General features: G+C 41.1%; 1 protein-coding gene across 1 annotated transcript; it reads right to left on the bottom strand.

Annotated features, from left to right (window-relative positions):
* Window positions 1–24,753: 24,753 nt before the first annotated feature.
* Window positions 24,754–90,124, bottom strand: map9 (microtubule-associated protein 9). Its single transcript, XM_051928162.1, has 14 exons — window positions 90,057–90,124; window positions 83,515–83,630; window positions 81,416–81,521; window positions 70,015–70,431; window positions 64,079–64,293; window positions 61,366–61,495; window positions 57,753–57,997; window positions 55,591–55,664; window positions 50,119–50,278; window positions 46,139–46,228; window positions 43,074–43,238; window positions 36,382–36,527; window positions 32,661–32,796; window positions 24,754–25,265 (listed from the first exon to the last, which is right to left on the bottom strand). The coding sequence occupies exons 2-14, from the start codon at window positions 83,590–83,592 to the stop codon at window positions 25,149–25,151; spliced, it is 2,079 nt and encodes a 692-aa protein (XP_051784122.1). The 5' UTR covers window positions 83,593–83,630; window positions 90,057–90,124; the 3' UTR covers window positions 24,754–25,148.
* Window positions 90,125–144,179: the final 54,055 nt, after the last annotated feature.

The raw sequence follows: 144,179 nt of genomic DNA, 5'->3' as shown, positions 1-144,179 counted from the left end.
ACTTGGATGGGAGACCAATTAGAAAAAGCTTGGGTTGCTGCTGGGAGAGACGTTGGGGAAGCCAGCCGAGAGCACTCACCCTGGGGTCCGAGTGTGGATCCAAATGCCTCAGCACAGTGATGGGGACACTGTGTTGTAAAAATGGTGCCAACCTTTGGAAGGGATGTAACACTGTGGTTACAAAAGTTCCCTGGGCATCTTTCATAATAGTACCATGTTTCCCAATGCCCTGGCGAAATTGCCCATCATGGCCTGGTCATTTTGTCCCCCTGTCTCTAATTGGTGCTCTCCCTCCCTCACCACTTCACCCCCTAATAGGTAATGTGTGGTGAGTGCTCTGGCACAAAATGGCTGCCATCACATCATTCAGGTAGGCACTGCACATGGTGGTTGGTTGAAGTGGCTCCCATCTCTCTATGTAAAACACTCTGAGTGTTTTGAAAAGCGCTATATAAATGCAATGTCTTCTTCTTCTTCTGCAGTGTGAAATAATCCCCTTTGTGCCAGTACTCATTTATTTGATGGCTGTACTGTCATTTTTCTCTTCACTACATCATAATAAATTCAATGCAAAGGCTGCATTTTCAGCTTAAATGTACTAGAAGTTGGCACATACGAGGGGGAAAAACACCCACTGCATCAGATGAGGTCAGCAAGTATACTATTAAGGTGTTGTCCTAAATGCAGAGCCCCAAGTTAAAAATGCAAAGGTTGAAAAATAAAATGTTTTACCCTAATTAGGCCATGACAGAAAAAAACATAAAATGATGATTGAAATAGACAGTGCAGAGTGAGGCTCACATCATAAAAAATATTTGTAGGCAAATCGACCCATCAGTTTCATCTAATGCATGACAAAATGCCAAGTTGGGAAGAATTTATTCCACCGCTGCAAACAATTAAAAAAAATTGAAATCCACTAAAGCTCTCCGTGTTAGACGAGTACATCATTACTATGCAGCGGAGACGACTTGCAATCATCCAGAGTCACCGAGCACTCGACTTACTTTCAGCTTTGAGGTCTTTACTATTTATACCGAGTCCCACTGGCTACCTGAAAATCACGCAGAGTGCCCACCGAGAGTGCCACATTCTTGTCCAGTAGCTATTAGTTTTTACTGTAGGTATCTTAGAGAAATGTCCAGCAGTTTACATTAGAAAACGAGAACAGCCAAACAAACTCGTCCATCCCACTCACCTCAATTGTCCAAAATAACATTGAGTCGAGTTTTGAAGGTCCATGAGTCCTACTGTTCATCACACTACTTGGTACCTTATTCTATATGTTTATGGATCTCTGGGTGAAGAAAACTGTCTAAAATTGGTGTTAAACCTAATCATCTCCCCATGTTCTTGTTTCAGAACGTATTTTTAAAGTAACAGCCTGGATCCACTTTTATAACTCTAAACACTTCAATCATTTATTTTGCACCGCTTATCCAAAGTTGGGTGGTGGTGTCAACGGTCTTAGTAGTGAGGCCCATACGTCCCTTTCACCATCCACACTTGTCAAGTCATACTGTGGGATCCCAAAGCCTTCCCTGGCCATCTGGGAGATATAATCCTCCCATTGAGCCCTGGGTCTCCTCCTAAGTGGGCATGCATGTAAAAACCTCCACAGGGAGGCGTCCAGGAGGCATCTGTATCAGATGCCCTAACCAGCTCAAATGGCTCTTCTCGATGCAGAGAGTCAGTGGATCTACTCCTGAACCTCTCCCCGATGTCGGCACTTCTCACCCTGTCTCAAATGGTGACTAACTTCAATCAAGTTCTCTCTTAATCTCCATTTCTTTAACTTGAAAATGTTCAACTCCTTCAGTCTCTCTTCACAGCTCATACCTCTTAGTCCTGAAATCAGCCTAGTAGTTCTCCTTTGGACTTCTTCATGTACTGCTATGTCTTTTTTGTAATATGGAGACCAAAACCTATTTTATCCTTTTTGTTCTTTTGCAGCTACGACAAACACAAAATACCTCAAACTGTTTGTGCTGTCCAAAGCACTCATATTCCTTCTCTCTTTATGTATTGTACAGGGTGAGCCCAAAAAAAGTACCATATTTCAAACGTTTATTCTATAAAAACTCTAAAAGATTAAAAAAATTTCATTATGACACAAGAAAGGATATACAAAATAGATTGTTTTCATTGTGTTTAAAAAATGGTGTCTTCAAGGTGGTGGTCATCATTAGCGATACACTCTTCGAGATGATTTCTGAACGCTCGAATGACTCGTTAGGACATTTCAAGGGGAATAGCAGCGATTTCATGGCGAATAGCGTCCTTGAGGGCTTCAAGGTTTTGATGTCGGTGTGTGTAGACCTTTGACTTGAGAAGAAATCGCATGGAGCGAGATCAGGGGAACATGAAGGCCACCTGACATCACTGCACAGGGAGATCAGCTTCCCTCAAAACTTGCATGGATCTCCATGCCATATAAGCTGTTGCTTCATCCTGTTGACACCAGGCATCCACCACATCCATTTCTTCCAGTTCTGTAGCATTTCAATGTAACGTTCTAAAGTGTTGGTGACCGTTGCTTCCACCTCCTCAAAAAAGTAAGGGCCTACAATGCCAAATTCTGCAACAGCCCACCAAACTGTAACGTATGCTCACTGTGGAGGGGTCTCTGAAGAAGTTCACGAGGGTTGGTTTCAGCCCAGTAACGAAAGTTTTGCTTATTTTCACAACCGTTCAAATGGAAATGTGCCTCGTCACTGCACATGATGATGGCATCTCGATGAACGGTTTGCAGAATGTTCACTCACAACATTCTACGGCTGTCCCAGACTCTCTCAGTGAGTTCCTGCACTACCAGCATTTTGTATGGATGGAAATTAAGGTCCTCATGCAAAATCAAAGACGTGTTGGAAATGTCTAAGGCAGAACGGGGTTTGCGCGCTGAATGTCAAAGAGACGGCAAAATGGATGCCCTTACAGCTTGGCTGTTTTCAGCCCAAGGATGGCCTGGAGATTTTCTGTTCAATGTTGTACCCATCTGTCTAAATTTAGCCACTGAAGAACTGTTTTCTGATTTGGGACGTCACCGTTAGGAGGAATGCTATGCGTTGTGTAGTGATGATAGATTTGTTGTTTTTGATGAATGCTTTGACAGCGAAAGCATGATGCCAACTAAAGACTACAAGCCTATCAAAGGACCCTCACTCCAACCCACTCGGCTGCTTCTACCTCGAGAAACGTGATACTTCATTTTGGATCACCCTGTGGATGGAGTTAGTGGTGGTGTTGTGCAAAAAGATGAGGGCTGAATGAGACAGGGGAAATCTGATATCACCAGGAAGAGCTCTGCTTGCAGAGCTTACAGGCAGTCCCTGCATTTACAGTGTGATAAATAAGAACACTGGACATTATAAAGGTTTGGGGCAGCCACTCGTATAATAGATAGATAGATAGATAGATAGATAGATAGATAGATAGATAGATAGATAGATAGATAGATAGATAGATAGATAGATAGATAGATAGATAGATAGATAGATTATTAATCCCAAGGGGAAATTCACAATATGCAATTACACAATATTCCCTGGCTGCAAAAGGTTGTTCACAAGACTAGACTAGAGTCCAAAACAGAACTGATTAACTAGAAGCAGGATGGCGGCTTTAAAGGCCCATACAGGAAGTGACGTCATCAAAGGGGCCAGAACAGGAAGTGATGTCGTTGGGACCGGAAGTTACATCATCAATGGCCTGGAACCGAAAGTGGCATCAACAAATGCGTCAGAACTGGAAGTAATGTCATTGAAGGCACCGGAACCTGGAGAGATTTCCTGGAAAGGTTCTGCAAGGAACTGAGAAAGAGAGTCAGTGGACCCTGCCGCCCCCTGGTCTGATGTGGTATTACAATTACTCAAGCCCTTTAGCTGCCTCCTACTCGCACGTGTGTGACAACAGTCATAGAGGTTTCTTTATCGGAACGAATGCTTCTGAGGTCCCTTGTGACACAGATATCTGCTACTGGCAGTTACCACAGTGCAATATTTCTGGACTGGAATGGATTGTAGAGTGATTACACAATAAAACACTTGGCGTAGTCAGCAGGATTTGCACTGTGGATGAGTGGAATTATTGGCAGTGCTGTGCAGAAAGTTAGGGGCTGAATGAGAGAGAGGTCCGCCAAGGGCACTAGGAAGTTCCTTACTTGCAGTGTTTTCAGGCAGTCTCCTAATTTGGGGTTGGGGTGGTGAGTGCAGCTACACGCTGTATCAGTGCATACTCCAAACTTTGGTGAGGCCAAGAATGAATGTTCTTCTATTCTTCTTGCATTGGAAAAAAACTGATTCTTAGGACCATTGTAATCCAGATGTTGCAGGTGGCAGCTAACCACCAGTAGTTACCATAGTGCGAAATGATTTCATCACAAAACAGTCAAACACACGTTCTCTCCTTGTTCATGTCAAACTGCATGTTAAGCTGATGGGTGACACTAAATTGTCCCATTAAGTGGATTGTGTATATTAGAGTGTGCCCAGTGATGGCTTGGCATCTCATCCAGAGTTGGTTCCTTATAGTGCCAAATGCTAGTGTGTCTCCTGACTCTTCACCAGCCTATAATTATTCCGAATGATGGCTGGATAAAATGGAAGAAGCAGGCCAAGAATAAAGGCGGACAGTACAGAAAGTGCAGCGTGCCTTGCAGCACACACTGACCCCATTTCTAGGCTGCGTCACCTCCCACAACCCTGAGTTGGAACACACAGTCAGAATATAGATGAATGCACGAAAGAGGCGCCCACAGAAACGGAGATCAAGGATGGCAGGCTAGAGATCTGATCAAAGATTCCAGGTTTTGTGCTCATCAGCTCTCCATCCATCTGTTTTCTCCACTCTCCGGCACTGACGATTTGCTTTTCAGCCTAATGAGCAGATGAGCAGCTGTGCCAACAGAACAGACATATGCAAGTGTGAGAGCAGAGCGCTGCTTGAGCAGTCAGATCAACCTGGGCACATTGGCACAAAGGGTTGCAATGCCATTAGAATTAGAATTTAAGACAGATGGTTATGCCCAGCACAAAATTCTTGAGCAGACACAGTCTGTTAGCCAATTGTCGGACCCCCGTCACACCCCCCCGGATAAACATATCATACCCAGTAATGCTGTGTGTACTTTCTTCCCTGAATGTCTCACTTTTAATGCACTGCTGCGCAAATATACAGTGCCCTGCTGTTTATATCGCTCTTAGTGAAATTATACCGCTAGACAGAATTCAATGATAATCTAATTGTGCTTTGCCAAGTGGAGAAAAATGAAACTTGCAAAAACCTTTAAGAAATAAAATAACATTCTATTAGTAAAATGTTTCTTATTTTGAATGCCTTAAGCCAGGGTGCCTAATGAATGAAAAGCAGCAGACAGTGTTGCCCCCTAGTGGCCAGTCCATCCATCCCATTTTTTTGAACTCACTCACTTGCTCCTATTTCAGGATCTTAAATGGACTGGAGTGTATCCCAGTAGAACTGGGTGCAATACTGGAGCAGACCCTGGGTGGGCATCCGGCCTGGGTGTTTGGTCCCTTTATAAAAGTCACAGACAGTGAAGACTGCCTGCATCAGGAGAGAGGAAACAGAACAAGGGGAATGGGCAGAGTGAACACATCCTCTCATCATCTCGTCTTCTTAATTCACTTTTCCTGGTAAGGGTTGAAGTAAACCCATCCTTCCATTTGCAATCCCCCCATTTTATGTGGTACCTTTCACAAAATGCAACCTGAAGTCATTTCACAAGTACAGAATTGCACTAAAACATTCGACATTTACATACGGTCTGCAAGTGGGTTAAACGTTCTATGCAAGATCACCCAGTGGGCTGTAGGTCCAGATGCAGTTTAATTCTTTAGACACTGGGTGGTGTGTGTGTTTGGGGGGGATTGCACAGAATCTGTAAGTGCAAAGCCAAAAGTCATGGAGTAGGAGAGGCAGACGTGAAAATGTAAAAGGATCAAACCTGAGGCCTGATACAACACCATCAAAGTGGAAACATCCAGAACAAAGTATGGGATAAAGGACCACCATGAACAAAACAAGACACAAATAAAGGCTCATCACTTAACATTTACAGTATAACATCATTCCAGTTTCATATTAGCAATGTACACTAATACTGTAGTCACTCAGGTACTTAATGACAATACTGGCATCAACTAAATGCTGTCCCACTTCTCTAAAACACGTAGGCAACGTTATTAAATGGCATACAGTTAGGTCCATAAATATTTGGACAGAGACAACGTTTTTCTAGTTTTGGTTCTGTACATTACCACAATGAATTGTAAATGAAACAACTCAGATGCAGTTGAAGTGCAGACTTTCAGCTTTAATTCAGTGGGGTGAACAAAACGATTGCATAAAAATGTGAGGCAACTAAAGCATTTTTTGTAACACAATCCCTTCATTTCAGGGGCTCAAAAGTAATTGGACAATTGACTCAAAAGCTATTTCATGGGCAGGTGTAGTCAAGTCCGTCGTTATGTCATTATCAATTAAGCAGATAAAAGGCCTGGAGTTGATTTGAGGTGTGGTGCTTGCATGTGGAAGATTTTGCTGTGAACAGACAACATGCGGTCAAAGGAGCGCTCCATGCAGGTGAAAGAAGACATCCTTAAGCTGCAAAAACAGAAAAAAGCCATCCGAGAAATTGCTACAACATTACGAGTGGCAAAATCTACAGTTTGGTACATCCTGAGAAAGAAAGCAAGCACTGGTGAACTCAGCAACGCAAAAAAAGACCTGGACATCCATGGAAGACAACAGTGGTGGATGATCGCAGAATCATTTCCATGGTGAGGAGAAACCCCTTCACAACAGCCAACCAAGTGAACAACACTCTCCAGGGGGTAGGCGTATCGATATCCAAGTCTACCATAAAGAGAAGACTGCATGAAAGTAAATACAGAGGGTGCACTGCAAGGTGCAAGACACTCATAAGCCTCAAGAATAGAAAGGCTAGATTGGACTTTGCTAAAGAACATCTAAAAAAGCCAGCACAGTTCTGGAAAAACATTCTTTGGACAGATGAAACCAAGATCAACCTCTACCAGAATGATGGCAAGAAAAAAGTATGGAGAAGGCGTGGAACAGCTCATTATCCAAAGCATAGCACATCATCTGTAAAACACGGTGGCAGCAGTGTGATGGCTTGGGCATGCATGGCTGCCAGTGGCACTGGGACACTAGTGTTTATTGATGATGTGACACAGGACAGAAGCAGCCGAATGAATTCTGAGGTGTTCAGAGACATACTGTCTGCTCAAATCCAGCTAAATACAGTCAAATTGATTCATGATACAAATGGACAATGACCCAAAACATACAGCCAAAGCAACCCAGGAGTTTATTAAAGCAAAGAAGTGGAAAATTCTTCAATGGCCAAGTCAGTCACCTGATCTTAACCCAGTTGAGCAGGCATTTCACTTGTTGAAGACTAAACTTCAGACAGAAAGGCCCACAAACAAACAGCAACTGAAAGCCGCCGCAGTAAAGGCCTGGCAGAGCATTAAAAAGGAGGAAACCCAACATCTGGTGATGTCCATGAGGTCAAGACTTCAAGCTGTCATTGCCAGCAAAGGGTTTTCAACCAAGTATTAGAAATGAACATTTTATTTCCAGTTATTTCATTTGTCCAATTACTTTTGAGCCCCTGAAATGAAGGGATTGTGTTAAAAAAATGCTTTAGTTGCCTCACATTTTTATTCAATCGTTTTGTTTACCCCACTGAATTAAAGCTGAAAGTCTGCACTTCAACTGCATCTGAGTTGTTTCATTTAAAATTCATTGTGGTAATGTACAGAACCAAAATTAGAAAAAAGTTGTCTCTGTCCAAATATTTATGGACTTAACTGTATATATATATATATATATATATATATATATATATACAGCATATTGCCACATATACATGTCCGGAGACCACCTTCCAGGCTCTGAGAAGGTAAGCGGTACCACCTTGGGATGAGAGGGCGCAGAGGCACTAACCATTTCTTCTCTCGCCACCACAGTTCTGACAGAATCTCCCAAGAAGTCTCCTAGCCCCGCCCCAAATGCCTAGAGATGGCTCCGCCCCTTCTGCTCAAGACACCACAAGACTCTGGAAGGAGATGTTCATTCTGACCCTGAACTTCAGCAGCGACAGAGCTCCAGATGAAACTGAATAACCTAGGCTATTAAAGATGCATTGATCTGAGTGCCTATGAGTGTTATTCCTTTACTTTTTTGATTTTCTGATTAAATCAGGGCTGTGCAGTTGGCACCACGATGTTTCTGAAGGACTGGAAAATGGCAAATATCTCGTTATATAAAAAAGGTGACAGGGCAGATCCATTTAACTATTGGCCAGTAGGCTTAACATGCATCACAGGAAAATTAGCGGAAGGAATTATTAAGGATAAGATTGAGCAACACCTGGCAAGGACAGGAGTTTAACTGAACAGTCAGCATGGAGTCAGAAGAGGGAGGTGGTGTTTTAGTAACATGCTGGAATTCTATAAGGTGGCAACAAAAGGCTACGATTAAAGTGGAGCAGATGATATTATTTATCTGGACTTTCATAAAGCATTTGATAAGGTGCCACATGAGAGGGTGGGCATCAAACTAAAAGAAGTGGGAGTTCAGGGTGATGTTTTTAGATGGATGCAGAATTGGCTCAGACACAGGAAGCAGAGGGTGATGGTGTGAGGAACCTCATCAGTACTGGGTGACCAGTGAGTGGTGACCAGCAGGGGGCAATGCTGGGGCTGCTGCTATTTTTAATATATAGAAATGATTTGGATAGGAATATAAGGAACAAGCTGGTTAAGTTTTCAGATGATACCAAGATAGTTGGATTAGCAGATAATTTGGAATCTGTTATATCAATACAGAAGGACTTGGATGGCATAGAGGCCTGGGCAGATTTATGGCAGATGAAATTTAATGTCAGTAAATATAACGTATTACACATAGGAAGTAAAAATGTGAGGTTTGAATACAAAATGGGCGGTTGGAAAATCAAAAGTACACCTTATGCGAAAGATTTAGGAGTCGTAGTGGACTCTAAGCTATCGACTTCCCGACAGTGTTCAGAAGCCATTAAGAAGGCTAACAGAATATCAGGTTATATAGCGCCTTGATGAGTGGAGTACAAGTCACAGGAGGTTCTGCTCAGTCTTTATAACACACTGGTGAGGCCTCATCTGGAGTCCTGTGTGCAGTTTTGTTCTCCAGGCTACAAAAAGGACATAGCAGCACTAGAAAAGGTCCAGAGAGGAGCGACTCGGCTGATACCAGGGCGACAGGGGATGAGTTACGAGGAAAGATTAAAAGAGCTGAGCCTTAACACTGTGGACTAAGACTGTTATTTTAAAATGAGCTCATCAAGAACATGGGGACACAGTTGGAAACTTAAGGGTAAATTTCACACAAACATAAGGAAGTTTTTCTTCACGCAGAGAACCACAGACACTTGGAATAAGCGACCAAGTAGTGTGGTAGACAGGAGGACTTTCAAAACTCAACAAATTAAGTGGATAGGACTGGTGAGCTTTGTTGGGCTGAATGGCCTGTTCTCACCTAGATTGTTCTAATGTTCTATTGTAAAGGGCCTTTCATATCTATCTATCTAACATATAGTACCTCATCTATCTATCTATCTATCTAACATATAGTACCTCATCTATCTATCTATCATATAGTACCTCATCTATCTATCTATCTATCTATCTATCTATCTATCTATCTATCTATCTATGATATAGTGCCTTTCACATCATCTATCTATCTATCATATAGTACCTTATATATTTATCTATCATATAGTGCCTTTCACATCTATCTATTATATAGTATCTATGTGAACTCCTTCTTCTCACTGACAGTGGTCTCCTATCATGTTTTCATGTCCTAATCTATGGCAGGACAAACTCTTATCCTCACTTGACTTGTAGTGTAATTCCTAGGAGTAATTCTGAGATGCTTCATAAATGCAGCACTGATCTCACTTTGGCATTAAAGCGTCTTTATCTGCTGGTCAGTGTCAGAAAAGCCCAATTAAATCCACTGTGATTCAATGCTGTATAATAATAAAATGTCAAAACTTCCAAGGATGTAAACACTTTAAATTGTCACTCTGCATTGTCACAGTTGTCTGCAGTGTTGGCTCATAAATCCACAGATCTGAGTTCAGATCCCAAGCCAGTCGCTAACTGAATGGAGCAGACACATTTTTTCCTTTTAATTCCAAAGATATGCGCGTGTTAAGTTCATTCAGGACCCTCACAAGCTCCTGTGCCCACATGTCCTGCAGAGGTCTGGCGTCTCCCCCACTGCTGGTTCCTGCCTTGTGTCTAACGCAGCTCAGATCGACTCCAACATCCTTGTATTGGACAAACTTGGTCAGGGAAATGGCTGCTGGAGATGTGGTTTACTCTCGTTATTTCTACACGTATCTTGTTCTCCTAATAACAAGTACAGCACTTTCTTTATGGCCCTTTGTGCTTCTTTTTTTAACATGATTACACATGGAGGATGTTTTACATCAGGCTAACAACAATTTCAGTGTTCAAGCTGTTCACGACAGACATCTTCAAAAGTGTTACTGATTAGTCTAAGATGGGGTAAGAAAACGCCGCCCTCAGCCAGTCGTCCTCAGGATGCAGGTGGTGATATTAATAGGAAAGAAAAATTAAAACGTCTCCGCACCGGCTGACAACACTTGCTGTTTGCTCCTTTTCATATTCTTCCATCCACCGCTGAGTGAGATAATTGGCACAGAGCTTGAAGTTTGTCAACAGCGAAGCCTCTTTCTATGAAGCTGCTGCTAATGGCTGCTGAGGAGGGTGACTCACTTCATCTGACCGGCAGACTTTCTAGGCAAGTAGACTCAATAATTGAACATCCTGCCAGCCGTGGCGTTCCGGAGTATTGTCTTAACACTTACTCCTCGACCTTAGCCGCTTCTTTCAATCATCCATCCATTTTCTGATTATTAAGTTCAGGGTCAGGACGCCGCAAAATCAACTCTGGAGACTGCAGCCCACCCATGCTGGGCCGTTTCACTTAGGGTGGAATGAGAACGTATTCAGACCCTTTTACTTTCTGCATACAATTGTGCAGCTGAATTCATTTTAAATGGATGGATCTGCTGTTTTTGTCCATCATTCAACCATTAATAATCCATAATGACAAAGTATAGACGTGCTTTCTGAAATGTTTGCAAACTTATCCAAAATCAAAAGTGAAATCTCTTATTTGGGAAATATTCACACCCTTAATCCAGTACTTGAAGTGCCTTGAGCATGGGAAAGGTGCTATATAAATAAAATGTATTATTATTATTACTATTATTATTACTTGAATCCCCTATGGCAGCAGTTCTAGAAAGTCTCTACAGGCTTTGCACACCTGGATTTGGGCAGTCTGTCTTATTCTTCCTAGCAGATCCTCTCAAGCTCCATTACACTGGATGGGAAGTGTCTGTAAACTGCCATCTTCAGCTCTCTCCGCAGATGTGGAGTTGTAGATTCCTAAATTAGGAAAATTGATCAAATGTCATAACTCCTAATCTCAAGAGTAGGACGTCATCTACGTCACTGGGATGTTAGGGCCCCATTGAGGAGCATTTTCCTATTCTGAGATGCTCCAATTTGTGGCTAGACTTGACAATGCTGTTCACCCACGATCCTCATGACACTTGCAAAGAAGAATGGGTACAAATAGCAGAGTCCAGATGTGCAACACTGATACAGAGAGAGAGGGAGGGAGGGAGGCCTGTGCACGCAGACTGTGGCCGGGTGCAGGAATGACAGGTCACAGAGAGTGTGAATAGTTGGGACACCAACCGGGTTGTCCCGTTTAATTGAAGATGTACCACTCCTCGAGCTGGCACAATTATATATGTGCTGCCGTCCTAGACTGGCAGCAAAGAAAAAGAAAAAAAAAAAATATTCCGGGGTGCGAGCGACCAACACTACTTATCAAAGACATCAACTACTTATCAAAGAAATTATCAAAAGATGATTCTGCACTTATGGGGTGTATTGGTAAAGGGGATGAGACAGAGGAGAGGAGTCAGTCGGGGAGAAGTTTGTTTCTTGGTGCAGAGAGAATCGTCTCCATCTTAACAACAGCAAAACTAAGAAACTGCTTTTTGACTTTCGCCGCACCAACAGCCTCTACTGTATGTCCCTTCACTATTCAGGGAGTGGATGTGGAGGTGATCCACATCAATTTGCAGGTTGGAATGGTCTCAGAAAACTGAGGAATTATGTGTGAAAGGATAGAGCAGGCTTTTCTTCCTTAGGAGACTGCGTTCCATTAATGTGGGAAGTGACATCCTTCACATCGTCTATAACTCTGTGATGGTCAGTGTGATTTTCAGTGTGATCACATCAAGGCAGGCCCATCAAATCAACAGGCTAATTAAAAAGGTACGCTCATTTATGGGACACACTTGGGATTCCCTGGAGGTTGTAGTGGAGGAGAGAATTAAAACAAACCTGAGGGCCAGTATGAACAATGCTGCACATCCTCTCTCTCTGACACACCAACACGGAGGACTTTCAATCAACAAATTATACAGCAGATGTGTGTCAAAAAATGCCATGGGGGGCTCCTTTATAGCAACAGCAAAGCGCCTGTATAGCATCTCACTGGGACTGCGACTGCCAAGTCAGAAGTTTCTTTTTAATTTTTTTTCCCTTTTTGTCATTCTGGTGCGTGTGTGTGAACTGTATATACATATAATTATTTATTAATACAGCTATTTTTTTATTTAATTAACTGTACTTCATGTTTAGGATGGGCTGAAATCTAAACATTGAATGTAGACTTTAGCATTAATGTTTACAGTGCACCATTGTTTGGAATGTATTTTGTACTGCATATAGTAACATTTGTGACGCACCACCTGTTGGAATTACAAAAGCAATGGATGTGCCTATGTTATTTGCAATTTGGTATGGGACTAATAAAAGCAGCATTAATGTTTGTGATGTGACATCTGTTGGAATGACAACTGCAATGCATTACTACAAACGTGTGCCACGCACCATCTGTTTGAAAAGACAGAGACATCGTAACCAGACTGAGACACTTATCCTTTTATCATGGTAGATGAGCTTCTGTAAAAAGCCAAAATTTCCCCTGGGGAGAAATAAAGTTCTATCTTTCTATTATATAGTACCTTTTATATTTACTGTATCTGTTATAAACTGTAGTGACATTCACATCTATTTATTATATAGTGTCTTTCATATCTATGTAACTATTATACAGTGACATTTACATATATTCATTATATAGTGTCTTTCATATTTATGTAACTATTATACAGTGACATTTACATCTATTCATTATATAGTGTCTTTCATATCTATGTAACTATTATACAGTGACATTTACATCTATTTATTATATAGCGTCTTTCATATCTATGTAACTATTATACAGTGACATTTACATCTATTTATTATATAGCATCTTTCATATCTATGTAACTATTATACAGTGACATTTACATCTATTCATTATATAGTGTCTTTCATATTTATGTAACTATTATACAGTGACATTTACATCTATTCATTATATAGTGTCTTTCATATCTATGTAACTATTATACAGTGACATTTACATCTATTTATTATATAGCGTCTTTCATATCTATGTAACTATTATACAGTGACATTTACATCTATTCATTATATAGTGTCTTTCATATCTATGTAACTATTACACAGTGACATTCACATCTACCTGTCTATCTATTATATAGTGCATTTCATAACTCTGTCATATACTGGTTGAATCCCTTTGTAACAAAACAGAATGTTTTTTTATAAACGAATATGGGGAAAATATGTATACCATTGATACTGAGGTTGCTGGCAAACAGCAGTGGTGTAAGGACAGCTCCATAGCTGCTCTGCTGTGTCTGGTAAACAGTAAACCAAGGACAAAGTAATTGGTTGTCCTCTGAGGGATCAGGCTCACCATGTAAGGTGCATGTAATAATAAAATAATAATAATAATAATTTTTTGCATTTATATAGTGCTTTTCTCACTACTCAAAGCGTTCAGCAATTGCAGGTTAAGGGCCTTGCTCAAGGGCGCAAACAGCAGAGTCCCTATTGGCATTTACGGGATTCGAACCGGCAACCTTCCAATTGCCAGTGCAGATCCTTAGCCACTGAGCCACCACTCCGCCATGTCACACAATGTTCAGAATAATTAATCCCAGGCTTTGACCTGCTCTTCCTCACACTCTCCTGGTCTACCACAGTGGTGATTCCAAGCCGGTGGTGATGTTTGGATCTGAAGACGGGAGCTAAAGCAAGGCGATTGTCATGTCGCATCTCCTATTATATGTGCTTGAGTGCTGAAGTAACAGTTCATATTTTGAATGAAGTCTTGAGACTGTGCCTGCTTTCTCTATACAGTAATAAAGCACCCATATGTTTTTTTATTGAAAATGAGACGTTAGATGTACCTGTAAAGTTTTTTTTTTTTTTTTTTAAGTGTAAACTGATGCCGTTTCTCACTTTTTTTTGTTCATCGTAATGATAACTTTGAGAAGTGCTATAAAACTCAAACAGTACAGTATCCACACACGACACAACTAGCCATGAGGACACTCGTGGAACACTGACTCAGAATTTGGCTACATGTATGATATTGCACCTACATTCTCGCCAAGCACCGGCAAGACTGCCCAGGACCGAAAATTTTGCAACAGCCTCTCGCTTTCTATCGGTCTAACAAGAAAGAGACAGCCTGTTATTGGGTTCCTGTAACTCTGCAAAAGTGTAAGTGTTGCAATAAGTATTTTTTTGCATCGCATTATCATCTTCGGAGGTGATGTTTGGTGAAAAAGAAATGTTTGTTTTACTGAAATTTACATTTCGTTAAAATAGAAATCCACTAAACATTATGTTGTATGAACGTTTGTCTGGAGCAGCAAAAAGTATTCGTTATTCTGAAATTTTCGTTATTTCAGTATTTGCTATAATGGAATTTGACCTGTAATGATATTCACATCTATTTAGTGCCTTTCATATCTATGTAACTGTTATATAGTAACATTCACATCTGTCTATCTATCTATCTATTATATAGTGCCTTAACTATCTATGTATTAATTATATAGTGCTCTTCATATCTATCTATCTTTCTATGCATAATGATAAAGTGTGAAAACTTCCAAGGAGTGAATCCTTTTTACAGGCACTGCATGCATGTATTTTATTGTAATGTAGATAAGAACCTGATCCAACTCTTGTGTCTAGTGCCATTGGGATAAGCCCCAGCTTTCTATTAAGATGGGCTGGATGGACCAGGTTCTGAGAATGTTACCATGCATCATGTTGTACTAAATATTCAATTCAATCTAGTATCTAAAGCTCTCAGATACAAAATTTTCAAACTCCTAATTACATAATGAGCACACATAAAGCTACATTTGTTTAAACAGACAGGAAAACAAAATGGTTTGAAACTCCATCCATCCATTTTCCAACCCGCTGAATCCGAACACAGGGTCACGGGTGGTTTGAAACTGAATCACAGAAATGGAGCCTAACAGTATCTGTCCATTAACCTTACTGCTGAATTAAGTCAAGACAATAACAGAGGAGAGCAAAACAAGAACTCCAGTTAGCAACATCCATGGTGGGTGAAAAAAAAAAACCCAACATTTTGGGGTCCATGGTCCATTAGAAAAGATGAAGTCAAAAGTCAAGACATGGTCACTGGAGTCCAGGAGACCTTGACCAACTGACCACTCATTCCACCTCTGGTGTTCCACAGTAGTCTGTGCTAAACATGACATTAGACTGTATGTGATCCAGAATATTGCAGATATTCAGTACTATTAAAATGTTCTTTATTTACTATATTAAACTACAAGAACCAGAGCACCCCAAACAGAATTGAAATCGGGAACTCTGCTGAGTAAACAGGAATTTGTCAGCGGTGATTCTTTTCCAGGCATGACTACATGTCTTGAGAAATGAAAAATGCCATGAAATTTTCAGCAGGCAGCAGTTTAGACAAGTAATTGAGTTCTCTGTTTTGTGCCGGACTTCTAAATCTGCAGCTTGTGAGAACTGAACTGTGGCTACCCATAAAAAAAATAAAAAAAAATCCTTCACTGCTTGAAGAAAATGACAGAAAGGCGAGCAAAGGATGGAATAAGGTGCTAGGAAAAAGACTCGGGAGCCTCAGATGGGAATTCATTAACTTGCGTGAGGAAATAATGAAAAACGCTAAACAACTCAAAAGGAATGGGATGGCAGGTGGCCGTAACTGTAAATTGTAAAAAGACAAAACATATGAGATTCTGATAGGAGATCCAAAAAAAAAAAAAAAAAAGAAACACAGTTTACGCTGATTAGGCTGTCAAGTGTGGTCCCTGTGCCTCACACTCAAGGCCTCAGAAGCAGGAAAATCAACTAAGAAAGCATTTGCTAAGGTGCCACATGAGAGGTTGTGCATCAAACGAAAAGAAGTGGGAGTTCAGGGTGTGGTGTGTAGCTGGGTTCAGAATTGGCTAAAACACAGGAAGCAGAGGGTGATGCTGTGAGGAACCTCATCAGAACTAGGTTATGTTAAGAGTGGTGTCCAGCAGGGGTCAGTGCTAGGCCAGCTACTATTTTTAATATATTGTATAAATGATTTGGATTTGAAAGTATGCAGATGATACCAGGCTAAATGGACTGGCAGATAATTGAGATGCCATTGAGAAAGTAGGACAGCACAAGTCAAGCTGGGGAGCATGCACTGGTACAGCATGTTGCCGCACCCACTACACGAAGAAACAACTCAGGATCCCGGTTGGCAACCCCCCATGCAGACACGCGGTCCAGTCCCACCCTCCAGAAATGACCTTCTATCTGCCACAAACAGGTGTTATGTGGGCGACCCCTTGGCTTGGTCCAGCCACTCGGGTCCCCAGCAACCGGATCATCCTCGGGGAAACACGCCATATGGCTGTAGTGCCATAATTGACGCTCCCTCACAATGCAGGTAATGTGCTTCATTCGGGACTCCACGAGCAACCACTCATTCAACACAAAGTCAAACCAACGGTGCTCAAGGATTCTCCGGAGAGACACAGTACCAAAGTTAGTCCAGTCTTTGCCTCAGGTCACTGGATAGCATCCATGTCTTACAACCACATAGCAAGACAGGAAGCACCAGGACTCTAAAGACTTGGACCTTTGTCCTTTTGCATAGATATCTGGAGCACCACACACCTCTTTCCAGCGACCTCATGACCCATTGCTGATGGCTGTGCCCAAGAGGTCATTAAAGGCCTGGTTCTTGGTTTTTATCAGGACACTCGCAAGCCCAGACACTCAGACACCTCACTCAGTCTCTCGAGTGCCCCGAGCAGAGCCTCCATTGACTTGGTGAAGATCACAGCATTGTCAGCAAAGTCAATATCCGTGAATCTTTCCTCATCAACAGCTGCTGGACCCCACGACCTTGCTCAACATCCAGTCCATACAAGCACTGAACAGAGTAGGAGCAGAACACACCCCTGACGAACCCCAGAATCAACTGGAAAAAATGCAGAGGTCCTGCCTCCACTCTGCACAGCACTCGCAATACCAGTGTACAGGCCGGCCATGATATCCAGCAACCTCAAGGGGATCCCACGAACCCTCAGGTTGTCTCACAGGGCAGCTCGATCAACGGAGTCGAACGCTTTGCGAAAATCGACAAAGGCTGCAAAAAAAAACTGCCGATATTCGCGTCTGCTTTCCATGAGAACCCTCAGTTCCAGGATGCGGTCGATTGTAGACCTCTTAGGTGTAAAACCAGACTGTTCCAGTCGCTGGTAGGTGAGCAAGCAATCACGGGTCCTATTGAGGACGACCCTAGCAAACACCTTACCCAGCACCGAGAGCAGTGTTATCCCCCCGTAGCTGCAGCAATCCAGGCGATCACACTTCCCTTTCCAGATAGGGACGACAAGTCCTGTTTTCCAGTCAGTTGGGATAATGCCAGTCTCCCAAATAGTGGCAAAGATTGCTTGTAATGGCAGGAGGACAGCCTGACCACCAGCCTGGAGAAGTTCACCTCGGATACCACAGATCCCTGCAGCCTCCCAAGGCTGGTTCACCACCTGCGCAATCTTAGTGACAATGGTTGGTTCACAGCTAATTGGAGGATCAGCCTCAAGAACCATGAACCCAGAGATATCCAACGTACTAGCCGGAGGATCAGCTTTGAACAACTGCTCAAAGTAGCCAGCCCAGCGGGTCACAACTGCAGTGTCATTCGTAAGGATTGTTCCATCAGCCGCCCTGACTGCGACTCTCCGAGGAACAGATTCTGATGTGCATAAAGCTTCGATTCCTCTGTAAGCAGGACGTGGATCGTTAGACCACAGATGGTGTGTCACTTGCTCACAGATTCCTCTAACGCCTCATTATCTGCCCTCGCAGCCATCCTTCTCAGTTCCTAGTACAAGCCAGAGTTGCCATTAAGCCATGCGCTGCGACTCCTCTCGATGATATCCAGGGTGCCCTGCGAGATGAAACACCTCCTTCTGGGAACACCAACAGATGTTAGATTTGTGGGTGATAAAATTTAATGTCAGTAATTGTAAAGTATTACATGTAGGAAATAAAAATGTTAGGTTTGAATACATAATGCGAGGTCTGAAAATTGAAAGTACACCTTATGAAATGGATTTAGGAGTTGTAGTGGACAGTGCCAGACAGTATTCAGAAGACATTAAGAAGGCTAACAGAATGTCAGGTTATATAGCACCTTGATGTGTGGAGTACAAGTCACAGGAGGGTCTGCTCAAGCTTTATAACACACTGGTGAGGCCTCATCTGGAGTACTGTGTGCAGTTTCGGCCTCCAACACTTGCTAAACTCCAAGACTGTGTATTAAATAAACAAGAAGCAGACAACTCTATAAATGTCTAACAACAACATGTGTAGAATGGCAGAAGTAGTGTGCATCATTATATATATTTTCAATATTAATATAACTAACTTAACATTAAGAGAATTAACAATACACCATCATGCAAGCTCTTCTAGACACTCTCCTCATTTTGGATGTGGACGGACCGTGGACAGAAGCTCCTCCTCAGTCTCTCTGAACTTGTTCCTCAGACATTTATAGCATTTTGCCTGACTGCAATACAGAGAAGAGGCCTGTGTTGGGATGGCTGATATCTCTGATCATTTATTTTCTTTGCCCTGGTCTGATATCACTTGTTAAAGACATTCTGAATGTTAGAATGAACATCCAGTGATATGTTCAGATTATCGCATCACTCTGTGCAGAGCCTTGTGGTCCTGTCGGCATGTCGCTTCCAAACCAGTCAGGATACTTTCAGTGGACGACTTCTAGAAATTTTTAACTACGTAGCCTAAAATACCTGATGTGTCTGAGAGTGCCTCGTACAGCAAGGTATTAATATTTTTGGATCAGGTCAGGTTCTCTGTGATGTGGACACTAAGGTATCTGAAACTGTCCACCCTCGCTACCTGAGTGTTGAATTAATACTGATGGGGTGGAAGTGTCTCTGCTATTTTCTCCCAAAGTCCACAATCAACTCCTTTGTCTTGCTGACATTCAGGAGAAGATTGTTGTTCTGATGTCAGTGTGACAGACACTGCACTTCATCATTTAGGTAAGCCTGCTTGTTGTTGTTTTAGATCAGGTCTACCACAGTTGTGCCATCAGCAAATCTGACAGTGATGTTTGCATCATGTTCAGCTATGCAGTCATATGTGTGGAGGGAGTATAGAGGACTCGGAACACAGCCCTGTGGAGCCCCTCAGTGATAAATTGCTCAATCCGTGTCCGTGTGGAATTTGCTCACTCTCTTTGGGTTTTCTTCCCATATCCTAGAAAACATACAAGTTAGGTTAAGAGGAAATTCCAAATTAGGACTGTATGCACATGCGTTAGTGGGACCTAAAAAGAAATGGCTTCCTGCCCAGGCTCCTGCCTTGCCACCATCTCATGCTGCATTAGGCTCTGGTTTTCCCATACCCCTGAACTGAATTAAGTAGGTCTATGAATTTCTGTTAAAATTTTTGTATTTTATTTTTCTGTTACTTTGAGAATTAAATAGAACTCCAAAGTTCTTGTTGACTCACAGCAAAAAAATTGCACATACTGGAAAGTGACTGGCACCGATTCAAACGTCAGATGAGGTTCAACATGCAAATTTATTGCTCATTTTTATATACGGTCTCTGCTTACGGTATATCAACTAGTATGTGTCTGAGGACCTTTCATATAAATAAAAGTAAATCTTGCCTAACAGACTGTCTGGTGAAATAGTTCTTTTGAGTACCTTTAAAAATATGGAGACACTTCTGTGAGCTATGAAGTGTTGTCATTACTTTTATGCCAAGGATTACACTTGAGTTCGTTCTGCCAGATGATTCTGTAAAACAAGGAAAAAATATTAGAGTGTGGAGTCATTTTAAAAATATCAAAATGCACGAGTGGCAGAAAACAAGAGAATGATCCGGTCATGACCATGCCCAATCTTGCAGCAAACTACCCCACCGTTACAAAGCAGCTTTAATGCCTTTTTTCAGTGCTCATCACATACATGTGCAATCATTTTCTATTACCATAGGATATAATCTAGCATTTTCCACTTACTAAAGCTCAATTTTACACATTTTTTTGTCTTGAAATTTACAGCCTCGTAAACTTTGTGCATTCTCTCTCTTACCTTTCATCTCATCATGGGTTGTGTTGCTTTTTTTTTTTTTAATACACCCAGTGAAACATTGGGTGCTTCAGCTAGTCATCTATATAAATAAAACCGTAATACCCTCTTGTCTATCTTTTGAATTTTTCGGCATTGGTTGATGTTATGTCCCTCATTTCACACTCAGATACCACCACATTTTGCATGTAGGTTGGCATTGGACCAACACAATCATATAGGCTACGTGATGTTTATAAAAAAAAAAAAAAAAAATCATCAGGGATGGGGGTAACCCATTAACTAAATTATTTCAAATCAGCCAAGTTGATCAGAATAAAATTTAGCATGTATAGTAAAACAGAACTACCGTATATACTCGCATATAAGTCAGGTCTTGAAACCCGAAAAAAATCGTTCATAAAAGCAGACCCCGATTTATATGCCCATTCAAAAATGCGAAACTTAAGCTTTTTGCTTCTTCCAATCTTGCACCAGTTTCTCACACACATCGAATTTTGTTGCAGCAGTGCAGTTACCAATTGCTTTCGCCACTTCAACGACTTTTAATTCAAAACCAGCTTCATATTTTGTTTTGATCGAACACCCCATCGTAGATAAGGTATGCTCTTGCAATAAAGGTGTTTGAGGGTTTGAGATACAAAAAAAATAAAACAGTGCAAACGTCGCTAGTTCGGGTATTAATTATAGTGTGGTCACGTAGGCACAATACACAGAAAAACAAGGCAGTGTGCTCTTTGGTTACTCTCTCAGGTGGATGTTAGCATATCATAATCTCTTGGACCAATAGCGTGAGTTTTCCACGTTCGACTTATACGACCGACATTATAAAATACCAGAAATTGTACAACAACAACAACATTATTTATTTATATAGCACATTTTCATACAAATAATGTAGCTCAAAGTGCTTTACATGATAAAGAAAGAGAAAAAAAAAAGACAAAATAAGAATTAAAATAAGAGAACACTAATTAACATAGAATAAAAGTAAGGTCCGATGGCCAGGGAGGACAGAAAAATCAAAAAAAACTCCAGATGGCTGGAGACAAAATGAAATCTGCAGGGGTACCAAGGCCACAAGACCACCCAGCCCCCTCTAGGCATTCTACCTAACATAAATGATCTCAATCAGCCCTCATGGTATTGGACTTCTGGTCTTTAATCCATCAACGTGGGGACATCACGGTGCTTTGTTTAGGTGGTGGTGGCGCAGATCACCACCACCGAAAACCGGAAAACGAACAGAAGAGAAAGTAGGGGTTAGTATGGAGGGATGCGGTAAAATCAAGCCTCGACTTATTCGCAGGGGAACTTAAATGCGAGTATATACGGTAACTTAAAATCCAGGCATTTCAAAAATGTCATTGGAAAGGGTGGTTATAATGTGGGGGCAAAAATGTATCACTCCAATGCATGAAATTCTGTATTCAAATTACCGTTAATTCAACTTAATTAGGCTAAGGAGGTCTTTCAGAAGTATCACTGAGAAATAGGACATATGTTGTAGCGGGCTACATAATAAATATTTATGAGTTTTATTTTCATCGTCCCGTTTACTATTCATTATACAGTTATGTGCGCCAGTAAATGTTGTCCCCGTAAGTGAAGAGGGGAAGGATGATGGTGGGAGACTGCAGCCCCGAGATGGAAATCACCTGTTGGATCCACCAGTTACATCCGGGACATTTTGCATTTAAAAAAGAGGAGTGAAAAGGGGGTGGGGGGGAGAAAGAGAGAGGAGAGAAATCGAGAGGAGAAAGGAGACAATTTACCCGATCATTTAAAAACTCATCACTGCTTGCTTTTTCAACATCTGATTCAACATCATGACAGCCAGAGCCGAGAAACCCCGGGGTTTGGATTTCATACCAGCTTATTGCCAGGACTTTTCACGGTGAGGTCGTTTTGTTTTCGGGAAGGAGCACAATATCACTACAGTCAGTATCAATACCGCCGGACTTTATTTTAGACTCATTTTTTCACCACCTTTCAATTGCTGTGCTTAATTAACCTGTGCTTGTATTTGTGTTACGTGTTTTTATTAATTGTTTAGGGGTAAGGGAGAGTTCATTGTAAATATTTGTATAGTCCTGTCTTATATAATAATTAGTCACTGGTATCATTTGGGATAGTGGTATTTTGTGCAAACACACACACGCATTTTTTATATATATATATATATATATATATATATATATAAAATTATTCAATATTTCTTTGTCTTTCCATTTACAATATATCAGTGTTTGATTTTACATATCTGTTACTGTTTTCTGGTTATTTCGTCATGTCGGGAAAAGAAAGGCAACTTGTAAGGAGTACGCCTTGTTATTAGAGCAAGAAGCCTCAGGTGATCCAAGAAATAGTCTTGGTAGTGTAGTGGCCGGTCTGGGTAAGGGGTCGGCTGTTACAACGTAACTAGCTGTGCTACCCAGCTAAGAATGTTGGAAGGACAAGTGCAATTTTTATTACCTCAAATATCTGTGATGTGCCTTCTTTTAAAATGACAGAGACGCAGGAACACCATATATGAAGGAGAATGAGAAGGAGAAACACATTATCACACCAAAATGGTTGAGCTGATGGCAGGGATTTGGAATACTGTGTACGTTTGGCCCTCCTTACAGTTTAAGGCACATTACGCATCAGTGATTTAGTGGGAACAATGGCAAGGATATCGTGGGTGATGGGGGGGCTAACACAATAATTGCACATCACTCAAAAAATGTCCGTGTCTACTTTCATGATATTTTATAATTTTCATTATTGTATAATGCAATTTAAAAATCTACGCTTCATGGAGTTTCAAAAATGAAACTGGGCAGATGTAACGGGAGGACAAAAAACACCACAAAAACATGCAATAATCCAAGGCAGCGTTCTGAATGCTGATGAAATTTTGCATGTGTATTACAGCTAACCCAACTTACCAGTTTATGGAGTTTCAGAAGTGTCATTATGAATAGAAGCTCAATAGAGGGAAACAACACAAAAATCAGCAGTTTACATGCCATATCAATGATTCAATTACTTGATTTTTTTACCTTCACCCATTATAAAAATAACATGCAATGCCAGGTACTCTGTCTAGTATTATTATAAAACAACATTCTGAAATCTACTTAATCCAATTCAGAGTCGCAGTGGACAACAATTCCATAGCAACAGGAACAACACAGGAACCACCCTGAACGAACGCCAGTCCATCACAGGCCTCAAACACGCACACACACAAACCCATATGTGGCCAATGTAGACTCACCAAATGTGCACATTGTTGAGATGTGGGAAGAAAACAGGAAAAAAAAAGCCCATGCTGGCAACCATGAGGTGTGGGCATTGCATCCGCGAAGTGGCAGCACCAATCACCACACCAATGAGTGGTCCTGAATTCTTATTTTGAACTATTTTATGTTTTCCTTACAGTTTAATATGGGAAATCTTGCATGGTCTGTTTTGCTTGCCTTATGTCTTCATAAACTGTTATTAATGGAACTGCAGTTACATAAGTAGCACAGTTCCATACCTGAAAGCTAAAGTTTTCAGTTTTTTTTTTTTTTTATAATTATTTTTGCATTGTTCTCTTCACTGAAAACAGACTCTGAGCACTGTAACAAGGTTATATGTATAATACAATTTAAAAACTTTATAAATTACATTGCACACACACAAAATGCAAATTAATTGAAATGCATAGCAGAACAAAGAAATTTCAATGAGATTTCCATCAAAGGATCTTAACAATACATGTTAATTAATATTATCATTGAAATACGGATCAGATACATTTCTGGTTTCTGATTTTTGATTTTGAATTCTAACCTTCTAACACTGTTTTATTTCCAGAACAGAAAGAAGAATGCAATCTAATAAAGCCATCAATTCTTCCATCCATTTATGTGACCTGCATAATTCAGCAAACTCACACACAAACAGAACAGCCGTGGTGCTGAAACCCACAATCCCAGCACTGATTGCTGCACCAACCTGCTCTCAAATATGTAATAATAAAACACGGAGATAAATGAAGAAAAAAAAAATTCCAGTTCAGTAAAAAGTGTGCTTTATTCCTGTGCTGTAGAAATTAGGGAAATATTAAAATAATTCCTGCAATTATCAATTATTAATAAAACTCCTAATTTTAAAATTCTGATCTATTTATGGACTCTGCGTAGAAAATATATTTAATATTAACTCTGCATGAAATATCTGATCAAAAAATATCACACATTTCACATTAGATTAAACATGCAAAGTCCTCATCACAGTTACCATTTTTAAAATCTGCCCAAAAAAAGGGAACACATTTTAATAAATATAAGTGATTAAATCATGAGTGCTGTCAGATAAAAATAAATTAATATAAAAATATAAAATCTTTCATATTTAGCTAAATTCATGCAGAATAAAAATACCCAGTCCTATTAGTGCATACAGTACATTATTTCCCAAATGGTACAGTTTTACTAGGAGGGCACCAGGGAGGAGGAGGCTCATCCAAGATTTCTCTAAATTTCTTCTGTTTCTGCTGTTTTCGCTCTTGTGTTTCTTTCTTAACCTGAAACAAATAAAATATTGATTATGTTTCAATTGCATATTGGTCACTGTACAAATACTGTCAATTTAAACCAAAGAGTGCCTCACTGTGTTGTGGCCTGCATGAGTTTCACATGTTCTCTCTGTGTATTTACAGCTTGATTGGTAAGAGGGAGTGTCGTGGAGTTTATTAATTTAAACAGGTGTCTTCAATTCTTTTATTATAATATCCCAGCAAGAGCAAATCATTGAAGAGGATAAAGTTAGCTACTTATTTGCAGTTCCTTTGGAAGGGTAGCCTGGCTCTTCCAAACATCTTAAGGTTTTTATTAAAAATACAACACAGTGTAATAAGCTCATATTTATCATTGCGTGTACAAATTACAATGAAACTCTTTTCACTATGCCGCCTCTTGGCGGGATTCTCACTGTATAGGCTATGTTAATAACAACACAGAATGAAATGGGCGAAAAGTCACTGCTGTTTCAGAAAAAATAATAATATAATATAAAAGTACATCAGTCTGTTAGTACAAGAACGTGACCACTGAAACAGAATTTCAGAAGAAACAGAAGTTATAACTCCACTCATGATGGTATACTGCAAGTATCTGAGAGAATAGGAAATGTACTCTTACCTCAAAAAATAATAATAATTTCTAATTTCCTTTTGTTATTGCAAGGATGCCTCATAAATGCAATGCAAACATTCAAAAGGCATGTTTTCTTAAATTGAAAACTTTGCTACTTCAAAGTGAAAGTTAGACATATTTGGTAAGTGTTAAGGCTTTTTTATTTAGCTATGGACCAGTGTCCCCATTAGTCCTATTGTAAGCTGCAAGAATAAACAAGAGATTTTTAAAATTTAGACAAACACTTCACTTTAGAACCAAGTTTTATCTGGCAAATTAAACTATACCATAATAGTGAAGAAAGAAATAACGTTGACTTGAAAAACAAACTTATCCTTTAAGAGGCATTTAACAGACAGCGTACACATGAGTGAAGCTTAAGAACATTCCAGAAATTAACAAAATTCTACAAAATGACAATCAATATATACAGTAGGATATGTGAAATATCAGAAAAAACAAATGCCAATATCATGCACTGACATGTTGCTCTGAAGTGCACATTGGCCGTTTTGATTCTCAGAAGTTAGCTTTATTTTATTTGAAACTTTTAAAATGAAAATATTCCTCAGTTTTTAAAGGTAGTATACCAATAAGAAGCCACATGTGTATATATTTTATATATAACTCAATTTTTCATTTAATTTCTCAAGGTTAAAAAAATACTGTTAAATAAAAATGCCACCCTTACCCTTATCACCTCACCCCACCTGCCAGCTCTGCTGCTAAAATAGCCTTTGGGTTACTGTGACCCTGAACTGGATTAATCAAGTTTGAGATTATTGTGTTTCTTCATTGTCTTCAAGGCAGAAAACACAGGAGTTCCAAATATCCAAATATGTGACACTAGCATTGATATCTTAGTGTAGTCTAATAAAAGATACGAGTGAAGTGACAGAAAGTATAATTATGGGTATTGAAATTGAGGCCCAGAAATAAAATATGAATTAGTACTTGGTACTCTTAAGAAGTGGGATAGTCAGAGAGATGCAAAAAGTACACAAGAGTACAAGGAGATAAGGTGCAAGGTGAAGAGAGAGGTGACGAATGCTAAAGAAAAGGCGCATGATGAGTTGTATGAGAGGTTGGACACTAAGGAGGGAGAAAAGGACCTGTACTGATTGGCTAGACAGAGGGACCGAGCTGGGAAAGGTGTGCAGCAGGTTAGGGTGATAAAGGATAAAGATGGAAACGTACTCACAAGCGAGGAAAGTGTGTTGAGCAGATGGAAAGAGTACTTTGAGAGGCTGATGAATGAAGAGAACGAGAGAGAGAAGAGGTTGGATGATGTGGAGATAGTGAATCAGGAAGTGCAACGGATTACCAAGAAGGAAGTAAGGACAGCTATGAAGAGGATGAAAAATGGAAAGGCCGTTGGTTCAGATGACATACCTATGGAAGCATGGAGGTTTATAGGAGAGATGGCAGCGGAGTTTTTAACCAGATTGTTTAATGCAATCTTGGAAAGTGAGAGGATGCCTGAGGAGTGGAGAAGAAGTGTACTGGTGCCGATATTTAAAAATAAGAGGGATGTGCAGGACTGTAGTAACTACAGGGGGATAAAATTGATGAGCCACAGCATGAAGTTATGGGAAAGAGTAGTGGAAGCTAAGTTAAGAAGTGAGGTGATGATTAGTGAGCAGCAGGATGGTTTCAAGCCAAGAAAGAGCACCACAGATGCAATGTTTGCTCTGAGGATATTGATGGAGAAGTTTAGAGAAGCCCAGAAGGAGTTGCATTGCGTCTTTGTGGACCTGGAGAAAGCATATGACAGGGTGCCTCGAGAGGAGTTGTGGTATTGTAGGAGGAAGTCAAGAGTGGCAGAGAAGTACACAAGAGTTGTACAGGATATGTACGAGGGAAGTGTGACAGTGGTGAGGTTTGCAGTAGGAGTGACAGATGCATTCAAGTTGGAGGTGGGATTACATCAGGGATCAGCTCTGAGCCCTTTCTTATTTACAATGGTGATGGACAGGTTGACAGATGAGATTAGACAGGAGTCCCCATGGACTGTGATGTTTGCTGATGACATTGTGATCTGTAGCGATAGTAGGGAGCAGGTTGAGGAGACTCTGGAGAGGTGGAGATATTCTCTAGAGAGGAGAGGAATGAAGGTCAGTAGGAACAAGACAGAATACATGTGTGTAAATGAGAGGGAGGTCAGTGGAATGGTGAGAATGCAGGGAGTAGAGTTGGCGAAAGTGGATAAGTTTAAATACTTGGGATCAACAGTACAGAGTAATAGGGATTGTGGAAGAGAGGTGAAAAAGAGAGTGCAGGCAGGGTGGAATGGGCAGAGAAGAGTGTCAGGAGTAATTTGTGACAGATGGGTATCAGTAAGAGTGAAAGGGAAGGTCTACAGGACAGTAGTGAGACCAGCTATGTTACATGGGTTAGAGACGGTGGCACTGACCAGAAAGCAGGAGACAGAGCTGGAGGTAGCAGAGTTAAAGATGCTACGATTTGCACTGGGTGTGACAAGGATGGATAGGATTAGAAATGAGTACACTAGAGGGTCATCTCAAATTGGACGGTTGGGGGACAAAGTCAGAGAGGCGAGATTGCGTTGGTTTGGACATGTGCAGAGGAGAGATGCTGGGTATATTGGGAGAAGGATGCTAAGGATAGAGCTGCCAGGGAAGAGGAAAAGAGGAAGAACTAAGAGAAGGTTTATGGATGTGGTGAGAGAGGACATGCAGGTGATGGATGTAACAGAGCAAGATGCAGAGGACAGAAAGATATGGAAGAAGATGATCTGCTGTGGCAACCCCTAACAGGAGCAACAGAAAGAAGAAGACTGTTATGTTGTGCTTGATTTATGAGGCTATTCTCCATAGAAAGATATTCCTGGATGCTAAATTTATATGTATAAAGCGGAGTTGTTATATCCACATACATGAATCCTCTCAGTTATACAGCATACCTGCTATTTTACGCTGACATCAGTTTTTTGTTACGATGTCTTTCTGTATGACAGAACAAGTTTCATTCAGTCTTCCAGTTTTCTTCTAATGCTGAGTTAGAGTGTTCTTTTCTAGCTGCTCTCATTACTCATATTGCAAGCATTTTATTTGTCAAGACAGCTTTTGTTCGTTTCAAGCTGATGACCAAATTGTGAGTGTCTGCACCTTCAGACAGAGAATCCATATTCAGTCTGCTCTTCATGTTTAATGCATTTTCATTTCAATTACTGAATATGAGATAACGACTTCCCAGATTTCTAACTTTTTAAAAGGTGTTAGTATAGTATTATACAAATTACATTACTTGTACCATCTTCTAGACAAGCTAAGCGTAATATCTGCGTGTCTGTTTAAATAACAACTGGCAGGACAAAGCTAATTTAACCACAAAGAAGCAATCATGATAGCCAATGTGCAAAAGAGGGAACATAAGGGAAGAAGAAGATCCTCATCTCTAGATATATTATTGTGGTTTTAGGATGGGCCATAACAGATTAATTTTAATTGTCTAGCCTGATTGTTCATTTTTATATACAAGCTGTTATAAGCCCGTGCTGTAAAAAGCCAGAGCTCCTAGAAACTATTGAAATCGTCAGGAAAAAAAATTGAAATGCAGAGTTGGTGTTTTCATTTTGCGGACGTGCTCGCTCCCCTTGTCTATCAGCTGCTAAGTGAGTTTCTCTCTCGTTTGTCTTTCCTTGGCGACGGAGTCATTTTCTTTCAGCTTCATGCTGTAGCCTTGTGCTTCTTTCTTCTTCCGACTCGTTAACTTGGGCTCACCTTGCCGGCTCTTTGAGCTTCATGCTGCAGCCTTGCACTTCCGGGCTGGACAGATAGACGCACACCCTTCCATGCGTAGATGTTTATATATAAGATTCTACCTACCCATTTTTAACACACTTGTCAAGTTTATAGTCACTGGGAGCAAAATGTCTACATCTGCAGCAGTAAGCATCATCTATTTAAGCCTCCCCAGTCCATCACAGGACACACTCACTCATAGTGGACCGAAAAAAGAACAGACTGCATCACCCTGAAAACCGGCCTCAGCATGTCGCTGCTGACAAGCCCTCGCGGACTGTGAGCAGGAGCAAAAAAATAGAAAGATGTATCGTTTGAGCAGATTTTTTGTCAGAGCTAAGAATAATGGCCAGCTTCTGTTATTTTTCTAGTTAATGCCTTTTTTTGTGTGTACTGTACCTGTAGTGTGTGAAGGAATGTTTATTTGTTTCTCTAACACCTCACAAGCCATGTTTTTTAACATCTGCCTCTAGACGACACATCAATAAATGTCAAAAAGGCAGACTCTCTCACGCAACCTTTGCGCCTTATTAACTTAGTCACTTGGGACCTAGAAGCAAAGCAGGTTAATTTTACAGGGATAGACAGGGTTGTGTGACTCGTAGAAGATGTAATGATTTAAGAGAGGTGTTTTTTTTTCCAGTTTCATTTGACCTTTGAGAGATGAATAATGTGTACTGATCTTGAACATGAAAATGGCATTCTTTGGTGCAAATACTAATACTGTTACTGAACTAAGATAAAAGAATGACCTGTTTCTGGCATTTACGGCTTATTGTGTATATTCTATTTCAAAACCCAAACAAAACACTTTTGATATCATAGATGATGATTGATTACAATAAATGTTATTACAGTGGTACCTCTGGTCAGGACCATAATCCATAATTCATTCCAAAACTCTGGACGCGATCCGAATGTAATTTCACCATAAGATTGTATGTAAATACGATTAATCCGTTCCAGACCGTATGAACTGTATGTAGATATATATATATATATATATATATATATATATATATATATATATATATATATATATATATGTATATGGTTGAAATAGTTTACTGTCAAATAAATGCAAAGAGTACACGACACGTGTTTCGCCCTCATTCTGGGCTCATCAGGTGTACACACTCCACTGCACTCCCTCTCGGGAATCGAACCTCGGACGTCAGCGCCAGAGGCGATGCCCCTAACGTTGCGCCACGGCGTGTGGTTCGTTTATTTGACAGCATGTAGATCGGGGTAATTACATTCACGGCATTCGAAGTCTGTGTCACAATCTGATAGTGTGGGTGTATATATATATATATATATATATATATATATATATATATATATATATATATATATATATATATATATATATATATATATATATATTTAAAGATTTTTAAGCACAAAAATAGTTAATTATACCATAGAATGCACAGTGTAATAGTAATATATATGTAAAAACACTGAATAACACTGAGAAATCTAACATTGCAAGAATTTGTGCTAGACCAAGTTTGTACAAGACTCTTACGAACTGCTTGCTGTTTTAAGCACAGGGGAAAAAAATTAAAGTTTGAAAAATCCTTAATTTATACAAAAACTAACCCCTAAAACAACCAAGAAAACTAATCTTGCATGAGTCGAGTTCTAGAGTGAAGAAAGTGAGGAGGTTACAGTTTTGAAGGAGAGTTCGGCTCCGCGACGGAGGGACGTTCTCCTTCAGATGTTTTCTCTCTTGTGATTTCTTCTATTTCAGGGGTTTTTAGTCATTTAGCTGGTGGTCCAGACTTCACGAAATAGCGGTCTAATATGACTTGCCTTTTCCTGTGCATTAAAACTTTTCGGAAATGCAAGACAACATGGTTGTTCATCATGTTTATCACTCTGTTTGAGACCGCTTTGTCAGGTTGGTTCTTCTCAAAAAAATCCTGCCATTCGTTCCATTTTTCCATGATGGCTTTTATTGTATCACTTCTTATGCTGCTCCTGCTGGAGTTCAGCAAGTTCCTCTGTTGTCAGCTCATCCTTATGATCCAGGACCGCGGAGAATGGGAAATCATTGGGGTGTACGAACCAGAAGGGAAACTGGCTGCAAGTGTTTTTGTTCGCCACCAGAGCCTGTGGTCGTGAACAGATGTGAAATTCTGGCAGACTTTTTGATCGTAACCCGATTTGTACGTGTTCGGAAATGTTCATGACCAGAGATTTTACTGTATTGTGCAAAACCTTAATCAATTTACTGAACCCACTTTATCGAATTTTAAGGCCATTGGAAGTCAAAACCTATCTAGCAGCATCGAGATATAAAGGCAGAGGCGAAAACTGGATGGGGATACAGTCCGTCACGGTACATTATTGTTTAATTACAAAATAGAGCTTCTTAGATCCTTCAGAATTATAGTACTGAATGTAAAGAGTCAAGACCCAACTAGATTTGATTTAAAAATACAGTCGAAGGTCTGAAACTTGAAAGAACACTTGAGAAGGACCAGAGAGTTGTAGTGGATTTGACACCATCTATATCAAGACAGTGTACTGAAGCAAAAAAAGAAGGTGAATAGGATGTTAGGTTATAAATATCACAATTTGTAGAATACAAGTCTATAAATTGTTTAATACACTGGTGAGGCCTCATCTGGAGTACTGTATGCAGTTTTGGTCTCCACATTAGAAATTAGACATAGCAGTGCTAGAGGAAGCACAATGAAGGGAGAGGCTGGGGCGACTTAGGACTGACAACTACAACCTATGAGGACAGAATGGAGATAAAACCTGAAAGTTTAAGAAGAGACTTCAATGACATTTTTAAAATTATGGAAGGAAAAAAAGAAAACAAATACATTTGGATATTTGCATGTCAGTTTACAGAATTTACTAGTTTTGTTTTTCTTCAGAAAGACAATAAATGTGCATGCTTAAAAAACAAAACAGGAAATTTAACTGAATGTAAAAATAATATAATCTAAAAGTGAAGTTTCACTGGAAAGCATTATTTTTTAAAGGCACAAAAAATATACTTGCCAGCCACTGATCATACATGTCCAAAGCCTGTTTTTCCTTCATTTCCTTTTCATATTTAACTGTGTCTCTCATTGTCTTTTGTAGTTGACGCTCTGCTTTGATCTTATCCTGAAGCATTGTTTCCTTACTCTTATTCCTAAATGGGGGAAAAAAAACCTCATATAAAGCTGAACGTTACTGAAAAAGCATGGTGAAAAAAACGGGAGTTACTAGCTATATACAGTAAATAAATTCTGAAAAAGTATTATAGTACTATAAATTTACAAATTAATCATTCACTATTGCATTTAACATTTTCAGTTATTTTAACAATGTAGCGAAAAGGATCTCAGTTTGAGAAAATCATGAACAACAACTGATATTTTTTACTTTCAAGATCTGTAAACATAAAACAAATTTCAGACTTTCAAAGAAATTAATAAAACAAAAAGGTATAAATGTGGGTGTATTTAAAATTTTGTCCTAATAATTACCAGTATTACCTTGTTTTGAATTTTTTAAAACTAAAGATCATTTACATTTACATTTACATCATTTAGCAGACGCTCTTATCCAGAGCGACTTACAACAGTGCTTAGTAGTCTGCGACTGTTCTTCAGTCTTTAAGGCTAGGATAGGCTAAGGCTAGGATCATCCATTGCTGCAGCAGTATTTTTCGATTTTTATATTTTTGAGAATATATTCTAAAAATTGTTTTAACATTTACACTGTGGGTTTGGAGGAAGAAGGAGCAGTAGTATATGGAGAAACTTAAAAGGTAGAACTTCTGTGACAGGATGACCATGTGTTAGAGGATAATGGCCTATAATGTAACCTTGTAAAGTCCCAGAAAGACTAGAAATTAAATTAAGGTATGCTTGTAAAGCTGCACCCACACACACACATTTGCCAGGCATGTGCGAGTAGGGGACATCTTTAGGGCTCATGCAAGGTAACCAGTACCCCCTCGAATAGACCTGGGGAGCTAACATCACTTCCTCTCTGGCACATGAAGCACTGTTCTTTCCGGAAAGCACACAAAAAAAACAGCAACAATGAGAAAGAGGCATTCATTCTGGGCCAAGTCTTGATGAGACAATGCAGAAGCATTCTCTAAAGAAATAGGATGACAACAGCCATTACTCTGCACCTTATTGAGGTATTAATTTGTTTATGGCGTTTTTGTTTTTATTTCCATTATTAAACAGGGTCTGTCAGGCTTGCACTCCAAACCTTTGTGCCACCATTATTTCTATAATATATACAACACAGGTACAACGGCATGGTGAACTAGATATTTTAGGGTGGTAATGAGCTAACCCAAGTAAAAAAAAATCTCTTTTTATTATTTATATCAAAGATAGGTCACTTTCTATGGACTAATATATTGTTACAGGTTAATTACAATCACATGCCCTACACTAATAAACGATATGCAGTTAATTTCAGTGTACTTGATAAAGCCGTGCCAGGGATGTGGATCTAAAAAAGAAAGGGAAACCACACTGGAAATATAGCACTGCTTTGACGCTGGATGCCTCCAGTTTGTAAAACCGAGCAGAGAACTTGCATACAACTGGGATTGAGCTGGCGTGAAAATGTGCGTGGCTTTATGTCAAGTTTAGTTTTTACACATTGCGATGTGAGTGTGGAAACGGGAGTATGCAACATTTTTGTGAGTATAAACCGTTTATACATGAGGCCCCTGGCGTTACATTTATAGTCGACAGTGTACAGAGCAAAGAGAAAAGGGGACAGGACTGTTCCTTGTGGTGCTCCAGCATTGCTCACATCCAAAGAGGAGACAGTCTTTGAGCCTCACATACTGCAGTCTGTCAGACAGAGTGTCCATTTCTATTATCTAAAAAAATCATTTAGGCTCATTGACCTGCATATCTCCAAGATCAGCCCTTAAACAGGGATGGCTTGACGATATTGAAGGTAAGAGAGAAATCAAAAAACAACTTTCACAGTGCTGCCAGCTTAGTCCTGGGTAAGACGTTAAACTGTATCTGGCCCTGCAAATGGTCCTCCAACTTGCAGGAAAACTTGGGTATTGGTGGCAGGACTAGCACTCTAGCCACCGTAAAAACTTCACGCAGCTCCAAAAAGGCAAACAGCACTCCTCTCTGTGGGAGTAGCTCTGCTGCAGCCACCCACTGGGAGGCTGCTCACATTATGAAGAGGATGGGGAAAAGCCCACGGGAGTCTCATCCCTGGAAGAGTCGAAACTACCAGAAAGCAAATGGGGTCAGGCCTGTTGGGGATCGAAACTGGCATAGTGCGGAGTCGTCGCCCGCTGCATGGCAACACTTGGGTCCTAACCGGGATCCCGAGCTGTTTCGTCATGTGGTGGGTGCAGCAACGAGCTGTGCTACTGCATGCTTCCCAACCTGACCTCACCTGCTGCCAATTTTGTCCAGGTGAGAATGCACCATGTAGAGCAAATAGATAATTACATCCTCCACGTACATGTATAACATAATATTCTCAAACCAGATTAATCTAAGTCCTGGTTGTGAGGGGTGAAAGCCTATCATAGCAGAACTGGGCATAAGAAGGGAATCAACACTGGACTGGGCACCAGTCCATTACCAGGTCTACTCATGCAGGCACCCATCCTCAATCAATAATAGACAATTTGGAATAACCAAATTACCTAACAAATAAAGTTTTGGGGATGTGCGGAGAAAAATAGGATACCCAAAAATAACCCCCTTCAAGCAAGAGAGATAACATGAAATCTTCATACAGGCAGTGATAACATGTGCTACACAGGAGGTTAAATCCTTGAAGTATCCTGTCAGCATTTCACAAGTTCAGTAATGCTTCCAATAAATTAATTTACTTTGTGTTAGGAAATAAACTTGTTATTTTCTTATTTGTTTTGGTGTAATAAGTTTAATATGTCACTGTGCTCTGTACAAAACGTATTTTATAAATCCACTCACATGTACAGCTAACACAAGGCCAGATTTAGCACACAGAGGCTTATCATTTAGAACTGCTAGGTAAGCATTAGAAGACAAGAAAGGCTTGTGAAATAGGCTTTGTACTATTTCTGTGTGTCAGAGTCAGCATGACATTGGATCTTCTTTTCCTTGTTTGGAATGGCATGACTTACCTAACTGGGGGCCTGCACATGGAGAAAGAGTATAAAGCCTTGGAACATTACCCGGGATACCTTTGAAGCCGACGGACGGATGGGAGATAATGTCATCCGATCCGGAAAATCTTCCAACGCAGCGACGAAAATGGTAGACTCTATACACACAACCTGAAAGGTCTTGTCATGGCTTCCTCGTCTGTTATGCCATGTAAATCGTCATTAAAGAAAGTTAAGTTATTTCTCCTATGATTTCTTACCGCCGTATTACTAAGGGAGGGGTATCGCCTTTTAATATCATATCTATATAGTTTCGGGTTATGTAATATGCCATTACAAAAGAACTTATTCCAACCAGAGAGTTAGCGCTCCCTGCTGGATAGATTTGGTTATTTCAAATTAATAAAAATGAATCTTTACTTATGCAAAAGTGACTGCTCTTTTTAGGCTGGGTTACTTGACTGTTTAAGGGCTACTACATGTTTGCTTTTACAATAAGTTTTTATAAAATCTTGGTAACAATTTAAACGTTCCAAAAGCACTTGGAATTTTCAAAAAGTATTATATCTGTTCAATAAGGTCTTTAACAAAAGCCACCCTGCAAACTGTATAGTGTAAGTGCATAGCTAAGCTTACCAGTTATTAAATGCAGCCTTGCATTGCCTTTCCTTTTCAGTTTTTTCTTCTTCCACCTTCTGTTGCTCTTTCCTCTTTGCTTGTTTTTCCTTTTTACAAGTTTCCATTAGGTGTGCATCTTTTTCTTCTTTCCATTTTTCAAATGCCTGCATGAGAAAATAATTAAATTATTAATATTCTATTTACTTACAGACGAAAAAAAAAAGAACACAACATGTCAGGAAACACAGATGAAAGTCAACAAACAGCCTGGTCTGTCTACTTCAAAGGCTGCCTGTGTGATGCCCTTCAAAGCTCCAAACAGGAGAAAATAAAATGCTGTAGGACTGCATGGAATTATCTTTCAAATATTGTCTATTATAAGATGCTTTACTTGGTATATTACTTTTTGTCTAAAAATGCAATCCCTCGGAAAAGTAAAAGGGAAAAGAAAGAGGAAGACAAAGGATTGAAACAGGGAAAATACTGTGCAAGTATATTTTTAAAAATAATGACCTCAATTTCACATGTCACTTTTAGTCTCAGTCTCGCTACTTATATCTGGGTCAAGATTGTAAAAGAACGCATCAGAAGCATTTGGCACCGCATTTTAAATAGGGTTTTTAGGCCACTGCCTGCTCAGATAAACTGGATTTTACTTCCTGAAATGTTTAGTTTAGTATTAGGTGTTTGTCAAGATATGCTGTTCTGTATCACTAGACAGGTAGCATATGTGAAACTACTAAGAGGGTATTACATCCATCCATCCATTTTCCAACCCGCTATATTCCTAACTACAGGGTCACGGGGGTCTGCTGGAGCCAATCCCAGCCAACACAGGGCACAAGGCAGGAACCAATCCCGGGCAGGGTGCCAACCCACCGCAGGACACACACAAACACACCCACACACCAAGCACACACTAGGGCCAATTTAGAATCGCCAATCCACCTACCCTGCATGTCTTTGGACTGTGGGAGGAAACCGGAGCGCTCGGAGGAAACCCACGCAGACACGGGGAGAACATGCAAACTCCACGCAGGGAGGACCCGGGAAGTGAACCCAGGTCCCCAGATCTCCCAACTGCAAGGCAGCAGTGCTACCCACTGTGCCACCGTGCCGCCCGGGTATTACATTACAATACAAACGGAATAACATTTGAAATTTTTCTGGCAACATATGTACTCGATGACTAATCAGTGACTCAGTTGTCATAGAGGAGTTTGAAAAATAAAAAAGTATCACTTAGTACAAATATTAAAAAAAAAAAATGGCTGCAAAAGCCATCGGCATTATTGCTATAAAAGTTACTCTGAATTAAACTTTTGAAACGTTAACTCTGAAACTTCTTTTTTTCCCCCCAACCAGGTCAGTGGAGTTACAATAGCTACTAGAATAGGACCTCGCTATGCCAACATCTGGATAAGTGGACTGTTTTTCTACCTACCGGATCTGCAAAAAAGATACTATACAGTATATCAACGATTGTGCTGGTGCTGCCTCTTGGTCAAGAAGCCAGCAACAAGAATTCATTAGTTACTTTATTGGTTTCCATCCCTCAGGTTTGCAGTTGATGTTTCCACAACTCTACCATTTTTAGATATCCGTCTTTCTTTCACCTTTCCAGGACTTCAAACCTCCATCTAATACAAACCAACAATTCCCGCGATTAACTTCTCCACAGCTTCTTCTATCCCTGGTATACTAAAAACTCTACCTTGTTCACGGTTCCATTGGACTCTGCCGCCTTTGCAGTGATAAGTTTCACTTCTGGAATGAAGCGATCCAAATGAGGTGCTTCTTCATTGATAGAGGACACCATTCCCACATTACAGATGGGGCCCTCAATCAAGCCAGGGGTAGACCTTGTAACAACCGACTCAATGAGGAATCCCAATAATGAAACCTGCATCTCACTGGTGCACCCATTTCACCTTAACAATCTTTTAAACAACGGACCTTCTGCCTTCCTGCATTTCTTATAGGAAGTGTTCAGCCTTCTATATAAGTGAAACAGGGAGACAACTAGCAGACCGTTTAAGGGAGCATGTCTGAGCCGTTAGAATGAAAGACCTTACAAAGTCTATTGTAGAACACTTCATATACCTTGATGATAGCCACACTGATCACTGTGTTCTTTCGGAGGGCTTCAAAGACACTTTTCAAAGAAATCTAAGCTCATTTTTAACTTAGGATCATATATTTCCCCATGCCTTAATTGTAAAATGACTCTTTTCTATTGGCAGCCTTTTCACATCTACTATTGTACACCTTATCTCCTTTCATTTGCCCTGGCTATGTTCTCTCTTTCCCGTCCTATATATGTTAATCTGCATTTTCCTTTTGAGGTGCACACCTGATGAAGGCTATACAGCTATTTCAGCAAGTTGGAAATAACTTCCAACTTTTTTTTCCTCTGAAAAGTTTATACATTCTGAATTAATTCTGTATTCATTTGAGTGGTTTTTTGTGGTCATCAGTATAAAACGAAAATACTAAAATGTTGAATTCTGAGGTATTTTTCCTAAAGGCTCAAACTGTTGTCATTGTGGCACCAACAATGCAAACATGTTAAGTCTAGACTCTCAGCAAAAAGTATCAGCAGACAGAAATTATGCTACTAAGGGTTTCACAAAGTGTAACTCTTTACTAATATACAGTAAAAAGGCTCCTCAAATGCTTGAACCACTGCTCGCTTTCTTTCAGGATGAGCTTGCTAAGTAGCACCACCATGATTCCATTATTAAGGATTAAGGAGTACACCAGGTAAGATGACTGGTGCTTTCTATTGATTAAAATTACGTATTTACACTACATTCTTGTCTGTCATGGTACTGGACAGTGTCAGACATTTAAATAAAGATTTCTCTGTACTCATAACATGACAATATTACGGATGTAAATAAACTCCTATCATGTGCTTAAGGGCGGAGAGATTTGACTCTGAAGCTAGGGATCTGCGGCGGCAATTGGAAGTTTGCCAGTTTGAATCATGTAAATGCCAGAAGTGACTCTACTCTGTTGGACCCTTGAGCAAGGCCCTTAATCTGCAATTGCTTTGTCCTGGGTATGATGTTAATCTGCATCCAGCCCTGCAAGCAGGTCCTACAACCTACCGGGAACACTTGGAGGTTGGTGGCAGGATTGGCACCAGACACAGAGGGGGAAAAAAAACAAAAAACTCACAGTGCTCCAGTGTGGTGCTGAAGTGTCACCTGCTGCACTCGGGTCACAATCCAGATGGTTAGTTGTGTGGTGGGTATGGCAACACACTAACAGCGCATGCTCCCAACCCCTCTCTCTCATGTGCTTAAGTGACAGCATTATATTTTAAATCAAAGGTCATTGCTTTAATAGTTTCCTCTTGATGCCACACTAAGAAAGCCACCTAACTTACTAACTGCACAATTGTACAAAAGCTCTGTACTAGGGGTCTGCAAAGATGGTCTTGGTGGGCCACAGTAACTGCAGATTTTTGTTCCAAGCCAATTGTTCAATTAGTAACCAATCCTTGCAGTAACAGATCATATTTGAAAGGTATCACGTCCTAGTGAGCTGAATGACTTCAGGTCGGTCGCCCTGGCGTCACATGTGATGAAGACCATGGAGCGGCTGCTGCCACAGGTCCACCACGCCATCGACCCTCTGCAATTCACATACCAGGAGAAGGTGGGAGTGGAGGATGCCATCATCTACACGCTACACCGATCCCTCTCCCACTTGGACAGAGGCAGTGGTGTTGTAAGAATTATGTTTCTGGACTTCTCTAGCGCCTTCAACACCATCCAAACTCTGCTCCTTAGGGACAAGCTGACAGAGATGAGAGTAGATTCATACCTGGTGGCATGGATCGTGAACTATCTTACAGACAGACCTCAGTATGTGCGTCTCGGGAACTGCAGGGCTGAGATTGTGGTCAGCAGCACAGGAGCACCACAGGGGACTGTGCTTTCTCCGGTCCTGTTCAGCCTATATATAATCGGACTTCCAATACAACTCGGGAGTCCTGCCAAGTGCAAAAGTTTGCTGACGACACTGCTATCGTGGGCTGCATCAGGAGTGGGCAGGAGTAGGAGTATAGGAATCTAATCAAGGACTTTGTTAAATGGTGCGACTCAAACCACTTACAACTGAACACCAGCAAAACCAAAGAGCTGGTGATGGATTTTAGGAGGCCCAGGCCCCTCACGGACCCCATGATCATCAGAGGTAACTGTGTGCAGAGGGTACAGACCTATAAATACCTGGGAGTGCAGCTGGATGATATATTGGACTGGACTGCCAATACTGATGCTCTGTGCAAGAGAGGACAGAACCGACTATACTTCCTTAGAAGGCTGGCATCCTTCAACAACTGCAATAAGATGCTGCAGATGTTCTATCAGACGGTTGTGGCCAGCACCCTCTTCTACGCGGTGGTGTGCTGGGGAGGCAGCATAAAGAAGAAGGACGCCTCACACCTGGACAAACTGGTGAGGAAGGCAGGCTCTATTGTAGGCAAGGAGCTGGACAGTTTGACATCTGTGGCAGAGCGACGGGCACTAAGCAGACTCCTGTCAATCATGGAGAATCCACTGCATCCACTGAACAGTATCATCTCCAGACAGAGGAGCAGCTTCAGCGACAGACTGCTGTCACCGTCCTACTCCACTGACAGACTGAGGAGATCGTTCCTCCTCCACACTATGCGACTCTTCAGATCTACCCGAGGGGGTAAACGTTAACACAATACAATGTTATTGACTGTTATACCTGCCTCGCACTCTCCACCTTGCACTTTTTAACTTGCACTGTGTTTTTATCACTCTTTAATTAATATATTGTTTTTATCAGTATGCTGCTGCTGCTGGAGTGTGTGAATTTCCCCTTGGGGATTAATAAAGTATCTATCTATCTATATTTAATTTTATGGCTTGTTACTGTTCGGCCACATCAGATCATTCATACATTTTAGATTTTTTTCCTTTCCAAGCATATCTTCCAAAAGATGTGTAGCCTGAAGTGAAGCATTAATTCCCAGTTCTTCACTTTCCTTCCAAATATTGCATTAAACTATATAGCTGATGAGGACTACAGACAGGTGTAAATGGAAACAATTACATGGAGATCTGCGGTTTCCTTCTGCATTTTACATCTTGCTCCTAATTTGCATCTTGTGGCTAATAAGGAGTAATTAGAAACTGTGAATGTGATTTTTTTGAAAATTAAAATAAGCAAATTAAGGGTGGGAAATTTTAACCAGCGAGACAACTAGAATAAGAAAAAAAAATGTTGCTTGAGCTAGAATACTTCAAAAGCAATAAGTGATTTCTCAAAAAGAAATCGAGCTGGAACAAAAACCATGAAGCCAGTATGGCTATCTAGTACAGACCTTGCAGGCCCCTACACTACACAGTACCCAAAAAATAAAAAAGGCACTGTATAAAAATGTTTTGAGATAATAATTACAATGTAAAAATACAAAAACGAACTGCATAATTTTACTATGTATCTGCATTATAAAGCAAGAAAGTGCTATATAACAAAAGCTGCTTCTTTATACTACAGAAACATTTATAAAAGTTACCCATGAACATAATGGGTATTAAGAGAAATAAATAGTATATTACTTTAGGGAAAATAAAAAAGTAACACAGTGTATGCAATGTTCTAAATAAAAATACTAAATACTGATGGTTATCACAAGTTATTTCATTAAGTGGTTATATTTTAAAACAAATATATTGAATGTTAATAATAAAAGTGTCAACTTTGCTATCTGCACTATTTGTCTGATACTTGAAATCCTTTCTGATTAAATGTTGCATATGCCAAAATACTGCATACAAAATGATATGTGTGACAAAGTGAACAGATGCCAGTGATATTTGGTGTATGAAATGTGTATTAACTCCATCCATAACAATGTGCTGGAAATTGCAACTTAGTTATCTTTCTATTATAAAAAAAAATCCTGGGAGGGAGACGAGACGTGATCTTCTTGGAAGACAATTTGATGTCCCACGAGAGACACTTTAATGTCACGCGAGACAAGGTAGTGAGACAATATTTAAAACAAGTTGATGGACATCTAACCTAGCAGTTGTTGGAATGCTTTTGGCAGACACACTTCATGTGCTCCCAGCTCTTAAAACAACAACAAGTGAAAGCGGAACACACAGCTCGCTAGCAGATGATCTGACCGCTTCTCCTTAGCTTGTGTTCAGCCCACCCCACTTCACAACGCGAGCGGCAGGAAACGCGAAATTGCAAAAGGACAGCTGCTGTACAGACTTCTAATTGATCGACACGAAGCGCGACAAACAAAACACGCAGCTCGCCAGCAGCAGCAGCAGAAAGACAACAGCTGATCCGACGGCTTCTCCTTAGCATGAAGTCAGCCGCCCTTCTTTCACAACACAAGCAGCGTTATACATTCTGCGAGAAAGATTTAACCACACCCGGGGCCAGAAATAAAGGACAAGTATTGTTTTTACAAAAGTGTTAAAGTAAAAGTGAAAATGTGAAAAAGTGAAAATAATGCATATGTAGCAATTCCCATGAAAATAACTCTTAATAATCTCTTAAATTGTATATCTGGTAAACCAAACCCGGGGGTGGGCGGAGCCACCTAGTAATTTTATGAAAACAATGCGTGTTATTGTTTTCATGATGACATTATTCACATTCACCGATCACGAGTTGCACAAATTGGAAGTCATAAATTTTCTCACTGCCTTCTTTGCTATATTTTTGCGCTCCTCCTTTTCTTCTTCCTTATTCTCTTTTTCCTTGCTCTTTTCCATGTTTTCTTTCATTTTTGCTTTCAAAATTTTTGCTTTTTGCTCCTTCCAGGCAGTATATGATGCTTTGGCGTCTTGTTTTTTATTTAGCTCTTCCTAAAAGAGACCAAAAAGATTTTTTTATTGCATTAGTAACATCCAAAGTTTTGAGTAATGCTTTGTGACCATTTCCAAATAAACTTCTCTTTAAGGAAATGATAAAAAAGCTCATTATAATTACAGAATGCACATTTAAAATTAGAGGGGGAGACAGCTAAAGTTAGAAAATGGGATTTATCAGAAAATGGAGCGGACCTTAACAAAACTGATGATGTAATTTCTCAATGTAGTCCCCACCCTTCTCAATGCACTTGTGCCACCTGCCTGGCAGTGCCGGGATTCCAGCAGAATAAAAGGGTTTGTCTCGTCCTTGCAACCACTTGTACACCCAAGTTATTGTCGAGCACTGCATGCTGAGGTGTACTCCAGTCACTAGTGCAAATTACTGTGACTTGCTGGAGACCAACGTGAAGCCTGTTATTCAATTCCAAGCGGTGGGAACTGCGGTCTCAAGGAGTCCTTTTGCTGCAAGACAATGAGCCACACACTGCTAAGAACACCAAGGGTTGTCTGGAGAAACTGAAGTTTGAGGTATTGCCACATCCTCCTTATTCACCAGATTTGGCACCATGTGATTTCCACCTTTTTGGACCGTTAAATTATATCTAGATGGTCATCAATTCAAGACAGATGGCGACGTAAGAAATGCGGTGCAAGAGTGGTGGCAAGGACAAGACCAAACCTTTTATTCTGCTGGAATCCAGGCACATCCAGGCAGGTGGCGTAAGTGCATTGAGAAGGGTGGAGCCCACATGGAGAAATTACATGATCAGTTTTGTTAAGGTTCTTTCCATTTTCAAACTTTAGTTTGACTCCCCCTCATATGTAAAACAACACAAATATGTTGATGTATATTAAAAATTCCCAATTAAGACAGTATAATGATACAGTTTGCCAGAGACATGGGTTCAAACCTAGACTGGTTCACTGTCCATGTCCAGGCCCGGTAAACTCCAGACACTGTGGATTTGACACAATCCAAAACCAGGCATGTTAGCTAATTTACAGTTGCAGGCCAACCTAAGTGTGAATGTGTGTGCATCCAGCACTGGGCTGGCACCTCTTGCAAGACAGACTGTAATCTTTCACTTAGCACTGCCAGGGTAGATTTTGAAACCCGATGTATGTGGGCATTGGCAATTTTGCTCGACTTAAAGTAGTACACAAGGCCTGTTAAGACATCATATTTAACAGGAGTGCAAAAATCCAGCTACAATCACAACCGTATTCCAGACTGAACACTAAAGCAAATGGCTGAACTGCAGACTCTACTGATATTTTGGTCGGCTTTTTACTTCATCTGACAATAAAAGGACCATCCGAGTTGAGATGACACCTCTGCTGAGACTCTTTTGGATGAAAATGCTCCTCAAAAATCGTTCATTTTAGGCTTGTAACCGCAAACAAAACTCTAGACAAAAAAAAAAAAAAAAAAAAAACGCACTTATAAGCAGACACTGAAACTATAACCAGAAGTGACTTTGATCCAATCACCAGAGGTTACACCTTCCTTCAAAACTAGCTGCCTTCATCTCTTCTTTCTCTTTTATAGGTGAAAGCTGACAATCTGCTATCTCTTTGGGGCACTAAAAGCTGAAGATCCATTCTTTTTTGGGGGTGCTAACGGCCAACAATCTATTCTCTTCGGGGCACGAAGCCACTCACTGTCTGTGGAGCAAAAAGCTCACAGACTTTCTTTGGCCCAGATGCTACTCCCTATACAGCTTTGGAGATGGACGCCTTGAAGTAGCTCTAAGATCCATGATTCCAAACCAAACTCTGTGCAAGTGACTGTGCCATGTCAGAGAAAAAGTAGAAACAGCATTACTTGAAAAAGAAAACTTCAGCACTTCCACTCTTGCGCCAGAAACAGCAACGCTAAGGCTATGGAATTGAAGAGCAAAGAACCTAACAGCAAGCTGAGGAAGCAAACATCACATCATGGGAAATAGAAATACCACGTAGCAAAAACAAAGACTGTACTCCAATACAATAACCTGGCGCAACAACACACACCTCCACACAGCATCAAGACGTCATTCCTTGAAGGCTTGGCATTGTAAAACTGTTTCTGTGCCAAGATAAATTTGAACTCTAAGTAGCTGACATCTTCTGTGTTCTAGGTTTGTCTGTCTTGTCTGCTTTTTTCTGCCATTTTCCAAGTCAAAATGTATGCAGTTATCATATTTTTATAATCCTTGTGTAGTTTGATATTGTTGTGTTTCTTTAAAACAAATGTGCTACAGTTACCTTAATACAAATCTAGCTGTCAGAAATCCCTCCAGGTGAAAAAGGTAAACAGAATAAAGTAGCAGCATTACCAAATTATTTAACTACCGGCATTGCCAAACCAAAACTGATAGTTAACTGATCAGCATTAATCAATGACTTTTTATGTCACAAAAATACACATTCTATACACCTGTTATCACAAATATCTACAAATCTGAGACCATCCTAATGGAATATGCAGACTTGAAAAAAATTGAACAAGGAATATCGACAGATGCCTGGATTTTGGTTCTTTTTCATTAATTTCAAATGAACGTCTAACTTAGAGTCACAATTTTATTCAAAACTGGAGAATAAAGATGTTGATACGGTTATTTCAAATACATTTTTAAACACATTAGTATATTTAGAATTCATTATATTCCTCCATAAACTACATCCTATTTTTGTCAACTCTGGTTTTTGACACCACGGCTCCCCCAAATGGGGGAAAAAAGAACTCTTTACATAGACAAATAAATCAGGAACGCAACTGATGCTTAAAGCTAAAAACATTTGTATATTTCGGTAATGCTCAGATAGTGCACTTGTGTAATAATTTATGCATCATCCTTTTCACCAAGCACTATCAAATACAGAAGCAAAAAAAAAAAAAAAAATCCTGCCTTCTTTTTGTTTTCCTTTTGAAATTGTTCCTCCAACTTCTTTCTTTTCATTTCTTCATGAAGGGTTTTCTTTTTCATTGTAATCCAGTCCTACAAAACATTAATTTATTGTATTAAAAATGATTTGTCTCCACGTAGTCAAGAGAAATAGTATGTGATGATTTTGGCTTCCATTCTAGGGAACTCCCAAGGCTGAATTAAAAATAACATCCAGCCATTTTCAACCCACATATTGTTGAGGCAGTACAGAGTGCATGCTGGGAACCAACCATGGATTCAGCCCCAGAACAACACAGGGCACATACATTTACACTATGCCAATTTAATGGATCATCTGCAATTAACCAATGTCATTGAGATGTAGGGAGGGTTACGCGAATAAACCTGCGTAAAACATACAAACTCCACATAAGCACTGCATGGGCCTCTGAAGCAGTTTTCTAAATTGAAAGACTGCCTTTTTTCTTATCAATTTTAAACCAGCTACCACTATATGTATGTTATGACATTGTTTTAATGGATTTTGAATCTTTTCTGCAGTGAATGAGTTCTTACTGTCTGCTAAAACAAATGTAATTATTTATATTCACATTTTATGACCGGGCATTTGTGTACTCTTTCCAGTGTCTCATTATCTTTCTTTGATTTATCTCGCTATGTAGAATGTTGATTAATATACACAGAGTCCTCGCTAAAAACATTAAAGTTAAACAGATATGTGTGAAACACAGTACAGTGAAGGCTATTACTCAACGTAACACTCTAAAAAATGTGAAGTAGGACCAAGTGATGCTAGCTTTTCCATTAATGCGTGTTTTTCTCTTTGAATTACTTTGAAATAAATGGCTGTATCTGGTATATTGCTATTATATTTTGATCAGTTGCATGTCACTGTAATGCTCTAGCTTTGGAAAAACAAAATGCAAGCTTTTAACTTAAAATTCAAAGGTAGTACAGAACGGCACCTTAACAGACAGACTATTTTAACCCATTTATTTATTACTAAAGCAATACAGTTTTGGTGATGATCGATCGATCGATAGATAGATATGAAAGGCACTATATAATAGATAGATAGATGTGGGAATTCCTAGAAGGTTGAGCATTAACTGTGATCTGTGAGGTGCCCTTCACCCTGCTCTGTCTGCGGAAGGATGGCACAGGGGTGAAGCTGCTCACAGAACCCGGGTTCAAGTCTTAACTCGACTGCACTCAAAGACCAGATTTGCGTTTTCCTGTACAGTATCCTTGTAGTGTTACTGTTTGTGTTCTCCATGAGGCTGGCTGGCTGGCTGGCTGGATGGATGGATGGATGGATGGATGGATGGATGGATGGATGGATGGATGGATGGATGGATGGATGGATGGATGGATGGATGGATGGATGGATGGATGGATGGATGGATGGATGGATAATTATTAATCCCAAGGGGAAATTCACATACTCCAGCAGCAGCAGCATACTCTAACCCCTAACCCCCCCCCAGTGGAATCGAACAGTCGCATAGTTTGGGGAAGGAACGATCTCCTCAGTCTGTCAGTGGAGCAGGACAGTGACAGCAGTCTGTCGCTGAAGCTGCTCCTCTGTCTAGAGATGACACTCTTACTCTTTTAATTCTATTGCCTGTTACAATTCAGAGCCTGTTTAATTAACCAGACATTACGTAATAATGAAATGCACATAACCAATAAACCAGCAGCCATCTAGCCAACGGGCTCCTTTTAAACCTGTCCATATGTACCATCAGGTAACTGTGTTAAAAATAAATAAATGAGAGAGGAATTGGAAGGACTGTTAAGTTTAAATCTGTTCTGGTCCACAAAACACATGAATAAATGTCCTGAGAGAAGTAAACTCTACAGTGCAATTCAAATTTCCCTTGGATGAATGAACACAATAACAAACCAAATAGTTAAATACCAAGTTTCATTATCAGCAAGGACCGTCTCCTAATAAGGAAACTGGCTGGAAGGAAAAGCTGTAGCCACTGTGGTCCTCCAGGTCCGTGACTGATGACCCCTGCTGCAGACAGCAGTTTTCACTCTGACATCAGAGTCTTTTTCTGTTGACCAGTGTCAAAAAAGCCAAAATGACTCCACTGTAACTCGTGGGGTTTGAGGGCATGAGTACTTTGTTTAGGCACTGTATGTCATTTATGCAAATAAGAAACGGACCCTTCCTTGTGCCCAATACTATTACAATAAGCTCCATCCCCCTATGAAACTGAATAAAACAGGTCAGAAAATGCTATTATACAAAATATTCAGCGCAGTTTAGTTCTGAAAATGTGAAAAATTCACATGGGGTGTATATTTTTTTTAATAGGCACTATATAATAAAACATGGATTTAAATATCTGTCAATTCTTAAGTGAAACATTGTTTTGGATACACCTTTTAATCTGTAAAATGATTGAAAGGCACAGCACACCGAACAGGACAATACAGAAACACTATAATAATAATCCTAAAATGGCACACTGGATAGTGATACTGCCTGAAACCCCCTGTGTCTCAGTTCTAATCTCACTGCAGTCACCCATCGGTGTGGAGTTAACACAGCTTCAGCACATGCCCTTAGACTGAAGGCTCCAAATTGGCCTCGTTTGAACAAGTGTCAGTGCTGGCATCCAATTATGATGAAGGAACCTCCCATGTAGTTAGTTCTTGTCTTCCACATTTTCTTACGCAGTTATGTTTCTTCTTGCTGTGACTAAGCAGATTCATAAACAGAACACCTTGTATTTAAAAATGCACTATAATACCCGTGCATTAATGGAGAAAGTCAAATATGCTGGTCATTGCTGAAATACCAGCTTGTCAATATAGCAGAAGGCTGCTTGACAAATTAAAACATTCAGTCTATAAAAAAAATGTAAAAATTCAGTCTATATATTGGGAAGAAACCCCAAATAACAAAATATTTTTTTTGACCACCAAGGGACTATCACATATTTGAATTGTTCAGGACCCTGGGTTAAGTATGATCAGAGTGTCTCAAGCTGTTATATGTAGTACCTGCACATTATATGGTAACTCCTCAAGCATACTGAGGAGAGTAGCCAATCTGGTATTCATTGCTACAACTGTGTAGTACTGGAAATCTATAGGAGAACCTGGTGCCGAGGAATAGAGGATTCAACTATGTACTTCTCAGGAGTTTATGACATCACTTGGGACATTTGAAGTGGTTACTAAGGGTTGCCATGAAGTGACTAACAACAAAGACAAAAACAGTTGGGAAGCACCATTGGACAAAAGCTCAGTAGATGGGATGAGGTAAGGGCAGAGTTGTAATAAAGTGACCAGTGAGGTTTGAGTAGGGAAGCAGCATCAGACAAAAGCCCAACAGATGGGATATAGTAAAGCCAGAGTTGTAACAAAGCATGGAGCTTGTAAAGTGAACAGAGTATAGTGGGTAAAGGGGCCACAGGGTAATCAAGGGCTGCTATTGGAACAGTTCTTTTATATTTAGAGCACTATGGGTGAGCTTTATTGTTTCCCCAGATGTAGTTATTCCTTATCTTAAAAAAAAAAACCATCCTTTTCTAGTTGTTCCTTGAGCTTATTTGTCACAGTTTGGGTTCTGTGAAAGATTATTAAGATCCCCTACAGTCCATAATGAATTAACTTTAACAGATACAAGCCAGGCACATATTATATTCTGCAATTTTGAATTTTATTTTGGACAGTTTGACTAGCATATTCTTGCACATATTAAACTTAATACAGGTGTGTCATGCATACTCTCTTAAAATTGGATCTTGAAATATGACACATTATCATAGTTTCTTAAAGGCACCAACCCCTTATTGTCTCAAAAGGTCTTTGAACTTGAACAGAGGTACATTTAAGATTTACTCATTTTTCTGCCCAGTTCATCAGATTTTCCTTCCCAAAGACATTCTGTCAGAACTGATTGCTTAAGATGAGGCCCTTGTGAAATCCAAAGAACAAAAATAGGAAAAGAAATGATGTACCTGGTAGATTGTTGCTCTGATGGTATCTGCCTCCTCAAGGTTACTGGTATCTTGAGCTTTTTGGTCTAAAACCTTTAAAGTCCCAAGGTATCTCGATTCTGTCATGTACGGCTTGGGAGATTTCATATTCTTTGCAATTTGCCCTTGGGAGCTTAATAATCTGAAAATATACAATAAAATATGTTGAAATAACTTTAGTTCTGTATTAATATTTTGTGGTTGCTGTCCCATTTAGATTCAAGGAGTCCTCAGACTATTACTGAAAGAGTAATAAATTTTAATTAAAAATTACTATACTTCTAACGTTAAAAGAAGAAAAGCAGAAGATAATGTAAAATAACAAGTTAACCAATAAAGCAAAATAACAAATAGACCAGTGGGAGCATAACTGGTTTTGAATGTACATTTGTATAATATGACATAGCAGTGAATCTGAACACTGCCTATTATACAATACTAAAAGGAGTTACCTGGCATTTCCCAAGATAGAAAGCAGAATGGTAAAAAGTAATAATTTATATATTGTAGCGGGTGCCACATGTACTATTGTCCCGTAGTCGGTTTGCATCTCATTAGGGTGTACAACAGGAAATGGGTTGCTGAGAGTTCCCCCCAAAAAAATGAGGAAATACACCTTTAAGGAGAAGACACAGCATGGACAGGACAGTTGGGGCTGAGGACAATTTAGCCAGAAAAGAAAGGGGATGTTGGGGGAGAGGGAGAAAGAGAGAGAGAGAGAGAGAGAGATTGAGGGGTGGAGTAAGGAGAAGCAGCAAGATAGCGCAAAGAATCCACCTGCTGGAAGGTTTTATTGAACTCTGGGATACAAGGGAGATGCGTCTCTGAAGACGAACTTTTTTGCTTTCACCAGAGCGATCGACCTTTGAGAGTAGTAGGGTAGAACATTTTTGTGATTGGCATCGGCTGATGGCGTACTCTGTGGGGCTTCCAGCATTTCACAATGCTCACAAACTGTAAGGACAGCAATTCAATTTGGAGAAACTGGGTTATCTCAGGCGAGAACATCTCGCACCCTAATCTGTAAAAGTTTGTCTTTGATTCTTGTTATGTACTTGCTTTTTGGGGGGGTAATTACTTAAACTGTCTTGTTTGTTAATATGTAAATATACCTTTTCCTTTTTTTCCTTTCATCACTTTAATGCTTGTTATCTTATGCCGACCTAGGGCGTGTGCTGAGTGGGTCAGAAATATGGATAAGCGTTGGTCACATTACCCCGAAAAATTTCAATAATAAACTGCTTTTCCTAGCAGTATTCTGATCATGCTGTGGCTCGGGGTTCAGTTGTTCTCCCAGGGTGGCGATACAAAACTGACATTTTATTACCCTTAAATTTGTTGTTAGTATTAGAAAATGTCTATTTTTTTTCTTTAGGTGCAGACAACCCCAACTGAAATAATTTCAGAGACAATATGGTCCTACTGGGGCCATGACAACAATAAGTGACAGAAATTCTTGAAATACAATAATAAAAACAAATAAAAACAAATGTAATGGCGGTCCTCCCTGCGTGGAGTTTGCATGTTCTCCCCGTGTCTGCGTGGATTTCCTCTGGGTGCTCTGGTTTCCTCCCACAGTCCAAAGACATGCAGATTATGTGCACTGGCGATCCTAAATTGTCCCTAGTGTGTGCTTGGTGTGTGTGTGTGTGTGTGTGTGTGTGTGCGTGCGTGCCCTGCGGTGGGCTGGCAGCCTGCCTGGGGTTTGTGTTGTGCCTTGCGCCCTGTGTTGGCTGGGATTGGCTCCAGCAGACCCCCATGACCCTGTAGTTAGGATATAGCGGGTTGGATAATGGATGGATGGATGAAATGGCTACAATTCAGAACCAGATCCCTGGGATGAAAGGTAAACATGCTAATCATCAAATTATCCCATCCTAGGTGGCGCGGTTTCTCTATTAATGAATCACATTGTGGCATTTCATGCCACTTTCCATTTTAAAACTGTAACTCTCTTTCCTTTCTTTACCTGGATATTATTTCCAAAATTTGCTATAAATTTAAAGGCGGAAAATTTTTTTACATTTAGATTAAATACAAATCGCTAATCCCAATTTGTTCTGCGATTTGAGTCAGCTATGGGGTTACGATCATTAGAAAGAACATATAAATGTCAAACCAACTGCATCTGGATGTAGGACTCTGGATCTGCGAAACAGTAACAATAACCACAGTGTTGCCATGCCATACACAAATATCACAGAAAATCAGCTATTTTAAACTTATCTGGGATCACAATGGCTAATGGGATGTGCATGTTACTTTAAGAAGAACAGCAAGTGGGTATGCATACTGAAGATGTAAAACCCTGGTTTTTCTGATGATCCCACCTATCTATAAAAGACATAAATATCTATCTATCTATCTATCTATCTATCTATCTATCTATCTATCTATCTATCTATCTATCTATCTATCTAATATGCAACTATTTTAAATGCGGTAAAGAGTGTTGATCCCCTTCTGTGCATGATAATTACATAAGCAGGGACTCTGGAGATCATAAACATAAAAGTGTGCCCAGCAGAAAATGTTCATCATGGTGCAGTTTAGTTTTATTACGAAATCAAATGCTGTTATGTCAATTGTAAACCTACTTGATGTTCACCATTAAACAGATGCTGCATGATTACAGATATAAATATCCCATCCCAAGGCAATGTAAAAAAATAGCCATGCCAAGTCATATTATTTGCTGTATAATGGTTTAGTTTGTAGTACTGTGGCACAGTGATTAGCATGTCAAACAGTTTTTTCCTGCCTTGTACCTAATACGTTATAGACAGGCATCAGCTTCTCATGAACATGTAATGGAATATGTGGGTTCAGGCTATACTTGGTATAAAGTATTTGCAAGATATTTCAATGACAAATGAATGGATCCTGCACTTCAGATAGACAAGGATTGGATACTTGCTTGCTCCGATTTTTTTTTATTTTTGCCAAAAAAGGTTTGCTTCCTGAAAAAAAATTGAAGTGAAGCTGAACACAATATAACCCTAACTGTAGCCCAATATAATTTCAAACTGACTGCACTTCACAGAAATTTGGAGGAAACATGAAACTAACATTTAAGTTTAATTACTTAGTTATGGCAATACATTGCAGGAGTTTAATTGAGCTAAAAAAAGCTTTGCTGCGGAGTTTTGTCAATACTGAGCATGTCATGCTTTTTGTTTCAGTGTCCAACAATAGTTGGCCAGCATGGAGGATTCCATTTGCCCCGACTCCACTAATTCATATAGTAAAACCTTTCCTCATGAAAATCACAAATGCTGATTGATAAAATTCACCTGATTACCTTGATCACCAATTACTTTACTGGCTTAGGCAAACTTTTGTTTTCCCCCAAAAAAGTGCCCCATGATCCTTTGCGAGGTCAGCATGACATTCCAGACCTGTAACCAGCAATGTTGGATGGGACAGTGACCACAAGAATAGAAACACTGATCCTAGCAGCGGGCAAAAAGATTAAATGTATTTGCAAGTTTTCTGCTAAACACAAATACACTCTCTGAAGGAAAATGGAAATGTGTTGGTGCATTTGTGTCTTAAAAGGTAATATCTTTCAGAATGGCCTTGTATGTGACCTGTACTGTATGAAATACACATTACCCAGAGTGCTGTGCAGTTGATGAAAACCAGAAGTGAAGAATCCATGTACTTTAGTGTTTGACTTATTTTGTTTTAAGGGTAGAGTGCTGAGGAAGAAAGAAAGAAAAAAAACATTTTTTGATTTCGATAGAGGCAACTACCTGCTATTGATTCTGGGGGAGCAAAAACTTAGTGGCAGACAGGAGCATGAATTAACTAATCATCCGCAAGAAAATTTAACTTTTCTGAAATTTAATTCTGTTCATTTTATCTCAGGGAGATATGGTGGCACAATGGTTAGCACTGCTGCCTGACAGCTTAGGTCACTATTTGTCCACAACAAATCGGTTCAGGATAGTTTGCAGACTCTTTTCTAGCCATCAAGAAAACTTAAAAGACCATTGTACCATTATGCGGCACTCAAAACTAGTGCAGGTTCTCCTTCCCCATCGACTTCAGTTCATCTTACCAAATTCGGAAAAGTTCTCTAACTTGTCTGTGATTTCAGTGAAGTCAAAGTGAAGCAAATTCAGTGGAGCTCGCTCATCATTAAGAGCAACTGACTGCACTCAAATTGGCAGGAAAGAAGTCTAAGCGTGAATGCAGAAAATGAAACTTTAGCAAAATGCAGACTTTGTATGACTGAAGCATGTTGTCAGCCAGCTGGACATAGTTTGCTACTGTGTAGCTGTCAAGAAAATTCTCAGCAACATTCTTGAATGCCTTACATGCAATTTCCTCCAGCCCTACTAGAAGATCTTCAAACCACTTGTCACTGATGATGTGTCTGATTTGTGAACCAACAAAAATAGCTTCATTAATTTTGTTATCAGTTACTCATGAAAACATTGGTCTCAAATATTAAAATCCTTCACTTTTTTTTGTTTAGTGTTCTGACTCAATTAATCATCAGTCCAGGTTTAATATGAACAGATAGAGTGGGGCCACAAAGATCTTTGTTGTGTGCCACACGTTTCTGTCCTGGAACCAAATGCTTATGAAGCAGCCAACTCTTTTTATGCAATGATAGGAATGAATGCAGCTGTGCTAAAAAGTATCAGTGCTGCTACTTTTAGATCACCACAGATGCTGATGTACTGTATATACATACTTATATGAGAGAAAATCCCAATGATAAGCAATTTCAAAAAAATGGAATGTGATAGTAACATTTAAAGGTAATTTTTGTAATCAGTGGGGCAAAACGCCTAAGATACACCCAAAACTGTTTAGGAAACCAAAATATTTTGCTGTCCAGTGTTGCTAGAAATGCCTTTCTTCACTATACTATTGTGATACTGTAGCAGAAACCCTCACACCTCAGTTGAGTCTCAAGTAGGTGGTCGACCTCAGGCAATGCTGTTGTGCTGCTCCAGCTCATTTTTTGTTGAACACCAACATGCTTAAAAGATGGGAGAGATAAAGGGGTTGACACTGTCAAGACACCTATGCTTTGGTATGGCTTAACTACTGAAAAAAAGGGAAGGGCATATGATTAAAAAAAAGAAATCAGTTAATCAAGAACTATCAATACGCCGATATTGAACACAGCCCGCTTAATTACCATACTTAAGAGAGAAAGTGATTGACTTGTCAAATTAAAACCTGCATCCTCAGAGACACAAAATGCTGTATTCATTATACAATGTCCTGCAAGAACAAATTGATTATCCTTTTGGGATCAACAAATCCCTGATGCATGAAACCAATGAATATACACAGTCAATTTGAGTGCAGTTTTTAGCTGTCGTCTGACACCAGAACAACTGTTTTGAAGATGCACATAAAATATTAAATGGGTGGCAGCACTTATGCTTTTGAAATAAATAAGTATAATTGGTATCATTTAAACTATCTTACCTTTCTTTAGAAACATTACCAGTGTCCGGACTTTTAAATACTAATGCACTATCTGGCTCATCTCCATCTTCATCCTACATTGATAAAAAATAGATAAAATGTTTTTCTAAAAGGATCTACAAATCCTTAAATTATTGATGATTAACTATGCAGTATGCCTATTAATGACTCTAGCAAATCTAATAACCATTCTCAAACTTGCATAATCCAATTAAGAGTCACGGGGTAACAGATCCAATCCTGGTAGCACTTGGGACAAAACAGGAGCCAGCCCTGGAAGGGGTGCCAGTTCATCACAGGTCCCATTTCCGCACACACACTCACACAACCAATTTATAATCATTAGAACATTAGAACAATCTAGACGAGAACAGGCAATTCAGCCCAACAAAGCTCACCAGTCCTATCCACTTATTTCTTCCAAAAAAAACATCAAGTCGAGGTTTTGAAAGCCCCCAATGTCTTACTGTCTACCACACTACTTGGTCGCTTATTCCAAGTGTCTATCGTTCTTTGTATAAAGAAAAACTTCCTAAATATTTGTGTGAAATTTACCCTTAACTAGTTTCCAACTGTGCCCACATGTTCTTGATGAACTCATTTTAAAATAACAGTCTTGATCCACTGGACTAATTCCCTTCATAATCTTAATCTTCTTTTGCTTAAACTGTATAGGCTCGGCTCTTTTAATCTTTCCTCATAATTCACTCGCTGTAGCCCTGGAATCAGCCTAGTCGCTCTTCTCTGGACCTTTTCTTGTGCCGCTATGTCCTTGTTGTAGCCTGGCGGCCAAAACTACGCACAGTACTCCAGATAAAGCTTCATCAGTACATTATAAAGCTTCAGTATAACCTCCTTGTACTCCACACATCGTGCTATATAACCTAACATTCTGTTTGTCTTCTTAATGGCTTCTGAACACTGTCGGGAAGTCGATAGCTTACAATCCACTATAACTCCTAAATCCTTCTCATAAGGTGTACTCCCTATTTTCCGACCGCCCATTACATATCAAACTTCCTATGTGTTTTACATTTACTGACATTAAACTTCATCTGACACAAATCTGTCCAAGCCTGTATGCTATCCAAGTCCTTCTGTAATGATATAACAGATTCCAAATTATCTGCTAATCCACCTATCTTGGTATCATCAGCAAACTTAACCAGCTTGGTACTTATATTCCTATCTATATCATTTATATATATTAAAAATAGCAGCGGCCCTAGCACTAACCCCTGTGGAACACCACTCTTAACATCGGCCAATTCTGATGAGGTTCCTCGCACCATCACCCTCTGCTTCCTGTGTCTGAGCCAATTCTGCACCCATCTACACACCACACCCTAAACTCCCACTTCTTTTAGTTTGATGCCCAACCTCAGATGTGGCACCTTATCGAATGCATTTAAATTAAATTAGCCTAGTACATAGAACATTCTTAGTTCATTTAATCCAGTTTATGGTTGCAGAGATCAGTAAGCTATCATAGCAATATTAGTGGCAAGGCATGAATCAGCTCTGAATAGGGCATCAGTCCATCGTATATGACACACAAACAGATACTCCTAATTACACCTGCATAGAAAGCCAATTTACATTCACTGATTAGATGCAGGAGACCAATCAGATACATTCAGACAAAACCAGTTTTGAATTCACAAGTCATATAACATGTAAGTGCCTGTAACCTCTTAATGAATTAAACAGGTTTGCAAGTAAAATTATACTAATAACAGTTCTGGGAACTGAAGGCTTCTACGAGAGTGAGTTTGAGAACCACTGATATCAGACTACGGGGAAAACACCCTTTTCATAGTTTATGAATGCAGTTTATTAACTCCCATTGGTCTCTTAACTGAAATCCATTAACATTTAGCTGGACTGTTTGATCTGCTCTCAGTTATCTGTATTTCTATATTACATTTCTGATAAAATCAAGTTGTCCTAAATGGATTAGTATCCCCCCCATCTCCAAACCTTTTTGTCCTCATACAGCCATTTTTTTTTTTTAAATGATATGATACGACCACAGCCAGTTAATAAAGTGCAAAGATAAAGCAGTCAGACACTTGCAGCTAACTTGGCACTATTTGTGCCAGCAAGTCTTTGTCCTGAAAAAGCTTAAGTAATGCGCAGTGTTGATGGGCAGAAAATAGTACCTCAGAGCTGTCTTTTGTAATTCCCTTCAAATGAGTAGAACCAAATTTCTTCTTTCTCCTTTCCTCCATGCGGGGTGATGTGCTGCCACTGATTCCTATGATCTTGTCATGCCTAGATAATGCCTTGGACATCTCACTTGTTTCGGTTTTACCCATCATGAGCTCCATTAGAGTTGGAGATTTTCGTTGTACTTCTTTTGCATCTTTATTTTCTTCAGGATCACTGTCTTCTGTATTATCACTATCTGAAAATGTGAATTATATAATAATTGTATATGAATCAGTTCATTAACTGTGTGGCAAAATTAACATGGGTTGGTTCCTCCTTGTACCTAATGTTGTCAAGGAGAGTCTCTAACCCTTTCAAACTTTGAAATGAATTAAAATAATCATCACAAAACTGCTTAATTTACATTAGCATCATCTATGACAGAAGCAGAGCTAGACCTTCTAGATATTTTTAAGCTAAAATTAATGGGTTTAGCCTTCACTGCATTGTTCCCTGGGAGTAAATGGTAAAAAAAGCTTGCCAGCTATGTTAGTCACGGAAAAAAACAAGAAACAGTCCAAAGACCCACACCAGAAATACCAACCACCCACCTTTATTTTTTATACAGGCCATCAGCATTCTTTCCCAAACCGACAGCCCCATGTTTCCCACTGGCACAACTCTGAACAGAGCAGACCAGGAGAGGCACACTTACTTCAGAAACAAAATAAAAAAAATGTTTTCACAACATCTGTGAAATCCACTTGAAAATAAAAGATAGTCTTCAGAGTGCATAAGGTTTTTTATATCAGAGGTCTTAATCATACTAGTAGTCAGAATGGAATATCAGAAAGTCATTGACAAAGGAAACACCAGAGCCAAATTACAACGACATGTGCAAATATGTACTGTATATACACTGCACATCTCAAAACATTCCCATACTGGAACTGTCCAGTTCAGGGTCATGGATACCCACAGAAGAATAATAGAGTACTTTCGAGGTAAAAAACACGTGACATTTTGTAGGCAAGTAGCCCAATAAACAGCAGCTAATGATCAGTGACATTATGCGTATGTTACACCAAAGTAATAAACTTAAATGGAAACAGCTGTGTACAGAGAATAAAAATGGGCCAGGAACACCCATACACTAAAGGTGAAGATGCTGTATGTGTGTTGGTTTAACCTGTAAACCTTACACCACGGAAAAAGTGAACATAGCGACAAGGTACAAGACAATCATCCTGCATTATCATGGTCGCTCACAAACAGAAATTTCACATCAGACAGGTGTTTCCAGACGTACTGTCTGAGCTCATCTGCAGAAGCAGAAACCAACGGGCAAATCTGAGGACCAGAAATGCAATAGTCTGCCATGGAAACAGAGTACAGCAAATGAGAGATATGATCAATCAAGGTTATTTCCATGCTATCAAGAAAGAACTGGCTGAACCAATTGAGACCTAAGTATACACATCTACAGTCTAGAGAAATCTGAAAAGTTACAACCTAAAAGCCAAGGTGGAAATAAAGCCAAATGACTTGCTTACAAACTAAAACACAAGGACTGAGGTGTAGAAAATAGCAGCAGGTGCTGTGGAGTGATGAGTCAAAATGTGAAAGTTTTAGCTCTAACGTGGGGTAGTTTGTCCATCAAAGGGCTAGAGAGTAGTTCAGCAGTGAAGGATGGTGCTTATTAGAGGTTCCCTGCAGGTCTGGGCCTAATTGTCCACAAACGGAGTTGGTGATTTGATCAAAATTGACGTTCCCCGAGCCAGTCTCTTAATTATCTTGCAATATCCATCAGGAAGATATCTCATCAGTTTCACCTTCATCCTGACGCATGACAATGACCCCAAACATGCCACCAAAACCATACAAAACTATCTGCTGCAAAAGAAAAACAAAGTATCCAGCAGCAGATGGTGTGGTCTCCAAAGAGTCCTGAACTGGACATCATCAAGCCTGTCTGGGATTATCTTGTAGAGACAGAAGAGAGTATGATGGTCAATGTGTACAGTTAAATTGTGACAAGTTCTTCAGGAGGTCTGGAACAACCAACCACGCAAGTACCTTTAGAAACTGTATGCAAGTGGACCCAAACCTGGTGTAAGATTACACAACTTGCAGTCACAGGAAATAAGAAACTTGACGACTGCTGATCTTATTGCCGGAATTACAAAACTGCATATTGCAGGGCATGCCAAATTAGACAGCACAGTTTTACATTTCTAGAGCATCGTAAGCTTGTCCCATTTTTGAACAGACAATAACATTCTGTCAGACTTAGCCGGAGCTGAAGCCAGAGCCAGAACCCATGCAAATGTGTGTAAGGTATGACAACTTAAGTCACAATACCGGCCATTTTTTCCTTTTTCTATTCTGTTGTGGTGCATAAAACATGAGACATCAGACAGACAAGCCTCTACTGTTTGTGAGGTCCAAAACACCATGTTTCTTATTCCTCATAACTACATTATATGCACTGTACATCTGGCCAAGCACTCATTGGTTGTCACCTCTCACAAACACAGAGTCTGCCCCTATGACTTAAGGCAAAACACAAACCTGTTTAATTTGGTTGGGGAGACTAACCGAAAAATTGGACAAAGTCTCCAGATATGTCACATTACATGACTGCCAGTCACAAGAGCACCCCTCAAGTGTCTCCAACTTGCTAAGATTATGGAAATTAAGTCTATGGCTGAAAATCGCTGGAATAGTTGTGTAATGAGACATGGATTTAAGAGAAGGCAAAGGTGGTGTCACACACATGTGCATGGGAGGCAGCTAGAGGGCTTAAATAAAAGAAGTACCATGCCAGAGCAGGGGGTGGCGAGCTGCACTAACTTTCTCTTTCTGTCCTCTGCAGACGATCCTCGGGAAATCCCACTAGGTACCAGTGCCATTGATGATGCCATTTCCGATACTGGCGCCATTGATGACATCACTTCCAGTCCGGATGGTGCCAATTTGGAACCGGTGCTCTGGCTGACGTCACTTCCGGTTCTGGTCCCAATGACATCCCTTCCGGTTCCGGTCCAGATGATGTCAATTCTGGTCACGGCCTTCAAAGCCGCCATTTTACCAAACTCAAATTAGTTCTGTTTCGGACATTGTACCATTCACAACTCATGGAAAAGATACCCATTTTTCAGCCAGGGATATTATACGGGTGGCTGCCCCAAACCTTTGATGTTTCCTGTGTCTTATTGTGACGGTGGTGACATCAAATATTGAATTAATTGCTACTTTGTTTCTGTTTACTGTACTTTCTAGGATGGCAGAGGGTGGCCAAGTACAATTCTGCAGGGCCATGGAATTCATAGCATTATTTTTGAAAGCATTCCTATAACATTTCTTCATTAGGTGACTTAAGACATTTGTGTAGTTCTATATAATGCTTCAAAACTTAATATTATAATCATGCAACCTATTTATAGGTTACAGATATCAGTTTCTATTATGCTTGTAGAAACAGATTAAGCAATTATTTTCATATACACAAACAGTTCTAAATAAACATGGGTTACTTTATATGAATCATTAATATGAATCATTAATAACTTATTAGGGCTAGCTGATAAACTGTCATTTAAAATTCAGACAACATAAACAAACCTTCAAAGGCAGATCCATTGTTTGACTTGCTTAGAGTGGACTCAAAGTGTCTGGAGTCTCCTAAAGATGAAGGATATCTACTAAACCTTGAAGATATAGTGGGTGAAGTGGGACTTTTAGGTGGTGAACTCTGAAATGAGAAAATGTGGCAAGATTTTTAGATAAGTTTCCAATCTGCATGAGATTTAAAAAGTTTTTCTAATACAATCTTCAAAAATGGGCATATGAGCTGTAACTGTTTAGCACAAGAAGAAAAAAAACTGAAATTACTGTGCAAAAATGACATTACAAACTTAAAAGAGGGCACTGAGCTGGCTTAAAGGTTGGTGTTGCTGCCACGCTGCCATATGGGCATTGTTCAAATTTATGTGTGAGGAAAGCAAAGCGAGCAGGGGGCAAAGGCCCCTAGTTATTTATTTTTTTGAGAATACTTCCCCAGCTTTGAAGGTGACTCAGTTATGCTTGGTTAGTATTTACTGACCACCTTCTTCTTCTTCTTTCGGCTGCTCCCGTTAGGGGTTGCCACAGCGGATCATATTTTTCTGTCCTCTGCATCTTGTTCTCTTGTATCCATCACCTGCATGTCCTCTCTCACCACATCCATAAACCTTTGCTTAGGCCTTCCTCTTTTTCTCTTGCCTGGCAGCTCTATCCTTAGCATCCTTCTCACAATATACTCAGCATCTCTCCTCTGCACATGTCCAAACCAACACAATCTCGCCTTTCTGACTTTGTCTCTCAACCGTCCAACCTGAGCTGACCCTCTAATGTCCTCATTTCTAATCCTGTCCATCCTCGTCATAGCCAATGCAAATCTTAGCATCTTTAACTCTGCCACCTCCAGCTCTGTCTCCTGCTTTCTGGTCAGTGCCACCGTCTACAACCCATGTAACATAGCTGGTCTCACTACCATCCTGCAGACCTTCCCTTTCACTCTTGCTGATACCTGTCTTTCACAAATCACTCCTGACACTCTTCTCCACCCACTCCACCTTGCCTGCACTCTCTTTTTCACCTCTCTTCCTCAATCCCCATTACTCTGTACTGTTGATCCCAAGTATTTAAATTCATCCACCTCGCCAACTCTACTCCTTGCATCCTCACCATTCCATTGACCTCCCTCTCATTTACACACATGTATTCTGTCTTGTTCCTACTGACCTTCATTTCTCTCCTCTCTAGAGCATATCTCCACCTCTCCAGGGTCTCCTCAACCTGCTCCCTAGTATCGCTACAGATCACAATGTCATCAGCAAACATCATAGTCCACGGGGACTCCTGTCTAATCTCATCTGTCAACCTGTCCATCACCATTGCAAATAAGAAAGGGCTCAGAGCTGATCCCTGATGTAATCCCACCTCCAACTTGAATGCATCCGTCACTCCTACTGCTAACCTCACCACAGTCACACTTCTCTTGTACATATCCTGTACAACTCTTACATACATATCTGCCACTCCCGACTTCCTCATACAATATCACAACTCCTCTTTAGATACCCTGTCATATGCTTTCTCCAGGTCCACAAAGATGCAATGCAACTCCTTCTGGCCTTCTCTATACTTCTCCATCAACACCCTCAGAGCAAACATTGCATCTGTGGTGCTCTTTCTTTTCATGAAACCATACTGCTGCTCACTGCGGTGGGTTGGCACCCTGCCCGGGATTGGTTCCTGCCTTGTGCCCTGTGTTGGTTGGGATTGGCTCCAGCAGACCCCCGTGACCCTGTGTTCGGATTCAGCGGGTTGGAAAATTGATGGATGGATGGCATACTGCTGCTCACTATTCTTCAACTCACTTCTTAACCTAGCTTCCACTATTCTTTCCCATAACTTCATGCTGTGGCTCATCAATTTTATCCCCTGTAGTTACTACAGTCCTGTATATCCCCCTTATTCTAAAATATCGGCACCAGTACACTTCTTCTCCACTCCTCAGGCATCCTCTCACTTTCCAAGATTGCATTAAACAATCTGGTTGAAAACTCCACTGCCATCTCTCCTAAAAACCTCCATGCTTCCACAGGTATGTCATCTGGACCAACGGCTTTTCCATTCTTCATCCTCTTCATAGCTGTCCTTCCTTCCTCCTTGCTAATCCGTTGCACTTCCTGATTCACTATCTCCACATCATCTAACCTCTTCTCTCTCTTGTTCTCTTCATTCATAAGCCTCTCAAAGTGCTCTTTCCATCTGCTCAACACACTCTCCTCGCTTGTGAGTACGTTTCCATCTTTATCCCTTATTACCCTAACCTACTGCACATCTTTCCCAGCTTGGTCCCTCTGTCTAGCTAATCGTTACTGGTCCTTTTCTCCCTCCTTAATGTCCAAGCTTTGTGTGTGGGGATGCACAAACCAGTGTGTTTCTTCGTAAATGGAGAGAGTTATGTCAGGAAGGGCATCTGTTGTAAAATTTTGCCAAATCAATATGCGGACAACAATTTACTGACCAATTATCACTTTCTATGTTATTTGTTCTGTTGACATTGACATGCTCCATTTATTTTTGATTAAAAAAATGTTGCAATCAAGAATTTAACTTCCCCACTCCAAATGTATCCGGTTATCATTCCTACCACTGAACAACCAAAGCCAAACTGACCAATCAGATTGCTCACTTGGGCACAACACAGACATAAACACATAGACAGTGGTGTTTTATTATACAGTAGAGATTTGTCTACTTTAAAAGCAAAATATTAGAAAGTAACCTTAGGGCTGGGGCTCTTTAATTTTCTCTGTGTTTCCGATGCAGACGTTGCAGTGCTCCTTGTGGTGGGCGATAAAGGTATGGAAACTGAAGATGTTGCCTGTCTGCTCAGAGTTTCCTCATTTGAGCCCAAGCTGTCTTCTCTGCTAGGGCTACTTCCTTTCAAAGTTCTTTGCCGTGGCTTTGGCTTTGGAGTGTCACCATCTGTTAAACTGCCTGTATAGAAATACACAAGATTCAGGCAAATGTGTTAAATAAACAATTTGTTTCACTCATTCTTCCTTCCTTAGTATTTTATTGTTTTTTGTTTTTTTTTTAATTTTCTTGTCACTGTTGTTGTTCTTAAATGTTGAAAGTTTACTTGAAAGTTGTTAGCAACATCAATGGGGATATGGAGTTCAAGAAAATCTTACTTACCAAGAAAAATATTTAAAAATAATTCATAACAAACACAGTTGTATAGTGTATAAATTACAAATATTTAAATAAAACTGAATACTCTGCTTGCACAAGAAGCCAAGATGAAGCCTCAGAGTACAGGTGAACTTTTGCATTACTACGGCTTAAATGCAACTAACTGCAGCTATCTGCCTCTGCGGTTTATCCACTTTATATTAACAAATTGCCTTTGCATCCACGTTTTTTATTTTGATGAAACTTGGCATATAAATTACACCTACCTTCCAGAGCTCAGATACATTTTTTGTTTAAAAAAAAAAATGCCCTTGGGATATATGCTCTTTTCTTCATCACAGATAGTGAAAAAATGATAATTTATAGTGTTTTCTCCAACCACTGTGCATGCGCTATGCACTACCCACTTCATGGCTAAGCGGATGTGCAATTTAAACAGATTGTTATTTTTGTGGGAATTGTTACATATGCTTAAATGAACTAACTATTTTACATTACAGCTGGTAATTAACCATAGTAAAAAAAAAAAAATTAAATAAATAAATAAATAATAAAACGTAATAAATTGAAAGAAAATTATGTTTCATATTGTGTTACAGGTATTTGTTGTGTTATACGTTTTCGTTCTGTTTGGCTTTGAAATTAACACTCAAACACTTTTAAACTTACACTTTTACTGTAAAACTTCAGTAAAAACCAATATTTGATTCCTTGTTTGGACTTGCATTGTGACAATGCAACGTATAACTGCCCGTGACTGAATATGGTTTTATTATCTCTAATAAATAAACCGACTTTTTCGAATGTATGTCCCTGTGATTTGTTAATTGTCATCGCAAAAGCTGTTCTAACGGGAAACTGTACATGTTTTAATACGAATGGCATATCAAGATCTCCTTTGGTGTCTAATGTTATCCGCGGAAGATGTACTACATTACCTTTCTTGTCACCTGTTAAATGTCAAAATTTGTCGACCAAGTTTGAATACAACTAACCTTGTCCTATTGCATAGCCCATCACTCATACATAAATTATGCAATAACATTATGATACGTCATTCTTTCAACAGTAATTCGACTGGTGGAAGACCGGACAGTCTTAACGGTTGTAGATATTCTACGGGATATTGTAAGTTGATGTTTTTGTCTTTGGCACAATCACTACTAACTGTTTCAGCATAGTCTATTGATACGCATTTAGCCAATTTGCCGTGTAACTGTCGACAATTTTCACGTTAATTTGTTTGTCTTCATTGTTTCTCAGTGCTAGGATTGCCCATGTACTCATTTCTTCTGTTGGTAACCCTTTGGGATGAAATTCTTCAATACAATTTGGACATAAATCTTCTTTTATTGGGCACTTAAAGTGAGGAAAACGTAAAAATTTATAAGAGCTGAGAGCACAAGAACTGTGTCTGACAAAAGCATTCACACGAATGAGAGGACTGTTGGCGTGGGCCGTTAACCGTAAATGGTCAAGAGGAGGACGGGACTTGAGAAAATCTCTAGTCTTGTCTAGTCTCAAGATTTTCTTTTATAATAGAGAGATTTTTAGTTAATAAAACAATGAATGATGAAAGGATGTAAGTAACCATTATTCACACTAAAATGCATATGTATGGGTTCTACTTATTATTATTATTTATTTTAATACACGACTGGCTACTTTGTATCATTTCCATGATAACCAACCTAAAGGTTTTTAAAAACAAGAAGAAAATCTACATATTAATTTCAGGTACATTTGCAGACTTTGTTAGCTTGTTTGAAAGTTGGACCTTTTTCTAGTCACTTTATCAAAAAAATTTGTGAGCACAATTTTGTTTACTTATTTTTGTAAAAGTGAGTCATGTTCAAAAATTACAATGAAAATAGGAGGAATTAGTAGTATGCATAAAATAATTTTAATACCATTTTACACTATTCTGTGACTGACATCATTTTCATAGACAACAGATTTCAACTCAAGTGATGACAAAACAGGGTGATCTGCTGCAGCCAATCCCAGCCAGCACAGGGCACAAGGCAGGAACAAATCCCTGGGCGGGGCACCAGCCCACTGCAGGGCACCCACACACTAGGGACAATTTAGGATCGCCAATGCACCAAACTTGCATGTCTTTGGACTGTGGGAGGAAACCGGAGCACTCGGAGGAAACCCACGCAGACACAGGGAGAACATGCAAACTCCACCGGGACCCGGGAAGCGAACCCAGGTCTCCTAACTGCGAGGCAGCAGTGCGACCACTGTGCCACCGTGCCGCCCGTCTACGGCTAATTGAACTTTAAATTTCTTTAGCATGAAATTTTTCCAAAGCTCCCAACGAATACTTAAAATCTGTGCCGAAATCTCAAAATATTTTTTTCATGTGCCACGTTTTATTGCTTACACCACTTTTACACCTCTCATATTGCAAACACCTTTTGTTTTAATTATGTGTGGATCACCTATTATGAATTATGTGCCACATGCTTTTTTAGTTTCTGCAGCTCGCACTGCTGGGCCGCAATATAAAAGAGACCAAGGGATTTTATGTCATGATGGAACGAGATTGAAGTTGGGCCTTCTTTGTGCTCCTTTCTAAGGCGTTTATAACCCAGGCAGGGCTTTTGCATCTCTATTTTGCTGAAAAGTTCCAAGCTCTACTCAGTTATTTAAAAGGATAAGTTCTGTATTTTTCAGATCAAAGTTATTTCTTTAAAAACTTGGTATATATGCGTTTGTCACACAAAATGTTTATCTAAATTTAAGCATTTTCTATGAATATTAAAAAAAAAAAATTCTTGTCTTGCTTTACATTGGAGGGTATGGGGCATGGTGGAAAAGCTTAAAAATGTATCAAATATGTCCATTTTGCAGGCAAAACTTATGCTTTAAGAGATTCACATTTACATACTTTTACCTATTTATTCACATATTTTTGTATGTCCCACTTTTCTAATCTACCTAATATATGTTTAAGCTGTAATTGCAAAGCTGTATTGATTCAGTTACAATGCTTAATAACACAGAAAATGATGCAAGTGTAATTTTCTTAGAAAACACATTCTTCATATATTTTGTGTGTAAGAAATTGCTTCAACTCTAATGGCTTGTTTTTACTTCACGCTCAGAACACATTTGCACATGCATCATGGCTGCTACATGTTCCCAGCATTTATTTGACATGTCCTCCGAGCACATCCTCTGAAATTAACGCGTCACGTGCGCAAGTTGCAGTAACAGCTAAAAGTCGGGGAGGATGCAGCGTGATAAAAGTCGGAATGTGACGTCAGAGTCTCTGTTTACTATCAACATGTGACAGAAAGCCGCTTTGAGGATCCTCTGGGATCGATGTACGAGCGTCAGTGTTTGATGAATGGTTTGATGTGGTGAAGCAAAATGCCGACATACAAATGCATTTGTGGTGCTTTTATATTCACGCGTTGCATATTCCCCATCGTAATGGCACGATACATTTTAAAAGTCTCACATACCATCTTCTGTGCAGTCTTTTTTTTTTTGTACCTTCACAACAGCATGAGAATGTACGGCTGCGTATTTGAGCCATAGAGAAAAAAATTAAGAACATGGTGAAAAGGTGTATTTTGTGATTAAAGTGGAAATTTCAGCTTTAATCTCGAAATGTCCACTTTAATCTCGTAGTTTATTTTATCATGGAAGTAGACCGCCGTAAACGCCACCTTAAAACCAACCCAGGTGTTAATCGCTACGAGCTTTTGGGGCTTCCTCCTGAACTGAAAGCAGCAGCAAGCAGCAACAGATCATCACACAGAACACATACATTTATGATATTCCAGCTCTCTGCACATTTCCTTAGATTTATACTCGAGTTGATATCACTCTCATGATGAAATGCATTAAAGAATGTGTGTTACATTTTATAGAAAAAATATTAACTTTGTTTAAATAATGAATACTGTTAATAATTACACATATGGGGGCGGCATGTTGGCAGAGCAGTACCGCTGCTGTCTCGCAGGGCGTCACGCCTCTGGTGTTCCCAGTCTGCAGTTTGCATGTTTCTCTGGGGGGCATCACAGTGTGCTCTGGTTTCCTTCTAAAGACATGAAGGCTTGGGGATATGGCGATGCTAAAATAACAGTACTGTGTGTGAGTGCTTGTGTTCACCATGCGATGAGCTGATGCCCCGTTCAGGGATTGTTTCTGCCTCGTGCCCGATGCTAGCTGGAATGGGCGCATTCTTGGATTGATGGATGTACTCAATAAACATCCATCCTTTTCAGAGATATTGTGGCGAGGTGTCCTCAGAATTTAATGGATGTTTCTGGCAATTCACAACACAGCGAAGCTGAACCTGTGCTGATATCTCACACTGCCACCTGGAGGAATCTTGCTGATTTACGTAAAGTATGCGCGCAAGTATAAACAGTACAATGTTTGCATAGCAGTACTGTCTGCTGCAAAACGCGTCGCGTTAAGTATAAACCTGTCCTTAGTTACACATGTTATATACCGTCTCTTTAATTTGAGGAAAAACATTTATTTATTTATGTTCTGGTAACCTCTGGTAATCTCGAAGGTTAAATTGATCATTGACTGTGTTTTGCACTGTACTACCAAAACATGCCACAAATGTCTACGTGACGGGGTGAACTAGCAGTCATAATGTTTGACGTCCTGTCATGACCACATGCGATTACTTTCCTTGTGAGTCTTCATATCTACACGGATGCACTTAGCAGTAACGTTTTCAAAAGTGGTTAGCAACAATGCTTCTAGATGAAATGTGGTAACCTGGCTCAAATTAACTGACTGGCTGCCAAAAACTCATCCTGTCAATTGGTAGGTATTGCTGCCAACATGGTCAGGTTGCTGAAGGTCAACTTCACAAGAGGCAGGCATATTTTGTATGTAGTAATTCATGAAAAATATGCTGCCATGGTATTTATGCACAGTTTAACACAAATTGCAGTGAACTTTGTTGGACGTTTTCTTCAGGTACTCTGAATTAAAACAACTTTTAGTATGTTTATGTCAGGTGAAGGCTTCCGTTCTGCTGCTGAATGGAACATTATCTGAAAGCGTTACACAAAAATGAACTGCAATGAATCTGAAATGCAGTTTAAATGCAGCCCTCACAGGTTAATTTAAATTAATAAAGCACCTTGAGAATGGGAAAGACTCTGTATAAATAAAATTGTGTTTTTTTATTAAAATGTCTCAGAGTAAATCTAAATCAGGACCTGAAATGCAGCAAGGAAATTAAATTTACCAACACAAACTTATATTAATTACATAATCAGATTGTTTGATTGAAACTCAGACAATTGTCAATCATCAATATCCCTAGCTTGTCTACAACTCCAGCACTACCATCTTTACACTCTTCTTATTACATCTTGCCTGAAGAAGGGGCCCGATTTGCCTCAAAAGCTGGCATATTGTAATCTTTTTAGTTAGCCAATAAAAGGTGTCATTTAGCTTCTTACTACATCAATAATGGCTAACACACTACAACACCCTAGTACTCTTCTAAGTTAACCTTTTACTTGTTTTTACCTGTAGAATGGGTGCTTCTCAGCTTACGCTCTCTTGGTCGTGGGGTAGTTCGATGTTCATCATCTGTAGAGTCTCTTTTATGCCAGGGATCATTACTATCTGAATGTGAACGTGCCAACTCCTTTTCAGATTTTAAGGAAGGAGACCATTCCTTTCGACTGGCTGCATATTTTGAAAGGGTGTCTTTCTCGTGCTTCAAATCTCTGTATTTGTCCACCGTGTCATTTGACTGTGCAACATCAGAACTCCTTTTTGGAGACGTTTCTCTCTTCTTTAAAAAAGATACCTTTTTTGGTCTCTCATTTTCATCAACTTCATCATCAGAGAACTTAAAATCATTTACTGGAGGTTTCTTTTTTCTGGTCTTGACTTTTCCAGCTTTATTTTTCTCAGATTTAAAAAACTGCTTCAGGAATTCTGGAAAAAAAATGAACTCTATGTTAGATGCAAGTTAATAGTTTAGCAGACTGAAAGCTTAAGTGAACAGGTTAAAGAAGCTTCCCATAGTATATTCATAACATCAACATATTATTTTAATATCTCTCTGTTATAATAAAAAAAATCCTGGGACGAGACATGACTTTTTCAGAGAGATACTTTCATGTCCTGCGAGACGAGACTTTGGGCCAAGAGATTTAACTACGCCTGGGGCCGGAAAAAAAAAGACAAAGAGTAGATGACAAAGTAGAATGTCATAAAGAATTCAAAAACATTGGCGTGATACACATGCAGAGCAGGTTAGAGGAAATAGAAGTACTAAAATTCGAATGTCTCAAAAAAATGATAGTAAAGACCGCATTAGTGCAAACACACAGAAATTATTATCCGGTGAAATAACGGAACAGCGAAAAGAGATTGAATATATTGTTCGGATTTAAACTTTAAGTCAGAGACTTGTAGATCGTCTAATTCATGTTGCCATCAGGGAAATGTAGTGTTTCTTCCCAATAACGAGGTGTATCCGCCAGAATTAAAAGATTTTTTGTTTGGTGAAAGTGAAATCCACATATGCAAGCAGCAGGGACGCGAAGTGGCTGGCGCATAGCGCAGGCTGGGAGGGTTGGCGAAGCTCCCTAGTCTCCAATAATATGAACTGTATCTGTTACTTTCAAAAATCTTTGACACAACACCACACTAAAGATTAATTTTGAAAGTAGAAGTAACCTTCAAAACTGGATCTCAAGCTGGTTAACCGGAAGGAGACCGAGATACATAAAAGAGGTTAATGTTCCACATATGCTAAAGTCATCAGTGGAGTGCCTCAGTCCGTCTGTCCTTGGAAAACTACTTTTTCTAATTTGTATCAATGACACAGCCTGTGGTATAATTAGGAAACTTGTGAAATTTGCAAATTATACTGGAGAGGTAACAGATACTGGGGCAATATCAAAATTAATCAAAATAAAGACCTGGACGATCTTCACTTGGAAAATGCCGCTTAATGTAGAAAGTGCAAAGTGCTATGCTTAGACAAATGGAACATGCACTACACATGTAAGCAACGTCTGCAAAAGACCTAGGGGTCCAATGTGGATACAACATTTTCACATCTACGTAATGTTAAGAGAGCAAATAAAATTTTAAGTTATACGGTTAAAAATGGCTGGCTATAAATGAAGGAACATTATGCTAAGATTATATAGTAGACTAGTGAAATGAGATCACACCTGGAGTTCTTTTTGCAGTTCTATTTATCACACTACAAGAAGGACATAGCAGCACTTAAAGCTGTTAAGAGGAGAGCAACCAGGTGCATCCCAGGACTAAAGGGCATATCTTACACCGACAGGCTCAGGGAATGAAATCTCTTTACTGTATTTATGAGAAAAGAAGGTTGTATGGGAACCTAATTCGTATCATCAAAATTCTCAAAGGCATTGATAAAGAGGGTCTAGCAGAATTCTTTCAACTAAATAGTCAACCTTGTCCTTGAGGACATTGGTGGAATAAAACCAAAACCATGAAATTGTTTTCCACGCAAAGGGATGTAAGACACAAGACCAAACTACCAAACCATGTACTATAGCTGAAGCCAAAACCTTGACAATTGTTAAAAAATGCATCAAGGTAATGGAACAGTTTAGCTATTAGCTACAGAAACAAGCCTGACAGACTAAACGGTCTCATCTGGTCTGTCAAACTTCTTATGTTCTTAGTTTTTTAGCAGCCTTAATTCTTTCATGGTTTGATTCTTCTCCCTGTACTAACTTTACTGTACTAACTTTACTCTAAATTAACAATTTTGTACTTCTACGAAATCAAAAAAATCAAAATTATAGATACAGAATTGTGCAAAATGTATACCATTAGTTTTAGAGTTTGAAAAGGACACTTTTTTTGCAAAGACTACTGCAGTGTATCGCAGCATAATACTGTACATCAAAAGTCTTTCCATCCGGTGCTATATCATCTTGTTTCTTTTGAGAAGATATTCTTCAGCTTGCCAGTTGAATCAAAGCATCTCATTTTGCAGAAGTCTCTTAATAATGAGAACAGGTCAAGGGACTGTGAACCAGGAATTTAAATTGTCTCTTGGGCTGCATCTGTTTTCTTCTAGAAATTACTTAATATTTTAAAAGTTACTTCACTAAATCAGAAATTACTAGCATGAGGAACCAGCAGACGTAAAGTATGAAAACAAATTGTTGCTAATATATTTGCCAAGACAACATTATTATTATATTAAATGTAAATGTAAAACAGAAATACAGTTTTAGTATATAACAGTAGGTTTTCAGTTAACAATGGTCTGAAGGGTGGTGACTATTAACTGCAGGTCCAATTTCAAAAAAGTTGGGAGAGGATGGAAAATGCCAATAAAAACAAAAAAGCAGGAATCTGTACAATCTATTCACCCTGCACTATACTGAAAATGTGACAAACACAAATTATTTGATGTGTTACCTTATGAAATTTTTTTAGTGTTACACTCACATTAAATCTGATGACAGCAACACACTCTGGAAAAGCTGAGTGTTTCCCACTATGTAATATCTCCAGAAATAATTTTTTTCATGTCCCAGCTTGGACACTCACAGGGGTTTATCGGAAGTGGAGTATGGAAGTGCAGCCCTGTCAGGGTTCCTGGGTGCCACGATGGGGTGCTGTCAAAGGAGGACTGCCCTGGTTCCCAAACAACCTGCAAGCGCTCCCCACAAGTCATGCCATGTCACTGGAAGCTGTTCTGGTCCAGCATAAAAAAAAAAGCCTGCTGACCAACCTTATTTTGGTAGATTAAAAATCCATTATTTGAACCCAGGACTGCTGGGCATCATTGGGTTTAGAGTTTGGTGGCACACCATAGTAGTTACAAGCACTACAACTAGTTAACACTGGAGAAAGATGAATATATGTGAACAAAGATATACTTAACACAAGAAATATAATCTCAAAGCACCTCATTTACTTCTTATTATGTGTTCTTTTGCAACGCTGCTAATAAAAAAAGAAATCCCATCTATTTTCCTAATCGGCTTAACCATGGGGCAGCTGGAGCCTATCCAAGCAGTCATCAAGCACAAGGCAGAAATATTATTATACTAGACATTAAGCCCATTACAATAACGGGCGCTAGAACAGTAGTCCATAAACATTAGTAGAAACAGTCCATATTAAATAGCAAGGGACCTTTTACCTGATTAATTTTTTTCCGTAAAATGCCTGTAATTTTCTCTGACAGTAATAATGGCTCTGCTGTCCGCAATATGCGTTTAATTTTCTGTCACAACAGTGGGCGATCAGCAGATTCTCCCCAGCAACTGATATAATGTGCACGAAAATAAATCTACTTTTACTTTACCAGGCCAAGCTTCTTAAGCACAAATCTGACATCCTCAGAGTGAACACTTGCACAACAATGGGGAAGCTGGTCTCCGCGTCTCAGTACCCGATTGGATTTTCTGTGTTTTCTGTTTTAGGTCTTACCTCATTTACCAAAATCCGAATCTTCCACGCGATATTTTATAGGTCCCGCCCTCTCCGTCTTGTGTGACGCGTCAGGCTGCCTTTGAAGCATGTGCTTTGAAGCATCACACCGCGCATGCGCACTTCACCAGAGGACACACACACACGGACACTGGACGCACACAGGGGTTTTATTAAAGAGGATTATAAAAAAAATCTTTGGGAGGGAGACGAGACGAGATCTTCTCGGAAGACAATTTGAAGTCCCACGAGACACACTTTAACTTGCTCCCAGCTCTTAAAACAATGACAAGCAAAACATGCAGCTTGCCAGCAGATGATCCGACCGCTTCTCCTTGCATGTGTTCAGCCACCCTAAGGCCCCCCCCCTTCACAACACGAGTGGCAGAGACGCAAAGTGGCAAAAGGACAGCTGCTGTAAAGGCTTTAAAATGATCAACGGGCAGCGCAGCAGCAGAAAAACAGCAGATGATCCGATGGCATCTCCTTAGCGAGCGTTCAGCCGCCACCCCCTTCACAACACAAGCAGTGTTATACGTCCTGCGAGAAAGAGATGTGACCACGCCCGGGGCCAGAAATAAAGGATAAGTATTGTTTTTACAAAAGTTTTAAAGTAAAAGTGAAAATAATTCATATGTAACAATTCCCATGAAACTAACAATCTCTTAAATTGTATATCCGGTAAACCAAACCCGGGGGTGGGCAGAGCCCCCTAGTAATTTTATGAAAACAATGCGTGTTATTGTTTTCATGATGACATTATTCACATTCACCGATCACGAGTTACACAAATTGGAAGTCATAAATTTTCTCACTGCCTTCTTTGCTATATTCTTGCGCTCCTCCTTTTCTACTTCCTTATTCTGTTTTTCCTTGCTCTTTTCAATGTTTTCTTTAATTTTTGCTTTAAAAATTTTTGCTTTTTGCTCCTTCTAGGCAGTATATGATGCTTTGGCTTGTTTTTACAAAAGTTTTAAAGTAAAAGTGAAAATAATGCATATGTAACAATTCCCATGAAACTAATAATCTCTTTAAATTGTATATCCGGTAAACCAAAACCGGGAGTGGGCAAGCGAAGCAAGCAGGGGGCAGAGCCCCCTAGTGCATATGTATATATACAGTACATTAAAAAAAAAAATCTTGGGAGGGAGACAAGATCTTCTTGGAAGACACTTTGAAGTCTCGCGAGACTACTTGCACGACGCCCTATTTACAAACAAATTCTCTGAGACACTAACGTCCCGCAAGACAAAAGGACAGCTGCTGTACAGGCTTTTAAATGATCGTTGCGCAGCGTGACATGCAGATCACGCAGCATGGAACAAGTAGCAGCTGGCTTAAAGGAATAACTCATCCACTACAGCTTTATTACTGGCAAATATCAAGAAATAAAAAATGAATAAAATGAAAATAAAAATCTCTTTAAATTGTATATCCGGTATGACGGATGGCCGGGGTCAATGCCTGGCCAGGATGCCCCTTCACCACATCTGCGAGGGGAACAATGGTGGGAAGCCCAGTATCACCCCCTGGACGCTAGATGGTAGCCTCCCTCGGTTGCAGCAGTGCCCCGGACTCCCTCAGGGCTTCATGGGGGTTGGAGTTCTGTGCAGCTCTGTGGGGTTCCGCAGGCGCTGCCAGGGGGTGCTGCTGGCCCCATTTGGGCACTGGTTTTGCCTTACCCGGAAGTGCAGCCAGATGTCACCTATAAAGCACCTGGAGCACTTCCGGGTGCTTAATAAAAGGGAGCCAGCGACCACCACTCAGCGGCCAGAATCGGGTGGAAGAGGACGAGGTTGCCAGGGAGGAGTGGTGGTAAAAGAAGAAGAAGAAGAATGTGTTGACTTGTGGTAATTTACTGTACTGTGCTTGGGACTGTGTTGTGGCTGGAGGGATTACGGGGAAGACATGCCCTCCAGGTGAAGAAAAATAAACTATTTATTTTACGAGTGCCTCTGTGTGAATCTGTTTTGGGTCGGGCGCTATATAGCGTCCTATAGCGTCCTTCCTGAGCGGATAACTATACCCGGGGGTTGGCGAGCGAAGCGAGCAGAGCCCCCAAGTGTATGTGTGGATAATATTATATAATATATATATATATATATATATATATATATATATATATATATATACACACACACACACACACACACACACACACACACACACACACACACACAGTGCATCTGGAAAGTATTCACAGCGCATCACTTTTTCCACATTTTGTTATGTTACAGTCTTATTCCAAAATGGATTAAATTCATTTTTTCCTCAGAATTCTACACACAACACCCCATGATGACAACGTGAAAAAAGTTTGAGATTTTTGCAAATTTATTAAAAATAAAAAAATTGCGAAAGCACATGTACATAAGTATTCACAGCTTTTGCCATGAAGCTCAAAATTGAGCTCAGGTGCATCCTGTTTCCCCTGATCATCCTTGAGATGTTTCTGCTGCTTTGAAGGTCCCAGTGAGCATAGTGGCTTCCATCATCTGTAAGTGGAAGAAGTTCAAAACCACCAGGACTCTTCCTAGAGCTGGCCGGCCATCTAAACTGAGCGATCAGGGGAGAAGGGCCTTAGTCAGGGAGGTGACCAAGAACCCGATGGTCACTCTGTCAGAGCTCCAGAGGTCCTCTGTGGAGAGAGGAGAACCTTCCAGAAGGACAACCATCTCTACAACAATCCACCAATCAGGCCTGTATAGTAGAGTGGCAAGACAGAAGCCACTCCTTAGTAAAAGGCACATGGCAGCCCGCCTGGAGTTTGCCAAAAGGCACCTGAAGGACTCTCAGACCATGAAAAAGAAAATTCTCTGGTCTGATGAGACAAAGATTGAACTCTTTGGTGTGAATGCCAGGCGTCACGTTTGGAGGAAACCAGGCATCGCTCATCACCAGGCCAATACCATCCCCACAGTGAAGCATGGTGGTGGCAGCATCATGCCGTGGGGATGTTTTTCAGCGGCAGGGACTGGGGGACTAGTCAGGATAAAGGGAAAGATGACTGCAGCAATGTACAGGGACATCCTGGAGGAAAACCTGCTCCAGAGTGCTCTTGACCTCAAACTGGGGCGACGGTTCATCTTTCAGTAGGACAATGACCCTAAGCACACAGCCAAGATACCAAAGGAGTGGGTTCAGGACAACTCTGTGAATGTCCTTGAGTGCCCAGCCAGAGCCCAGACTTGAATCTGATTGAACATCTCTGGAGAGATCTTAAAACGGCTGTGCACTGACGCTTCCCATCCAACCTGATGGAGCTTGAGAGGTGCTGCAAAGAGGAATGGGCGAAACTGGCCAAGGATAGGTGTGCCAAGCTTGTGGCATCATGTTCAAAAAGACTTGAGGCTGTAATTGCTGCCAAAGGTGCATCGACAAAGTATTGAGCAAAGGCTGTGAATACTTACAGTATGTACATGGGATTTCTCAGTTTTTTTATTTTTAATAAATTTGCAAAAAGCTCAAGTAAACTTTTTTCATGTTGTCATTATGGGGTGTTGTGTGTAGAATTCTGAGGAAAAAAATGAATTTAATCCATTTTGGAATAAGGCTGTAACATAACAAAATGTGGAAAAAGTGATGCGCTGTTAATACTTTCCGGATGCAATATATATATATATATATATATATATATATATATATATACAGTGGTGTGAAAAACTATTTGCCCCCTTCCTGATTTCTTATTCTTTTGCATGTTTGTCACACAAAATGTTTCTGATCATCAAACACATTTAACCATTAGTCAAATATAACACAAGTAAACACAAAATGCAGTTTGTAAATGGTGGTTTTTATTATTTAGGGAGAAAAAAAATCCAAACCTACATGGCCCTGTGTGAAAAAGTAATTGCCCCCTGAACCTAATAACTGGTTGGGCCACCCTTAGCAGCAATAACTGCAATCAAGCGTTTGCGATAACTTGCAATGAGTCTTTTACAGCGCTCTGGAGGAATTTTGGCCCACTCATCTTTGCAAAATTGTTGTAATTCAGCTTTATTTGAGGGTTTTCTAGCATGAACCGCCTTTTTAAGGTCATGCCATAGCATCTCAATTGGATTCAGGTCAGGACTTTGACTAGGCCACTCCAAAGTCTTCATTTTGTTTTTCTTCAGCCATTCAGAGGTGGATTTGCTGGTGTGTTTTGGGTCATTGTCCTGTTGCAGCACCCAAGATCGCTTCAGCTTGAGTTGACGAACAGATGGCCGGACATTCTCCTTCAGGATTTTTTGGTAGACAGTAGAATTCATGGTTCCATCTATCACAGCAAGCCTTCCAGGTCCTGAAGCAGCAAAACAACCCCAGACCATCACACTACCACCACCATATTTTACTGTTGGTATGATGTTCTTTTTCTGAAATGCTGTGTTCCTTTTACGCCAGATGTAACGGGACATTTGCCTTCCAAAAAGTTCAACTTTTGTCTCATCAGTCCACAAGGTATTTTCCCAAAAGTCTTGGCAATCATTGAGATGTTTCTTAGCAAAATTGAGACGAGCCCTAATGTTCTTTTTGATTAACAGTGGTTTGCGTCTTGGAAATCTGCCATGCAGGCCGTTTTTGCTCAGTCTCTTTCTTATGGTGGAGTCGTGAACACTGACCTTAATTGAGGCAAGTGAGGCCTGCAGTTCTTTAGATGTTGTCCTGGGGTCTTTTGTGACCTCTCGGATGAGTCGTCTCTGCGCTCTTGGGGTAATTTTGGTCGGCCGGTCACTCCTGGGAAGGTTCACCACTGTTCCATGTTTTTGCCATTTGTGGATAATGGCTCTCACTGTGGTTCGCTGGAGTCCCAAAGCTTTAGAAATGGCTTTATAACCTTTACCAGACTGATAGATCTCAATTACTTCTGTTCTCATTTGTTCCTGAATTTCTTTGGATCTTGGCATGATGTCTAGCTTTTGAGGTGCTTTTGGTCTACTTCTCTGTGTCAGGCAGCTCCTATTTAAGTGATTTCTTGATTGAAACAGGTGTGGCAGTAATCAGGCCTGGGGGTGGCTATGGAAATTGAACTCAGGTGTGATACACCACAGTTAGGTTATTTTTTAACACGGGGGCAATTACTTTTTCACACAGGGCCATGTAGGTTTGGATTTTTTTTCTCCCTAAATAATAAAAACCATCATTTAAAAACTGCATTTTGTGTTTACTTGTGTTATATTTGACTAATGGTTAAATGTGTTTGATGATCAGAAACATTTTGTGTGACAAACATGCAAAAGAATAAGAAATCAGGAAGGGGGCAAATAGTTTTTCACACCACTGTATATACATACAGTAATCCCTCCTCCATCGCGGGGGTTGCGTTCCAGAGCCACCCGCGAAATAAGAAAATCCGCGAAGTAGAAACCATATGTTTATATGGTTATTTTTATATTGTCATGCTTGGGTCACAGATTTGTGCAGAAACACAGGAGGTTGTAGAGAGACAGGAACGTTATTCAAACACTGCAAACAAACATTTGTCTCTTTTTCAAAAGTTTAAACTGTGCTCCATGACAAGACAGAGATGACAGTTCTGTCTCACAATTAAAAGAATGCAAACATAGCTTCCTCTTCAAAGGAGTGCGTGTCAGGAGCACAGACTGTCAGAAAGACAGAGGAAAGCAAACAAATCAATAGGGCTATTTGGCTTTTAAGTATGCGAAGCACCGCCGGTACAAAGCTGTTGAAGGCGGCAGTTCACACCCCCTCCGTCAGGAGCAGGGAGAGAGAGAGAGAGAGAGAGAGAGAGACAGAGACAGAGAAAAACAAACAGTCAAAAATCAATACGTGCCCTTAGAGCTTTTAAGTATGCGAAGCACCGTGCAGCATGTCGCTTCAGGAAGCAGCTGCAAAGAAGATAGCAACATGAAGATAATCTTTCAGCATTTTTAGACGAGCGTCCGTATCGTCTAGGTGTGCTAACAGCCCCCCTGCTCACACCCCCTCCGTCAGGATCAGAGAAAGTCAGCGCAAGAGAGAGAGAGAGAGAAAAGTAAGTTGGGTAGCTTCTCAGCCATCTGCCAATAGCGTCCCTTGTATGAAATCAACTGGGCAAACCAACTGAGGAAGCATGTACCAGAAATTAAAAGACCCATTGTCCTCAGAAATCCGCGAACTAGCAAAAAATCTGCGATATATATTTAAATATGCTTACATATAAAATCCGCGATAGAGTGAAGCCGCGATAGAGTGAAGCCGCGAAAGGCGAAGCGCGATATAGCGAGGGATCACTGTATATATATATATATATATATATATATATATATATATATATATATATACACATATACACACACACACACACACACAGTGGAACCTCGGTTTGCGAGTAACTTGGTTTACAAGTGTTTTGCAAGATGAGCAAAAATTTTTAATAAATTTTCACTTGATAAACGAGTGAGGTCTTGCAGTACAAGTAGTTTGTCTGCTGAGCGTCATGTGATCACAACTGTGCTGATGGTTCTTCTCTCTCTCTTACTGCGGGATGTGGGCAATCGTCTCCTATTCTCCGTCTGAGTCGGCGTGCCTAACTCATATAGTCAACATCCGTACGAGCGTATAGTGTGTACTACAGCATTAGCATTGTGACTGTGCTCGCGCGCGCGCTTGTGTGTGCTGTGACGTGCGAGTCCCCGTCTTGCACCCTAAAACACGAAGCTGAGTCTCAGTACTTTAGCAACACAAGCTTTATTCAGCTTGAAACAGCAACAGCGCGGTTATTTATACACAGACACAGCAGTCAGGTAGGGCCCTGCACATTTATAATGTTCCTTGTATCACCCATTGACGGCAGGCGCTTATAGCATGTCCGCAATCTTTTCGGATTCGCTTTTACGGAGAACTGCTACAGCACTGGGAGACTGCAATTGCTTTGGGACGCTCTTCAGCGTGTCATCCCGTTGGGTGCAATCCCACAAGAGTTTAGAAACTCACTCACACCAGCCATGATTCTTTTCAAAGGTAAAGTGCAAGTTAATTTGTTTTATGTATTTTTACTTTATATTTTGTATTAATCATTTTTATATGAATAGTTTTGAGTTGTGGAACAAATTATCCGAGTTTCCATTATTTCTTATTGGGAAATTCACTTTGATATACGAGTGCTTTGGACTGCGAGCACGTTTCCGGAACGAATTATGCTCGCAAACCGAGGTTCCACTGTATATGATATGTACACACACGTGCACACACACACGCGCACACACACACACACACATACACACACTAATTTACCACAATAAATTGTCTTCTAAAAGGAAGCATTTACTGATACATTTTAAATAATACTCATCCTCACGTTCTTGTAATTTAAAATGGACGTAAAGGGGTTTGGATCCAAATGTGAAAAACAGAAGCCTTGCAACTTTCACCACCATATATAATTCCAGATGCAGCTGTTGCGAGAGCAAATGGAGGGCCAAATCACCAGTTGGTAGGTAAAGTGAATAAAGTGACTACTTAGCATATATCATTAAAGTTAATAAACACTAACCATCATCATCAGGGTCAATATCTTCATCATCAAAATCTTCAGAATAATTATCATCATCATTTATCATCTTTTCTGCTCGAGCATTGACAGCTGCCCGCAATTCATCCTGGAAAAAGTAAAGCCTTTGATAGGGTTGTTTTTTTTTTTGAGCATTACAATTTAATGTACTTTGGTTATTCTATAAAATCATTTTTTTTTTTCAAATCATGCAGTTGTGATAGTGCTATGTGAAGACTGGATTTTTTTTTTTTTTTTAAATTGTTTTTAAAACTGCTTAACCAGGCACTGTGATTATTGGTGTCCCATCCTTGGTTGCTCTTACATTGTACACAGTTTTGCTGGGATAAGTTTTTGTTCAGCACAATTTTGAATTGGGTTAAGCAAGTGTGAGAATGTTATGATAAATTTTAAGTGACTCTTTCTTCTCTTTCTCTTATTGGTATCTGATGTAGCACTTGGTGCCACTCCTCAAATGTCAAGCTGTTTTCCTGGTCATGGAAGAGACAACCTGAGAATACAGATGGCCTTGGAATCAACAGATTGAAAGATTCTATTGCATGATTCCCAGGATGGGGTGGGTGGCAGAGGTCTCCACCACCATGACTGCATTTGATTTTGTCTTTAAACTTTCCCTATTGTATTTGGCTGTGAACCTCCCAAAGGTATAATTTCTCTAGGGATGCTGCTAAATGGAGTTTTTCTTTTCCTCTACACCAATGTCAACTGGCCTTAGTTCAACAATTAATTAAGGGACAGATAGTACTGAGCTCCACTTAAGTTAATCAGTTTTAAGCTAGTTTCTTTATGTGCTCATTATGTAATTAGTAAAGATTGTAATTACATTTTATTAGGAAATTTGTCACAGTGCTGTGCGACTGCACTCAGTGAAGAGTGCTATTCAAAAATAAACTGAATTAAAACTGAACAACAAATATGAAGAACTGGGTTTCAAATTGAGTCATGGAAATATGATTGTGGTAAATGAATGAAAGCAATTTATACACACAAATTATACACAGGTAATAACACAAAACATTATTAAAAACACACTTATTCAGGAGCTATTTAGATACCTTAATTAACCTTATCTGTAAATTGTTATGGATATAGGAGGGAAACACACTTAGGTATGAGAAGAATGTGCAGACCCCACTTGGACAACAACCACAACCAGAGCATGGAATTAAAACCCACCAGTCCCATGAGGCAGTGGGACTAAACTTTGCTACACAGAGTCACATACTATTGTATATTATCTTGATTGTTTATGAAGCAAGTACATTCAATACCAATAAAAGATATAAAAAGATTGCTGTTGATAATTACAGTGTAGTTGCTAACTACCCACAATTAAAAATACATTTACAAGTATACATACTGCTCAAGAAATGAACAGCCAAGCACAACAAACAATGTCGAATTACTAGTAACTTTAACAAGAAATAGAAAAAAAATGCCAAATATAAATTTAATTATGGTACTGCATCTCTTTCATACTAACTATTTTCTTTTAACCTGGACAGGCACTTTTAAAATAAATTGCCTGTTATCCCATTAATGAGTCATTTCTGCCAAGGTTTGAATGACAGACAGTTATCTTATCTCTCTATTATAATAAAAAAAATCTTGGGTCGAGACGTGATCTTCTCGGAAGACAATTTGACGTCCTGTGAGAGACACTTTAACGTCTCAGACAAAAGGACAGCTGCTGTACAGGCTTTTAAATGATCAACGCGCAGCACAACAAGCAGAACACGCAGCTCAGCAGCAGTAGCAGCAAGCTAGCAGCTGATCCGACCACATCTCCTTAGCGTGCATTCAGTCCTAGCCTTCACAGTGCAAGCAGCAGAGACGCGAAGTTGCTGGTGCGTAGTGTGCCCCTTGGGGTTTGGGGGTGCTATACCATGTGTGTACTTATAATGTAAATGGTGGAAGAATATATACATACATATATACATACTGTGTGTGTGAGTGTATAAAATGTCACTGTTTATTTATCTCAAAAAGAAAATGACATTTTTCCCCTTAAAAATATTTTACCAAATATTTAAACTTAACACACAGACACTTAAAAATATTAGAACAACAGCCCAACCTACCTGAAATGTAGTTCTTTTAGTGACTTTCGGGCTTTTAGTGTAAGCTAGGGTGGTATTTAACATTTCTCCAAAAGACATTCTCAATGTCCCACAGATGAATGCGTGAAGAATCGATTCTATAAAGCAGAAAAGAAAAAGCAATTTCAAATTTACAGTCATCCTACTTCTGTATACTCAACTACCCCTACCTTGATTAAAATGTTTTTATGGGAAATATCTATTAGTCATTTTACTTAATGGCAGAAAACAGTTTACTCATCCCAGAAGGTGCACTTGAATTTTATATGTTCACACCATGGTAGGTCTGAAACTTGAAAGTACACTATATAACGTACAGTAACTGAATTCAGGCCACTTACAGAAGAGATTAAGGCACATTTCATAATGTGTACAGATTAAATCAAAACAGTTTATTCATAAACTATATAACACAGTACTGAAACCTTTTTGGTAAAATTATTTGAAATTTTGGTCTCTGTCAAATCATTTAGTCTTCAGGCAGGGCAGGCTCTGTATATAAAAAAAAGCTTGACTTTGAAGGAAAAAAGAGACAAAAACAGTTTTTGTTATATATTCCAAAAGACGGAATTAAATTGGTGTGCACAAGGTCCCCCTAGTGGTCTTGATAAAACTGACAACCTATATCTTTATCTCTATTTCATCCCCAGCCTGATGACAGAAGACTGAGGGCCAGACCCAGAACATGTGGCAGACATCATATCACAATATTGCCCTGAGACTCTCCAGCTATTTCCCAGAAAGTTCTGCAGTGTGTTTTACAGGCCAGTAAGTCTTACTTCTGTACCATGGAAACAAAAAAATTAGCAAGAAATAAATTAGAAAAGCACAAATATCAAAATAACATATTAAATCAAAGCCAATATAGGTTTATGAAGATCCTGCTGCCAAACCAATCTTTTAGATTTTTTTTTTTTGAACAGGCAACTGCAGTAGTTGAAAAATGCAAAGCATACAATATAATTTACTTAGACTAAAATGACATCTCTCGTCTGTCAAAATTTCTTGAATACAAGAATGTTGCAAAGGGATAGGGAGGCCTGGTCAGTCTAGTTCAATGTGTTGCCACTGAAACCCGAAAACGGGAAAAACAGGGACAGGGTGACTAATGATCTCCTAACAGCAGCAGATCATGGTCTTTTAACACTCATGATCTTTTTAGACCTCACTACTGCTTTTGGTACGGTATATCATGACATTCTTTTGTTTAGACTTGAGAACAAGTTACATATTTCTGGAAATGCCATTGCATGGTTCAAAATCGTACCTTAAAAGACCGACAGCAATTTGTTGCAGTCAGTAAGTTTAGGTCTGACCCATCTTATTTGTTCCACAGTGTCCCTCGAGTATCAGTTCCCGGCCCTCTGCTCTTTATCGTTTATATGCTTGCTCTCGGTGCCATTATTAGACAGCACGATCTACAATTTCACAGTTATGCTGACAATACACAGATTTATTTACACATGGGGCTTATGCAAACATTTCCTCCTCCTGCATTGGTTGCCTGGTTGGCTGACATTAAACACTGGTTGTCAGAAAACTTTCTCAGACTGAACAGTGACAAAACTGAGGCTTTACTTATTGCATCTCCAGGCACTTTAAAGAAAATAGACAATTTCTTAGTAAAAATCCCAGTCTTTATTATATCCTTGTCTACACAGGTTAAAAATCTTGGTGTTCTTCTTGATCCTACACTCTCTTTTGATTCACAGATTAATAATATTACCAAAGTTGCCTTTTATTTTTATTATTTTTTTTTTTTTTTTACCAAAAGCAAATTTCAAGGCAGCATCCACTGCACTCTGCTACTGCAACTGAGACATTTAATCATGCTTTTGTCACCACGCGACTTGACTACTACAACATAGTGTTGTTTGAGTCTATACAAGTAAAAATATGTACAAAATTCAGTGGCAAGAGTGATTACACATTTAAAACCCTGGGAGCATATCACTCCTTAAGTTACACTGGCTACCTGGCCCTTTCCTCATTCAATATAAACATCTCCTTTTATTTTTTATTTCTTTTTACTTCTCCTTTTAGTCCATGGTCAAAATACATACGTATTTATATAAAAAAAAAAAATGTGGAATAACAATTACAGTTGAGTACTTAACTATAGTGTTACACTGTATTACACAGTAAATACAAGGTAATAACACCTAGTTACTCTGTAGTTATACAGTGTAAGAAGACGCCATATAGCGTCCGACCCGACACAGATTGAACACTGGAGGTACGTGTATAATTAAACAAATATTTATTTTTCGTCTGTGGGCTACGCCTTCCCCATACCCACAGACACGATACAGTCCCAAAGCACACTAAATCACACCAAGCACATTCTTCACCACCACTCCTCCAAGGTAACCTTGTCCTCCTCCACCCAACTCTGACCCCCAAGTGGTGGTTGCTGGCTCCCTTTTATTGGGTACCCGGAAGTGCTCCAGGTGCTTGATTGGCAACATTCGGCTGCACTTCCGGGTAAGGTGAAACCAGTGCCCAAAAGGGGCCAGCAGCTCCTGCTGCAGCACCCCCTGGCGACGCCTGCGGAACCCCTCAGAGCTACACAGAACTCCAACACCCCATGAAGCCCTGGGGGAGTCCGAGGCACTGCTGCAACCCAGGGAGGCTGCCATCTAGCGTCCAGGGGTTAGATACTGGGTTTCCTACCCTTGTCCCCCTGGCAGATGTGGTGAAGGGACGTCCTGGCCAGGCATGGACCCCAGCCATCTGTCACAACAGGTAAGCACAATGTAATAAGGAACACCTAATCTGAAGTGATGCCTGTTTGCAGTTGTCCTGCGTTAGTCTCCTACCATCACCATTAAATCATAAACTTTCTCAAATCCTTTCTGCATAAAAATGAGATTTAAAATTTGTCTTGGCCATCACTATAAAGCACATGGGGGTAAGTAACATTTAAACAAAATATTGTTTTTGGGGTGGAGATTTCTATAAGCCTAGATTTAACAAACCGTACACTAGAGTGTATATTGCTGATATGTGCCATTTAATGCCAGCATACCCTTTTCATTTACATTTATCACGTATGAAAAATTTTGATAAGAACAAGCTATTCAACCCAGCAAAGCTTGCCAATCCTATCCACTTAACTCCTCCAAAATAACCTCAAGTCTAGTTTTGAAAGTCCCTTAAGTCCTTCTGTCTACCAGGCTACGTGTTAATGTATTCCATGTGTCTGTAGTTCTCTGTATAAAGACAAACTTCCTAATGTTTGTACAAAATTTACTCTGTACAGTTTCCAACTGTGTTGAATTCAACTGTTGAATTCATCTCAAAGTCACAGTCTCAGTTCACTGGACTAATTCCTTTCGTAATTTTAAACACTTCAATCATGTCACCACTTAATCTCCTTTTACTTGAACTGAAAAGTTTCAATTGCTTTAGCATTTCCTCATAACTCATCAGTGCTGGAATCAGTCTAGTTGCTCTTCTGTGGACTTTGTCTAGCACTTCTTTGTCCTTTCTGAAACCCAGAGACTAAAACTACACACAATACCCCTGGGAACTATAAAGTATAACATAACCTCCTATGACTTGTAATCTACCCATCTTGCTATATATAAAAATGTTCTTCCTAATAAGTTCTCAATACTATTTGTAAGTTGATAGTATGGAGTCAACTTTTGGTTACAGGTTGCCACAGCGGATCATCTTTTTCCATCACTTTCTCTCCTCGTCATCTTGCTCTGTTACACCCATCACCTGTATGTCCTCTCTCACCAAATTCATAAACCTTTTCTTAGGCCTTCCTCTTTTCCTCTTCCCTGGCAGCTCCATTCTTAGCATCCTTCTCCCAGTATACTCAACATCTCTCCTCTGCACATGTCCAAACCAATGCAATCTCGCCTCTCTGACTTTGTCTCCCAACCGTCCAACCTGAGCTGACCCTCTAATGTCCTCATTTCTAATCCTATCCACCCTCGTCACAGCCAATGCAAATCTTTAACTCTGCCACCTCCAGCCCTGTCTCCTGCTTTCTGGTCAGTGCCACTGTCTCCAACCTATATAACATAGCTGATCTCACTACCGTCCAAAGGTACTTTGAAAGCAGTACTGTGAATTTTCAGAATGTTGTGTATTCAAACCTAACATTTTTATTTCCTTTGTGTAACACTGTCCGTTTACTTAGATTAGATTTTCATATGCCACAAATCTACCCAATCCTGTGTGCTGTCCAAGCCCCTCTGTAATGATTTAACACATTCTAGACCAGGGGTCCTCATTCACAGTCCTGGATGGCCACAGTGGCTGCAGGTTTCTGTTTTAACCCGGTGGCTTAATTAAAAAGCAATTCTTGCCAAAAATTTAATTTCATGGCTTGTTAGTGCTTTAACTCTACTATGTCAGGTAATTCTCGTATCCTAGATTTTCTTCCCCTTTCTAAGGATATCATCCTAATGTTCTGAAGGCTATAATGGAGGAGTAATTCTCAATCCTTCACTTTTTTCTCTTCACTTTCCTTCCAAGTATTTAATTAAACCCCAAAGTGCATGATAAATACAAACAGGTGTAAATGGTAACAAGCTAAATGGAGAAATGCTGGTCTCCTTTGTCATTTGCATGTTATTGCTAATTAGGCGATTAAAAATTGGCAATTAAAAACCAAGACTGCAGCTGTTTAAGACTAAAATAAACAATAAGGGTTCAAAATCTTAACGAGTGAGACAACTAAAGTGAAGCAGGAGTGTTACTTGAGCAATAAGTGCTTCTTATTAAGCAATTGGGTTGGAGCAAAAACCTGCAGCCAGTGCGGCCCTCCAGGACCGTGATTGAGGACCCCTGTTCTAGACTATATGTCAATCCACCTAGTTTAGTAACCAATCCAATGTTTAACAAACCTTAAACCAAGGGTGATCAACGTCAACCCCGGAGAGCTGCAGTGGCTGCAGGTTTTTGTTCCTTAATTAAAAAGCAACCCTTCCTTATTTAATATCATGACTTGGGCACTCAACCCAGACAGCGCTTCTCCATTCGCTTGTGTACAATTTCCTTAACGACATTAGAAACTTCACGACAGAAGTAACACTTCAAGAGTAATTAAAAATCAAATTGTATGTATTCTTGTTTTTGTTTTGTAAATAAACCAATGTAAAAAAGATGAAGCTTTTGTCTTGCCTGTGGCAGGGTTATAACACATGAATACCATGACTTAACTCTGAAATGTCAGGTCATTCTTAAATCGTAGATTTTTTTTTTTTTTTTTTAAACTTTCTATTGATACAATGCAAAATGATTTGAAGCCTTATATTTATATAGTTGAGTAATTTTCAGTTCTTCACTTTCTCTGTACTCTCCTTCCGAGTACTTTATTAAACCACACAGGTGTAAATGGAAACATACCCGATGGAGAACTGCAGGATTCTTTGTCATTTACATCTTATTGCTAATAAGGTGCAATTAAAACATGTGAATGCAGCTGTTTAACACTATAATAAGCAATTAAGGGTTCAAAATCTTAACAAGCAAGACAACTAACATGAAGCAGAGAAACGTCACTGGAGTAACAAATGGTTCATCAGCAGTAAATGACTTCTCACAGAGCAATGGGGTTGGAACAAAAACCCGCTGCCACTGCGACCACCCAGATCCGACTTTACTTACCCCGATTCAAAGGGCAGGAGTCTTAAATAGCAAATCAATTCAATGAACCTAACAGCAAACACTGGTCACTTAAGAAAATGGTTAGAATGAAAATATGTAGCCAGTGTCCCTGTAGGATTGGAGACTGCCAACCGCTGCCTTAAATCATACATTGAGGCTATTTATAATGCCAGTACACCCTTTGCATTGACATTTATCATGCCTAAATCATGGGTTATTATTACATGTTTGCTGTATATTCACATATTTATAACATTTTCCGGAAAAACGTTTTCGCATAACCGAATGATTATATTTTCATAAGAGTCCCAAGGATCAAACTCTTGAATGAAGCTCTGCAAAGACAAAAACTGCACAAATCGATTCAAATGAACACAAAACAGGGCTAAAAGAATGTACTCGTTAAAGATGCGTGTGTTAAATTAATTAGTTTGGTGAAATCTAAATTCACACATTTGCTTGCTTACCATGGGAAGTCCCAGCTAGTTCGGGTGCTCCCCTTCACGATCAACGATGTCAGACTTGACCCTGTATTGGGTAAAATGACTTCAGAAAACGAAGGTCTGGGTTGCTTTATGTAGCTACGGTGTCAGATTTTTCACGCGCCGCATTACTAAAGATGTTCCTGGAAAGCAGCCGGGCTCTATAATAACAGGAAAAAGCCACTGATAACTGAACGAAACTCCGAGTGAATGTGTCTCCAGATTCGGAACACGCCGTATCCCATTGCACTTACATTGCACTTACATGCATAGAAGAAGCATTGGAAAACGAGCAGCTCTTCTTTTTGATGCCAAGAAGAAAGACGCAGCTGTAATCTTGGGGTAAAATCACAGCACATATAAAAAGAAACCAGTAATATTTCTCGTCGGGGTTTTTAATTCAAAACCACCTACCACACGCGAGACTGCAGCTTGTGTTTTGCAGTGACGGATCCGGTAACCCACAGCAACTGGAAAGAACAACTTCCGGTCTACGGCACGTGTATACCTATCAAGATAAAAGTCACTGTGTAGTACGCGTTCACGTAGTAAGAAGCAAAAAACGTTTATTTTGACGCGATCATGGAAAGACGCTCTATTAATGCATCGATTTAGTTATTGGCTTCCAGCAATATGCACTAGTGATGTGCAAAACGATTCTTTTTATTGATTAGGTTCATTTCGTTCAGTTCACCAAAATGACAGTATATTCGAATCACTGATTCGTTCACTTCAAAAACAAAAACAAGCTCTATTCTAGTTTAAAATCTAGAATGGTGATTAAAGTTTGTAAAGCTATGACACTAAACAATGCAAACGATATGAATAGCAAGCAACAAAATAAGTACTTCACACATAATAATCCTCTTTATTGAATTTTGACAATAAATACATTTTCAACAATAAATAGAAAACAGTCATACAGATAGAACCTCAGAATAGTGCACACATCATGACATTTGTGAGAACATTGAACTTATAACTAAATACAATTATTTTCAGTTTTCTTTTAAATACCGTCCTTTCTCATGCATTTGGCCATGCATATATCATTTGTGAACTAACTGCAATTCAGTGTACTGCAAGTCTGTCTGCAGTTCAGTACACGAAATGATTCTTCTGGGGAACTAGTTCAGTGCACTGAACTGCGAGTCTCTTGTCTTTCAGATCGTGAACAAACTTGCAATGGCTATCAAGATCCGTGGGGGCATACTGGTTCATTCAATCAGTCAGCATACTGAGACGATCATAGTCAATCAGAGTGAACTGATCAATGGGAGGTGCTTGGTGTCATCTACCTAGTCAGTCATTGGCTAGTTGTCGTCATGACCGTTTTAATGATAGGCTATTTCCCGAAGACAGCAACCATTTAAGTGAATTTAAGATGATAGCTCCGGACTGTCACAGAATGCTAGAGAAAACGCCTCACGCACTGCGCATGCCTCGAAAAGATTCTTTAAGGTCAGTGAACCAGTAGGTTCGTTCGAAGACCGAGACAAGTATAAAATAACTACTGTACTTTGATTGTTCACTCCACATCACTAATCTGCAGCGCCTGGAAGTTTTCAAAGCACAACTTTTTGGGTTTGAATCCTGCACTCGGTCGTTAACTGCGTGGATTTTTGTTTTACCCATTCCATGTCTGTAGAGAAAAGCCAAGCAAAATGACACCTTTTATTGGCTAACTAAAAAGATTACAATATGCAAGCTTTCGAGGCAACTCAGGCCCCTTCTCCAGGCAAGATGTAATCAATGCCTTTCCATGTCTGTATGGAAATCTCCTCCCAAATTTCCCAATGTTTGTTAGGCTGATTAGTTCCGATAAACTAACCGATGCCAGTGATTGCGCATTTATGAGTGAGCCTGCCTCATGATGGAATGCAGACTAGGGTGACCAGATGTGTCGTTTTTATGCATTGCGTCTTGTTTTATGCCTAGCATCTAGAAATCAACAAAATGACCCGTTTTAGGCGGACGAAACGTGAAGAGGGACCCCGAATTTGATTGCATGTCCATTTTTATGCGGCACGTGATAGTAGGGACAGGCGGTCATGGGAGGCACATCATGAAATGTAAAAACTAATAATGATAACATAAAATACATTTGTCCTTTGGTCTGTACTATAAATGTGTTTTCTGTATGATTCCAATAATTTTGATAATTTTGTTGTCAAAATCGCTAAATTTGTGCATTTCCTGTTCAAATACATGGGAGAAACGTGAGGTGCGGAAGCGATGAGCCCCACCTCACCTCGGACTGTGCTCTCCATCGCACATGGGGTTGATGCATGTCGCCAATATAATGTTTGAAGACACGTTTATTATACACCTTGACTTTCCACAGTCTTTCTAATATCTTTAATGAATGTGTGTAACATATTTAGTCTTGCTGAAAGGACATAAAACCACAGTTAAAAGGCACAAGGTGAGGCAGACAGTACCGGGGTGCATGTGAGCCCAACAGGTGCTTGCTGCTGTTGTTCTTCTACGCCAAGGGTGCCCAACTCCAGTCCTGGAGGGCCGCAGTGGTTGCATGTTTTCATTTTAATACTTTTCTTAATTAGTGATCTGTTTTCGCTGTGTCACACACGTGTGCATGGGAGGCAGCTAAAGGGCTTGAGTGAAGGCAGTTCTGAGGCATGCCGGGATGTGGCAGAGTGCACTGACTCTTTATCTCCCTTACCGATGACCATTCACGAGAGATTCCACATGGCTCTCTTGACATCACTTCCGGGACCGAGCCAATGGAAGAAGACCTTACTGGCTTCGGCCCCTGTGATGTCACGTCCGGGCTCGAACCAATGGCTGAAGAACATGAGCCCGATCCCTATGACCTCACTTCCTGTCTTCCCCTTTAAAAGCCTACACCTTTTCCCTATTCCCTCAGTCTTGTTTTGGACTCGTTTGTGTGCACATCAGTGCTGTATTATGAAAAGAAAGCAACTTTGCAGCCAGGAGAACAGATTATACGGGTGGCTGCCCCAAACCTTTATGTGATTATGTCTCATTTTGTGACAGCTGCTAATTAACTTCTTTTGAATTAATTTTAATTGACTTGGTTTTTAAGAAATGTTTCCCCGAATTTCTCCATCATTTCTCTGAATTGCTTCATTTCTTTCCTTAAATGGCACCCAAACAGAAATGAAATATGAAGTGAGTGAGCCAACAGAAGACCAACTAAGTCAGGGCCTCAAACTCCAACTAATTTCACTCCAACCAGTTGCTTAATGAGGCGCTGAATCTTATTGTTACTTAAACCCGTTCTTTCATTCCATGGGTTGTTGCTGCTCTCATTGTGCAATAGCAGACATTTCCGAAATTGTGGATTTTCTCTTTTCTAAGAGCAGATAAGCATTCCTGAGACCTTCACCTTTCTTTATTTTCAGATATTGTATGATGGTCACAGTTTGCTGGTCCTGTTTTGGCTCATTTTGTATCTCAGTATTGTTTGGCTGCTAATTAAGGAAAAAGAAACAATTGAGGGGTCTGAGTCTTCAAGAACAAGTCAAATAAAATTAATTCAAAAGAAGTTAATTAGCCGCAAAAACAGGACACTAATTAAGGAAAGGGTTAGAAGGACTGGAGTTGGGCACCCCGTTCTACGCAGAGGTGCCAATAAGTTAGCAATATCAGAAAGTCAAGTGCACTGCAGCGGTCCATTTTTATTTATTCTTTGTTCCGACTGACTGACCAAATGGAAGATTATATATGTAAGTTTAAAAATCAGTCAAAACAGGAAGTGATAGATAACGGAAGACCAATGCCGGAGCTAAAAGGTTTGCTGCAAACTAAGGGACAACTAAATTTTGACCTTAAATAAAATATTCTTTTATTTTTCTTCTTATCCTTTTGTTGAACAGTCTGCTTTCAAATTGATTAAAGCATCAGAATTAAAAAGCTTTTAAAAACAACTAAATATTTCAAATAAGGTCAAAATTGAAATCCGTTTTTTTTATGCACCAACTCTGTACTTTAATTTGTATTGAATGAGTATGAATTGTGAATGGCAAATTTAGAGCACATGGAGGGTGCGGAGCAAATGCGCTCTCTCCACTCTGTCTCTCGCCGCTAGAAATGTAATGTTCTTCTTAGAGAAATATGCACCTTACCTATGTGTGTGTAAAGAATGCTGATGAGATATGAATCATAACCAGCAGTCGATGTGCATGCTGCCAATTGAATAGTGAATAAACTACTCTTTTGTGTTCAAATGTTTGTAAATCTGATTGAAGGAGCCAGTGCCTCACCAGCCATGAACCTCACCGCACGTCACTGGTGATAGTCCATAGGAAAATCCAAGGTCTTACATTTTATTTGTGTCTAGCAAACTCCCTGGATTAATCAATTGTGTCCCGTTTTGGAACTGTGACAATCTGGTCCAGCTAATGGAAACCTATCCAGGGCCAGTTCCTGGCGTGCTCACAGTACCCACCCAAACAGACAGTGCCTCCCCATGCCCCTAAAATGGATAAGTGGATTAATCATTATGCAAAATGGAGAGCAATTTTAAACTGGCATATGCCCAAAACACCCCTAACACCAGAAGCCAGGTGTGGCAGACCTGGCCGGGACACCACTTCACTATATATTCAGGGGGAGCAGCCCTGGATGGTGCAGTACCTTCCCCTGGATGCTGGATGGCCGCACCCCCTGGGTTGGAGTTGTGCCTCAGCCTCCCGCAGGACTCCATGGGAGATGGAGTTCTCCACAGCCCTGTTGGGATCTGGGGTGGCCGCCAGGGGGTGCTGCATGGGCTTCTGAGCCCAATTGGACGATTCTTCAGCCCCACTCAGGACTGCAACCGGAAACAGGTGATCAAGCACCAGGAGCACTTCTGGGTGGGCCATAAAAGGAGCCAGCAACCGCCACAATGGCCTGAGTCGGGAGGAGGAGGATGAGTGGTGGTAGAAGTGAAGAGTGTTTTGGTGTGTTAGTTTGTGCTTGGGACTGTGTTGCGGCTGGGTGGATTACGGGGAAGACGTGCCCTCCAGCTGAAGAATATAAAAGTTTATTTATTTTTACTCGTGCCTCCAATGTCTAATCTGTGTCGGGTCGGGCGCTTACATAGCGCCTTGTTACACAGGCTAAAAATATATTGTACTATCCTGTATCTGGACTTCTGCGGTGGGTTGGCACCCTGCCCGGGATTGGTTCCTGCCTTGTGCCCTGTGTTGGCTGGGATTGGCTCCAGCAGACCCCCGTGACCCTGTGTTCGGATTCAGCGGGTTGGAAAATGGATGGATGGATGTCTCTGGACTTAAAAGTCCACATACACTGTCATTTTTTTACATCACATTTATCAAGAAGTAAACTAGCCTTCCAATTTTTGAATATAACATCTAAGGAGAAATCAGTCAGCATGTCTTCTTCAGGCTGCAGTGAGGTGTACTTTGAGCAACTGTGAAGGTGATTGGTTGTTAGGACCACCACAGAAGAACCTGAAAAGAAAACCGAGGAAAGTAAAGATTAGTGATGATTGAAAATTCATCGAAGAGTATAATTCTATCATTTATCTAGTTTATTAAGAATAGAACTAAAATGTAGCAATGGAAAAGCAAAATTTTAAAAGTGTGTTTTTAGGAGTTTTTTTTTTTTTTTATATATAATGACCCACAGTGTTAGCCTGCCGTATCTCTATTGATAAAGTATTCCCAATTTTTAGTGTATATCAGTAAAAGGCTGCCTCACTCTTCTTTTATGCTTGGCTCTTGGAATAAGAAGCGGAGTGCTAGTAGAAGATCCAAGGTTACAACTTGGAATGTAAGGGGATAGGCACTCCAAAAAATGAAGGAGGTTGATTATTTAAGGCTTTATATACTGTGACGCGTCTCACCATTGCATGGGCCACAGGGAGTGGAAGCAGTGTTGGGGTGAAGTATTGGGGCTGAGGGAACCTCCCTAGAGAGAGGGCTGAGTGACAGGGATCAGCGTTAATTTAGAGGGCCTGGGGAAAAAAGGGAGTGTGGGTAGTCGGAAGAAGTAGTTGTTGTTGGAGTGAGAGGAAGACAGCATCAGGTTGAGAAGGAATCGAATAGTTAAAGGGAAGGCAAAAGGTAGTCAGGACTCTTGCAAATTGTTTTTACGAAGTATAGGGAAGGTATTGGAATCGTCCAAAAATTCATTTTCAATATTTTGATGAATCTCAACGTTTTAGACCTCCCTGACTCTGAAAATAGAATTGTTGGAATTATGTCTGTGTACGTGTGTGTGTGTGTGTGTGTGTGCGTGCGTGTGTGTGTGTGTGTGTGTGTGTGTGTGTGTGTGTGTGTGTATGTAAATACGATAACTTGAGTACACTTTCACTTAGGTCAACCAAATTTTGCATACAAGTATTAGTACAAAACGTAATTTCTATCAACTTTTGCGCTATTTCCGCTAACCGGAACTGGTACTTTTTTATTCATGCAGGTTGCACTTCAAGATGAACACACACATACATAGCTATACGCATACACACAGACCGTAAACTCAACAGTGCCCCATGAATGACACACACACAGCTGGTTAACCTCTAGCACTTTAAACCACACAAGTGCCTTAGGAATAACATAGCCTGTCACTCGCTCAGCACTTCACGAGACTTACTTATTATCGGCACAAACAACATACAATGTTTTAATGATATCTCAGACCTAAATATTACTTTTGGTCTACAAGAATACATTTAAACATACAAAGGCTCAGCATCCTTGACTACAGGCCATTTATCAGCCAAGAATGCCTTACTTTACATCCTGTTCCCCAGCTCTCACCCTCAGCCCTAATAAACCTCGCAGCACAGAGCGTATGGCAAATCTCTGGCTGCACCAGGTACTCAAAGAAATCTACCTTATTACTTCAACTACTCTAAACATTATGACAAAGCATAGAAAGTTAAAAGCAGCATTGTATTTATTACAGGAATAATAATAATACCACTGAAACAAAGAATAATTGAAAATAAGACTGATAGAAAAGTCTGGATATATATAGTCTTTAGAAAAAGCTTACGAAAAAGTAAAGATGACAAAGATGAATGTCGCAGGCGGCTTGTGATCGAACACTCGTAGTTATTCATGATGCTTTTCTGACGACCAAATGGAAATAGCTTCACATTGACGTCGCTCTATTCTCTTCTGACGTCTTTGTCCCTTCTTCTTCCTCCCTCATTTCTTTCTCACTTCGTTACTTCCTTACTCACTTACTCACTCCTCAGATGAGGTATATTTATTCTAAAATTCTACTGGGGGGTTTTGCAAGATGTTATTGTTAGATATTCTGATTGGCTGGCTGTCACTATGAAGAGTTAATTCAGTGTTCGTTTTCCCAAACAATAACCATAAACTTTTTTATGTTCTCTGAGGTGTCACTATGTCTTCCTTTCCCAGGCTGTAAAATAATTAGATGTCCATCCTTTCTCAGGTTATAAAGTAACTGAGCCACCAGCATGTCTTCCTTTCTATGTTGGAACAGCTGTTTTAAAAGTGAGATATAACTGGGAAGAAGACATGCTTTGATTTGTCCTGAATGTAGTTCATCTGTTGTCTTGTCTTGAACAAAATATAATGGAAATATAAACCAAAATGTACAGATTTTGTACCCCACAACATGTTGCTACTGAATCAAAGAATAAAGAGTGATAAAGTGAAATTTTAAGTCCATGGCCAGGAATCTCACCATTGAGAATTTGTGGTCAATCCTCAAGAGACAGGTGGACAAACAAAAACCCACAAATTCTGACAAACTCCAAGCATCTGAGGATGTTTTGGTCCCATTCTTTATTCATGGCTGTGTTCTTAGGCAAAATTGTGAGTGAGCCCACTCCCTTGGCTGATAAGCAACCCCCCACATGAATGGTCTCAGGATGCCTTACTGTTGGCGTGACACAGGACTGATGGTAGCGCCGCTCACCTTTTCTTTTTTCTGGATGCCCCAATCAATCGGAAAGGGGATTCATCAGAGAAAATGACTTTACAGCAGCAGTCCAATCCCTGAACCTTTTGCAGAATTTTAGTCTGTCCCTTCTTGACACCAGGCCATCCTCCAAAAGTCTTCACCTCACTCCCACCTGTCTGCTGCCATTCTTGAGCAAACTCTGCACTGGTGGTGCCCCGATCCCGCAGCTGAATCAGCTTTAGGAGGCAGTCCTGGCACTTGCTGGAATTTCTTCAGCGCCCTGAAGCCTTCTTCACAACAATTGAACCTCTCTCTTTGAAGTTCTTGTTGATCTGATAAATGGTTGATTTAGGTACAATCTTACTTGCCTTGCCTATGAAGCCCTTTTTGTGCAAAGCAATGATGGTCCTTTTGTGGTGGGGCTGAAATGTAGTGGAAATGTTTATTTGGGGATTAGGTTCATTTTTATGGCAAAGAGAGACTTTGCAATTAACTGCAATTCACCTGATCACTCTTCATAACATTCAGAAGTAGATGCAAATTGTCATCATAAAAACTAAAAGCTTTGCATATTTGTGTCATTCTCAAAACTTTTAGCCACAGCTGTATGTCTCTCTATTATATAAAAAAATCCTCGGATGAGACGAGACTTTTTAGCCTGGGACGAGACGTGACTTTTTCAGAGAGTTACTTTCAAGTCCCACAAGATGAGACTTTGTGCCAAGAGATTTAACCACACCCGGGGCCGGAAATAAAAGACAAAGAGTAGATGACAAAGTAGAACATCATAAATAGGTTCCAAAACGTTGGCACGATACTCATGTAGAGCAGGTTAGAGATAATGAAAGTAGCAGAATTCGAAAGACTCAAAAAAATGATAGTAAAGATCGCATTAGCAGAAACAAACGGAAATTATCACTTGGTGAGATAACGGAACAGTGAAAGGAGATCGAATATATTGTTCGAGATTTAAACTTTAAGTCGGAGACTTGTAGATTGTCTAATTTGTGTTGCCATCAGCGAAAAAAAAATGTAGTGTTTCTTCCTAATGAACAGGCGTATCTGCGAGAATTAAAAGATTTGTTGTTTGGTGAAAGTGAAATCCACATACAGTGGAACCTCGGTTCACGAACGTCTCGGTACACGTACAAATCGGTTTATGACCAAAAAGTTTGCCAAACTTTTGCCTCGGTTCACGACCACACACTCGGTATACGAACAAGCCAGTTTCCCTTTCAGTTTGTACATGTTCAGTCTCTCCCTGTGCATTTCCTGTGCAGCAAGCAAGAGAGAGAGAGCGAGAGAGCATGCGACACACACACACACACACACACACACACAGAGGCAGCGCAAGAGAGAGAGCCACGCACACACAGCGGTTGGTAGCGCTATAGCGCGAACTATTGCAGTGTTAGTTTTCTCTGTTGTTCAAGGTTTTCTCAGTGTTATTCAATGTTTTTACATTTAGTTTACTATTACGCTGTGCATTCTTTGGTTTAATTAACTATATTTGTGCTTAAAAACTTAAATAAAATATATATATTTACATACAGTTCGTATGGTCTGGAACAGATTAATTGTATTTACATACAATCCTATGGGGGAAATTGCTTCAGTTCATGACCAAATCGGTTTACGACCAGAGTTTTGGAACGAATTATGGTCGTGAACTGAGGTTCCACTGTATGTGAGTGGTAGAGACACAAAGTGTCTGGCACGTTGATGAGCGAAGCGAGCAGGGGGCAAAGCCCCCTAGTTACAAGTGAAAAAAAAAAACATTTCATGAGGTGTGCTTACTTTTTCATATGGTTGTCAGCAGTCTCCACAGGGGAGAATCAAGTTTATTTGTGTTGCCTAAAGAAAAAGTGATTCACTCCATCAGTGTTGGGAAGAAAAGTAATCTTAGGCATCCAAGCCCTCTTGAAAAAATGACTTCCAGTACCAGTCCTTGTGAATAATATCACAGTTATGGTTCTAATAGTTGCAGGAGCAGCTTTGAAATTTTAAGGACCTTACTATTGCATCAATTAAAAATCAATCATTTGTTTTTCAACTCCAAATTTTGGCAAAAGATAGGATACTCTGTTTAAAGAATCCAGGTTTGGGTCTGGATTACAACAACAATAACAGCATGTATTCATATAGCATGCTGTCATACAAACAATCTACGTTTATACATGTACTTGCCGTCTCCCGTGTCTCCACCCGTGTAGAAGTGAAACGGGACAGTGAGGAGGGTGCTGTCTGGCTCCCTACTCCTGATGTCATGCTTCCTCATCCCCTCAGCCCACAGCCTCTGTCTTGGATTAGCGCGAATATATCGTTCCTGCAAGCAATCTATGATTCTTAGCGCGATGACAGAAGTTGCAAAATCAACCGGAATGTTCAAGCAAATTCTAGAAAAAACTCAATCTAAATCCATTAAGAAGTTTGCTAGCTAAGCGGATGTAAGATATGTCCTAAGTCTGACATATGAGTGAGGAGGGCCCTACACCCCCCACCCCCCTTGCCCTGCTGCGTGTCTCTCGAATTTACTCAAATAAATCGGTGCCGTAAGTGAACTATGATACTTAGCGTGAGGAGAGAAGTCGCAAAATCAACTGGATTGTTCAAACAAATTATAGAAAAACTAGTCATTTAGCCCGTTACAATAACGGGCGCTAGAACAGTAGTGCATAAACATTAGTAGGAACAGTCTATATTAAATGACAAGGGACTTTGACCTCATTCTTTTTGTTGGTCGTATTTTTCTTTCTTTCAGCCTTTCTTTTGTCGATGTTTACTTGCTGGGCTGCCACTGTGTATTGTGTGTCTTTAATTTTCTGTAACAGTAATACTGTCTTATACGTCCATAATATACCTTTAATTTTCTCTGGCAGTAATACAGGCGTGCGCGTCGGTAATATGCCTTTAATCTCCTCTGACAGTAATACTGGCTTGTATGTGGCTGTAATATGCGTCACTGTATTGTGTACCTTTAATTTCCTCTCGCAGTAATACTGGTTTGTATTTCCGTAAAACGCCTGTAACTTTCTCTGACAGTAATATCACGCATCGCACCATGCCCTGTGCATGCACACTTCACCAGAAGACACCCACACACGGACACCTGGACGCACACAGGGATTTTATTAAAGAGGATATCCGATCTAAATCTGTTAAGTAGTTCTCTTGTGAAAAGCGGACAGACAGACAGACAGACATACGTTGGATTTTATATATATATAGAGAAGTGCCATGAAGGGACAGACGGGTGTCCCAACCAGGATGGAGACATAGTTCTTACCCAGACTGGACTCCATAATGGACTGGAGGCACAACCTGGTGTGAACACCTTATAGTCATCATCCTGGCTGGGATTAGTCTGTAACAAATGGACCAGGAGATCATGAAATTTGGGATCAGTTCTTACCCCACACAGAAGGTGGCAGTGTTCCTCAAGGCTGATCCCAATCAGAACATCTGCAGGGTTGGGTGGGACCAGAGGGCGCTGTCGTGGGGGAAGGACAATCATGCTTTCCATATGCTCCTGACATGCAGTGTGGTAACACGGGAAGCAGTGTCGGGCCTTGCTTGAAAGGAGGCCACTGCCTCACATCGGGGAGTCAGAGTTGGGAGGCGGCGGGTGACACTCTTGGAGGGAGGAAGGTGGAAGAATCGACAGATTTTTTGTATTGATTATTGATTTTGTGATGGGTGATTATTGGAAAAGGGTTGGTAGTTAAATAAATATCTTTTATTTAAATCCAGAATCCAGGTGCAGTCCATCGTATTTAAGTGCAAGTAAGTACTGCTTTGTAATGTTTTAATGAAAAATATTGTTATTACCACCCATTGTTCCAAATTGGATTTATAATTGTAAATGAATGAGTCAACTGTTAAAGTTTCAGTTAATTAAAAAAATCACACATTTATTCTGTCATATAAATGCAATATCTTTTTTAGTCGTCAGTTGATCAAGTAATAAGTTACTTCTTCAAGTAATTTAATAATATTTTCATCATTCTTTCATTTACGTAAATTAAGGAATACCCATTATGCTGAAAAGAAAGTGCAAGTTCACAGAATACTTGAATAGTAAATCTCCTTGTATTCGAAAGGGTAGAACAGACTCAATGAAGGGGCTAATGCTCCCAAGATTCAATTTCAGTAGCATGCTATGTAAGAATTTCTATTCATATTAATCCAAGAACCCAGATATACTGAGAAAAATAGCTCCAGTGGAAAAATATAAAAGAATGTAGATAAATGAGAACAAAATATAAATCGAAAAGAGTAAGATTATTTTTATTTTTCTAGAAGTGAATTTACCATGTGTATAATTTTTTACAGGTTTACGACAGTTAAACTACCCAAATAAGAATCGAAGGAATGAAGTCTGTTAATTTAAGAGGCTTGATATATTCACAATATTTAATGGGTTATTAGTTTGCCAGTCACTGTGATTGTTGCCATCATATCATGATTAAAGTGACAAACTGCTACTACTTTTTATATCATTTAAAAAAAAAAAACGTATTATGGCATCATAGGGAAAGGAATCCTGAAAAGTCCTCATTTTTCGACCCAAATGTCCTCATTTCAAGAGAAAGAGAGCCTTAGTCTGGTGGGTTATATAATGTAATATACAAATACTGTTTTATAGTCTGGTTCTGCAATCTTTTTTTGCTTATTCCATCCATCCATCCATGTTCCAACCCGCTGAATCCGAACACAGGGTCACGGGGGTCTGCTGGAGCCAATCCCAGCCAACACAGGGCACAAGGCAGGAAACAATCCCGGGCAGGGTGTTTTGCTTATTCCTTTTCAGGCATTTGCATCACTGTTATAAACCTCTTATAACATTGTTTATGAAAGACTAAAAGTCTTTGACATTCGATTAATGAAGCAAAAGATGTAACTTTAATGCCAGAAATAACACTTTGAAATGGAATAGGTGGAAATCGGGCGGCACGGTGGCACAGTGGTAGCGCTGCTGCCTCGCAGTTAGGAGACCCAGGTTCGCTTCCCGGGTCCTCCCTGCGTGGAGTTTGCATGTTCTCCCCGTGTCTGTGTGGGTTTGCTCCGGGCGCTCTCAGGTTTCCCCCCATAGTCCAAAGACATACAGGTTAGGTGGATTGGCGATTCTAAATTGGCCCTAGTGTGTGCTTGGTGTGTGTGTGTGTGTCCTGCGGTGGGTTGGCCCCCTGCCTGGGATTGGTTCCCTGCCTTACATCCTGTGTTGGCTGGGATTGGCTCCAGCAGACCCCCGTGACCCTGTGTTAGGATTCAGCGGGTTGGAAAATAGATGGATGGATGGATAGTTGGAAATCCCTAAACCAAAGCTGACAACTGTTATGACATTGCATGATATTCACCACAAGATGGTGCTGTTAGACTAAAATATCTAATATCGAGTTTGTTTTTCAGATGAGTTCTAACAGAAAAGAGAATTAAGAGCACAAAACACGTATGATGAATCTGATTATTATTTGGAGCTAAATTTGTAAAGCGCCTATTGTTTAAGCAGTGCACATCTATTAGAATTTTTATACACTGATCTTTCCTGCTAATTCATAATAATTAATAAGTCATTTGTTAATTTATTTAGACTGTTCAATGGGATTAGTACCAGTGTGCCAGTATACCAGTATGCAAATTACCCCATGTTAATTGGACGGGTGGGTATTTTTGGCCGAACAGTGAAATCTTGCTCACGTCATATGGAACATGCAATAGATTAAATGAGGACCAGAAGGAGTATATGCATATCTTCAGTTGACAAATCACATCATATGAGGAGGAATCAACAATTATAAAGCTTCTAAAAAGCAATTCCTTTTATTTTAACTCCAAAATGCTCTCTTTCAGATGATAATCCAGTTGTCCCAGAACTTCTGCCATTCCTGGAAACATCACCTACAGTTATGTCCATAAATATTTGGACAGAGACAACTTTTTTCTAATTTTGGTTCTGTACATTACCACAATGAATTTTAAATGAAACAACTCTGATGCAGTTGAAGTGCAGTCAATTGTCCAATTACTTTTGAGCCCCTGAAATGAAGGGATTGTGTTCAAAAAATGCTTTAGTTGCCTCACATTTTTATGCAATCGTTTTGTTCACCCCACTGAATTAAAGCTGAAAGTCTGCACTTCAACTGCATCTGAGTTGTTTCATTTAAAATTCATTGTGGTAATGTACAGAACCAAAATGAGAAAAAAGTTGTCTCTGTCCAAATATTTATGGACCTGACTGTATAACTCATCTTTTGTGACAATGTCTAGAACCTCTTGTAGTTTTTCCTGGATTTCTTCCACAATGTCAAATCTTCTTCCCTTCAGTTTCAATTTTAATTTCAGCAACAACAAAAAAAAAATAATCAAATTCACAGGGAGTGAGATCTGGTGAATACAGGAAGTTCAAAACAACACTCCTATTGTTTTGGCTCTTTGAATAACAGCGCTGTGTGTGCACAGGTACAGTATGTGGTCAGGGTGAAAAATCCAGTTTTGGTTGTGCCGCTTCTCTGGATGTTTTTATTTTCTTTCCTGACTTTTTCCTGTTGCTGCCTCAGCAGTTCAGTTTAATAACTGTTATTAACAGTCTGCTCATGGGAAACAAACTCTTTATGAACATGTCTACCAATGTCTCTTGAAAATCTGCCATGGTTCCTCACAGAACAAAAACATCAAAGTCCTCTGCGTGATTGTGGAATAAATGCCAGAAATATACTCATGGTCAACTCAGCATGAAGCTACTTGGTGGACTGATTATCAGACTTGTATGTAGGTACAGTATATGATAGCTAGTGGCATATTCAATAACTACACCCTACTCCAGTGCTATTAACCAGTTCAAAGATTTTTTTAGTCCCACCTTGTATGTGGATATGCAGGTTTCAAACAAAAAAACACATCGGCATCATGTAGAAAAGCCACTTTTCACAACTCATTGTTAGTCAAAGACCACTGCAACTGCACTTTGACCATTTCTATCTGAACTGCAACTCACCGTAAAGTGTGTGCCGCTATCCTGTCGGCCAATAAACACACCTGTCGACTGCTGGGAACTGAAGTCCTCTCAGTATCACTGCCACTTGTTCATTCCAAGAACAGACTTGTTTACTAAAAGCTACACTAACAATTGTGAGACCAATGTGAACATTTGAACAATCTGGACAAGAACAGACCGTTCAGCTCAACAAAGCTCGCCAGTCCCATCCACTTAATTCTTCCAAAATAACATCAAGTTGAGTTTTGACGGACCCTAAATCCTACTGTCTACCACACTACTTGGTCACTTACTCCACGTGTCTGTGGTTCTCTGTGTGAAAAAAAAAAACTTCCTAATGTTTGTGCAAAATTTACTTGTAACAAGTTTCCAACTGTGTCCCCGTGTTCTTGCTGAACTCATTTTAAAGTCACCGTCCTGATCCACTGCACTAATTCCCTTCATTATTGTAAACACTTCCATTATGTCTCTTAAGCTTCTTTCACTTAAACTGAGAAGGCTCAGCTCTTTTGATCTTTCCTTAAAACTCATCCCCTGCATTCCTGGAATCAGCCGAGTTGCTCTTCTCTGGACTTTTTCCAGCACTGCTATGTCTTTCTTTGAAGGCTTAACAATAAAACTGTACAAAGTACTCCAGATGAGGCCTAACCATCTATGAGCATAACCTCAAGCTCTATAGCCTCAGGCTGCCCTCCCATATACTAAAGAAATTCTATACATCCACAATCACAAGTATTCTAACAAGATGTGCCACCATTTGTTTAGGAAACAGCATGTAGCAGGACCACAAGGCTCTACAAATAGTTGTTTGGTCAGCTGAATGCATCACTGAATATGCACTCCCTAACTTCCTATGCATCAATACCAAGCGATGTCGGACAAGGCTGAAAAAATATAATCCATGACACCAGCCATCCTGCCTCTATTTGGGCTGTGATCAGGTAAACACTACTGCTGCCTAAAGTCCAGTTCGGAGAGACTGAGGAGGGGCTTCTGTCCACAGTTCATCTGCATGTTAAGTAAGGAAAGTAAGGAAAATGTTGAGAAAAAGCCAAAGCCCTTCTCTCTGACATTACGTTATTTAAGTTAAGGAGAAGGAGGAGGAGGAGGTTAGAAGCACACACAGATACAGCGCATCACCGCACCCACCACATGACAAACCAACTCAGGATCCCAGATTAGGACTCGAGTGCAGCCATGCAACGTTTGACACCTCAGCACCACACTAGTTCAGATGGAGTGGAACCAGTGTGAGGCTTTTTATGGTGACTGGAGTGCCAATTCTGCATCCAACCCCCAGGTTTTTCCCTGCAGGTTGAGCCATCCATTTATTTATTTGTTTGTTTGTTTGTTTATTATTAGCTATTACATACAGTATTTATAATTCTACTAGCTGTGTAAGCCAATGCTGTAAAAAGCCCTGGGTCCTAGAAACCATGGATTCTGGCACTTCAATTAATCAATCTCATCGGTTGTGCATTAGCCACTAAGCGACATTCTGTTTTCTCGGCAGTTTCATTTTGCCAACCTGCTTGCCTCCGTTGTCTATCAGCGACTAAGCGAGCTTTTCTCTCCTCGGAGGTTTCATTTTGCCAATGTGCTTGGCTCACTTGTGTATTAGTGACTAAGCGAGTTTCTCTCTCTGCGATTTCGTTTTGCCAACCTGCTCGCCTCCGTTGTATCTCGGTGACTAAGCGGAGTTTTTCTCTCCTCAGAGGTTTCATTTTGCCAACCTGCTTGCCTCCATTGTCTATCAGCGACTAAGCAAGTTTTTCTCTCCTCGGAGGTTTCATTTTGCCAGTGTGCTTGGCTCGCTTATGTATTAGCGACTAAGCGAGTTTCCCTCTCTGTGGTTTCATTTTGCCAACCTGATCACCTCCGTTGTCTATCAGCGACTAAGTGGAGTTTTTCTCTCCTCAGAGGTTTCATTTTGCCGATGTGCTCGGCTCGCTTGTGTATTAGCGGCTAAGCGAGTTTCTCTTTCCTTGGTGGTTTAGTTTTGCCGATGTGCTCACCTCCGTTGTCTGTCAGCAGCTAAGCAAGTTTTTCTCTCCTCTGCGGTTTAGTTTTGCCGATGTGCTCGGCTCGTTTGTGTATTAGCAGCTAAGTGAGTTTCTCTTTTCTCTGAGGTTTCACGTTGGCAACTCGCTTTTTTTGAGCATCATGCTGTAGCCTTGCACTTCTGGGCCAGACAGACAGACAAACACACTTCCACGCATAGACGTTTATATATAAGATTATTGATTTTTGAATCTATAAAGTTAAGTATTGTTATTGTCCCATTATATTCATTTCAAGGCACAGTCATAGGAGTTGAGCAACTAAGCATTTCACTGCCTATTGTACTGTATGTTCTTGTGAACCGAGGGAACACGCTGGTCACCGTGGAAATGTTGGGACACCAACTGGGTCACCCCTTTTAATATTTACAATGTCTGAATAATAAACAGGTGCTTGATAGCACGTCAAATAAAGGTCCACAGTCCATCCAGATCTTCAATAAGGAAAGTGTCTACAATTACATGATGCCCACTTGTAAGGTCTCTACCACTAAGTTAGTTGTTTAGTTATTATCTATTGCATGTTTATATTACTACCAGTAACAGCACACTGCACGTTATACACTTGAATTGAGCATTCCTAGTTTTCATCCTCTTTCTCTGTACGTTTATCATTCGTTTGCTCAGAGGTTGATGCGCTTGCTGCTTCCTGAGCAGCTCTTCTTTTCTCCACCCTAGCGACCCGCTTCTTCTCTTCTTTCGTCGGCATCTTTTTGCGTTAAAACTGATTAAGTCAGTGTTTGTGTTGCAATTACTTAGTACGTTTTCTTTAATTTTTCACTTAAGCTGCCACTTAAGTCTTCAATTATTTAAGATATGAAGAGTTAGAGGAAGTGACAGTGAAGGCGGTAGGGATGAGAACGGCGCCCATACGCATGCGCCGCACGGTCACCCCAAAAGTGGATAGTAGACATCACGTAGTATATGTGTACCAAATTTCAGGTCAATAGTTCAAACGGTTTGCGAGCTACAGGTGATTTAAAATCCTGGACAGACAAACGGACAGCCACGGTAGTGTATTATATAAGAAGATAAATAGAATATTTTCAATATTTGTAAAGTTTTGTATTGCTATTATCCCTTTATATTTTTTTATAAAGTCACAGTCATTAGAGTTGAGTAATCTTAGCATTTCATCACATATTGAACTGTATGTTTAATTTTTATGTGACAAATAATATTTGATTTGCATTTATTTTTCCAACAAATCCTGCATCACAAATATTTGCAAATTATATTCCAATAAATAGTGCATTGCAGGTGTTAGCACAGAGGTCTAAGCGGATTATTTAGGGTTCACAGCTAGTTCTTTCTTAAAACAACATGGATATGTCAGAGGGGAGCAATTTTTTGTACAATATGTGGTTTTCTTTTCCTCTTAGCAAAAAACATGTAAATAATAAATTTTAAAAGTCAATAGATGAACAGACAATAGGCAACCTTTGTTGAGACCAGGGTGATAAGTGAAAAGTAAATTTCCTAAATAATTCTGTTACAGGGTGTTGTTGATGTCAGCCTATAGAACGTAGATATTTACATGTTTTGCAAAAGAGTCACCTGCTTTACAATTAAACTGCTTTATGTCTCATCAACATACAGGATTGTGGTAACAGAACTTCCTTGGAAAATTTTTGTATTTACCTAGTTTAAAAATGTAAATGTTCTGTGGACATTGGTTTTTAATCAGCATACAGTGGTATATGTACATCTTGATAGCTGACAACAATACTCTTTTTTAACCAATGAAAATGTCTTTACACTATTGATAAGCAAAAGAAATTGGTATGTATCATTGTTTAATCAATCATCATGTTGATCTGGGCAGAGGCCGAAGCAGTTATATACTGGCGGGCAGTGGGTGGTATAGAGAGAGATGGCCCACCAAGATCGCAGTCAAGATCACTTGCACGGAGGACAGGGACTTGCAGGCACACCAGGGTACATGGCTGACAAGACACAAGACACATTTTCACCAGAGAGACGCCAGCTGTGGGTCCAGCAAGAGAAGGAAGACTCACGAGAGGAGAAAAAGTGAGGCATGCCTTGGTCGTCGTAGCAACGTGAGGTACCCAGAAGTATAAAAGAATTGTCACTTCATGAAGGACAGATGCCAACAGGGATTCGTCAAGTTAGCAAGACTTCTGTTGGGAAACAGGCATTCGACAAACAGAGTGCTTCAGTGTGACAGTTGGAAGATTAATTGTTGTGGTAACACAGAGTGCAACTTGGACTTCGCACCATCAAAGGTCGTATCCTCCACTGTTATGCTTTGTATCCTCAAAAGATGGTGCCCATTGTGGCTGACGTCTCTGTGTACTCCTCCTGCAACCATCTGTTTCTTTGTCTTACTAGTTATAGACATGCGTACCTCATCTGCACTAATCACGTATAACAGAAAGATGTTGTTAGAGATTGATAAATTTAAAGCGCATATTACAAAGTTGTCCAAATCACGTTTCTTCCGTCTTAACAATATTGGGAAATTAAGGCACTTTCTAAATAAACAGGATTTAATTCATGCATTTTTTTTAGTAGGATTGACTACTGCAATGTGGTGTTCACTACATGTTCATATTGTTCTTTATACAGCCTCCAGTTAATCCAAAATGCTGCTGCAAGAATTATTACAAGAACAAGAAAATACAAACACATAACTCCAGTTCTTAAATCCTCACACTGCCTCCCAGTTAAGTTTAGGGCATCTTTCAAAATCCTCCTTTAACAAATAAAGCATTAAATGGCCGAGGTCCGGCTTACTTCTCTGAACTTATCCCCCCCCCCCCCCCCCCCCCCCCCCCCCCCCCCCCCCCCCCCCCTCCCCCCCCCCCCCCCCCAAACCTGAGCGCACATTAGGATCTCAAGATGCCAGTCTGCTTATGATTCCAAGAATTAATAAAATAACAGTGGGAGGTCGAGCTTTTAGTTACAGGGCCCCTAAACTGTGGAATGGTCTGCCTGCTACTATAAGAGATGACCCCTCAGTCTCAGCTTTTAAATCCCGGCTGAAGACTCTACTTCAGTTTAGCACACCCTGCCTAGAGCTGCTGATTAACTGTACAGACTGCATCTCTGTTGTTAGTCATTAGCACTAAAACATAAGTAACATGATAGTTATAATTTGTTACTAACCCTCACCTATTCTGTTTCTTTTCTCGGTACTCAAATGTGGCACTTGGTGCCACGGCCCACCTGCCAAGTTGTTTTGCCTGCCTAAGATAAAGTGATCCCTGATGGAGGATCGCAGGAATTGTGGGTTAGAGGGGTCCTTTCATCAGATTGGCTGGCCCAGCACTGGCCAAATGGGGGAGGCAGCTTGATGGCTGAGGTCTCCAGGACTCTAAACAAATCCAAATCATATTATGTGATATCATCTACTGTTAAATTCTGCTCCGTACTTGTAAAATTTTTATTTTTATACTGTATTGAAGATTTGTTCTGTTCTGTATATTGTATTGTATTGACCCCCTTCTTTTGACACCCACTGCACACCCAACCTACCTGGAAAGGGGTCTCTTTTTGAACTGCCTTTCACAAGGTTTCTTCCATTTTTTCCCTACTAGGGTTTTTTTGGGAGTTTTTTCTTGTCTTCTTAGAGAGCCAAGGCTGGGGGGCTGTCAAGAGACAGGGTCTGTTAAAGCCCATTGCGGCACTTCTTGTGCGATTTTGGGCTATACAAAAATAAAGTGTATTGTATTGTATTGTATAAACAACAATCTCACAATGTTATTCTTAACTTGTCGGACCTGGACTGTTTCCTCCACCAGAACTTCTCCACTTGCAACAGTGCCAGGTGAAGAACACAGCAGGAGGAAGGAGTGACCCAAGCAGCAGTGAGGCAAGAGAGGTGGATTACATGCTAAGCTGAAGGTAAGGACCAGCAGACCACCTCTCCTCAGCCTCACTCTTTGTAATGTTAGATCTCTGGCAAAATAAGATGGATAAGCTTAGAACCAGGATTACGTCCCAGCAAGAAGTGAGAGACTCCTGCGTGGTGATCTTCACTGAAATCCGGTTATCGGACAACATCCCAGAATTAGCTGTCCACGTCCACATGCACTCCATTCACCACGCAAACTGTGATGGCGAACTCAAAGGTGGGAGAATTTGCATTCATATTAACAACAGATGGTACGCAGATGTTCAGACTGTCAGTAAACACTGTTGGAGTGATGCAAAGTATCTAATACTGAAATGCAGACCCTTTTATTTACCGAGGGAGTTTACCGCTGGGTACATTCTATCTGATTCTACATTCCTCCGAAAGCAAACACCACGGCAGCACTGGGGACATTGTCTGAGCTTATAAACGCACAAGAAAACAAACACCCCAATGCAGCGTCTATAGTGCTTGGTGATTTTAACTGCTGTAACTTACGGACTGTGTTGCTGGCATACCAGCAACAAGTTACGTTTCCTACATGTGAGAAAAACACACTGGATCACATGTAATAGTAATGTGAAGGGGGCGTATGAGGCTGTACTTCTCCCTCACTTTGGACAGTCCGATCCTCTCTCTGTATTCCTTTATCCCACATACAGACAGCTCCTCAACAAGTTCCCACAGAAAGAGAAGCTCTTAAAGTGTGGACAGAAGAATCTGAGCAGGAGCTTCAGGACTGCTTTCGGTGCAATGTTTTTGAATGAGGATGGCACTGTTAACCTGGAGGAATACAGTTTAAGAGTTTCTAACTACATAAGCACTTCCACTGATTTTATTATGCCCTTCAAACTCATCTGGTCATATGCAAACAATAATCTATGGATTCATTCAGAGGTCCTCTCCACACTTCATGCTCAGGTGATGCCAATGAGAACAAAAAATCCACATACAATCTACGCAGAGCTACTGTATTAGAGAAGCTAAGAAGAAATACGGACTGGAAGGTCACACTACTGCTGACACTCAGAGTATGTGGCAGAGATTGGGAAACAACACATGCTACAGAAACGGAAGTAGAGGGTCGACCACTGACAGCCATTTCCCTCCGGATGAGTTCAATGAATTCTATGCCTGCTTTGAAGCCCACAATACCGAATCAATGGGCAGGAATGGGGTTAGTGTGGGTTCAGTGCCCCCGTTCACAATATTATCCGCAGATGTGGAAAAAAATTTAAGGAGGATAACCCCCTCAGAAGGCAGCCGGCCCTAATAACATCGCTGGACAGGCACTCCAAGCTTCCGGTCTATCCGTTGCTGATGCTCTGACATATTTAGCCTCTCCCTTATACCAGCCGCAATCCCCACCTGCTACAAAATAACCACCATTTTTCCACTGCCAAAAAAGAGCAAAGCTAACTGTCTGAATGACTACCAGCCTATTGCATTGACCTCTATTTTGATGAAATACTTCGAGAGAATTATTATGAGCCACATTGAGACATTTGTACCCAATACAATGGACTCCCTACAGCTTGCATATAGTCCAAACCAGGGCCGGTGTTACCATTAAGGTCAAATAGGCATTCGCCTAGAGTGAAGATCATAAGCTACCAAACAGTCGGCTGGCACACTAATAAGCTTGGCCTACGGTGCAAAATGACCTAGCACCGACACTGGACCAAAGAGGTCGACAGAAGACGCAGTTAGCATACAGTTCTTATACACCTAGATAGCAAGGACCTGATCACTGTTTATTGAATATAGCTCGGCTTTTAACACCGTGATACCAGCTAAGCTCACCAACAAGCTCTCCGCTCTCCACTCTAGGTGTGCCACCTACTCTCTGCAGCTGGGTCCTAGACTATTTATAGGCAGAGCCCAGTCAGTCAGGCTGGGAATAACATTTCCAAAACTGTTCCAAAACACCTCACTATGCACACCTATTTATGGCAAAACTGGAGGAAGATTTTATGTCAATGTGCTTCTTAAAACCAATGTTGTATCTCCATTACATAGATGACATCTTCATAATCTGGACTGCCAGTGAGAAGGACCTCCTCTATTTTCATAATGAATATAATTCTTTCCACCCCAACATAAAGCTGAAGCTGAATTACTCAAAAACAGAAGTCAGCTTCCTTGACACCACCGTTCAACTGAGAGACAACACCATTGTAACTTCTGTTTTTCACAAACCGACAGACAAACAGACCTACCTGAGAAGTGATAGCATCCACCCCAAGCATATAAGGCGCTCCATTATTTTCAGCCAAGCAATACAATACAATTGTATTTGCTCAGATCCGACAGACCGGGATAAACAACTGCAGGAGCTTAGACAAGATTTCATCAGGCAAGGTTATACCCCCAAAACAACAGACACTCAAATAAGAAGAGCTAATGCCATACCCAGAGACAACCTCTCAACCCCTCCTGGCATACAGACAACCACCAAACCTGCAGCAACAAATTGTCCAAAGTTCCCTGAGTGAACCAACAGATGATGGTACATCTCTCTGCCTACAGAAAAGATGTAAATCGTGTACTCACATGTATAATTCAGATGGTGTAGTTATAGCACACTGCCGACAAGAATGTTGCATAAAGGGATAATTTTCCTGCAGATCATCTAATGTGGTCTACCTAATTCTCTGCATGAAATGTCCTGACACTGCACTCTATATGGGAGAAACTGGACAAACACTCCGCCAGAGAATGAATTTACACAGGTTCCACATTAAACATGGCAACACAGATGTTCCTGTAGCGACCCACTTCAACTGCCTTGGACACTGTGAGAGGGACTTTAAAGTCACAGTGCTTATGGGCAACTTCAGAACACAGCAAGAGAGAAAAGAATGGGAAGTCAAACTCATGCTAAAATTTAATACATTGCAACATGGTTTGAATAGAGATACGAGTTTTATGGCCAGGTATGAGGATTGTTTACATCACTGACCCAGACAACCTGCCTACAGACCCACATTGTATGGAAAAACTCATCAGAAACTTCAAAAGACTTTGTTGGACAGTTATCTTATCCAAAGATCTTGACCATACATTGCTCTTCTCTCTTGTTAAATGAATCTTAGCCTGAAGAGGTCTATTATTTTTTTACATTTAAGATGTCTCACTTAAAGGTTTTCCAATGCTGTATCTGTCCTGGTATCTATATAAGCAAAGGGAACTCCAGTTTCTGTATTACATCTTGCCTGAAGAAGGGGCCTGAGTTACCTCGAAAGCTGGCATATTGTAATCTTTTTAGTTAGCCAATAAAAGGTGTAATTTTGCTTGATTTCTCACTACAAAACAATAATTATAAATACAGGAACCCTACAAGGATGTGTGTTGTGTTCCATGCTGCACACACTCTTTATCTGTATCACTTCTCAGCAACACACCAGCATTATTAAATTGCAGATAATGCATCAGTCACTGGATGAGGTCAGTGGTTTGTGTACCAAAGGGAGGTGGCTGGCCTTGTGAAGCGGTGTAACTAATGCCAGCAAAACGAAAGAGATGATTACTGACACACGGAGGAAGAGAGGTTACTTGAGTATTTCAAAACAACTGTCTATTTTAAATACCAACAAATAATAAAACTTGGTAAAATCCATCCATCCATCCATCCATTGTCTCCCGCTTATCCGAGGTCGGGTCGCGGGGGCAGCAGCTTGAGCAGAGATGCCCAGACTTCCCTCTCCCCGGCCACTTCTTCTAGCTCTTCCGGGAGAATCCCAAGGCGTTCCCAGGCCAGTCGAGAGACATAGTCCCTCCAGCGTGTCCTGGGTCTTCCCCGGGGCCGCCTCCCGGTTAGACGTGCCCGGAACACCTCACCAGGGAGGCGTCCAGGAGGCATCCTGATCAGATGCCCGAGCCACCACATCTGACTCCTCTCGATGCGGAGGAGCAGCGGCTCTACTCTGAGCCCCTCCCGGATAACTGAACTCCTCACCCTATCTTTAAGGGAGAGCCCAGACACCCTGCGGAGGAAACTCATTTCAGCCGCTTGTATTCGCGATCTCGTTCTTTCGGTCACTACCCATAGTTCATGACCATAGGTGAGGGTAGGAACATAGATCGACTGGTAAATTGAGAGCTTTGCCTTGCGGCTCAGCTCCTTTTTCACCACGACAGACTGATGCAGAGCCCGCACCGATCCGCCTGTCGATCTCACGCTCCATTCTTCCCTCACTCGTGAACAAGACCCCGAGATACTTGAACTCCTCCACTTGGGGCAGGATCTCACTACCAACCCTGAGAGGGCACTTGGTAAAATGTAAAATTAAAAAAAGTAAACATAGAAGTAAACAAAAAAAGTAATAAAACCTAATAAAAAGTAAATAAAAAATTAAATTACATTCACGCCTTGCCAAAAACAATACTATGAATTGCTTTATCCTCTAACTTACATTCTATAAATTTTGCTTTTTTGCATTTTTGTTTGTATATTGTTCAGGGTATTTTTTTTCATTTATTGGACAATTCCCTTGATTTTTATTATATGCAGCTCTTTGTTGTTGATTTTCTTTTTCTCCATGTTCATTATCAGCTCTTGTCGCTCTTTTTCTATCGCAATCTATATTTTGACGTTCTTGAATAGATAATTTACTTTTCTGCTTTGCCATTATAACTGACTGCGTTGAAGAGTGAGTTAGCACTGAGAGAGAAACGATGTGTGCAGTAGGAGTAATGATTGGCCGAGTGGGGTGGAGGGGTGTGGTAAAGGCTGAATAATGCAGATATGACGGAAAACGTTTTTAATATAATAGAAAGATTAAATATGCTTTACTTTAGAACACAATTGAATGTACCAAACTATTACATACCATAATAGTGAAGAAATAACATTGACATAAAAAATACTAAAGTTATCCTTGGAAAATTTTCTGGTTTAGAGCCTTACCCACAATACACTGCCTTAATGTCTTTGTGTTCAAGCTGAATTGTTGCACTTTGATGTGTTCATTGATGTGTCTTGTGTTCTCTGTACCAAGCAAGAGGCAAAATACAGGGGGGTCCCCAGAAGTGTGGACTCCTCTCCCACAAAAGCTCAAAAACCTATATTGTGGAGGGTTTGTGGGGAAAAAAATGAAAAAGCATGTATTAGTGTTATACATTCCTCAGAGCCCATTATTAATTGTAGCAGAGTACAGAAGGTTCTTGACTGGGAGATTGAAAGGCATCTGTGAGCACTTCAAAGGCTGGAAGGTGGGAGATGAGAGTTTATGACAGCAGCTAGGACAGGGTAAGAAATCTGAAAAATGCTGAACTCGTAGTTTAACCTCTTTGGTTTATAACTGCAAGAAAATATCTTTAAGAGCTGCAACATTTCAAGAATTAGCAATTCACCTTGAACAAATGTGTCAGCCAAATAATAAAATAACAAATGACTTTTCTCTGGTGGCTGTGAAAAGAGGCTGATCCATCAGGACTGTGATGCTGCCTCAGCATGAGCATTTTGTATGGTGGCAGTTGGTGTTTATTAATTCTCTGCCTATTTTATCAGAACTCCCTGTTTTCTTTCAGTGTATTTCCAATTCAGACCAAAGCTTCCTTTTTTTAAACTCGGGAAGCAGCACTTTATTTTCTTCCAGAGCTGCTCATCCCCTGACAAGATGACAAGTTTACCCTGATAGCCCTAGCAGCTCAGCAGGAAAGCTGCAATACTGGAACTTCATTAGTCAGCATAATTTAATTTCTCAGATGGCCTGCTTGAAAATGGAACACGTGAAGTACAAAATAACATCAAGTCATCCGCAGAGCATCATTGTTATCTCACACAGGATACAGGCAAGTCTGTGTTTTTGCTTGCTTACAAGATTGGAAAAATGTATCATATTCTAACAACCAAATGGCTTTTTTTAGGACTATCTTTTGAGCAGACCATAGTTTGTCTCTGATATGGATGTGACAATTTTAGACCCAGCTAAATGATTACTTGAATGAACATTCTGTTCTGGACAGGTTTTAGTAAGGTTTTAGAACAAATTGCAGTACAGAAACTGCACTGGTTAGAGTAGGAAATGATTTGTGGCTTAATGTGGACAGAGGCCATAAGTCTGTTCTTGTTCTCTTAGGCTTTAGTGCAGCATTTGACACCACAGACCACAGCATTCTTTTAAATTGCCTTAGAAATCTTAAATTGGTTTCTATCTTACTTAATAGGTGGAAAATCTTTGTTAGAGACCCATGATATTTTATATGGTGTACCACAAGGATCTACAGTGGTGCCTTGGTTTGCGAGCATAATTAGTTCTGTAAACGTAATCCAAAACACTCGTATATCAAAGCGAATTTCCCCATAAGAAATAATGGAAGCTTAGATGATTTGCTCCATAGCCCAAAAATATTCATATAAAATGATTAATACAAAATATAAAGTAAAAATACATAACACAAATTAACCTGCACTTTACCTTTGAAAAGAATCGTGGCTGGAGTGAGGGAGACGAAAGAGAGGAGAGGTGGAGGAGGGTTATTGTGTAGGACGACTTTCACCATAACTAACGGAATGACTGCTATCTATTGGCTCACTGTAATCTTTTTCTTTTTTTGTGACTTTAACAAGGAACCTATCCAATGACAGTTGCTTTTGTCTCCTACTGAGGATTTCGCAGAAATTCGACATTGCATTGTCGTCAAACAGAGTCATCGCTCGCACTTCATACAGCCTTATTGGACACAAAATAAAAAAATGGTTTACACACACACACGTGGTCACAATGCTATAGTAAACAGTATACACTTGTACAGATGTTGACTATACAAGTGAGGCACGCCGACTGAGACCGAGCATAGGAGACGGTTACCCACAATCCCGCAGTGAGAGAGTGAGAGAACCACCATTGGCTCAGTTGTGATCATGTGACACTCGGCAGACAAAGCGTATACGTACTATTCGTATTACAAGACCTCGCTCGTTTATCAAGTTAAAATTTATTAAAAATTTTTGCTCATCTTGCAAAACACTCACAGACCAAGTTACTCGATATCCAAGGTTTTACTGTATACTGCATCTGATGCTTTTGTTTGATCTCCCTGCTTCCATTAGGTCAGATTATCTCAAAGCACAAGGTGAGCTACCACAGCTATACACATGACACACAGCTTTATTTATCAATAGTGCCTGATGACCCTGGCGCTCTTGGCTCTCTGATCCTGTGTCTTACTTGTATTTATGAATGGATGAGCAGCAACTTTCTCAAAATAAATGAGGAGAAAACATCCATCCATCCATCCATTGTCTCCCGCTTATCCGAGGTCGGGTCGCGGGGGCAGCAGCTTGAGCAGAGATGCCCAGACTTCCCTCTCCCCGGCCACTTCTTCTAGCTCTTCCGGGAGAATCCCAAAGCGTTCCCAGGCCAGTCGAGAGACATAGTCCCTCCAGCGTGTCCTGGGTCTTCCCCGGGGCCTCCTCCCGGTTAGACGTGCCCAGAACACCTCACCAGGGAGGCGTAAAGGAGGCATCCTGATCAGATGCCCGAGCCACCTCATCTGACTCCTCTCGATGCAGAGGAGCAGCGGCTCTACTCTGAGCCCCTCCCGGATGACTGAGCTTCTCACCCTATCTTTAAGGGAAAGCCCAGACACCCTGCGGAGGAAACTCATTTCAGCCGCTTGTATTTGCGATCTCGTTCTTTCGGTCACTACCCATAGCTCATGACTGCGGATGCCTGTCGATCTCACGCTCCATTCTTCCCTCACTCGTGAACAAGACCCCGAGATACTTGAACTCCTCCACTTGGGGCAGGATCTCACTACCAACCCTCAGAGGGCACTCCACCCTTTTCCGGCTGAGGACCATGGTCTCGGATTTGGCGGTGCTGATTCTCATCCCAGCCGCTTCACACTCGGCTGCGAACCAATCCAGAGAGAGCTGAAGATCACGGCCTGATGAAGCAAACAGGACAACATCATCTGCAAAAAGCAGTGACCCAATCCTGAGCCCACCAAACCGGACCCCCTCAACGCCCTGGCTGCACCTAGAAATTCTGTCCATAAAAGTTATGAACAGAATCGGTGACAAAGGGCAGCCCTGGCGGAGTCCAACTCTCACTGGAAACGGGTTCGACTTACTGCCGGCAATGCGGACCAGGCTCTGGCAACGATCGTACAGGGACCGAACAGCCCTTATCAAGGGGGTCCGGTACCCCATACTCTCGGAGTACCCCCCACAGGATTCCCCAAGGGACACGGTCGAATGCCTTTTCCAAGTCCACAAAACACATGTAGACTGGTTGGGCAAACTCCCATGCACCCTCCAGGACCCTGCTAAGGGTATAGAGCTGGTCCACTGTTCTGCAACCAGGACGAAAACCACACTGTTCCTCCTGAATCCGAGGCTCCGGACCCTCCTCTCCAGGACCCCTGAATAGACTTTTCCAGGGAGGCTGAGGAGTGTGATCCCTCTGTAGTTGGAACACACCCTCCGATCCCCCTTGTTAAAGAGGGGGACCACCACCCGGGTCTGCCAATCCAGAGGCACTGTCCCTGATGTCCATGCGATGTTGCAGAGGCGTGTCAACAAAGACAGTCCTACAACATCCAGAGCCTTGAGGAACTCCGGGTGTATCTCATCCACCCCCGGGGCCCTACCACCAAGGAGTTTTTTGACCACCTCGGTGACCTCAGTCCCAGAGATGGGGAAGCCCACCTCTGAGTCCCCAGGCTCTGCTTCCTCATTGGAAGGCATGTTAATGGGATTGAGTAGGTCTTCGAAGTACTCCCCCCACCGACCCACAACGTCCCGAGTCGAGGTCAGCAGCGCACCATCCCCACCATATACAGTGTTGACACTGCACTGCTTCCCCTTCCTGAGACAGAGGATGGTGGACCAGAATCTCCTCGAAGCCGTCCGAAAGTCATTCTTCGTGGCCTCCCCAAACTCCTCCCAAGCCCGAGTTTTTGCCTCAGCAACCACCGAAGCCACATTCCGCTTGGCCTGCCGATACCTATCAGCTGCCTCCAGGGTCCCACAGGACAAAAGGGACCGGTAGAACTCCTATTTCAGCTTGACGGCATCCTTCACCGCCGGTGTCCACCAACGGGTTCGGGGATTGCCGCCACGACAGGCACCGACCACCTTACGGCCACAGCTCCGGTCAGCTGCCTCAACAATAGAGGCACGGAACATGGCCCATTCGGACTCAATGTCCCCCACCTCCCTCGGGATGTGGTCGAAGTTCTGCCGGAGGTGGGAGTTGAAGCTACTTCTGACAGGGGACTCTGCCAGACGTTCCCAGCAGACTCTCACAACACGTTTGGGCCTACCAGACCTGACCGGCATCCTCCCCCACCATCGAAGCCAACTCACCACCAGGTGGTGATCAGTTGACAGCTCCGCCCCTCTCCTCACCCAAGTGTCCAAGACATGTGGCCGCAGGTCCGACGACACGACCACAAAGTCGATCATCGAACTGAGGCCTAGGGTGTCCTGGTGCCAAGTGCACATATGAACACCCCTATGCTTGAACATGGTGTTTGTTATGGACAATCCGTGACGAGCACAGAAGTCCAATAACAAAACACCACTCGGGTTCAGATCGGGGGGGCCATTCCTCCCAATCACGCCCTTCCAGGCCTCACTGTCATTGCCCACGTGAGCATTGAAGTCTCCCAGCAGAACGAGGGAGTCCCCAGAAGGTATGCCCTCTAGCACCCCCTCCAGGGACTCCAAAAAGGGTGGGTACTCCGAACTGCTGTTCGGTGCATACGCACAAACAACAGTTAGGACCCGTCCCCCCACCCGAAGGCGAAGGGAGGCTACCCTCTCGTCCACCGGGGTAAACCCCAATGTACAGGCTCCAAGTTGGGGGGCAATAAGTATACCCACACCTGCTCGGCGCCTCTCACCGGGGGCAACTCCAGAGTGGTACAGAGTCCAGCCCCTCTCAAGGAGATTGGTTCCAGAGTCCAAGCTGTGCGTCGAGGTGAGTCCGACTATATCTAGCTGGAACCTCTCAACTTCGCGCACTAGCTCAGGCTCCTTCCCCTTCAGAGAGGTGACATTCCACATCCCAAGAGCCAGCTTCTGTAGCCGAGGATCGGACCGCCAAGGTCCCTGCCTTCGGCCACCACCCAACTCACACTGCACCCGACCTCCTTGGCCCCTCCCATAGGTGGTGAGCCCATGGGAAGGGGGACCCACGTTGCCTCTTCGGGCTGTGCCCAGCCGAGCCCCATGGGTGCAGGCCCAGCCACCAGGCGCTCGCCATCGAGCCCCACCTCCAGGCCTGGCTCCAGAGTGGGGCCCCGGTGACCCATGTCCAGGCGAGGGAAAACGCCGTCCAAAATTGTTTTCCATCATAGGAGGTTTGTTTAACCGCTCTTTGTCTCATCCCTCACCTAGGACCAGTTTGCCTTGGGTGGCCCTACCAGGGGCATAAAGCCCCGGACAACAGAGCTCCTAGGATCATTGGGACACGCAAACCCCTCCACCACGATAAGGTGGCGGTTAAAGGAGGGGTGAGGAGAAAACAGAAATCCAAAAATGGATATATTGAGGTATTAACCCCCTTAGCATTACATTTTTTTCTCAAAAAAACATGTAAAACGCATTGCATTGTTTTGGCTTCAAAAATTACATATTTATTAAATCTGATCTTTCTACCATAAAACATGCAAAACACTAAAAGTACAAAGTCAGAAATGTAGAAAATATAATAATGTTATAAATAACTAGGCGGCTTCACTCGCCAAACCTTGGGTACTGGGTAACCGGATGTACAGTTTAAAGCGATTATTATTTTCATGGGAACTGTTACATATTCATAATAGACCTAACTACTTTACATTACAGCGAGTAATTAATCATAGTTTAAAATAGCAAAATGTAATGAATGGAAAGAAATTTATGTTTAATGTTGTGTTAGAAGTATTTGTTGAGTTAAACATTTTCGTTCTGTTTGGCTTTGAAATTAACACAAATACTTTTTAAATTTACACTTTTACTGTAACACTTAAGTAAAAACTATTTTTTGAATTAACTTTTTGTCAATATCGCATTGAATTTTGATTCAGTGTTTGGACTTACATTGTGAAATGTAACGTATAACTGCCCATGAGTGAATATCGTTTCTTTCTCTCTAATAAATAAACTGACTTTTTACATTACAGGGAGTAATTAACAATAGTAAAAAATAGTAAAACGTAGTAAACTGATAGAGAATTATGTATCATGTTGCATTAGAGGTATTCATTGAGTTATACGTTTTCGTTCTGTTTGGCTTTGAAATTAACACGGAAATACTTTTTAAACTTACATATTTACTGTAACACTTCAGTAAAAGCATATGCCAAACAACAAATCTTTTAATTCTCGCAGATACACCTCTTCACTGGGAGGAGAACACTACTTTTCCCTTATGGCAACACAAATTAGACTTAAACTTTAAAACTAAACAATATCTACATACTTCTATCATATCACATATGTCCATATATTTGATCTCTTTTCGGTGTTCTGTTACTTCACCAAGTAATAATTTCCATTTGTTAGCGCTAATGCAATCTTTACTATCAGTTTATCGTGCCTTTCGAATTCTACTACTTTCATAATCTTTAACCTTTAACTTGCTCTGCATGTGTATCATGCCAACATTTTTCAACCTCTTTACAACATTGTACTTTGTCTTCTACTCTTTATTTATTTCCGTCCCCACTTGGACCTGCTAGGTTTTCAATTCCACTTGGTCCGGGCTGATTATTACTTCCCTTATTTTCCGAATTTGCACTTAGATTATTATTGTTCTTTTTTGAATTTTTTTCTCTCCAACGCTTTTGGGCCTCTTTTCAACGCGCTGCTATTTCTTCTTCGCTTAGTCGTTGATGTTTCATCCAGAACGTATAGAGTTATTGTCCAGAAATGGACTATTACAAATGAAACAAATAGATTGTATATATAACAATACTCTCCAGAAAAGCTTCTTTAAAGGAGGAAATGGAGGACTTTTCATAAATTACTTAAAATGAGGAAAACATAAAAATTTATAAGAGCGGAGAGGGCAGGAAGTGTGACTGACAAAAGCATTCACACAAATTAGAGGTGGTTGGACCGTGTGCGTGGTTGAATATGGTTGAGAGGAGTTCAGGACTTGAAAAAATCTCCTAGCAAAAGTCTTGTCTTATGGGTCTTGAAATTATCTCTTTGAAAAAGTCTTGTCCCAGGATTTCATTACTGTCAAAATGTGTCATTTGTGTGGCATATCTTGAAGTATGGTGAAATACACAATCATACAAATACACTGTCACAGTCAGGACAATAGTAGTGTGATTGCTTGCAAATTCTCTTTCCAGACTGACCAACTTTTGAACAGCACACTGTACATGTGCGATTGCCAAGAGTGTCACTTTCAGATTGGTCAAAATCACTTTCGATTTCACTGATTCATTTTTACTGCCTGAAAACAGATTCACTTCATCATCACTGCTCATATCACTGTCAAGAGTGTACATCACCTCGGGCCTCATGCATAATGCCGTGCATAGAATTCACACTAAAACATGGCGTACGGACAAAAGTAGAAATGAGCGCACGCACAAAAAAATCCAGATCCATGAATCTATGCATACCCCAACTGCCGTGTTCTTCCACTACATAAATCAGTGTGAAATGTAATGCACGTGCACACGCCTGCTGCCACTCCCCAACTCCTCCCAGAATTACGCCTCTTTGAATATGCAAATCAATATAAATAGACAATGGCAAAAGCACGGGGGAAATAGAAGAAGTTCATTGAATAGTCGAGGTCAGCAGCGCACCATCCCCACCATATACAGTGTTGACACTGCACTGCTTCCCCTTCCTGAGACAGAGGATGGTGGACCAGAATCTCCTCGAAGCCGTCCGAAAGTCGTTCTCCGTGGCCTCCCCAAACTCCTCCCAAGCCCGAGTTTTTGCCTCAGCAACCACCGAAGCCGCATTCCGCTTGGCCTGCCGGTACCTATCAGCTGCCTCCAGGGTCCCACAGGACAAAAGGGACCGGTAGAACTCCTATTTCAGCTTGACGGCATCCTTCACCGCCGGTGTCCACCAACGGGTTCGGGGATTGCCGCCACGACAGGCACCGACCACCTTACGGCCACAGCTCCGGTCAGCTGCCTCAACAATAGAGGCACGGAACATGGCCCATTCGGACTCAATGTCCCCCACCTCCCTCGGGATGTGGTCGAAGTTGTGCCGGAGGTGGGAGTTGAAGCTACTTCTGACAGGGGACTCTGCCAGACGTTCCCAGCAGACCCTCACAACACGTTTGGGTCTACCACGCCTGACCGGCATCCTCCCCCACCATTGAAGCCAACTCACCACCAGGTGGTGATCAGTTGACAGCTTCCGCCCCTCTCTTCACCCGAGTGTCCAAGACATGTGGCTGCAAGTCCGACGACACGACCACAAAGTCGATCATCGAACTGAGGCCTAGGGTGTCCTGGTGCCAAGTGCACATATGAACACCCCTATGCTTGAACATGGTGTTTGTTATGGACAATCTGTGACGAGCACAGAAGTCCAATAACAAAACACCACTCGGGTTCAGATCAGGGGGGCCATTCCTCCCAATCACGCCCTTCCAGGCCTCACTGTCATTGCCCACGTGAGCATTGAAGTCACCCAGCAGAACGAGGGAGTCCCCAGAAGGTATGCCCTCTAGCACCCCCTCCAGGGACTCCAAAAAGGGTGGGTACTCCGAACTGCTGTTCGGTGCATACGCACAAACAACAGTTAGGACCCGTCCCCCCACCCGAAGGTGAAGGGAGGCTACCCTCTCGTCCACCGGGGTAAACCCCAATGTACAGGCTCCAAGTCGGGGGGCAATAAGTATACCCACACCCGCTCGGCGCCTCTCACCGGGGCAACTCCAGAGTAGTACAGAGTCCAGCCCCTCTCAAGGAGATTGGTTCCAGAGTCCAAGCTGTGCGTCGAGGTGAGTCCGACTATATCTAGCCGGAACCTCTCAACTTCACGCACTAGCTCAGGCTCCTTCCCCTTCAGAGAGGTGACATTCCACGTCCCAAGAGCCAGCTTCTGTAGCCGAGGATCGGACCGCCAAGGTCCCTGCCTTCGGCCACCACCCAACTCACACTGCACCCGACCTCCTTGGCCCCTCCCATAGGTGGTGAGCCCATGGGAAGGGGGACCCACGTTGCCTCTTCGGGCTGTGCCCAGCCGAGCCCCATGGGTGCAGGCCCAGCCACCAGGCGCTCGCCATCGAGCCCCACCTCCAGGCCTGGCTCCAGAGTGGGGCCCCGGTGACCCGCGTCCGGGCAAGGGAAAACGCCGTCCAAAATTGTTTTCCATCATAGGAGGTTTGTTTAACCGCTCTTTGTCTCATCCCTCACCTAGGACCAGTTTGCCTTGGGTGGCCCTACCAGGGGCATAAAGCCCCGGACAACAGAGCTCCTAGGATCATTGGGACACGCAAACCCCTCCACCACGATAAGGTGGCGGTTAAAGGAGGGGTGAGGAGAAAACAGAAATCCAAAAATGGATATATTGAGGTATTAACCCCCTTAGCATTACATTTTTTTCTCAAAAAAACATGTAAAACGCATTGCATTGTTTTGGCTTCAAAAATTACATATTTATTAAATCTGATCTTTCTACCATAAAACATGCAAAACACTAAAAGTACAAAGTCAGAAATGTAGAAAATATAATAATGTTATAAATAACTAGGCGGCTTCACTCGCCAAACCTTGGGTACTGGGTAACCGGATGTACAGTTTAAAGCGATTATTATTTTCATGGGAACTGTTACATATTCATAATAGACCTAAATACTTTACATTACAGCGAGTAATTAATCATAGTTTAAAATAGCAAAATGTAATGAATGGAAAGAAATTTATGTTTAATGTTGTGTTAAAAGTATTTGTTGAGTTAAACATTTTCGTTCTGTTTGGCTTTGAAATTAACACAAATACTTTTTAAATTTACACTTTTACTGTAACACTTAAGTAAAAACTATTTTTTGAATTAACTTTTTGTCAATATCGCATTGAATTTTGATTCAGTGTTTGGACTTACATTGTGAAATGTAACGTATAACTGCCCATGAGTGAATATCGTTTCTTTCTCTCTAATAAATAAACTGACTTTTTACATTACAGGGAGTAATTAACAATAGTAAAAAATAGTAAAACGTAGTAAACTGATAGAGAATTATGTATCATGTTGCATTAGAGGTATTCATTGAGTTATACGTTTTCGTTCTGTTTGGCTTTGAAATTAACACGGAAATACTTTTTAAACTTACATATTTACTGTAACACTTCAGTAAAAGCATATGCCAAACAACAAATCTTTTAATTCTCGCAGATACACCTCTTCACTGGGAGGAGAACACTACTTTTCCCTTATGGCAACACAAATTAGACTTAAACTTTAAAACTAAACAATATCTACATACTTCTATCATATCACATATGTCCATATATTTGATCTCTTTTCGGTGTTCTGTTACTTCACCAAGTAATAATTTCCATTTGTTAGCGCTAATGCAATCTTTACTATCAGTTTATCGTGCCTTTCGAATTCTACTACTTTCATAATCTTTAACCTTTAACTTGCTCTGCATGTGTATCATGCCAACATTTTTCAACCTCTTTACAACATTGTACTTTGTCTTCTACTCTTTATTTATTTCCGTCCCCACTTGGACCTGCTAGGTTTTCAATTCCACTTGGTCCGGGCTGATTATTACTTCCCTTATTTTCCGAATTTGCACTTAGATTATTATTGTTCTTTTTTGAATTTTTTTCTCTCCAACGCTTTTGGGCCTCTTTTCAACGCGCTGCTATTTCTTCTTCGCTTAGTCGTTGATGTTTCATCCAGAACGTATAGAGTTATTGTCCAGAAATGGACTATTACAAATGAAACAAATAGATTGTATATATAACAATACTCTCCAGAAAAGCTTCTTTAAAGGAGGAAATGGAGGACTTTTCATAAATTACTTAAAATGAGGAAAACATAAAAATTTATAAGAGCGGAGAGGGCAGGAAGTGTGACTGACAAAAGCATTCACACAAATTAGAGGTGGTTGGACCGTGTGCGTGGTTGAATATGGTTGAGAGGAGTTCAGGACTTGAAAAAATCTCCTAGCAAAAGTCTTGTCTTATGGGTCTTGAAATTATCTCTTTGAAAAAGTCTTGTCCCAGGATTTCATTACTGTCAAAATGTGTCATTTGTGTGGCATATCTTGAAGTATGGTGAAATACACAATCATACAAATACACTGTCACAGTCAGGACAATAGTAGTGTGATTGCTTGCAAATTCTCTTTCCAGACTGACCAACTTTTGAACAGCACACTGTACATGTGCGATTGCCAAGAGTGTCACTTTCAGATTGGTCAAAATCACTTTCGATTTCACTGATTCATTTTTACTGCCTGAAAACAGATTCACTTCATCATCACTGCTCATATCACTGTCAAGAGTGTACATCACCTCGGGCCTCATGCATAATGCCGTGCATAGAATTCACACTAAAACATGGCGTACGGACAAAAGTAGAAATGAGCGCACGCACAAAAAAATCCAGATCCATGAATCTATGCATACCCCAACTGCCGTGTTCTTCCACTACATAAATCAGTGTGAAATGTAATGCACGTGCACACGCCTGCTGCCACTCCCCAACTCCTCCCAGAATTACGCCTCTTTGAATATGCAAATCAATATAAATAGACAATGGCAAAAGCACGGGGGGAAATAGAAGAAGTTCATTGAATAGTCGAGGTCAGCAGCGCACCATCCCCACCATATACAGTGTTGACACTGCACTGCTTCCCCTTCCTGAGACAGAGGATGGTGGACCAGAATCTCCTCGAAGCCGTCCGAAAGTCGTTCTCCGTGGCCTCCCCAAACTCCTCCCAAGCCCGAGTTTTTGCCTCAGCAACCACCGAAGCCGCATTCCGCTTGGCCTGCCGGTACCTATCAGCTGCCTCCAGGGTCCCACAGGACAAAAGGGACCGGTAGAACTCCTATTTCAGCTTGACGGCATCCTTCACCGCCGGTGTCCACCAACGGGTTCGGGGATTGCCGCCACGACAGGCACCGACCACCTTACGGCCACAGCTCCGGTCAGCTGCCTCAACAATAGAGGCACGGAACATGGCCCATTCGGACTCAATGTCCCCCACCTCCCTCGGGATGTGGTCGAAGTTGTGCCGGAGGTGGGAGTTGAAGCTACTTCTGACAGGGGACTCTGCCAGACGTTCCCAGCAGACCCTCACAACACGTTTGGGTCTACCACGCCTGACCGGCATCCTCCCCCACCATTGAAGCCAACTCACCACCAGGTGGTGATCAGTTGACAGCTTCCGCCCCTCTCTTCACCCGAGTGTCCAAGACATGTGGCTGCAAGTCCGACGACACGACCACAAAGTCGATCATCGAACTGAGGCCTAGGGTGTCCTGGTGCCAAGTGCACATATGAACACCCCTATGCTTGAACATGGTGTTTGTTATGGACAATCTGTGACGAGCACAGAAGTCCAATAACAAAACACCACTCGGGTTCAGATCAGGGGGGCCATTCCTCCCAATCACGCCCTTCCAGGCCTCACTGTCATTGCCCACGTGAGCATTGAAGTCACCCAGCAGAACGAGGGAGTCCCCAGAAGGTATGCCCTCTAGCACCCCCTCCAGGGACTCCAAAAAGGGTGGGTACTCCGAACTGCTGTTCGGTGCATACGCACAAACAACAGTTAGGACCCGTCCCCCCACCCGAAGGCGAAGGGAGGCTACCCTCTCGTCCACCGGGGTAAACCCCAATGTACAGGCTCCAAGTCGGGGGGCAATAAGTATACCCACACCCGCTCGGCGCCTCTCACCGGGGGCAACTCCAGAGTAGTACAGAGTCCAGCCCCTCTCAAGGAGATTGGTTCCAGAGTCCAAGCTGTGCGTCGAGGTGAGTCCGACTATATCTAGCCGGAACCTCTCAACTTCACGCACTAGCTCAGGCTCCTTCCCCTTCAGAGAGGTGACATTCCACGTCCCAAGAGCCAGCTTCTGTAGCCGAGGATCGGACCGCCAAGGTCCCTGCCTTCGGCCACCACCCAACTCACACTGCACCCGACCTCCTTGGCCCCTCCCATAGGTGGTGAGCCCATGGGAAGGGGGACCCACGTTGCCTCTTCGGGCTGTGCCCAGCCGAGCCCCATGGGTGCAGGCCCAGCCACCAGGCGCTCGCCATCGAGCCCCACCTCCAGGCCTGGCTCCAGAGTGGGGCCCCGGTGACCGCGTCCGGGCAAGGGAAAACGCCGTCCAAAATTGTTTTCCATCATAGGAGGTTTGTTTAACCGCTCTTTGTCTCATCCCTCACCTAGGACCAGTTTGCCTTGGGTGGCCCTACCAGGGGCATAAAGCCCCGGACAACAGAGCTCCTAGGATCATTGGGACACGCAAACCCCTCCACCACGATAAGGTGGCGGTTAAAGGAGGGGTGAGGAGAAAACAGAAATCCAAAAATGGATATATTGAGGTATTAACCCCCCTTAGCATTACATTTTTTTCTCAAAAAAACATGTAAAACGCATTGCATTGTTTTGGCTTCAAAAATTACATATTTATTAAATCTGATCTTTCTACCATAAAACATGCAAAACACTAAAAGTACAAAGTCAGAAATGTAGAAAATATAATAATGTTATAAATAACTAGGCGGCTTCACTCGCCAAACCTTGGGTACTGGGTAACCGGATGTACAGTTTAAAGCGATTATTATTTTCATGGGAACTGTTACATATTCATAATAGACCTAAATACTTTACATTACAGCGAGTAATTAATCATAGTTTAAAATAGCAAAATGTAATGAATGGAAAGAAATTTATGTTTAATGTTGTGTTAAAAGTATTTGTTGAGTTAAACATTTTCGTTCTGTTTGGCTTTGAAATTAACACAAATACTTTTTAAATTTACACTTTTACTGTAACACTTAAGTAAAAACTATTTTTTGAATTAACTTTTTGTCAATATCGCATTGAATTTTGATTCAGTGTTTGGACTTACATTGTGAAATGTAACGTATAACTGCCCATGAGTGAATATCGTTTCTTTCTCTCTAATAAATAAACTGACTTTTTACATTACAGGGAGTAATTAACAATAGTAAAAAATAGTAAAACGTAGTAAACTGATAGAGAATTATGTATCATGTTGCATTAGAGGTATTCATTGAGTTATACGTTTTCGTTCTGTTTGGCTTTGAAATTAACACGGAAATACTTTTTAAACTTACATATTTACTGTAACACTTCAGTAAAAGCATATGCCAAACAACAAATCTTTTAATTCTCGCAGATACACCTCTTCACTGGGAGGAGAACACTACTTTTCCCTTATGGCAACACAAATTAGACTTAAACTTTAAAACTAAACAATATCTACATACTTCTATCATATCACATATGTCCATATATTTGATCTCTTTTCGGTGTTCTGTTACTTCACCAAGTAATAATTTCCATTTGTTAGCGCTAATGCAATCTTTACTATCAGTTTATCGTGCCTTTCGAATTCTACTACTTTCATAATCTTTAACCTTTAACTTGCTCTGCATGTGTATCATGCCAACATTTTTCAACCTCTTTACAACATTGTACTTTGTCTTCTACTCTTTATTTATTTCCGTCCCCACTTGGACCTGCTAGGTTTTCAATTCCACTTGGTCCGGGCTGATTATTACTTCCCTTATTTTCCGAATTTGCACTTAGATTATTATTGTTCTTTTTTGAATTTTTTTCTCTCCAACGCTTTTGGGCCTCTTTTCAACGCGCTGCTATTTCTTCTTCGCTTAGTCGTTGATGTTTCATCCAGAACGTATAGAGTTATTGTCCAGAAATGGACTATTACAAATGAAACAAATAGATTGTATATATAACAATACTCTCCAGAAAAGCTTCTTTAAAGGAGGAAATGGAGGACTTTTCATAAATTACTTAAAATGAGGAAAACATAAAAATTTATAAGAGCGGAGAGGGCAGGAAGTGTGACTGACAAAAGCATTCACACAAATTAGAGGTGGTTGGACCGTGTGCGTGGTTGAATATGGTTGAGAGGAGTTCAGGACTTGAAAAAATCTCCTAGCAAAAGTCTTGTCTTATGGGTCTTGAAATTATCTCTTTGAAAAAGTCTTGTCCCAGGATTTCATTACTGTCAAAATGTGTCATTTGTGTGGCATATCTTGAAGTATGGTGAAATACACAATCATACAAATACACTGTCACAGTCAGGACAATAGTAGTGTGATTGCTTGCAAATTCTCTTTCCAGACTGACCAACTTTTGAACAGCACACTGTACATGTGCGATTGCCAAGAGTGTCACTTTCAGATTGGTCAAAATCACTTTCGATTTCACTGATTCATTTTTACTGCCTGAAAACAGATTCACTTCATCATCACTGCTCATATCACTGTCAAGAGTGTACATCACCTCGGGCCTCATGCATAATGCCGTGCATAGAATTCACACTAAAACATGGCGTACGGACAAAAGTAGAAATGAGCGCACGCACAAAAAAAATCCAGATCCATGAATCTATGCATACCCCAACTGCCGTGTTCTTCCACTACATAAATCAGTGTGAAATGTAATGCACGTGCACACGCCTGCTGCCACTCCCCAATCTCCTCCCAGAATTACGCCTCTTTGAATATGCAAATCAATATAAATAGACAATGGCAAAAGCACGGGGGAAATAGAAGAAGTTCATTGAATAGTCGAGGTCAGCAGCGCACCATCCCCACCATATACAGTGTTGACACTGCACTGCTTCCCCTTCCTGAGACAGAGGATGGTGGACCAGAATCTCCTCGAAGCCGTCCGAAAGTCGTTCTCCGTGGCCTCCCCAAACTCCTCCCAAGCCCGAGTTTTTGCCTCAGCAACCACCGAAGCCGCATTCCGCTTGGCCTGCCGGTACCTATCAGCTGCCTCCAGGGTCCCACAGGACAAAAGGGACCGGTAGAACTCCTATTTCAGCTTGACGGCATCCTTCACCGCCGTGTCCACCAACGGGTTCGGGGATTGCCGCCACGACAGGCACCGACCACCTTACGGCCACAGCTCCGGTCAGCTGCCTCAACAATAGAGGCACGGAACATGGCCCATTCGGACTCAATGTCCCCCACCTCCCTCGGGATGTGGTCGAAGTTGTGCCGGAGGTGGGAGTTGAAGCTACTTCTGACAGGGGGACTCTGCCAGACGTTCCCAGCAGACCCTCACAACACGTTTGGGTCTACCACGCCTGACCGGCATCCTCCCCCACCATTGAAGCCAACTCACCACCAGGTGGTGATTAGTTGACAGCTTCCGCCCCTCTCTTCACCCGAGTGTCCATGACATGTGGCTGCAAGTCCGACGACACGACCACAAAGTCGATCATCGAACTGAGGCCTAGGGTGTCCTGGTGCCAAGTGCACATATGAACACCCCTATGCTTGAACATGGTGTTTGTTATGGACAATCTGTGACGAGCACAGAAGTCCAATAACAAAACACCACTCGGGTTCAGATCAGGGGGGCCATTCCTCCCAATCACGCCCTTCCAGGCCTCACTGTCATTGCCCACGTGAGCATTGAAGTCACCCAGCAGAACGAGGGAGTCCCCAGAAGGTATGCCCTCTAGCACCCCCTCCAGGGACTCCAAAAAGGGTGGGTACTCCGAACTGCTGTTCGGTGCATACGCACAAACAACAGTTAGGACCCCGTCCCCCCACCCGAAGGCGAAGGGAGGCTACCCTCTCGTCCACCGGGGGTAAACCCCAATGTACAGGCTCCAAGTCGGGGGCAATAAGTATACCCACACCCCGCTCGGCGCCTCTCACCGGGGGGCAACTCCAGAGTAGTACAGAGTCCAGCCCCTCTCAAGGAGATTGGTTTCCAGAGTCCAAGCTGTGCGTCGAGGTGAGTCCGACTATATCTAGCCGAAACCTCTCAACTTCACGCACTAGCTCAGGCTCATTCCCCTTCAGAGAGGTGACATTCCACGTCCCAGAGCCAGCTTCTGTAGCCGAGGATCGGACCGCCAGGTCCCTGCCTTCGGCCACCACCCAACTCACACTGCACCCGACCTCCTTGGCCCCCTCCCATAGGTGGTGAGCCCATGGGAAGGGGGACCCACGTTGCCTCTTCGGGCTGTGCCCAGCCGAGCCCCATGGGTGCAGGCCCAGCCACCAGGCGCTCGCCATCGAGCCCCACCTCCAGGCCTGGCTCCAGAGTGGGGCCCCCGGTGACCCGCGTCCGGGCAAGGGAAAACGCCGTCCAAAATTGTTTTCCATCATAGGAGGTTTGTTTAACCGCTCTTTGTCTCATCCCTCACCTAGGACCAGTTTGCCTTGGGTGGCCCTACCAGGGGCATAAAGCCCGGACAACAGAGCTCCTAGGATCATGGGACACGCAAACCCCTCCACCACGATAAAGGTGGCGGTTAAAGGAGGGGTGAGGAGAAAACAGAAATCCAAAAATGGATATATTGAGGTATTAACCCCCTTAGCATTACATTTTTTTCTCAAAAAAACATGTAAAACGCATTGCATTGTTTTGGCTTCAAAAATTACATATTTATTAAATCTGATCTTTCTACCATAAAACATGCAAAACACTAAAAGTACAAAGTCAGAAATGTAGAAAATATAATAATGTTATAAATAACTAGGCGGCTTCACTCGCCAAACCTTGGGTACTGGGTAACCGGATGTACAGTTTAAAGCGATTATTATTTTCATGGGAACTGTTACATATTCATAATAGACCTAACTACTTTACATTACAGCGAGTAATTAATCATAGTTTAAAATAGCAAAATGTAATGAATGGAAAGAAATTTATGTTTAATGTTGTGTTAAAAGTATTTGTTGAGTTAAACATTTTCGTTCTGTTTGGCTTTGAAATTAACACAAATACTTTTTAAATTTACACTTTTACTGTAACACTTAAGTAAAAACTATTTTTTGAATTAACTTTTTGTCAATATCGCATTGAATTTTGATTCAGTGTTTGGACTTACATTGTGAAATGTAACGTATAACTGCCCATGAGTGAATATCGTTTCTTTCTCTCTAATAAATAAACTGACTTTTTACATTACAGGGAGTAATTAACAATAGTAAAAAAATAGTAAAACGTAGTAAACTGATAGAGAATTATGTATCATGTTGCATTAGAGGTATTCATTGAGTTATACGTTTTCGTTCTGTTTGGCTTTGAAATTAACACGGAAATACTTTTTAAACTTACATATTTACTGTAACACTTCAGTAAAAGCATATGCCAAACAACAAATCTTTTAATTCTCGCAGATACACCTCTTCACTGGGAGGAGAACACTACTTTTCCCTTATGGCAACACAAATTAGACTTAAACTTTAAAACTAAACAATATCTACATACTTCTATCATATCACATATGTCCATATATTTGATCTCTTTTCGGTGTTCTGTTACTTCACCAAGTAATAATTTCCATTTGTTAGCGCAAATGCAATCTTTACTATCAGTTTATCGTGCCTTTCGAATTCTACTACTTTCATAATCTTTAACCTTTAACCTGCTCTGCATGTGTATCATGCCAACATTTTTCAACCTCTTTACAACATTGTACTTTGTCTTCTACTCTTTATTTATTTCCGTCCCCACTTGGACCTGCTAGGTTTTCAATTCCACTTGGTCCGGGCTGATTATTACTTCCCTTATTTTCCGAATTTGCACTTAGATTATTATTGTTCTTTTTGAATTTTTTTCTCTCCAACGCTTTTGGGCCTCTTTTCAACGCGCTGCTATTTCTTCTTCGCTTAGTCGTTGATGTTTCATCCAGAACGTATAGAGTTATTGTCCAGAAATGGACTATTACAAATGAAACAAATAGATTGTATATATAACAATACTCTCCAGAAAAGCTTCTTTAAAGGAGGAAATGGAGGACTTTTCATAAATTACTTAAAATGAGGAAAACATAAAAATTTATAAGAGCGGAGAGGGCAGGAAGTGTGACTGACAAAAGCATTCACACAAATTAGAGGTGGTTGGACCGTGTGTGTGGTTGAATATGGTTGAGAGGAGTTCAGGACTTGAAAAAAATCTCCTAGCAAAAGTCTTGTCTTATGGGTCTTGAAATTATCTCTTTGAAAAAGTCTTGTCCCAGGATTTCATTACTGTCAAAATGTGTCATTTGTGTGGCATATCTTGAAGTATGGTGAAATACACAATCATACAAATACACTGTCACAGTCAGGACAATAGTAGTGTGATTGCTTGCAAATTCTCTTTCCAGACTGACCAACTTTTGAACAGCACACTGTACATGTGCGATTGCCAAGAGTGTCACTTTCAGATTGGTCAAAATCACTTTCGATTTCACTGATTCATTTTTACTGCCTGAAAACAGATTCACTTCATCATCACTGCTCATATCACTGTCAAGAGTGTACATCACCTCGGGCCTCATGCATAATGCCGTGCATAGAATTCACACTAAAACATGGCGTACGGACAAAAGTAGAAATGAGCGCACGCACAAAAAAATCCAGATCCATGAATCTATGCATACCCCAACTGCCGTGTTCTTCCACTACATAAATCAGTGTGAAATGTAATGCACGTGCACACGCCTGCTGCCACTCCCCAACTCCTCCCAGAATTACGCCTCTTTGAATATGCAAATCAATATAAATAGACAATGGCAAAAGCACGGGGGGAAATAGAAGAAGTTCATTGAATAGTCGAGGTCAGCAGCGCACCATCCCCACCATATACAGTGTTTGACACTGCACTGCTTCCCCTTCCTGAGACAGAGGATGGTGGACCAGAATCTCCTCGAAGCCGTCCGAAAGTCGTTCTCCGTGGCCTCCCCAAACTCCTCCCAAGCCCGAGTTTTTGCCTCAGCAACCACCGAAGCCGCATTCCGCTTGGCCTGCCGTACCTATCAGCTGCCTCCAGGGTCCCACAGGACAAAAGGGACCGGTAGAACTCCTATTTCAGCTTGACGGCATCCTTCACCGCCGGTGTCCACCAACGGGTTCGGGGATTGCCGCCACGACAGGCACCGACCACCTTACGGCCACAGCTCCGGTCAGCTGCCTCAACAATAGAGGCACGGAACATGGCCCATTCGGACTCAATGTCCCCCCACCTCCCTCGGGATGTGGTCGAAGTTGTGCCGGAGGTGGGAGTTGAAGCTACTTCTGACAGGGGACTCTGCAGACGTTCCCAGCAGACCCCTCACAACACGTTTGGGTCTACCACGCCTGACCGGCATCCTCCCCCACCATTGAAGCCAACTCACCACCAGGTGGTGATTAGTTGACAGCTTCCGCCCCTCTCTTCACCCGAGTGTCCAAGACATGTGGCTGCAAGTCCGACGACACGACCACAAAGTCGATCATCGAACTGAGGCCTAGGGTGTCCTGGTGCCAAGTGCACATATGAACACCCCTATGCTTGAACATGGTGTTTGTTATGGACAATCTGTGACGAGCACAGAAGTCCAATAACAAAACACCACTCGGGTTCAGATCAGGGGGGCCATTCCTCCCAATCACGCCCTTCCAGGCCTCACTGTCATTGCCCACGTGAGCATTGAAGTCACCCAGCAGAACGAGGGAGTCCCCAGAAGGTATGCCCTCTAGCACCCCCTCCAGGGACTCCAAAAAAGGGTGGGTACTCCGAAACTGCTGTTCGGTGCATACGCACAAACAACAGTTAGGACCCGTCCCCCACCCGAAGGTGAAGGGAGGCTACCCTCTCGTCCACCGGGGTAAACCCCAATGTACAGGCTCCAAGTCGGGGGGCAATAAGTATACCCACACCCGCTCGGCGCCTCTCACCGGGGGCAACTCCAGAGTAGTACAGAGTCCAGCCCCTCTCAAGGAGATTGGTTCCAGAGTCCAAGCTGTGCGTCGAGGTGAGTCCGACTATATCTAGCCGGAACCTCTCAACTTCACGCACTAGCTCAGGCTCCTTCCCCTTCAGAGAGGTGACATTCCACGTCCCAAGAGCCAGCTTCTGTAGCCGAGGATCGGACCGCCAAGGTCCCTGCCTTCGGCCACCACCCAACTCACACTGCACCCGACCTCCTTGGCCCCTCCCATAGGTGGTGAGCCCATGGGAATGGGGGACCCACGTTGCCTCTTCGGGCTGTGCCCAGCCGAGCCCCATGGGTGCAGGCCCAGCCACCAGGCGCTCGCCATCGAGCCCCACCTCCAGGCCTGGCTCCAGAGTGGGGCCCCGGTGACCCGCGTCCGGGCAAGGGAAAACGCCGTCCAAAATTGTTTTCCATCATAGGAGGTTTGTTTAACCGCTCTTTGTCTCATCCCTCACCTAGGACCAGTTTGCCTTGGGTGGCCCTACCAGGGCATAAAGCCCCGGACAACAGAGCTCCTAGGATCATTGGGACACGCAAACCCCTCCACCACGATAAGGTGGCGGTTAAAGGAGGGGTGAGGAGAAAACAGAAATCCAAAAATGGATATATTGAGGTATTAACCCCCTTAGCATTACATTTTTTTCTCAAAAAAACATGTAAAACGCATTGCATTGTTTTGGCTTCAAAAATTACATATTTATTAAATCTGATCTTTCTACCATAAAACATGCAAAACACTAAAAGTACAAAGTCAGAAATGTAGAAAATATAATAATGTTATAAATAACTAGGCGGCTTCACTCGCCAAACCTTGGGTACTGGGTAACCGGATGTACAGTTTAAAGCGATTATTATTTTCATGGGAACTGTTACATATTCATAATAGACCTAACTACTTTACATTACAGCGAGTAATTAATCATAGTTTAAAATAGCAAAATGTAATGAATGGAAAGAAATTTATGTTTAATGTTGTGTTAAAAGTATTTGTTGAGTTAAACATTTTCGTTCTGTTTGGCTTTGAAATTAACACAAATACTTTTTAAATTTACACTTTTACTGTAACACTTAAGTAAAAACTATTTTTTGAATTAACTTTTTGTCAATAACGCATTGAATTTTGATTCAGTGTTTGGACTTACATTGTGAAATGTAACGTATAACTGCCCATGAGTGAATATCGTTTCTTTCTCTCTAATAAATAAACTGACTTTTTACATTACAGGGAGTAATTAACAATAGTAAAAAAATAGTAAAACGTAGTAAACTGATAGAGAATTATGTATCATGTTGCATTAGAGGTATTCATTGAGTTATACGTTTTCGTTCTGTTTGGCTTTGAAATTAACACGGAAATACTTTTTAAACTTACATATTTACTGTAACACTTCAGTAAAAGCATATGCCAAACAACAAATCTTTTAATTCTCGCAGATACACCTCTTCACTGGGAGGAGAACACTACTTTTCCCTTATGGCAACACAAATTAGACTTAAACTTTAAAACTAAACAATATCTACATACTTCTATCATATCACATATGTCCATATATTTGATCTCTTTTCGGTGTTCTGTTACTTCACCAAGTAATAATTTCCATTTGTTAGCGCTAATGCAATCTTTACTATCAGTTTATCGTGCCTTTCGAATTCTACTACTTTCATAATCTTTAACCTTTAACCTGCTCTGCATGTGTATCATGCCAACATTTTTCAACCTCTTTACAACATTGTACTTTGTCTTCTACTCTTTATTTATTTCCGTCCCCACTTGGACCTGCTAGGTTTTTCAATTCCACTTGGTCCGGGCTGATTATTACTTCCCTTATTTTCCGAATTTGCACTTAGATTATTATTGTTCTTTTTTGAATTTTTTTCTCTCCAACGCTTTTGGGCCTCTTTTCAACGCGCTGCTATTTCTTCTTCGCTTAGTCGTTGATGTTTCATCCAGAACGTATAGAGTTATTGTCCAGAAATGGACTATTACAAATGAAACAAATAGATTGTATATATAACAATACTCTCCAGAAAAGCTTCTTTAAAGGAGGAAATGGAGGACTTTTCATAAATTACTTAAAATGAGGAAAACATAAAAATTTATAAGAGCGGAGAGGGCAGGAAGTGTGACTGACAAAAGCATTCACACAAATTAGAGGTGGTTGGACCGTGTGTGTGGTTGAATATGGTTGAGAGGAGTTCAGGACTTGAAAAAATCTCCTAGCAAAAGTCTTGTCTTATGGGTCTTGAAATTATCTCTTTGAAAAAGTCTTGTCCCAGGATTTCATTACTGTCAAAATGTGTCATTTGTGTGGCATATCTTGAAGTATGGTGAAATACACAATCATACAAATACACTGTCACAGTCAGGACAATAGTAGTGTGATTGCTTGCAAATTCTCTTTCCAGACTGACCAACTTTTGAACAGCACACTGTACATGTGCGATTGCCAAGAGTGTCACTTTCAGATTGGTCAAAATCACTTTCGATTTCACTGATTCATTTTTACTGCCTGAAAACAGATTCACTTCATCATCACTGCTCATATCACTGTCAAGAGTGTACATCACCTCGGGCCTCATGCATAATGCCGTGCATAGAATTCACACTAAAACATGGCGTACGGACAAAAGTAGAAATGAGCGCACGCACAAAAAAATCCAGATCCATGAATCTATGCATACCCCAACTGCCGTGTTCTTCCACTACATAAATCAGTGTGAAATGTAATGCACGTGCACACGCCTGCTGCCACTCCCCCAACTCCTCCCAGAATTACGCCTCTTTGAATATGCAAATCAATATAAATAGACAATGGCAAAAGCACGGGGGGAAATAGAAGAAGTTCATTGAATAGTCGAGGTCAGCAGCGCACCATCCCCACCATATACAGTGTTGACACTGCACTGCTTCCCCTTCCTGAGACAGAGGATGGTGGACCAGAATCTTCTCGAAGCCGTCCGAAAGTCGTTCTCCGTGGCCTCCCCAAACTCCTCCCAAGCCCGAGTTTTTGCCTCAGCAACCACCGAAGCCGCATTCCGCTTGGCCTGCCGGTACCTATCAGCTGCCTCCAGGGTCCCACAGGACAAAAGGGACCGGTAGAACTCCTATTTCAGCTTGACGGCATCCTTCACCGCCGGTGTCCACCAACGGGTTCGGGGATTGCCGCCACGACAGGCACCGACCACCTTACGGCCACAGCTCCGGTCAGCTGCCTCAACAATAGAGGCACGGAACATGGCCCATTTCGGACTCAATGTCCCCCCACCTCCCTCGGGATGTGGTCGAAGTTCTGCCGGAGGTGGGAGTTGAAGCTACTTCTGACAGGGGACTCTGCCAGACGTTCCCAGCAGACCCTCACAACACGTTTGGGTCTACCACGCCTGACCGGCATCCTCCCCCACCATTGAAGCCAACTCACCACCAGGTGGTGATTAGTTGACAGCTTCCGCCCCTCTCTTCACCCGAGTGTCCAAGACATGTGGCTGCAAGTCCGACGACACGACCACAAAGTCGATCATCGAACTGAGGCCTAGGGTGTCCTGGTGCCAAGTGCACATATGAACACCCCTATGCTTGAACATGGTGTTTGTTATGGACAATCTGTGACGAGCACAGAAGTCCAATAACAAAACACCACTCGGGTTCAGATCAGGGGGGCCATTCCTCCCAATCACGCCCTTCCAGGCCTCACTGTCATTGCCCACGTGAGCATTGAAGTCACCCAGCAGAACGAGGGAGTCCCCAGAAGGTATGCCCTCTAGCACCCCCTCCAGGGACTCCAAAAAGGGTGGGTACTCCGAACTGCTGTTCGGTGCATACGCACAAAACAACAGTTAGGACCCGTCCCCCCACCCGAAGGCGAAGGGAGGCTACCCTCTCGTTCCACCGGGGTAAACCCCAATGTACAGGCTCCAAGTTGGGGGGCAATAAGTATACCCACACCTGCTCGGCGCCTCTCACCGGGGGCAACTCCAGAGTGGTACAGAGTCCAGCCCCTCTCAAGGAGATTGGTTCCAGAGTCCAAGCTGTGCGTCGAGGTGAGTCCGACTATATCTAGCCGGAACCTCTCAACTTCGCGCACTAGCTCAGGCTCCTTCCCCTTCAGAGAGGTGACATTCCACATCCCAAGAGCCAGCTTCTGTAGCCGAGGATCGGACCGCCAAGGTCCCCCGCCTTCGGCCACCACCCAACTCACACTGCACCCGACCTCCTTGGCCCCCTCCCATAGGTGGTGAGCCCATGGGAAGGGGGACCCACGTTGCCTCTTCGGGCTGTGCCCAGCCGAGCCCCATGGGTGCAGGCCCAGCCACCAGGCGCTCGCCATCGAGCCCCACCTCCAGGCCTGGCTCCAGAGTGGGGCCCCGGTGACCCATGTCCAGGCGAGGGAAAACGCCGTCCAAAATTGTTTTCCATCATAGGAGGTTTGTTTAACCGCTCTTTGGTCTCATCCCTCACCTAGGACCAGTTTGCCTTGGGTGCCCTACCAGGGGCATAAAGCCCCGGACAACAGAGCTCCTAGGATCATTGGGACACGCAAACCCCTCCACCACGATAAGGTGGCGGTTAAAGGAGGGGTGAGGAGAAAACAGAAATCCAAAAATGGATATATTGAGGTATTAACCCCCTTAGCATTACATTTTTTCTCAAAAAAACATGTAAAACGCATTGCATTGTTTTGGCTTCAAAAATTACATATTTATTAAATCTGATCTTTCTACCATAAAACATGCAAAACACTAAAAGTACAAAGTCAGAAATGTAGAAAATATAATAATGTTATAAATAACTAGGCGGCTTCACTCGCCAAACCTTGGGTACTGGGTAACCGGATGTACAGTTTAAAGCGATTATTATTTTCATGGGAATTGTTACATATTCATAATAGACCTAACTACTTTACATTACAGCGAGTAATTAATCATAGTTTAAAATAGCAAAATGTAATGAATTGAAAGAAATTTATGTTTAATGTTGTGTTAGAAGTATTTGTTGAGTTAAACATTTTCGTTCTGTTTGGCTTTGAAATTAACACACAAATACTTTTTAAATTTACACTTTTACTGTAACACTTAAGTAAAAACTATTTTTTGAATTAACTTTTTGTCAATATCGCATTGAATTTTGATTCAGTGTTTGGACTTACATCGTGAAATGTAACGTATAACTGCCCGTGAGTGAATATCGTTTCTTTCTCTCTAATAAATAAACTGACTTTTTACATTACAGTGAGTAATTAACAATAGTAAAAAATAGTAAAACGTAGTAAACTGATAGAGAATTATGTATCATGTTGCATTAGAGGTATTCATTGAGTTATACGTTTTCGTTCTGTTTGGCTTTGAAATTAACACGGAAATACTTTTTAAACTTACATATTTACTGTAACACTTCAGTAAAAGCATATGCCAAACAACAAATCTTTTAATTCTCGCAGATACACCTCTTCACTGGGAGGAAACACTACTTTCCCCTGATGGCAACACAAATTAGACTTAAACTTTAAAACTGAACAATATCTACATACTTCTATCATATCACATATGTCCATATATTTGATCTCTTTTCGGTGTTCTGTTACTTCACCAAGTAATAATTTCCATTTGTTAGCGCTAATGCAATCTTTACTATCAGTTTATCGTGCCTTTCGAATTCTACTACTTTCATAATCTTTAACCTTTAACTTGCTCTGCATGTGTATCATGCCAACATTTTTCAACCTCTTTACAACATTGTACTTTGTCTTCTACTCTTTATTTATTTCCGTCCCCACTTGGACCTGCTAGGTTTTCAATTCCACTTGGTCCGGGCTGATTATTACTTCCCTTATTTTCCGAATTTGCACTTAGATTATTATTGTTCTTTTTTGAAATTTTTTCTCTCCAACGCTTTTGGGCCTCTTTTCAACGCGCTGCTATTTCTTCTTCGCTTAGTCGTTGATGTTTCATCCAGAACGTATAGAGTTATTGTCCAGAAATGGACTATTACAAATGAAACAAATAGATTGTATGTATAACAATACTCTCCAGAAAAGCTTCTTTAAAGGAGGAAATGGAGGACTTTTCATAAATTACTTAAAATGAGGAAAACATAAAAATTTATAAGAGCGGAGAGGGCAGGAAGTGTGACTGACAAAAGCATTCACACAAATTAGAGGTGGTTGGACCGTGTGCGTGGTTGAATATGGTTGAGAGGAGTTCAGGACTTGAAAAAATCTCCTAGCAAAAGTCTTGTCTTATGGGTCTTGAAATTATCTCTTTGAAAAAGTCTTGTCCCAGGATTTCATTACTGTCAAAATGTGTCATTTGTGTGGCATATCTTGAAGTATGGTGAAATACACAATCATACAAATACACTGTCACAGTCAGGACAATAGTAGTGTGATTGCTTGCAAATTCTCTTTCCAGACTGACCAACTTTTGAACAGCACACTGTACATGTGCGATTGCCAAGAGTGTCACTTTCAGATTGGTCAAAATCACTTTCGATTTCACTGATTCATTTTTACTGCCTGAAAACAGATTCACTTCATCATCACTGCTCATATCACTGTCAAGAGTGTACATCACCTCGGGCCTCATGCATAATGCCGTGCATAGAATTCACACTAAAACATGGCGTACGGACAAAAGTAGAAATGAGCGCACGCACAAAAAAAATCCAGATCCATGAATCTATGCATACCCCAACTGCCGTGTTCTTCCACTACATAAATCAGTGTGAAATGTAATGCACGTGCACACGCCTGCTGCCACTCCCCAACTCCTCCCAGAATTACGCCTCTTTGAATATGCAAATCAATATAAATAGACAATGGCAAAAGCACGGGGGGAAATAGAAGAAGTTCATTGAATAGCAAGTGGAGGCAAGGAAAAACATACTATTTGTTGGTTTAAACAGTGATATAAACAACAACAGGAAGTTGATCGAGTAACATAGAGTTTCGGAGACACTCGAAAGTTCAAGTTCACAAAGTCGCACAGTACCCGAAATAAAAAAGAAGTTGTCAGATATCAAAGTCACCATGAAAAGGTGAGTCATAGCCCACCGTCTGAGTGTTATATGAAAACACATTAGGGTACAGAGAGAAAAAAAAAATAGGCACACAGTGGCAAAAAGCACAAAATGTCAACTTTAATCTCGAAATTTCCACTTTAATCACATACCTTATTTTGTCATTAAAGTAGAACATCATAAACTTCATCTTTAAATCTTTGAATTTACTAGTTTCTCAAATACCATCGTAACTATAGTAGTATGTTAAATGCTTTGTATTGTATGTGTTCTTCTATCTGCTCTATGTGTGTGAATCACTACTTGCTTCTTAAACAACTGGACACAGAATCCATTACATTCGTGATATTACAGCTCTCTGAATAATTAAAATACTGAGATGTATACTTGATATCATTTTCATGATGATAGGAATTAAAGCATGTATTAAACATGGGAACACGGTGGCGCAGTGATAGTGATGAGCTAGCGCCCCGTCCAGAGATTGTTCCTACCTCACGCAAGATGCTTGCTGCATCATGCACTACCTTCGATAAAATAATTTATTGCAGCAGTACTGTCTCTTTCAAACGTACTAACCTCCAATTCCTGTCCTTTCTTTTCTTTCTCCAAGTACCCAATCACCACACAATCAGCTCTGTAATAGACATTAAGCTGTCTGTATGTAAGCTTAGAATGCAGATTCTTCAAAACTTTTAAGGAACATTGAAATATCTTCGTAGTACATGTTTAATTATTCTATCCATCTATCCTTCCAGTGTCGCGCCAGCCCCAGCAAGAATACAGCACAAGGCAGGAACAATCCCTGAATGGGGCGCCAGATCGTCACTAGCGCTGCAACACCGTGTCC

Source organism: Erpetoichthys calabaricus, chromosome 5 (genome assembly GCF_900747795.2).
Source record: "Erpetoichthys calabaricus chromosome 5, fErpCal1.3, whole genome shotgun sequence".
In the NCBI taxonomy this organism is placed as follows: domain Eukaryota; kingdom Metazoa; phylum Chordata; class Cladistia; order Polypteriformes; family Polypteridae; genus Erpetoichthys; species Erpetoichthys calabaricus.
Note: the sequence above shows the minus strand (reverse complement) of the source record. Positions and strands in the feature narration are given on the sequence as shown.

Coding starts and splice junctions, on each gene's coding strand:
- map9 (XM_051928162.1), bottom strand. CDS start 83,592: ATGTCTTTTGGAGAAATGTTAAATACCACCCTAGCTTACACTAAAAGC. Junction 46,229..50,118: donor TCAGAGCAACAATCTACCAG/GTACATCATTTC, acceptor AATGTTTTGTAG/GACTGGATTACAATGAAAAA. Junction 32,797..36,381: donor AAGGCTGCATTTAATAACTG/GTAAGCTTAGCT, acceptor TCCCCCATTTAG/GAATAAGAGTAAGGAAACAA.